The following is a 144,179-nucleotide window of genomic DNA, read 5'->3' as shown; positions in this document are numbered from 1 at the left end:
ATAGTAGTGAAAAATAATACAAGGTGACTCTCTTCACAGATCTTAACTGGAGTGGGTGAGATAGATATTAGAAGCTTTATTAATAAATTCTTTTTTTTTTTTTGTGGTACATGGGCCTCTCACTGTTGTGGCCTCTCCCGTTGCAAAGCACAGGCTCCAGACGCACAGGCTCAGCGGCCAAAGCTCACAGGCCCAGCCGCTCTGTGGCATGTGGGATCTTCCCAGACCAGGGCATGAACCCATGTCCCCTGTATCAGCAGGCGGACTGTCAACCACTGAGCCACCAGGGAAGCCCAATAAATTCTTTTAAATTAGCTACTATATTTCTTCTATGATTAGGACACATTTCCCTGTGTTTTCCCCTCATCCTTAGGGTAAGGGAAAATAACCACCTAAGGCAATTATTCTCAAATTCTTAATCTGATGGCTCTTTAATATTCTTAAATGTATTGAGGACTCCAAGGAGCTTTTGTTTATATGTATATATATTTATACTTACCACATTAAGCATTAGAGCAGATGTTTAAAAAATACCTACTTAGAAACTCATTTAAAAATAACACTATAATCATTATATGCTAAAAAAGAACATATTTTAGTGAAAATGCCAATATTTTACAAAACAATAATTTTGAAAGGAGTGACATTGCTTTGTATTTCTATAAATTTCTTTGATGTGAGGTTTATGGATTCTCTGGATTCTCATATCTGCTTCTGCATTCACTGTGTTTCAATATATCACACTATGCAGCTTCTGGATAACTCCCTGTACACCCATAAATGAAGGAGTGAAATAGATATCTTACTATTATTGACAAAGTAGCTTTGACCTCATAGGCTTCCTGAAATGGCACCACACTATAAGAATTCCTGTCCTAAGGAACACTGTGTGACATAACATGGGGAAGGAGAAAAGAAAGTAATAGAATGGTAAATGTAACAATGGAGTCGAAAGGGAATTTGTTTTCTGGGAAAAGGGCTAGTAGTGTTAATCAAAATCTAGTGACTCAATCAGTACAGGAAATCTGTTACTGATCACCTAAAGTGTATCATATAAATGCTGCAGGGACTTTTAATTTAAAATGAGGGATTTAAACTATATCCTCAAACTCCCTCTGCAACATGAATAGTCCACCATTTTGCAAAATCAAGATATTCTCGGGGTTTCATCCCACTGCCATCCTGAAGGTTCTGCATAGCAGTGAAGGATAAATAAAGGAAGAGGAATGTGTTTGGGAACATAATTGTCCTGGTCACAGTTGAAATATTGTTCTTATCTGAGTAAGCTTCTAAGATGAGCACTGCTCCTTGAGGAGCAAAGACCTTTAAGAGAAGAAAGGTGAATATATTTTGAATTAATTACTGGTCCCAGAACAATAAAACATAAGCCACTTAACAACCAGGAGTAGTTATTAAGCCCTTTATCCTGAAAGAATGCTTACATAGCAGAGAATTATTTGGCAGATACAGTAGAGTAATTGTGCCTGGAATCAACCCGAGTATAATTTGAGGGTTCTATGGTCATGGTCTCTTTTGATACTTGTCTAAACACAGCTTGTACTCAGTTATAAACTGCACTTTATACAGTTGCCAATTTACTTGAATCTTATCCCTTTTAGACATAGTTTTGTACCTATTCAAGTGTTCTACATACTGCCTACTCCTATTTTGGGCTGTATCCGATCAATTCAGCTTGGTGCATTTGTAAACTATAAATGACAATATAAGTGTATTTCTAATATCCATTCATAAAATAAGCAGCAGATTTCAAGTGATGGTGGCAATTTTTGTGTGTGTTTTTTTTTTTTAAATTCATGTGGGCGTCATTTTCTAAATTGTCTTATTTATAAAATATCAAGGACTCTTTAGCTAGTTTGTCAAATCATTATTTATTTCCAAAAAAAGTGTCTCTTAACAACTTGGAATAGCACAATGTATCATTATGTATTATATAATCAAGTATAATCCTACATCTTAGTTGTCTTGAAAAATATAATTCAATGAAATGAATATCTTTCTAAACCATCTATTGTTCTTGCTGTAAAAATGATAAAGCTTTACCAACAAGAAACAATTGAGTATGTACTCATTCTGTTAGTAAACATAAAAAGCACACAATAGGAAACAATGGAAGAGTAGAAAACAAAAACAGCAAGAAGATAAATACGAAATGGATTGTGCTAAATGTATAGACTGATTTCAATAATGTCAGAAGCTTTGTTCCTTAAACTTATTGTGGTAATTATATCATGAAGTAGCTAAGTCAAATCATTATGCTGTGCACCTTAAGCTTACAAGTGCTTGAGGTGTACAAATATAGTTCTGTATCTCAGTTATAGCTCTATAAAACTGGAAGAAAAACAAACAAACTTTGCATGTCTGTTTCTCCATATTTTCAGCTTTGTTTTATGGCCCTAATTGAGTCAAGTTTTCTTCTGTTTGTCAAATATTTCTACAAATTTCCAGCTGAATGTATTCATAATTGTTCCCCCTCTATTTTCTTGGTTATTGTGAATGAGAATTTTCCTTCATATTTCATAACTGATTATCACTGACATATAGGAAAGATAACTATTTAGAAAAAAATATTTTTAATTAGTTATGCCAGTGAGTTATCATTTCTAATTTTTCATGTCTGTTTTAGTGGTTCAAGATAAGCAATTATATAAACAACAAATAAGAAATATTTTCTTAAATATTGTTACTTTTGTTTTCTGAATGTGTTATTTTTCTACTTAACACTTCAAAAACTGTTAAATAAGAAGAGATTTATAGTAAATGTTTTGTTAGAAGCTAATTTTATTTGTTTCTCTCAAATTTATTTTCTCAAAATTAAAGAAATGTAGACATTCAGTTAAACATATCAAACTGTATGGAAGGTAAGAAATAAATTCTCACTCCTTCCATTCCCCAATCATTGACTTCTCTTCCAGAAATACTCATCATTAACTTTTTGTTGTTGTTGTCTTTTAGGATATTTTCTTCAGTTATCTTTTTTTTTCACTTCCTCAAATAGGGAAACATCTGTTCAAATTTAGTCTAGTTTACTCTGATTGCTTTCTATCAGAGTAATAAAAATGTTCCAGAGGCAGCCAAATATAATGTTACCAGCAACAGCTCTGAACACAGGTCACAGATTCAAGTTATATTCTCAATACCTTGTCCAGAGATGGAACCCTGATCTATAGTATCCCTCCACACCTTAGTTGTATGGAGAGTTAAATGAGTTATATATACCTTAAATAAGAGGCTTAAGTGAATTAATACATATAATGTGTGTAGAAGAGTGCCTGCCACATAGTAAGCCTTCTAAGAGGGCTCTATGTTTATCAATCCTCACAAATACTGTTGAAGTTCTATTTAATAAGTCTAGATCTCCAGCCTATTGTAAGCTAATTTCTTCTACACATATTTAAATATCCTCTTTCTACTGCCAAATATGTAGCATCATAGACTACCCTGCCTACTTGGACTACTCACACTCTAAATCAATCAGGCAAGGAGTGCAAAGACAAAGGTGTTCTGAATGGAAGTTTCTCACCACCAAAGGGTTTAATAATGAGACTCATAGAGGAATGTATGCCTGGCCAAAAGAATTTACAGATTGTGTAAGCTTATTATTTTTTTAAGACCAAACCTCACAAAATTGAGAGGTGGCTTTCAAACTTTCCTTCAAAAAAACCTTCCCCCCACTCCAGGTGAAAATTTAAACACAGCCCCCCACTACCACAAGTAATGCAGTTGAGTTTCCCACTTTTGGGAAAATTGCGGAGGTCAGTACTTCTGGAGTGCAAGGACCCTCACCAAGAGAATACTACCTTCCTGATGATGGTATCTCCCCTGCCAGATAAGTATCAAAGAAAATATTGAGTGAAGAGAGTATTAATCCTACAAGTAGGAGAGACTGAGGGGAAAAGGACGAAGCTGACACTTCTACTCCCAATATGAGTTCTACCTCAGCCTTATTACTAGGAAACAACAATGACAACATAATTATTCTGAAAAGAAGATGATCAAACCTCTGAGTCCTGAGCATATATCACGGCTGGAGATAGGTGTTAATGGCTATGTGAAGCAGTTGGTGTAGTTGGGATCTATCAACCACCCAACCAGCTCACAGATACTAAGCTCTGCAATTAAGTCAACACTTTCTAAGTCATATGATACTCAACTGGATAAAACATGACAAAGTTTCTCCTACAATTTCTTACATAATAGCAAAAGACAAAAATGCTTATGTATTTGGGTAAACCCTTGATCTTTTTGTCATTGTGATCGTGCCTGAAATAATACACAGAAAGCAATATGGTGAAAAATGATGGTGCATTATTTTTTGGCAAATACTGTTAAAAGAATCATAGAAAAAACAGCTAAAGACTAGAATAAACAAGTGTAACTACAAATTGTGTAAGATTTTCTCAATAGTTGAATGGAAATACAGAGGCTTTTAACATAACTCTGCTTAAGGTATTCAGTTCATAAATATCAATAATAAACTTCATAAAGAACTACATTTTGTAAACATTAAAGAGAAGATTAACAGTGTAAATATATTCTCAACAGTAAATTGCTTCATTAATGATAAAAAATGTTATGATAAAAACTGGGTGTAAACAAGGTGCATTGAAGAAACTAACAGAAATAACCTGGGCTAACAATACAGAGACTGCAATGTATGTGAAATGTATTAGTAGTCAAGCCATGTTACAGGAATACAGATGAAATCAGAAAGGTACAAAGTATTAGAGGTTATCACAGAAAATAGTTATGCTTATAAAAATAAAGCTTTCTAAATATGATAATCTCCATAGTACCATGAAATGAGGTGAGAGTAGTATGAAAATCTTTTGTATAGCACAAAGTTCACCAGTCTCATGGCAAAGTCCATAAAGCACTGGTAAAGTGAATTGTACTGTTTTTTTTTTTATTTTCAACAAAGACTCATGTTCCAAATTTGTTGTTATTTTCTGTGTTGAAAGAATCTAGCTATATTCTAGAAGGATATTTTTTAATATTCATTTGGAAATCATTTTGGACTCACATAAAAGTTGAAAACATAGTACAGAGAGTTTATGTGTACCCTTCACCCAGCTTCACCTACTGTTAACATTTTACATAACCATAATATAATTATAAAAACAGTGAAATAAACACTGGTACAATAGTATTAACTAAAGTATAGGACTTATTTGAATTTCACTAATTTTCCCATTTCACCATTTTTTGTTCCAACATCCAATCCAGGATCTCACATTGTATTTAGTTTTCATGTCTCCTTAGTCTCCTCCAATCCATGACAGTTATTCAGTTTTTCCCTGCTCTTCGTGATCTTGATGCTTTTAATAAATAGTAGTCAGTTTGGGCTAGCCTTATGCTGCCTGGTGATCAGAATGATATGAATTTTTATCAAGAATACAACAGAAGTTATGTCCTCAGTGCAGTATATCAGGGGCACATACTACTGATGTGTCTTTTTACTGCTGATGTGTATTTTGACCACGTAGTTAAGGTGGTATCTACCATGTTTCTCCACTGTAATGTTACAATTTTTCTCTTTATAAATAATAAATATCACTTTAATTATTTACTTTGAGACTGCAGATATACATTTTCTCCTCCTGTTTTTGCCTACTGATTTTGGCATTCATCAGAGGATCTTTCTTGCACCAATTATCACCATGTTGTATCCATAATGATGATTTCGAATTTCCTTCATCCTTTTTGTATTATTAATTAAAATTCTTCTGTAAGGAAGACCTGTCCCTTGTCTCTCTTTTTAAAATTTATTTATTTAATTATGTATTTATATCAGTATGAATGCATAGATATTGGTTTATTCTATGCATTATAATCCAATATTGTCATTATTTATTTTGTTGCTAAAATTGTTCCAACTTTGGTTCATACAGCTCAGTCAATTCATTAAGGTTGGCTTCTGTGTCCTTTTGACTCAGGCCTATTTTTTCCAGCACTTCTTAATTACTAGAAGATATAATTGCAAAAAAAAATCTCACATCTCATCTGTTCTTTTAAGTTGAAAGTTACATTTTTACTGCAAGTGAGAAAGTAGCTGTTTTATAAAGGAAACACATTCTATGGGGAGTTTGCAAATGCTTGATATTCTTTTCAATTTAAATGTTTTTTACCCAAACTAAACAACAATATCATCTATGAAAAGTCAAATGTACACACTTAACAAGCAAAAGATTCTAATCTACTCAAAATCATCCAGTGAAGGTCCTTCCTGTGAAATTTTACTGTGGTTTTTAAACTTAGTTCTTAAAAGCACATAAATGCAATATGTTTCACTTGCTTTGTAAGAAAAGCTTCTTGGTATCATCACAGAAGCTTTCCAAACACATTTTTACATAAAACTTTGCATTATAGGTAGAAAAGAATACAAAATAAATAAATTTATTAAGTAGTATCACTGAAGTCTTATTTTCATTTAGATGTATATCCCTTTATGGACTATCATTTTCAGTTATGACAGATAATAAAGCCATGTAGAGAAATTAACTTCGAACCACACATAGGAGCCATTGCATCACAAAACATCCAATCGATAGTTTGAAATTACAAATTAAATGTAATCAAATTTCTCTCACTTAAAGTATTGAAGAGTATTATGCCATTGGACAATATAATAGATATTTTTTAAACTTTATTTAGATCTTGAACTTACATATTGCCCACTCTTCATAATGTAAATGATATATTGCAATAGTCATACCTATAAGATTCAGAAATTAATATACTAGTAGGAAAGATGTATAGTCACTTTTTAGTAATGGAATGTTCAAAAAGTTTGAAAAGGGTGCTCTAAACATATTTATACTACCTGGAAATCTACATTTCTACACATAAAATAATACAGATTCTTGCTTCCTCTTGCCTACAGTAAAACCTACTATTTCTAAGAGCTACATGTCAAAAGGAAAACTTTAAACTCAGCACCTACTTGGTGCCTGTGCCCTGCTGAGTTGTTTTCTGAGAATTGAGTATCTAATAAAAAGATGACAGCAGGAGGAAGAGGGAGCACCAACCCTCCACCATGCTCGCTGTTCCATTTTCTAGAGCTACAGAACCCAGGTTTCTGAGTCTGCATATGGAAAATGTGATTTACAGTATCCTTGTAGGATGATGACAGTTTCAAGAGGAGATTTCTGGGCAGCTTCTGAGATGAGACACACATTTGTTTTGTTTTGTTATGTTTTGTTTTTCTCTTTTTGAACCAGGTGCTTTTATTAGAGCATCATTCCAATTTTTCAAATTATGTTGATTATCAGTTTTATAGTTCAGTGTTGTGAGAATTTGTGTTTTTGTTGCAGTTATTGTCAGGTCTTCAATAGAATTTTAGTAATAAAAAGAGAATAAGCAATTGGAGGAAGATAAAGGAATAGAGTACTGGGAATGTATATTAGTGCTTTATTGTTTCCAGTAAACATTTTCAGTATGTTTCTGCAAAGTTAATTGTTCAAAGATACTTTCTTGCAGAAGCTTTCCCATATGAGATAATCCTAACTGCATTAAACTAGTTAAAAAGTTATCCCAAACTGATCATCTCAGTTAAGATTCAGAACATAATTGACAAATTTTCCAGTGTAGACTTTTTTTTAACTTCAGAAGTCACCAACTGTAGGAAATATATTCTTATCATAAATACCAAGATTTTATATAACACAATTCACCTTTTTAAAAACTCCATCTTACCTGCTTTAAGAATTAATAAAGATTAAATATTTATATTTCAATGAACATTTCTCCCTTCATCCCCTTTCATCTTTAATTTGGTCCTGCAGGGTTAAAATGCTTTAAGCTATGTTATAGATCTCTGAACTTAATAGAAGACTGATATTACATCATCCCAATGAGAAATTCACTCTAAATATCAAAAAAACATAGAAATATACCCCAGGAGAAAAATCCAAAGATCAGACCTAAGCTGGACTGAAGACTATTTCAATTAAAATTTGAGTTCTGCAGATATCTGCAACAGAATGGCCTGTATTATTTAACCATCATTTGCAAGTCCATCCTAAAGCAAAATAAAAAGTTAGAAGTTTGTCTTAGGTAGCTTCCAATTTCCTCTTTTAATGTTATTATTATTATTAATTTTTCATCCAAGTGTCCACTCCTCCACAGACCCCTTTCCAATATGGCTTTTTCTCAAGGAGACACTAGTTAGAACCCAGTTTCTCTTAAAATATCAAATTAGAATTAATTTGTCATTTATTTGGAACCCAGTGTCACATATGTTACTTTATTAATGCTAATTTTAATAGGAAATTAGATTAAAACCCCCAAAGATTAACAATATCCTTAAAGTTGCAGTGCTGAAAACTGTCAGATTCAGAGGTAAAATCTTGAATCATCTTTCTCAAATTCTAGAATATGTTGTTACATCATATTCACACAAAAGTGGTTTAGGAGAATATTTCAGAGTTGAAAGCTCTTTCTGATTTGCCCTCAAATCATGTAGATAGCAGCTGACAAAATGTGAACGCTCTGGAGTTTGACTTCTCAGCTTTAAATCCCAGCCCTGACACTTGCTAGCTATGTGAATTTAGACAACTTGTACTTAAATTCTCTGCACCTCCATATGCCAACCAAGAAAATTATGCATAAGACATAATAACCATTCAAAGATTTACCAAGATAATTATAAAGTAATTTATGTAAAACATTTAACACAATGCCAATCACATAAAAATCACTCAAAAATCATGAGCTTAAATGATTTATTAGACTGTGAGCTCCATTAGAGCTAAGAAAACATTTTCTAACTACTGTATCCCCAGACTTTCACCCAGCTGAGTCACTGGAACCAAGGAGAAACTCAGTAGCTATTTAGAGAATGAATGAATGAATGAATGAATGCAGTGTCTTGTCCAAATGAGCTGTTTGCTGAAAATGGTAATAAAATTACATGGGATTCTGATTGATTCCTTGTCATGAATCTGTTCCATTTGCTTGAAACATATGGCTGTTCAATAAATATAATTTAAAGTGGCTGATGCCTATGTTTTCCATGAAGAGTCAGCAGGCTTTCAGCATGGGTATTCCTGTTACTTTCTCCTTCACCAAGACATATGTTGGAAAAAATATAAGATTTCTGAAAATTTTATTGAATTTTACACATTATAACTGCATAAATAGAACTGGTTATGCCTAAAGTCTATGAGCCATTTTTACGATGCTGGTTAATGGTGCTTTTATAAGACGTGTGCTTTAGCATCACCTGAGTGCCAATGTCCACAGGTATAGTGTTTTGGTAAATCAGATAACAATGTTAAGTGGTGTGAAAGATTATTTGTTTGGAAACCCCTCTGTGTTTAATTTTTACTTTTATTACTCAAAATTTATTTTGGATGAGCTGGATGCATTCCAGCCTGTCATTAAGAATAAACACATTTTCTCCAAGCTTATGACATAACTTTTTTGTTACATACAAGAATGACTTCATTGGTCAATTGGCTAACTATCTAAAGAACCACGAATAGATGACAATAATATCAACATTTTTGACAAACATTACTTCAAAAGTTATTGACTTAAATTATATAGCTCTTTAAAACAGCTTAAATCCTAAGCTTACTTAGATGAACACTTTTTAAGAAATGTATCTACTTACTTTTAGTAAGGAATTGCATGATTTGTGTACCCTTGAAGAGCAATTGAGAATATCAGCTGCGAAAAAAACCTCTAGACTATAATTAGTATGGGTAAATTTTATGACATAGATTGTTGCAATCTCAATCATCCATAATTATTTCTGAAGATGACTCTGTCCACAGATGTTGTTTGGATCCAATTCTACACTGAATCATATTGGTCAGTCATTTAGGACTGATTAGCCTCCTGAGTTTGTACAGGAATAAGCCAGCCTCTTCCCCACTTTCTATTTACCACTAAGTTGCATGATTGTACCCTTAATCAGAAACTTTGCATAACTGCACTCCAGATTCTTGACAGAGAATATAATCTGCAATTTCAGCCACCCATCTCTCATGGAAGTCTCAGGAGAGACAGAAAATGTTAAAGAAGATTGCTCAAAATGCAGGAGGTACATTCATTTAACTATACATTATGAATTTTACCTTTAGGAAGAGTCAGGCTAAGAATGTTGCAAACCTGCACTAAGGTATCTGGCCTGTTATAAAATTGCTTTTTCAGTTTATGTTTAATAGTGAGGAATATTGTAAGTACTATTTTTGCCATGGCTCATTATGCTGTAATGCATACATCTCTGGAAGTCTATGGAAAAAATAAATTAAATAATGTGTTTTATTATACATTTTCTATAAATATATAAAATATAAATTTATCTATATTTAAATAATTATATTATTTATATATGTATATATTATTTATTTCTATGTACATCCTTTGGGCCACTTTTATGTTTTTAACTAATGGACTCATTACATATTATACTTCATCATATTTTTTGTTTGGGAGTTTTTTTAGTTGCTGTTTTTAGAAACTCAGTGCCAAATTTCTAGCCCATGTTATCAAAAGAAAAATTCACAAATTTTTGTGTACTAAGGTGACCCAGCGTTATCTTATTTTTCTACATTTATTTGGATTTTTCCTAATTTTTCACCTTTTCAACTAGATAAGTGTTTATCTGTTTAATTACATATATTCAACTATATTTAGATAAAAATTATTCACAAACACATACCAGATTACAGGAGCCTTTGCCATTACAATGTTGCCCATTGGCCAGTCATGTCACAGCAAAGTTCTTTTAATTTAATACATATGTTCCCAATTTTAGAGTTACTTGACCTCTTACTAACATTTACGTATCACCTTAACACCAAACCTTTGTAAAAGACACTTCCTTTGGCTTTCACGCACCATACTTTTCAGGATTGTCACACTTTTTCTTCTATCTCTTAGACACTCCCACAGTCTCACTTGTGAGATCTTTGTATTCTTATCTGTTAAATGTCAAAGTCCTTTCCCTTCGTCCTTTGCCATGTGAAATATCCAAGTGAAAAAATCACATCTATTTGTTTAGTTCCAATTATCTATTAATTATTTTAAAAATCCAAATATCTAAACCAGCATCTCCTCTGTCTATCACAGACAACTGATTATTGCCATAAAAATCATAAAATCAGCATGTCTAAAATTTATCATGATCTTTCCTCTCCAAATCTGTTTATCTTTCTAGGTTCCCTACCTAAGTAAAAGGCCCTAAGCCCCAAACTAGAAAATCATTCTTAAATCAGCACACACTTCACTTCCCATATTCAACTACTTACCTAGTTCTGACACCTATATATCCTAAACATTTCCCAAATCTACCAGGTCTGCATTCACCTCAGCTGCTGCAGTTCAAGGCAATACCATTTCTGTGCAGCGTTGTGACAACATCCCCTAAACAGTTTCCTGGTCTCCACTAAAGCTTCTTCTCAATACATTCTACAGTCTGCAAAAGAATGTGATTCCCCAATGTAGAATGGACGAAGACCCTGTGGTGGATGACAACATGAAAGGGGCAAGAAACTGGTAGAAGCCACTGGTAGAACACACTGAGAGATGGAGAGTGATAAAAGAGAATGCTGAAGAGGTTGGATCAGATCAAATAACACAGGGCTTTATAGTCATGTTTAAGACTTAAGTTTTTATTCTAAGAAAGTAGGATAGCATTAAAATATTTCAACTAAGTAAACAATATCACTATTTTAAAAATAAAATACTCTGCTAACAGTGGAGTCCACTTTGCAGCAGTGGTCTACAAAATAAGGTATATAAGCTGTTTATTAGAAGGAAAGAAAAAAGAAGCCACTATTTAGGTAATCTCATTATTTAAAATTTTTATTTTGTATACTTTTAAAAATAATGAATCAAAGGGCATATATTAAGATGCTGCTCAGAAATAACTTTCTAGAAAAGAATTTATGATCCAAAAAGTGTGTAGATATTTATGTAGAGGGAGACCAACTAGACTGTTATTTCATTAGATGAATGGAGAGTTTATGGTATCTCACATTATTGTGGTGATGGCTAAGATAGAGTCAAATGTATTAATAAAAGAGATATTTAGAACGAAGTGTCCCTTCCTCATTATGGTCTAAATTAAAATGGATTGCAATAGCTCTAAAACATTTCTTTTGTGATAGTAAATGCCACCTTGACAAGCAGAGTTCAGAAGGGTTAAGGTTTAATGATTGTGTGCCTTTTAAATTATGCTTATTATACTGCTTTGGGAATCAGAAAAGACAAAAAATTGAGACTAAAACTTGAAAGCTTATAAAGTTAATAACTTCCTGTTAGAAGAACTAGGAAAATCACCTGATTCCTGAGGTTTGTTGCAGCAATGAACAAAGATGGCTAAGGGCCAATCTAGCTAATCTCTTAGTAATGACTTAATGTTTGACAGTAGTAAACAGCTTTGTTTATTCCACAGTCACATTTTGGACTTATTTTTCTTGATGATTATCTTGGATAGCTACTAGCCATTTGTGGTTACAAATATTCTAATATGTCAATTTGTATAGAAACTTCAAAATATTTATGATATTACCCCTTCCTTTAAAATCCCTATAAAATTATTTCCCATTTGACATAATACACCTATGTTTCTAAAAATTCCAAAACGTAGAGATTTGTTTTGATTTGTGACACATAATAAGAATTTTGATTTCTTCCCAATCTACTTTAATTATTTTATGTCATTTTACAATTTTTCTGTGTCTTAATAAATGCACAATAGATGATTGGAACCCAGAATGGGAGATCTATTAATATCTTGAACTTTATAAAAAGAGATATTCTATTATAATAAATTTAATTTTTATAACATTATGCTGTATCATGGGTTAAAAGGATCCTATAAGAGACAAGTTCTTCACTCCTTAGAATGTGCATAGGAAAAGATAGTCCACAGATAAACCACATGTTATTTTGAAGCACTTTTATATTGATAGCCATAAATTGACCAATATATAACTTTTATTTAAAGTTTTATATATTAGCTTCTTTTATTCAGTAATCTGCTGAATAAAATAAGCAAGATAAAGAAAAGATTACCTTTTATATAATTATACCTTGGGAAGTACATCTAAGACATCAACTCTAAAAGCTTTCCCCTTGTCTATTATTTTGATTGACTGAAAACTGCCTTTTAGGTGAGTTAAAGAATGAAACTTTATTTCATATAATTTTGTATTCATTATTCTCACTGTAAAAATGCTATACATAGAAAAAGCATATTTAAGATATAATTTTCCTGAATTATTTTCAAAACCATACTTACAATTCATGATAATACCTTTTCAGAATGTGTAACATATTTATAGTTTTTATAGAAGTACAAAATCTAAGTATTAAGTATATATGAAATTTCAGTTCTCTTTATGAAAATCAATATGAGTGCAGAGATAAACTACATTTCAGTAGCAGACTAGAGGTGTGTCAGTGAATTTTTCAAACTATTCACATTATTTTCTGATGGCAAAGACATCTCAAAAGAAGCATGATATGCTCTATGAATACCATCCAACTTCCTTGCTGCCTTACATTCAGCAATTGATGGTAGATTTGCTTTTTATGACAAGATGAATATATTCAAAATGCAGCTGTTATAAAAGTAGCTGACATTATGAATAAGAAATGGGAGGAAGGGTATTTCTGTTGAAGCTAATTTTAGGGAACTAGACAGGCAACAGTTTCACTCAGAATAGTGAAGGATTATCTGAAAATGCTGATATAGATTGTGTTAACACTACCAGTGCCCCATTATTAGTCATGGCTTCCTAGGGATGCTAGATTAACTTTAAAAATAAGGAAACTTATTTGTTCGCAAAATCTTGGGAACTTTCTTGATCTCATGATGGCTGCCAGCTGTATAAGAGCAGGGAAATCAATGCCTCAAGCTGCAGTAAGTGTGTAAAATTTGAAAATAATGCACACATATATCTACCTGTTCATAACATATCATTGTCGAGACCCCCTTCATACATCATTCATTACCATTGAACATGAACTTATAAAAATCAAAGAATGTGCTTTTAGGAGAGAGTGCAAGAAGGAGCTTGCTATTGCTACAAATTCCAGATCAAGGTGTTTTTCCACAAGATGTTGTTGATCCTAAGGATTTTCACCCAGTATACCCGAAAGTTACACGTAATATGCTTGGGAATATTGTAATAAATAAAAGAATATCTCAGCAGATAAATTGATTGTATAAGATATAATCAAATTAAAGAATTAGAATTGACACATAATATTTGAGGTAAAAATATTCACTGGATATACTTTATAGCAGAATGGTAATGAAAAACTTAGTGAACTTGAAGATAGTTTAACAGAAATTATTCTACCTGAAAAAAAAGAGATTTAAAAAGAAATGAAAAATTTGATCCAGTATTCAGGGATCCTCTCAGGGCAGTATGAAAAGTTTGACAGTACGTATGATTTTCCATTATGTCAGTTACATGCATTATACTTATATATAAAGTATAATTATAAACATTGTCTCAGAAGAAGAGAGAAAATTGGTCAAATAAAATATTTAAAGAATATCAGGCAAAATCTTCCCAAATTTAGTGAAAGATTTAAATTTAAATAATAAAAAATTTGCATTCCCTAGATAAACTGCACTTGGTCATATTGTTTGTTTTGAAATTCTAATAATTTGTTTAAGGTATAGGTATCTGTGTTCATGACAAATACTGGTCTATTTTTATTTTGCTATAATGCCTTTGTGTGGTTCTGTTATCAGAGAACTTCTGACCTAATTAAGGACAGTTGAGAATTGTCCCCTCCTCATCTGTGTTCATAGTTTTTGTAGAATTGGTATTATTTCCTCTTTAAATATTTTGTAAGATTAGGTAGAATTTTCCATCAAATCCAAGAATTTTCTTTGTGACAATTTAAGTATCAACACAATTTCTTTAATATACAGTATTCATGTATCTATTTTTATTGTGAAATATGGCACTCTGTCTTCTGAGAATTTTCTGTTTTATAAAAATTATCAAATTAATGGGTATAGAGTTACTTGTAGTATTCCTTAATTCTCTTTTTACTCTCTTTATGGTAGTGATAGATTCAATTTTATTTTTAATATTTGTAATCTCTGCTTTCTTTTTTTTCTCTTGGTCAGTGTGGTAAGAGGTTTATCAATTTCATTAATTATTTTTCAAAGGGGCAGTTTTGGTTAATTAATATTCTTTATTGTTTTCTGTTCTTAATTTCAAAAGTTTCTGTTCTTCTATTTATTATTTCCTTCCTTATTCTTGCCTTAAGTCTAATTTGCTCCTCTTTTTCAAGTTTCTTAATGCAGAAGCTTAGATCAATGAACTGAGACCTGTGGTATTTTGTAACATACTCCTGTAATGTTATAACTTTTCAATAATGGTGACTTCACAGAATAAAGACATGCTGTGTCCTTTGTGTCTTCATTTATATCCAACTCAAAATATATTCTAATTTCTCTTGTGATTTCCTTTTTGAACAATGGGGTAATTAGACATGTGTTGTTTAATTTAAAATATTAGAGATTTTCCACAATTTTTTCTATTATTGATATATAGTTTAATCTGTTGTAATCTGGAAAAAAAACACTTTGTATAACTTAATTTTTTCAATTTGCTAAGTTTTGTTTTATGACTCAGAAAAACCTTCCATTAGTGACTGTTCCAGGTGAGCATATTTTAAAATGGGTATTTAGCTGTTGTGGATGGAGTGTTCTGTTCTGTTAACTGATTAGTTGACAGGGTTGTTTAGGGATTATATAGTCATACTGATTTTTTTTCAACATCTTTATTGAAGTATAATCGCTTTACAATGGTGTGTTAGTTCCTGCTTTATAACAAAATAAATCAGCTATACATATACATATATCCCCATATCTCTTCCCTCTTGCATCTACATCCCTCCCACCCTCACTATTGCACCACTCTAAGTGGTCAGAAAGCACAAGGTTGATCTCCCTGTGCTACGTGGCTGCATCCCATTAGCTATCTATTCTACATTTGGTAGTGTATATATGTCCATGCCACTTTCTCACTTTGTCCCAGCTTACCCTTCCCCCTGCCATGTCCTCAAGTCCATTCTCTAGTAGGTCTGTGTCATATTCCCATCCTGTTGCTAGGTTCTTCATGACCTTTTCTTTTTTTTCAATTCCATATATATGTGTTACCATACAGTATTTTTTTTTTCTCTCTTTCTAACTTACTTCACTCTGTATGGCAGACTCTAGGTCCATCCACCTCGCTACAGATAAATCAATTTTGTTTCTTTTTATGGCTGAGTAATATTCCATTGTATATATGTGCCACATCTTCTTTATCCATTCATTTGTTGATGGACACTTAGGTTGCTTCCATGTCCTGGCAATTGTAAATAGAGCTGCAATGAACATTTTGGTACATGACTCATTTTGAATTATGGTTTTCTAAGGGTATATGCCCAGTAGTGGGATTGCTGGGTAATATGGTAGTTCTATTTTCATTTTTTTAAGGAACCTCCATACTGTTCTCCATAGTGGCTTTATGAACTTACATTCTCACCAACAGTGCAAGAGGGTTCCCTTTTCTCCACACCTTCTCCAGCATTTATTGCTTGTAGATTTTTTGATAATGGCATTCTGACTGTTATGAGATGATATCTCATTGTAGTTTTGATTGCATTTCTCTAATGATGAATGATGTTGAGCATTCTTTTTTTTTCTTTTTTTTTTCTTTTTTTTTTGCGGTATGCAGGCCTCTCAATGTTGTGGCCTCTTCCCATGGCAGAGCACAGGCTCTGGACGTGCAGACTCAGTGACCATGGCTCACAGTCCCAGCCGCTCCATGGCATGTGGGATCTTCCCAGACTGGGGCACGAACACGTGTCCCCTGCATCGGCAGGCGGACTCCCAACCACTGCACCACCAGGGAAGCCCAATGTTGAGCATTCTTTCATATGTTTGTTGGGAATCTGTATATCTTCTTTGGAGAAATGGCTATTTAGGTCTTCAGCCCTTTTTTGTATTGGGTTATTTATTTGTGTTTTTGTTGTTGTTGTTGTTGTTGTTGAGCTGCATGAGCTGCTTGTAAATTTTGGAAATTAATCCTTTGTCAGTTGCTTCATTTGCAAATATTTCTTCCCATTCTAAGGGTTGTCTTTTCGTCTTGTTTATGGTTTCCTTTGCTGTGCAAAAGCTTTGATGTTTCATTAGGTACCATTTGTTTATTTTTGTTTTTATTTCCATTTCTCTAAGAGGTGGGTCAAAAAGGATCTTGCTGTGATTTATGTCATAGAGTGTTCTGCCTATGTTCTCCTCTAAGAGTTTGATAGTGTCTGGCCTTACATTTTGGTCTTTAATACATTTTGAGTTTATTTTTGTGTATAGTGTTACGGAGTGTTCTAATTTTGCTTTTTACATGTGGCTGTCCAGTTTTCCCAGCAGCACTTATTGAAGAGGCTGTCTTTTGTTCACTGTATATTCCTGCCTCCTTTATCAAAGATAAGGTGACCATATGTGTGTGGGTTTATCTCTGGGCTTTCTATCCTGTTCCATTGATCTGTATTTCTGTTTTTGTGCCACTACCATACTGTCTTGATTACTTTAGCTTCATAGTATAGTCTGAAGTCAGGAAGTCTGATTCCTCCAGCTCCGTTTTTGTTTCTCAAGATTGCTTTGGCTCTTTGGGGTCTTTTGTGTTTCCATACAAATTGTGAAAATTTTTGTTCTAGTTCTGTGAAAAATGACAGTGGTAGCTTGACAGGGATTGCATTGAATCTGTAGATTGCTTTGGGTAGTATAGTTATTTTCACAGTGTTGATTCTTCCAATCCAAGAACATGGTATATCTCTCCATCTGTTTGCATCCTGTTTAATTTCTTTTGTCAGTGTCTTATAGTTTTCTGCGTACAGGACTTTTGTCTTCTTAGGTAGGTTTATTCCTAGGTATTTTATTCTTTTTGTTGCAATGGTAAATGGAGTGTTTCTTTAATTTCACTTCCAGATTTTTCATCATTAGTGTAGAGGAATGCAAGAGATTTCTATGCATTAATTTTGTGACCTGCTACTTTACCACATTCATTGTTTAGCTCTAGTAGTTTTCTGGTAGCATCTTTAGGATTCTCTATGTATAGTATCATGTCATCAGCCAACAGTGACAGCTTTACTTCTTCTTTTCCAATTTGGATTCCTTTTATTTCTTTGTCTTCTCTGATTGCTGTGGCTAAAACTTCCAAAACAATGTTGAATAATAATGGTGAGAGTGGGCAACCTTGTTTTGTTCCTAATTAATGTGGAAATGTTTTCAGTTTTTCACCATTGAGGATAATGTTGGCTGTGGGTTTGTCATATATGGCCTTTATTATGTTGTGGAAATTTCCTTCTATGCCTACTTTCTGGGTTTTTTTTTTTTTTTATCATAACTGGGTGTTGAATTTTGTCAAAACCTTATTCTGCATATATTGAGATGACCATATGGTTTTTATTCTTCATTTTGTTAATATGATGTATCACATAGTTTGATTTGCATATGCTGAAGAATCCTGGCATTCCTGGGATAAACCCCACCTGATCATGGTGTATGATCCTTTTAATGTGCTATTGGATTCTGTTTGATAGTATTTTGTTGAGAATTTTTGCATCTATCTTCATCAGTGTTATTGGTCTGTAGTTTCTTTCTTTGTGACATCTTTGTCTGGTTTTGTTATCAGGGTGATGGTGTCCTTGTAGAATGTGTTTGGGAATGTTACTCCCTCTGCTATATTTTGGAAGAGTTTGAGAAGGATACATGTTAGCTCTTCTCTAAATGTTGGATAGAATTCACCTGTGAATCAAGCTGGTCCTGGGCTTTTGTTTGTTGGAAGATTACTAATCACAGTCTCAATTTCAGTGCTTGTGATTGGTCTGTTTATATTTTCTATTTCTTCCTGGTTCAGTCTCAGAATGTTGTACTTTTCTAGAATTTGTCCATTTCTTCCAGGCTGTCCATTTTATTGGCATATAGTTGTTTGTAGTAATCTCTCATGATCCTTTGTATTTCTGCAGTCTCAGTCTTGTTACATATTCTTTCTAAATCTATTGATTTGAGTCTTCTCTTTTTTTTTTTCTTGATGTGTCTGACTAATGGTTTATCAATTTTGTTTAACTTTTCAAGCTAAAAGCTGGTTCTAGCTTTTGGCTTTATTGATCTTTTCTATTGTTTCCTTCATTTCTTTTTCATTTATTTCTGCTATGATTTTTATGATTTCTTTCCTTCTGCTAACTTTGGGTTTTTTTTTCGTTCTTTCTCTAATTGTTTTAGGTGTAAAGTTAGGTTGTTTATTTGAGATATTTCTTGTTTCTTAAGGTAGGATTATATTGCTGTAAACTTCCCTCTTATAACTGCTTTTGCTGCATCCCATTGGTTTTGGGTCGTCATAATTTCATTGTCATTTTTTTCTATGTATTTTTTTCATTTCCTCTTTGATTTCTTCAGTGATCTCTTGGTTATTAAGTAGTGTATTGTTTAGCCTCCATGTGTTTTTGTTTGTTTGTTTGTTTGTTTTTTACAGATTTTTTCCTGTAATTGATGTCCAGACTCACAGCATTGTGGTTGGAAAAGATACTTGATACAAATTCAATTCTGTTAAATTTACCAAGGCTTGGTTTGTGACCCAAGATATGATCTATCCTGGAGAAAGTTCCATGAGCACTTGAGAAGAAAGTGTATTCTGTTGTTTTTGGATGGGATGTCCTATAAGTATCAATTAAGTCCATCTTTTTTAATGTATCATTTAAAGCTCGTGTTTCCTTATTTATTTTCATTTTGGATGATCTGTCCATTGGTCAAAGCGGGGTGTTAAGAGTCTGCTACTATGATTGTGTTGCTGTCTATTTCCCTTTATATGGCTGTTAGTATTTGCCTTATGTATTGAGGTACTCCTATGTTGGGTTTATAAACATTTACAACTGTTATATCTTCTTCTTGGATTGATCCCTTGATCATTATGTAGTGTCCTTCTTTATATTCTTGTAACACTCTTTGTTTTAAAGTCTATTTTGTCTGATATGAGAATTGCTACTCCAGCTTTCTTTTGATTTCATTTGCATGCAATATCTTTTTCCATTCCCTCACTTTCAGTCTGTATGTGTCCCTAGGTCTGAAGTGGGTCTCTTGAAGACAACATATATCTGGGTCTTATTTTTTATCCATTCAGCCAGTCTATGTCTTTTGGTTGGAGCATTTAGTCCATTTACATTTGAGGTAATTATTGATATGTGTGTTCCTAGGGCCATTTTCTTAAAGGTTTTGGGTTTGTTAATGTAGGTCTTTTCCTTCTCTTATGTTTCCTGACTAGAGAAGTTCCTTTAGCATTTGTTGTAAAGCTGGTACAGTGGTGCTGAATTCTCTTAGCTTTTGTTTGTCTGTAAAGGTTTTAATTTCTCCATCAGATGTGAATGAGATCCTTGCTGGGTAGAATAATCTTGGTTGTAGGTTTTTCACCTTCATCGCTTTAAATATTTCCTTCTACTCCCTTCTGTCTTGCAGAGTTTCTGCTGAAAGATCACCTGTTAACCTTATGGTCTTCCCTTGTATGTTATTGGTTGTTTTTCCCTTGCTGCTTTTAATACTTTTTCTTCATATTTAATTTTTGATAGTTTGATTAATATGTGTCTTGGCATGTTTCTCCTTGGATTTATCCATCATGGGACTCTCTGTGCTTCCTGGATTTGATTAACAATTTCCTCTCCCATATTAAGGAATTTTCAACTATAATCTCTTCAAATATTTTCTCAGTCCCTTTCTTTTTCTCTTCTTCTTCTGGGACCCGTATAATTCGAATGCTGGTGTGTATAATGTTGTCCCAGAGGTCTCAGAGACAGTCCTCCATTCTTTTCATTCTTTTTTCTTTATTCTGCTCTGCAGTAATTATTTCCACTATTTTATATTTGAGGTCACTTATCCATTCTTCTGCCTCAGTTATTCTGCTACTGTTTCCTTCTAGAGAATTTTTAATTTCATTTGTTGTGTTGTTCATCATTGTTTGTTTTCTCTTTAGTTCTTCTAGTTACGTATTAAATGTTTCTTGTATTTTCTGCATTCTATTTCCAAGATTTTGGAACATCTTTACTTTCATTATTCTGAATTGTTTTTCAGGTAGACTGCCTATTTCCTCTTCATTTGTTAGGTCTGGTGGATTTTTACCTTGCTCCTACATCTGCTGTGTGTTTCTCTGTCTTCTCATTTTGCTTAACTTACTGTGTTTGGGGTCTGTTTTTTACAGGCTGCAGGTTCATAGTTCCCATTGTTTTTGGTGTCTGTCCCCAGTGGCTAAGGTTGGTTCAGTGGGTTGTGTAGGCTTCCTGGTGGAGGGGACTAGTGCCTGGGTTCTGGTGGATGAGGCTGGATCTTGTCTTTCTTGTGGGCAGATCCACATCCGTTGGTGTGTTTTGGGGTGTCTGTGACCTTATTATGACTTTAAGAAACCTGTCTGCCAATGGGTGTGTTTGTTTTCCTGTCTTGCTAGTTGTTTGGCAGAGGGTGTCCAGCACTGTAGCTTACTGGTCACTGAGTGGAGCTGGGTCTTGGCATTGAGATGGAAATCTCTGAGAGATTTTCACCTTTTGATATTATGTGGAGCTGGGAGATTTCTGGTGGACCAGTGTCCTGAATTTGGCTCTCCCATCTCAGAGGCACTGCCCTGACGCCTGGCCAGAGCACTGAAACCCTGTCGTCCACATGGCTCAGAATAAAAGGGAGAAAAAATGAAAGAAAAATAAAATAAAAGTTATTAAAATAAGAAATAAAAAAATAATTATTAAAAAAAATAAAGTTATAAAAAATAGAAAGAAGAGAGCAACCAAACCAATAAACAAATCCACCAATGATAAAAAGCATTGAAATCTATACTAAAGAGAAAAACAAAAATGGACAGAGAGATCCCTAGGACAAAGAGTAAAAGCAAAGCTATACAGACAAAATCACACACAGAAGCATACACATACATACTCGCAAAAAGTGAAAAAGGGGAAAAAAAAAAAATATATATATATATATATATAAAATTTTTCCCAAAGTCCACCACCTCAGTTAGGGCTGATTCGTTGCCTATTCAGGTATTCCACAGATGCAGGGTATGTCAGGTTGATTGTCCAGATTTAATTTGCTGCTCCTGAGGCTGCTGAGAGTGATTTCCATTTCTCTTTGTTCACACAACTCCTGGGGTTAAGCTTTGCATTTGGCCCTGCCTCTGCATATAGGTCGCCTGAGGACATCTGTTCCTGCTCAGATAGGATGGGGTTAAAAGAGCAGCTGATTCGGGACTCTGGCTCACTCTGCCTGGGGGGGAGTGAGGGGTACAGATGCGGGGCAAGCCTGCGGCTACAGAGGCTGGTGTGACATTGCAACAGCCTTAGGTACAATGTGTTCTCCAGGGGAAGTTGTCCCTGGATCAGGGGACCCTACAGTGGCGGGCTGGACAGGCTCCCGGGAGGGGAGGTGTGGATAGTGACCTGTGCTTGCAAACAGGCTTCTTGGTGGCTGCAGCAGCAGCCTTAGCATTTCATACCCGTCTCTGATGTCCGCACTGATAGCCACGGCTCATGCCTATCTCTGGAGCTCGTTTAGGTGGTGCTCTTAATCCCCTCTCCTCACGCACCGCTAAACAAAGACCCAAGAAAAAGTCTCTTGTCTCTTCAGCAGCTCTAGAAATTTTCCTGGACTCCCTCCTGGTTAGCTGTGGTGCACTAGCCCCCTTCAGGCTGTGTTCACACAACCAGCCCTATTCCTCTCCCTGGGATACGACTTCCAGAGCTGGAGCCTCAGCTCCCAGCCCACACCCATCCCAGCGGGTGAGCAGACAAGCCTCTCGGGCTGGTGAGTGCTGGCTGGCACTGATGCTCTGTGCAGGAATCTCTCTGCATTGCCCTCCGCACCCCTGTTGCTGCGCTCTCCTCCATGGCTCCAAAGCTTCCCCCCCTCCACCACTTGCAGTCTCCGTCCGAGAAGGGGCTTCCTAGTGTGTGTGGAAACCTTTCCTACTTCACAGCTCCCTCCCTTAGGTGCAGGTCCTGTCCCTATTCTTTTGTCACTGTTATTTCTCTTTTCTTTTGCCCTACCCATGTATGTGGGGAATTTCTTGCCTTTTGGGAAGTCTGAGGTCTTCTGCCAGCGTTCAGTAGGTGTTCTATAGGGGTTGTTCCACATGTAGATGTATTTCTGATGTATTTGTGGGGAAGAAGGTGATCTCCACCTCTAACTCTTCTGCTATCTTGAAGCTCCTCCCACCATACTCATTTTTTTATTTACTAGTTCTATTAATTACTGAAAGGTAAGTGCATATATAATTACAGAATTGTCTATTTTGTTTTGCATTGTATCAGTTTTGCAATTTTGAATTTTTTCTTTGTTGCTTTCACTTTTAGGGTTATTATATATCCATGGGAAACTGATATCTTTATCCTTGTGTAATGATCGTCTTTGGCCTTAGTAATATTTTTTGTACTAAAGTCTATTACTTCTCATGTTAATATAAATATTCCAGCTTCTTAAAAGCTTAGCTGTTAGAATGGTAATTTTCCATCATTTTACATTTACTCAGATGTATATATCTGTATAATTAAAGTGGATTTATTGTAAATAGCATATAGTTGGATTTTTTTCCCAATTTGAAAATCTCTACCTTTTATTGGAGTGTTTAGACAGTATACCTTAGGTGTCATTGAGGTACTTGATTAAAATCTATCTAACTGCTAGATGTTTTTTGTTAGTATCATCAGTTGTTTTGTTTTCTGCCTTCTTTTGGACTAATTGATTTTTTTGTATTCCTTTTTTCTTCCGCAGTTGGCTTAATTTTTTCACTTTAAAAAATTTTGTTTTATTTAACTATTCATCCTCTATCCTCAAATGCACTTCACATGCATTGTAAGGATATGTCTTGGCTTGCTGTTGTTGTGTAAAAAAAAATTCCCACAACTTAACAACTTAAAACACTGCCCATTTATTATCTTACAGTCCTATACACCAAAAGTCCATAACTGGATTTTCTGCTAAGGGTCTCACAAGGATAAAATCAAGGTGCCAACTAGTGCTGTAGTCTCATCTCTGGCTCAGGGAAATCTTCCAACCTCAATGCCTCCTAGAATAATTCAGTGTTTTGCACCTCTAGTAGGGAAGAGTTCCCTGACTTTTTGTTAGCTGTCAACTATAGTACACATTCTCAGTGCTTAGAGGCCATCCACCATTTCCCTTCATGTAGCCCTAGTCATACCTTAGAAATTTGCTCTTTCTGAGATATCAGGAAAATTTATATTGTTTCCAATCTCTCCAGCCATTTTTAAGGGCTCATCCAATTATGTCAATCACACTCAGGATAATCTCCCATTTAATAAACTTAAAATCATCTGATTGAGATACAATTACATTTGTAAAATCTTTTTGCCATATAATGTAACATAATAATAGCAGCAAAATCCACCATATTCCAAGTCTTCCTCACATTCAAGGGATGAGGATTACATGGGATTTTTCAACTAGGGCAAAGAAATATGGAGGTCATTTTAGAATTCTTTCTATAGAGAATCTTACAATTATATAATCTCATTTCTTTCTTTCCATCATTTTGTTATTTTTTTTATATGTTGGACTTTTTTTTCCCTCAACTGAGAAAACTTCCTACAGAGAGTATATAGACATGTTGCTTATGTTTACTCCAAGGCAGTGCATCCCTATGTGATAATAATCTCTCAAAGTAATCATCATCCCCTAAACTTCTCCTTAACAATGACACTGGGTAGATAATTCCCCAGGATGATTGATGTAGCACCCAGAACCCCAAACACACCCTCTTGATAATGATTTTGGACAAATACCTTATATTAGTTTCCTGGGAGCACTATAATTAAGTACCACAAACTAGGTAGCTTAAACAACAAAAATTTATTGTTATCACATAGTCCTGGAGGCGAGGAGCCTGAAATCAAAATGTCAGCAAGTTTTTTTCCCTCTGAGGGCTGTGAAGGAAAACCTGTTCCATGCCTCTCTCTTACTCTGTGGTAGCTTCAGGCATCCCTTGCCTTGTAGATGGTATTCTCCCTGTGTGTTCACGTTATTTTCATTCTCTATGTGCTTCTGTGTCCAAAATCACACTGTCTATAAGGAAACTGGTCATAATGGATTAAGGTCCATTCTAATGATCTAATTTTAACTTAATTACCTCTGTAAAGACTCTATAAAGACCCTATCTCTAGATAAGATCACATTCTGAGATACCTGGAATTAGGTATCACAACGTGTTTTTTAAGAGGATATAATTCAACCCATAATATATCTCTTGGTATTGCGAGATAATTTTCTACTTATGTGAAAATAAATAAAATAGGGAATGCATAATTAGTCTTAAAATGCAAAATTGGTACTGTAACATAAAATTCAATTTGTAAACGTGTTAATATAATGCCCATAGTTCTTTTGGAGTGGGGAGTTGTAGTACAAAGAATCATCATCATGTATAGTTGAAACAGAAAAATAAAACAAAACCAAGACAAAGCAAAATGTTCTCAAGTTGTTTACCAACTTCAAATTAACCTTAAGTAGTTAAAACATACTAAGGGAAACAAGAAGATTCTCACTAGCATGTTAAATATTTACATTATAACAACTACTGCAAGACAAGTTTTAATACCTGCACACATGAATTCAAATATATTTGACTCTCAAATGTTAAAACTTGAAAATATGTTCAAACTCTCTATTGTTCCAAATAAACAATTTATTTATATAAGAAAGGTACTAGTTTCTTAAACAGACTGTGTAAGGACTGATTCACCAAACGTTAGTGGATTCACAGCAATATTCTTCTTCCCAGGAAATAATATTGTTTACCTGATAAGCTTTGACCCCTATTTGGATAGGGAAAAACTTTCATTCATATGGTTTCAGTTGAAAACTTTTGAAGAATTTAGTCTAATTTATTTCCAGTTTTTAGTCCTATTCCTGGAGTGTTTTACAGCTCTCAGGCTCATATTGCTACATACATCCTGTTGTTATTTTATTATCTGGGAAGAAGTTCCTTTCAAAGCATTGATAATTAACCATCTTATCTAACATAGTAAAAGGAAAAGAAAAATCATTAAGAGTGTACAATTTGTTTCTCATCATTTTACCCCTCAGAAATATAATATATACTATTCTTGCTCCATTCTGACTAGATGGTATCACTCAGAGACAGCTTTGATTTGAAGATGAGTTCACCAGCTTAACTGATTTCTACAGCTCTTTACCCCTCAACATAGATTTTCTACATTCAAGAGGTATGAAAAAATAGTTGATAAAGAAAAAGAAGTAAGGAAGGAATGCAGGAAAGAAGGAAGGAAAGATGGAAGGAAGGAAGGAAGGATGGAAGGAAGGAAAGGAAGGAGGGAAGATGGAGGGAGGGAGGAAAACTATGAATCCCAGGTTTCCCAGCAAATATAATCAGAGTATGGCACTCCTTTCTCTCCATGTTCTTCACTGAGATTGCCATTTTAGTCTCATTTTTTTTTCAGTAGAATCCTTATTATCAATAAAATTTATTAAACTATAAATCTATTTTCCCATTACCCAAAAAGTTGCAGCAATGTGCATTTTTGTCAGGTGAGTGAATCATTTAGGCAATCTTTTAGCTTCCGTTGGATTCTCTAACCCAAATGAAAGGATAGCATGCATCAGAATGTGTGTCTATCTTACTTATACACTATGTTTATTATAAATATTTTTTCCAACCCATCGTAGAAATGTTAGAAAACTCCCAGTCCAGAGCCAGAAGTGATCTTTAATAAATGAAGCAGATGTGTCCCTACACAGCTCACAACTGGGGGTTAAATTGTTTCATGAGCTGTCACTGGATGTTACGTGTTGCTGCCAGAATCCTCACTTACTTTAGTTTTCCTGACAGGCAATATTATGACAATTATTAACACCTTTGCTAATATATTTCTACCAGAACCATGTAAATCTTCTTAAAATTTCAGAATAATATAAAAAAGATAGGGAACTTCGCTCCCAAAATCCTACTGATTTCATGATGCCGGTTGATACCATAGAAACAGTATAATTTCTTAGGCATTCCTTAAAAGAATAAAGAGTAACAATTTTTTAGAAAATTTAAGCCACTGTTTCTTAAAGTATGTGTTTCAGTTCTAGTTATAAGCCCAATTTACTTGGACTCACCTAAATCGTGGAACCTTGACCTCTTGCTTGACAGAAAGCCCTGGCTGACACTATCATAGCCCCGTTGCCTAATATCCCCTGTGCCTATGGCCTCCCTGAGGAGAGGGTTGGGCTCTGACAGTGTCCATTTTGCCCACTGCTACAGGAGATACATTAGTACAAGAATCCAGGTCCTAACCATCGAGAATGGGAAGATCTGCCTTCTCTCTTCACTGATAGTTTCAGATGAAAGATTGCCCTCTGAGTCATAAGATCTAATTTTGCCAGCATCTGCATAAGTGGAATCAATAACTCAAAAGCATACTGGAGTTAATATGCTATGAGGCAAAATTTAACCGATGAGAGACAAGAGATATAAGGGGCCTACCAGATAAATATATTTCCCTTCTTTATCCAAAGTGATCCAATAATTAATAGGTAATTCATGGCCTGTTTGAAGATGACCCACTTGATCTATCAAGTAATAGTAGAGGTATTACTTTATTTTATAAATAAAGAAAATTTATTATTCACTTCAGGCTGCTGTAACAAAAATTCCATAGAGTGGGTGGCTTAAACAGCAAAAATTTATCTCCCACAGATTTGGATGCTGGGAAATCAAAGATGGAGGCACAAGCAGATCCAGTGTCTGCTGAGGGCTCATGTCCTAGTTCATCAACAGCAATCTTCTTGCTGAGTCCTCACATAGTAGAAGGGGCTAGGGACCTCTCTGGAGTCTCTTTTATAAGATCACTAATCTCATTCATGAGGGCAATATCCTTATGACCTAATTAACTCTCAAAGGCCCCACTTCCTAAAACCACCACATTGGGGGTGAAGATTTCACCTTATGAAATTTGAAGGAGATATAAACATTCAGTCTATATCAGAAACAGACACAGGAAGAATTGAAATTGCAGGTGGTATAAAATCAAGGTGTAGAGTTAATTCTCTGGAATTCTACCTTGATGTTCTTTCCTTTACACTGTGCAGCCTCTAAATATAGATAAGCAAAATAGTTTAAACAAAAAGTCCCAAATCAACTTGTGATTCTTAACAATTCTATTTACAATGTAATTATAATAACATTTACTAGAGAGCTACAAGCTCCACTTAACTTCAGGTGTAGGCACCACCTTTTCCTGCCCCATCAGCTGAGAGGTAAGTAAGCTGTCCATGTACATCCTTCTCTTTTACTGATGGGGTAAGGCAGTGTTCCTTTCTGACATGATGAAAAGGAAGATCTAAATAAGAGGGATACAGTTATTCTAGAAGAGAAGCAAGATTCCTGCTATTTTTTTTCCCCTAATTCCTTTCAAGGATCAGATATAGCTTCTCCAGGATGGGTAGAAATGCAGCCTACAATACAGGTTTTAAAAGAAGCCTCACATCAGAAAGATTCCAGAATTAATTAACTGAATTGGATAATTTACTCATCTTGACAGAATATCCTATAATCCAGCCCACATTTTTCTAGCCCTAACTTTGATTTAACTAATAATTCTGATTAATAATTACCAGAAATTCACTCCATTATTCACTGTCAGATGTTGTCTGCCCATATTCCTTTGATCAATTCTGACTTAAATGTGTTGTTCTGTTTTAGCATCCAACTTTATTGTAATGTTTGAAGAATATTCTTCTGGTACAACACCCATGATTTTATTTTAGATACATTCATCTTTAAGGAACAAGAAATGTCTTCTAGAGCTCACTTGATTATCTACTAAATCATAGCCATGTATGTTACTGTCTGTTGGTCTTCTAATTTATTGGCTGCTCATTACTATTTGGAATCATGTGCATACAGATATGTCATAGACACATGTCCACACTCTTAACAAATGGCCAATATTAATTGAGGTCCTATTATGTGCCATTATAGCACTCAGTATGAGCTACAAAAACCCCTTTAAAGGACATAAAAAAGGCTGAATTATCAAAATAAATACTTGAAATAACATCAAAATAAATAGCATATATTTAGATGTTAAGTGATATGGTAACAGCATTAGTTTTTACCTCTGTATTTAACATTCACAGCCATCGTTCCTCTGCCATTACCTGATAAACACACAAGGAATGGAATCATCTGCAAAGTCATACTATCCTTGAAGTACGATGTCTACTTTTTGGGAAACAGTTCTCATCTTCTGAAATTATTATTTTTGAAAGTATATGCTAAACAATCAGTAGAAATAGTTCTACAAAATCTTTTACTAAAAGCACTATTATTTATGATCTTGTGTCCCCAATTTTCCTAGCTCACACAATCATAATTTGTATTAAAATCTTGGAAATATTCTGGGAGCAAAAGTGCTCTAATATGAATTTGGATTTTTATCATGAAAACAATGTCTTATGGTTTTCTAAATATAATGAGCTACATCAGAGCAATGATGATGATGGGGAATGATGATCTTATTTCGTACTTAAAAAATTTTTCTTTTTCTTTAAGCATTATTCAAAGCCAGGCCACCTCTGTGTGTTTTACTTAGTGTTTTGTATGGTTGGTTGACTGATTTGATTTTTAAATGGTTGTGATAGCTTATAGTAGCAATTTGTCCAAAAATTTCCAATGTGTTTGTCACAATATATGTTGGGGATTTAACAATATATAGAGTCCTGTTGGAGTCAGTTCAAACATTTCCAAAGAATATGTTTAGCTTTGGCTGCAAGTACTACCTGTTATAATTAGTTTTATGTATTTGCTTGCTTGAGCCCTGGGGTGCCCACATATTGAGTCGACATTACTCTGGGTGTTTCCCTGACAGTGTTTTTAGATGAAATTAACTTTTAAATCAGTGAACTGAGTGGAACAGACTGCTCTTCCTAATGTAGATGGTCCTCATCCAATCAGCTGAAGGCTTGAATAGAACAAAAAGGCAAACCCTCCCCCAAGTAAGAGAGAATTCCTGCCTGATTGCCTTCAAACTGGAACATCGTTTTTTCTCCACCTTCTGACTTAAACTAAAACATTGGCTTTTCCTGGGTCTTGAGCCTAATGTAAAATAAAAAATATTTTTATATCCCTCAAATAAGAATTCATAGCCATATGTCATAAGATCACAATACTACTTTCATCAGCAATCACATCTCTCAGTCTTGTATTTAAGAAAATTGCTTCAGGATATATATCACATATTTTTTAAATACTGGTTGGTATTTTTAGCCATTATTTCATTACCACAAAATTGAGTACTAGTGTCCAATTAGACATTAATTACCAGTCTAAATATGGCTAATGTTCTAACCAGGATATCTCTAGGCATTTTAATTTTACTAAATTAAATGCAATGCAATTTAACTTTGCAGATTTCACAATTCAAACACTCCTTTAATTATAAAGGTTTATTTGAATGGAAGAGAACAAATGTTCTCTAACCTTAAAATTCTGGTGAAATTAAACATGATATTTAGTGGAATCACCACAGGAGTTCAGAGGGATGATGGCCTGTTAGATATCTTGCAGGAAATCTTCCACCCTAAAACCACTCTATGTTCAACAGAGCTGCTGCTTCAACAACTTCAGCAGCAAAGGATACTAAGTGTTGTAAATGTCTTCCTTTTATAAAGCAAAATGTTCTCATTGCAATTTCAGTCTTTAATTTTATTTCTGCCAGTTGGAGCACAGTAGAATAAATTTATTACCCTCTTCAAATATTTGATGACAAGTACTCTATTATTCCCCTGCCTTACGTTCTCTGGGGTAGCTGGATTTATGGCAGTACACCTTCATCATTTTTGTTGCTCTCTCCTTAGGAATCAACATCTTCCTTAAAATGGGGACCTCTGATATGGCAATGACATAACTCCAAAGCTCATTCAATTCCCACCCTTCTTTTAAACATAATAAACCATATCCTCTAAAGATCTATCAGAAACACCTATAAAGGCAAGAGGTGACTTCAACACTTTTTTTTATACCATAATATCATTTTAAAAAATTCTAATTGTTTTAGGGCCTTTTAACTTGTAGGTAACCCATAAGATAGTGCAAATTTATCCTTGTCTTAAATTTCTGCTTGTATATATTAAAAGAATAACAAATAGGAAATTGGCAAATAACAAAGTGATAACATACTGTCTTCTCTTGTGTCTATAGGCAAATTGTCCACAAAACTTACATTTTCTCATCTCTTCCTTATCCTTAACTTCTTTGATTTAAATATATTGTTATCTTGACAAAACAATTTAACATAAAGATATGTTTTGTTTTTTAAAATTTCTATTCTTGTGTTCTTACTGATTGTTCTTCTCATATCCAACAAACACTAATATAGTGTTTTTTAAAGAAGCTTGCACAGCCAGTATAGTTGTGGAGACACTGTGTATGTGAAAGTGTCTTTCAGTTACTTTCAAATCTTAAACAGAGTTTTGTTGAATGTAGTGTCCTTTGGACAGAGCCAATTTGGATGGAAAAATAATACCAGACTCATGAAAATATTTATCAGTTCAAAAGAATGGGTACCATCAAAAGTATCAGATCAAGATCCCCTGCTATGAAAGGAACTTACAATAAGCCACCTATTTATTTTAAAGAATGTTTCTCAACAAGGCCTCAAGGTCATTATACCTTCAAAATGTGATGACTCAGAAATCAGGAGAGATTTTTCTCTGTTATGAAAACACGAATACAACATTCAAAAATAAAATTGAGATAATGAAAGATGTATAGTTTATTACAGAAAACAAAATTAAACTCAAAAGAATAAATAAAAGCATACAAGGTATAAAATAGAAATAGATTAAAGAGCTAAGAAATTCAATAAATGAAAATGACACATTTGAGAAAGAAAGAAAAGAACAGATAAGGAGACAAATATTTATAGCAATAATTGGGGAATCATTTTCTTATCTGAAGAAAAGTGTTCATTTCTATAAGCCAAACTCAATAGTTAGAGGCTCCTATAAAACGTTTCTTTACTGAATTATTTTAACTTCAAGATTAATAAAATAAATCCTACAAGTGCTGAGAATAAACAAAAAAGGAATACAAGAAAACAAAGAAGCAACTGAGCAAAATAATTCATGGCAAAGGCAAGGGGAAAGAATCAGTCTGGAGCACAGCTGTAAGATTTTGTGAGAAAAAAAAAAAGATTTTGAAGTAAAAAGTCTCCATTCAAACATGTTATTATTCATGTGTAGAAACTACAGGAAGACAGATATATTACTTGTATATCCTTTCCTCTAAATTCTCAGAAATATTTTTCAGGGCTTACTATTCAAACCTCTATTATGTGACTGGATGAGAGATCTAAGGACTCTGTGTCTAGTGGGAATATCTGTCTCCATTCTCCCTGCTCCTCATAAAACTCCCCTTAAATCATCCATTGTAATGTGTCTACCCTGTCCTGCTTTAGTAAGTTGAACTCTATCTTGAAGAAAATATCCTCTTTCTAATTCTAGAAGATATTGTATGATGCATTTCCCAAAATGTTCTTCCTTAGATGATACGTGTAAATTTCTTATTTTTCATGTCTTCTTGAAGGCTGCTCGGGAAGACCTTCAATGTTTAGGAATAGTTTCTGCCTCTTTAATCTCTCTCATCCCTACCAAACCCACCACAAATAAACATAAAATTTGTGCTTTTTGTTTTTGCTTTGTTTTACTTTGTCTTACTATGTAATTGCAGCTACAAGAGAAATTCTCTATCTATCTGTATCAACATTCATCTCTGTTATCAACCTTTTCTTTTTAGACATTTTATAAAGTTGCCCCTATTGAGGGGGTAAGTAATTCTACACTTTCCAGTAGAATTTTTTTTTTTTTTTTTGCTAAATTTAGCTTCTGACAATTGGAGAAATGACTATATCATCCACATGGCAAATAGAGGGAGGAGACTAAATTTTGCAAGAAGTATAAAAGTAAGGTGTAAAATTACAGCATGGACTCACTAGGGACAGGTCAAAGATCCATAAGCCAGGTTGTCAAGTTAATGCCAGCTTCTGCTTCCTCCCCAGCAAGATTGTGGAAATTGGCTTCTGCAGCAGTAACAGGAAAAAGGGCCCTTACAAAAGGGTTGGCCAAACAAACAAAGGCAGTTGGGAATACATGAGCTGGAGCTAACAATATAGCACATCCATTCCTGCTACATCTGCACTGAGTAAATCCATATCCAGAGGACAATAGTTCATTTGAATTTTAACAAAAGGATATTTACAAAATGTATATTTTACTATATCTACTTTTAATGTGCATCAGACACTTTAGAAGTATTTTCTAAATACTTAAAATCGTTAATATAGATACAGTAACAGGAAAAGTTGTACACACAGAACATAATTACAATATGATATGAAAACATCTTCCAAATATGAGCAGTCTACCATAGAATCCTACTTCTCTTCCTCTTTACCACCTTCTGCTCCTTCCCCTCTAACATCTGTGCTCCAGCTCCTGGTGAAACTTCTAGAAGTTGTCTAATAATTCCATTACCAAGAGTTATTTTTAGGGCTTCCCTGGTGGCGCAGTGGTTGAGAGTCCACCTGCCGATGCAGGGGACAAGGGTTCGTGCCCTGGTCCAGGAAGATCCCACATGCCGCGGAGCGGCTGGGCCTGTGAGCCATGGCCGCTGAGCCTGCGTGTCTGGAGCCTGTGCTCCGCAACGAGAGAGGCCACAACAGTGAGAGGCCCACGTACAGCAAAAAAAAAAAAAAAAAAAAAAAAGGAGTTATTTTTAGAGACATTTCTTTTCTATTTTTTTTAACAAAAGGGCATTTATAAGATATGTAATTTTTCCATTTCTTCTTTATCATATGTCCTTAAAAGTTTTGTATACAGAAGACTTACATGTGACAACCTTTCTTTTTAAAAGGTTGAAAGAAAAGTTGAGAATCTTTTTTTTTTCTTTTTCAGATTATATAAACAAGCGTTCTATAAATGGACAGTAAATCTATACATGGTCCAAATGTTGATGGGCATTACCTGATGTTCTGTCATTTTTTAAAATTCCAACATCAAGGTCTAGTGAAATAAAGACCATGGCCACTTCTTTAGGGTCACAAAGAGGAACCATAGGGCTTCAGATTTCCCATGTCTCTGGTTCCCCTAGGAAGGGACACAGTCACCCTGGGGGCCCAGACTCGGTGGCCAGCCCAGGTGGTGGAAGAGCTCCAAGTGTATGGGCCTTGTTCTGCTTCTTACCCACTCCCAGGTGAAAGTCCAATTTTTTTTTTTAAGTTTCCCAAATAACTCAGCTAAACGCAGAAATAAAAACTACAATAACTGACTATTTAGGATTTAAGATTAATGAGAATGTCAAATATCAAAAAAAATACAGAGTGTCAAGATGAAATATGAATACCAAAGTGAGATCTCACAACTCTCAGATTGGGAGAAATTGATAATACCAATTATTGACAAGAATGAGAGAAAGAACTTTAATACTCTATTGTAGGAAGTGCAAACTGCCACAACCACTTTGGAAAGTAATTTGTAAACCTCAGCTAAAGTTAAAAACATGTGCTTTATGTCTAGAATTTCCACTTTGATGTTTGTTCCTTATGTAAATTCTTTACACATTTAAATAAGAAGCCACGTACAAAAATGCAATCTCTGCTAAACCAATAAACTAGAGGTAATCTCAATACAAACCAATATTTGAATGCATAAATAAATTGTAGTATATTCATACATTGGAATGCTATACAGAAATACAATTAATAACTTAGATCTATATGCATAAATGTGGATATATCTCAAAATATAACACTGATTGCAAAAAATTGCAAAATTATATCTTTAAGTACATTTTAATAACACATAAATAAATATCAATTTGTACCGTAGCTTACTCTGGCTAACCTGTAGAGATTATGGACAATAGAGAGATACTAAATATGTTGAAATATGAAGGTACCATGACTTCACTGGAGAAAAGGGAGATTCAGAAAGAATCCAAAAAAATATCAGTCTATTTGTAATGTTATTTTTTTTTTTAATGTCTACAATAAATACGGAAAACAAATAGTTCAATCTGAGTGATACTTTGTTGGGTGTATGTTATTCTACAATGTAATTTTTTTGCATCCTTGATATATTCCAGTAACATGAAAGGACTTACTTGTGTAAAATGGACAATCACCTGGCTCCTCTGGTAGAGTGTGTCTTGTGGGCTTCCTTCAAACACGTTCCAACAGCTCTTCCTCTGTCTTACATGCTGAATTGATGGCTTTACTTTCTGGATTTATCATCCCCATTAGGAGTCCTGGATGGATTTGCAACAGATTCTTCAGTTTCTTTAGTGATCAATGGTCCTCTTTTAGCCCTAGGTAAATAATGTCTCCCTAAAATTAATTCTGAAATTGACTTTGAAACCAATGAGAAATGTCAATACTAAAGGCAGGTGCTGGCTCATATTCAATACTTATTTTTATCCATACTTCATTCCAGGTTGCTTTGGGCTAAGGTTTCAGGGAATTTTATTTATGAGGAAATTTGGTATGCTCTTAGAAATGTTATCCTCTCAAGGCCCAGGTTTTAATTAATGAAAATACAGAGCAATATATTTGCAAAATCAATACCCCAACTCTAGAGTCTAAGAAAAAATCCATAAAAAATTTGGTGTCCTTAAAACAAAAAGAAACTTAAGAAATAAGATTGACCTTATAAATATTGTTAAAAACTATTGACTCAGTGTTTTGGTGTCCAGAATTTTCAGCCATACCATGTTGGCTATCATTTCTCCCTTCAAATACAGTTATAAATAAATGATCTTAAACTACAGCAAAGTAAGGCTTCACATTGAAGGAAATGATCAACCATAAAATATTACATTTTAACAATTTAAAATAAAAAAATCAAACTCCTATGGTACAGATGAGGACACTGCTAATTTCAAAGAAGTCAAGTCTGTTCTTAGAATGGACTTGATAGATATCTCAGGTAGATAGCTGTGAAACTGAGATTAGGACATAGATCTCCTGATTGCCAGATTGGAAACAAGAAAATGGGCCAAAGCAGTTTGCTATTTGAGCATGTAGACAACATTTAGCTTCAGTTGTGTGTAATCTCTACTCCACTCATAGGTGTAAGCATAATCATCAAGGACAGGAAGTTCAGAGAAATAAAGTTAGATGCTGATTTCATTTTATTTGTACCACAGACAGAGATCTGTCAGCACTAATCGCAAATGACAGAGATTCCTGAAATTGAAAGTGAGTGCAGGAAGCCATTTTATGTTTAGAATACAAATTACTGAAGAATTGGCTGCATCCCATCCCAAAGTGGATTGACATTGTAACTCTTCATTAATTGATTTCCCAGAATATTTTGTAGGAGATGTGTTACTATCCCCTGCAAATGCCCCTAATGTTTTCCATGCATAACAGTTAGAAACTAAAAGCTGCTTCAAGTTGTTTAGAGTACTCCAGGGGCTCATAACTACACTGACTGAAAAAAAAAATATGGTCAGCATAAGTATATGAACAGCTTTTTGAAACCAGAAAAACAAAAAAGAACTGTTATAAAATCAACAAGTGCAACTTATACCACCACCTATATTGTTTTCAGAGCCCCAGACTGTAGTATGAATTATGGGAAAGCTGGGTAATATAATTTGTATAGTAAACCAAATATGACTGGGCAACTACTTTTGACACTGGGACTTTTGGATTGCTTTGTTGTTGCTATTTTTGTTTTAGTTTTCTTTATATAAAGTCTGGGAAAACACATGCAACTCAAAACATCTAGTGAACAGTTACCAGTTATGTGTAAGATTACTGTGTAACAAGGTGTGGTTTTCTAAATCCATGTCTTTTTTGTGTTTCAACCCAATCTCCCCATCCAAGTTCAGCTCAAGTGATAATCTCAAATCTTTCTCAGCCACTACCTACGCTAATTTCTCCCTTCTTAGAATTAGTGTGACATGCATAGGAAATATCACAAATTGGTTATGTTCCTTTTGTAGTTGAGGAAACCCTTGCTTCTCTTAGAGAAAAATATGAGAGATAGTGAAATACGGTACTTAAGAACATGGGTTATGACAATCAAGAGCTTGGATTTAATTCCTAGGTGTCTAATTATTGGCTGGATAATCTTGGGCAAGGAACTGAAACTCTATCTCCATTTTACAGAAGATTATATGGAAAGAACAATAATAGATATTTCATAAAGTTGTTTTAGGGCTTAAATAAGTGGCTCTCTAGCAGGAAAAATTTTTATTCCCTAGGGGACTTTGGCAATGTCTGCAGATACTTGTATTTGCTATATCTGGGGATAAGGTGGTTGTATCTGATGGGTGGAGTCTAAGGATACTGCTTAACATTCTGTAATGCATAGGACAACCCCACAACAAAGAATTATCTGGTCCAAAATGTCAATAGTGAACAGATTGAGAAATCCTGGTTTAAATGAGTTAATTCATATATAACACTTAGAACAGTGGCTGGCACACAGTAAAGGCTCAGTAAAGAATTAAAAGATATTAGTATGATTATTCTATTTCTCTAACCACTAAAAAGTTGACTAAGCTGCACATCTCTTACCTAGATTTCCCTCTTCCTTGGCACCTTCTGACAACTTGTGCATCTCATTCCGTTTTCCATCATTGCTAATCCCTCTTATCTGTAAACACTTGGTTTTCATTTTATTCTTCTTTAGAATTAAATGTCTTCTTACAAAAATGATAAAAAAAATCTCTGTGGAACATTCTCAATTTTGACCTTTCTTTAGGTCAAACTAAAGAAAGCATTAGAGGCCAAAGAAAGATATTACAAAGCCTCTTTTAAAGAAAAAACTGTCATATCCATTATTAAACTAGAGGGTTTCAGCCTGATATGCCACAGCGTTAAAAAATGGGGACTTGGTGTTTTCATGAGGAATAAGAGAGGAAAATTTAGAGAGATTCCAAAATCATACTTAAATGTCTATGTGTCAAATCAACAATTTTGAATGTAGGCTATGAACCTTTGTAAAATGGATGTATTTCTGTGATTATGGACACCTATAAAATAATAAATATAGAGATAAATATAGAGATAAATGCTAAACCCTTTGCCTATGTTTCACCTCATTGTTTTCCATAAAAATATTGAAATATTAACCTGTCATAGGAAAAAACATGTGAGCAAATAACAGAATACAATATAGTAATTATTACAGTCAATTGGCTACAAGGCTGAACAAATGGTGATATAATTTTCTTCAGGAAACACACTGTGGAATATTTTAGTAATTATTCTAACATTGATATGACTTCAGTCAATTCTACAAACATTGTCCACATAACAACTGTGTCTGCTCATATCATTTACCAGCTTTAGGAAAAAACCCAGAAAAACACTAAACACTTCATCCACTTCAAGGGAACACTGAACTATTTTTCATCACCAGATAGGACAGAGTAAAAGAAAGTGAGAATTCAGTCTGTGTTTTGAGAGAATTAGGAATTGACTTCCTGCATATGATTGATGAAACCCACTAAAACCATTAATTACATCATCACTCATCGGCAAAACAATCATCTTAATGACTTGACGGGTGATTAAAATTTTCAAATAACCAATGCTGGACCAGAGCGTAGAATCAATCCATTTAATAATGGATCTTAATTTATATCAAAAGTAAAAACACAAACAAATACTTATTCACATTTCTCATCAAATCAGAAATCAGTCAAAGTTCATAGGTTTGTGATAATATATAGACATTGATTCTTACTAAACTGGAGGTTAAAAGTAGCAGTACACATAAAGTAACTTCTCAAAGTTGATTGTTCCCATGATGAACATCAGTGATTCAGTGACCTCTTCCCTTCTCTCCTCCTGGCCTCTCTCCTCCTCCTTTTTCCTTCTCTTATTTTATCTCCTGTCCTCTTCCTCCTCTTTTAATTCTTTCCTCAGTCTGAAGGCTCCCCCTGGAGATTTTATACATGTATATGTATGTATACACACATACACAATAAATAGATACATATCTATATAATGTACACATGTATATATGATTATATATATATACATACACACATATATAAATATAATCTACCTTTTTACAACCATACATAATTGTCATTTCATTCTCAACATATTCAAAAATATTATTTTTTTCTTTCTAATATAGTAATGTGTCTACTCCTATATCTAGCAGCCTTTATTGTGAACTTATCTCTGAGGGATCAGTGATGCCAACTTTGGGAAGTATTCCTTTAGAGAATTTACTTTAACTTATGTCAGTGTTCCCCAATCCAGGGTAGTTTCTCCTCCCTCCTGGTTTTGGCTTGGTGTGCAAACCCCAGGCTCACCTTCCCCACAACATCATGACCCCAAGGTTCCTATTTTCACTGCAGTGCCATCGGGTCAGCTCCCTCCTTCCTGGAGCCTGTGGGCACATGCTGGCTCCTCCTGGCTCCTTCTGACATGGCTCCTTGCTGCTGCTCTCACTCGAACAACTATCTTACAACCTCAGTGGTCAGCCTGGCTCCCGTTTCTCCTACCTGGCACTTAAGCACTCCTGCACCACTTCCTGGCCATCAAAATCCCATTTCCTGGCTCACTGACTTTGACTCTTGGCAACTCAAGGTCATGTCACTTTTGCTATTTATTTGCCTATTTGTATGGCTTTGGGAGAATAGGGGTGGGTATTCCTGGAGAACTCTTCTAACTTTGGAGATACCTCAAGAGTTGTGTGCTAGCATCCCTTAAAACTCATCATGATACCAGAATTGGAATTGCTACTTCCCAATTTTTCCACTACCAATTATATTCTCAGGAGGTTTGTCAGTCTATTTCTTCACTTCCCATGGGTCTTGAGCTCTCTTCATACAGAATTTCCTTCCTACCATGCCACTGAAGGTGTTCATGATAAGGTCATAAACATCTCCATTTTGCCAAATATCACACTCAATTCTCAGTTTTTGTCTCGCTCAAACTCTCCACAATACTTGCTACATTCCCTCCTTCATTGAAGTAATTCTAAAATTGGCCCACAAAATATTCTCCTGGGTTTTTTCTATCTCACTGGCTTCTTGCTAGTTTTTACTTGCTTCCCTTCTACCCAAAATGTGCCTAGCCCTGGTTCTTGGACCTCTTCTCTTCTCCATCTACATTTTCTCTTTTGGTGATATAATCAGGCCCTAATGCTTTACATTCCATCTGTACCCTGTGGATTCCCAAACTTATATCACCAGTCTTGACCTCTTCCTTGACTCTAGAGTCATCTATCCAACTGCCTATTTGGCATCTCCACTTGGCGTGTATACTGTGCAATTCAAACTTAACACATAGAATTTAAAAAAAAAAAACAGAAATCTTGACTCTGCCCAAATATGTGTTTCTCTTCTGTTGTTCACCATTTCAAAAAATGGCATCACTTTTGAATCAGTTGCTTAATCTAAAATCCTTACCTCTACTATTACTCTTATACTGTATATGCAATAAATCCACAAGAGCTGTCAGCTTTATCTTGAGAATATATGCAATATCTCACAACTCTTCAGCACCCCCACTGCTACCACCTATTCCAAACAAATATCATTTCCCACCCAGATAAACACAGTAGCTTTCAAACTGTTCTCCCAGTTTTGGTTATCACCACAGTGATTTATTAAAAATATTAATTTGATGATATTACTCTCTTGATTTTGTCTCCTACTACTGTAATGATTGTTGTAGTTACTAACCTTTCCTACACTGCAAGCTTATTCTCACTTACTGGCTTTAGTATCCGCTGCTCCCTTTGTCTGGAATGCTCATGTCCCAGGTTTTCCAGGATTGACTTCTCACCTTAATTCAGGACTCAAATGGCGCCTGTCAGAGAAGACTTCCTTTCATCTAAGTAGACTCCAAGTCTGTTATACTTTATTCCCTTACTTTACCTTATGTTTTTTAAGTGTTTATATGCTGACAAGTTCCACCAACGTTTCATAAGTAAATAATTATATGTATAATATATACATATATCCATGCATATATGTATTAAATATGTACAGATATACACACACAAACATGCCATATGTATAAAATACACACAGATGTTTCTGTATATACACATTTATATATGTGCACACACATATAAAATGTATGTGTGTGCACATAAACTAGATAAACTAGTTATCTAGTTTATCTAGTTAAACTAGATAAACTAGATAACTATCTAGTTAAACTAGATAGTATGATTTATGAGGACAGACTCTTTGCCTGTCCTGGTCACCTCTTTATCTCTATGGTCTACTACGATGTTTGTTCATATTATATCGTCAATATATATTAATTGAATAGTGAATGAATGAATATATAATAACCATGAGACATGATATGTCAGATAACAGAAAAAATTAAAGTTATCTATAATAACGAATTAACAGCAAAAATTATGATGGATAATTGTAACACACATACACACATATATATACACTTGCAATTTTAAATGTAACATGTTTCTTTGTATAATAGAAGAGTACACAGACATCTTTTCATTTGTATTTTTTATTGTGGTAAAATACACATAACATACAATTTACCATTAATGACATTTTTTATAAATTTATTTATTTTATTTATTTATCTTTGGCTGTGTTGGGTCTTTGTTGCTGCGTGCAGGCTTTCTCTAGTTGTGGCAAGCAGGGGCTACTCTTTGTTGTGGTGTGCAGGCTTCTCATTGTGGTAGCTTCTCTTGTTGCAGAGCATGGGCTCTAGGCGCGTGGGCTTCAGTAGTTGTGGTATGTGGGCTCAGTAGTGGCTCACAGGGTCTAGAGAGCAGGCTCAGTAGTTGTGGCGCATGGGCTTAATTGCTCTGCGGCATGTGGGATATTCCTGGACCAGGGCTTGAACCGTGTCCCCTGCATTGGCAGGTGGATTCTTAACCACTGCGCCACCAGGGAAGCCCCAATAATGACATATTTTTAATCTTTAAAATTGATTACAATAACAAAAAGAATGTGAATTTATATGGCATCGTAGTAGAGCACTAGTAAATAATGGAATATTTATCGTGTGTTAAGTACTCATTAATTCAATTTTTCTCTGCCAAAAATATTTTGTTTTTTAATGTGTTTGAAATTTTGTAAGTTTTTTCATAAACCAAAGAACAAATTAAACCTCATTAAATTTTAAGAATTTGAAGTATGTTATATTCTGTGACTACATAAAACTAATTAGCAATGAATAATAAAGATCCAAATACAATCTACAAAAATCACAGCACAAACATTTGGAAGTTAAATAAAAACAACTTTCTAAATACATAGTTGATATTAGCAGAACTACTTTCAATTACAGACTACTTGGAAAACAATGAAACTGAAAAGAAAACATCAAAATATATGCAATGAAAAATTTGAGTATTTTAATTATGAAATGAATGAATTTTAATACACGGAATCAAGCTTTTTTAAATTTTTGCAGTACATGGGCCTCTCACTGTTGTGGCCTCTCCCGTTGCAGAGCACAGACTCCGGACGCGCAGGCTCAGCGGCCATGGCTCACAGGCCTAGCCGCTCCGCAGCATGTGGGGTCTTCCCAGACTGGGGCACGAACCCGTGTTCCCTACATCGGCAGGCGGACTCTCAACCACTGCGCCACCAGGGAAGCCCTGGAATCAAGCTTTTAAGCAATTATTTAAAAACAGAACAACACAATGTACATAATAAATATAAGAGAAAGGAAATAGTAAAGCCAAACAGAAGATAATTAATTACAGTGCAAAAAAAAAAAGTAAAACTGACAATTTCAAGAGCTGTTTTTTTCCAAAAATTAATTTAATGGAAAAGAGCAACACATCTCCAAGGGAAAGTTTCACTATTAGGCCTGATGTTTTCATATATTCTAGGCTCCTTAATGTACTGGAGCAAGGATTTATTAATTTGCTATGGAAAAAATGTCATATGGAAGAGCACTTTTGCCTCCCAGACCACTACTCTCACTTTGGAATACTTTTCCTTGATGGAGAAATGAAGTCTCTGTATGCCTCCAATTACCGGCAAGACACCCTGCTCTTGACAAGCGTGATTCAAGAAAAACAAGACAGACTGCTAAGTCCTTTGTTGCAACATAATAAAATTAGAGGGTTATTTTAGAGCTATCCTGCAAAATGGACTAATGGAATTTAGCCACCATAGCATTCTTTTGATTCACATTAACATTCTTTTTCCATTATTTTATTTTTAATCCATTTGTGTCTTTATGTTTAAAGTACATTTCTTGTAGGCAGAAAGTGGTGGCTCTTGTTCCTTATCAAATCAGACCATTTCCACTCTTTAATTGGAATGTTTAGACTTGGAGTCAAAAACCTGTCTCCAGTGGGGCAAATCTGACCAATGGGCCAAATTCAGGCAGCATTCATGCAATTGCACATCACCTATGGTTGTGTTTGTGCTGTAACAGCAGAGTTCAGCTCTTGACATATGGCTTCCAAGGCCTAAAATATTTTTTATCTGGTCCTTTACAGAAAATATTTTCTGATTCCTGTTTTACATTTAACATTATTCTCAAAATACTTAAAGACTATAATTTGTTTTTGTTTTCTTTTTGGCCCACTGTCCTTTGACCCCTAACTTTTATTACTATTTCTGTCTCTTTTTTGGATTAATTGAATATTTTTATTGTTCCCAATTATCTCCTTTCTTGGTCTATTATCTATAACTTTTTGGCTTATTATAATATTATTTATGGTTTATTAAGCATATATTTAACTTATCGCAGTCTATATTCAAGTGATTATACACAACTTCATTTAATGTGTAGACTCTTACAATAGTGTAATTTCATTTGTCATCTCCTGCAAACCCACAGATAACATCATACTCAATGGTGAAAGCTTGAAAGCTTTTCCTCTAAGATCAAGAACAAGACAAGGGTGCCCACTCTCACCACTCTATTCAACATAGTACTAGAAGTCCTAGCCATAGCAATCTGGCAAGGAAAAGAAATAAAAAGCATACAAAATGGAAAGGAAGATGTAAAATTGCCTCTCTTTTACACATGACATGATCTTATATATAGAAAATCCCAAACATTCCATTAAAAACAACTGTTAGAACTAATAAATGAATTCAGTAAGTTTGCAGAATACAAATGCAACATGCAAATTCAGTAGTGTTTCTATACATTAACAATAAAATATCTGAAGAAGAAATAAAGAAAACAACCTCATTCACAATAGCATCAAAAACAATAAAATACTTGGAAGTAAATTTAACAAATGAAGTAAAATAGCTGTACACTGAAAATTGATGAAAGAAATTGAGGAAAACTCAAATATATGGAAAAATATCCCATGTTCATAGATTCGAAGAATTCATATTGTTAAAATCAAAGCTACCTATAGATTCAGTGTAATCCCCATCAGAATTCCAATGGCATTTTTCACAGAAATAGGGAAAACAAAATTCCAAAATTTATATGGAACCACAAAAATCCCTGAATAGCCAAAATAATCCTGAGAGAGAAGAATAAAGCTGGAGACATCACACTTCTAGATTCTAAACTAGTTTACAAACACATAGTAATCAAAACACTATGATATTTCCATAATAATAGACATAAATAAAATAGACATAATAAAAGAGACAAAATAGAGTGCCCAGAAGTACACCTTCACTAATCATCACATTTCTGATGGCTTTGCATTTATTTCTGTGCATTTGAGGGAGCATCACCTCTTCCAGTCTCTTCAGACTAGCTTCAAAGGAGAAAGACTTTCACCTTCCAGTGGCTCTGGGGCTCCAGCTTGGTGGGGTGTAGTGCAGCATCTCTGATTCCTGGGAGGGCACAGCAACATAGTCTCCTTGCAGCTCCATTAGCTGATGGCAATCTCAGCAAAAACAGCCTGTGTCTTCTGTGGCCAAGACTAAGGAGATCCTGTATGTGGCAGTGGAGGCTAGGGCTACTGGAGTCCTCAGAAGGGAAGATTTCTGGGGTCCTCTTCTCTTTTTGTGATCCATGGGAAAAGCTCTAACTGAGGGGATCCTTCTTGGCACCAGGCCTGGCACACAGGCAGTCAAAGTGACAATGGAGCCTAGAGTCAGGCACAGAGAACTACTACAGTACCTGGGTCCCAAGGTACAGGTACAATTGCTGCTGTAGTGGTGCTGGTGGCTGAGGTGCAACCATGTACAGATCTCCTGTGGAACCAGGGTCTTTGTCCCTGGGGTTTGCCACATGACTAGGCAGGGAAGGGGGGGAAGGGGAAATACATCAGCACCACAGCATTTGGATGACAGAATGCAGTGGTTGTTTGAGCCCAGGGTACAGCATCAGTGTGGACCATGAACCAAGGATGGTGGGTCAAAGTCCCAACTTTAGCCCCAACTGTGTTCAGTTGTAGAACTGCTGCAACACCTCTCCTGTGATGGCCAGTTGAAACCACGTGTCTAAACCCAGAGGGCAATGTGCAGAGCAGGGTCAGGTCAACCCAAGTCATGTCAGGTCAAAATCATGACCTGGGACGCAGGTTTGGGGCTCCAACCAGAAGCAGCTCCATTCCCATAGATGGCAAGTCTTTGTGGCATCTGTATCCTGAAGAGAAGGGCATAGCAGTGACTAGGGCCCCTGGAGGCAGACATAGCTCTAGCCCCTAGGATGAGAAACAGAGGCAGGGTCTCAGGCAGCTCTGTCAGCTGGGTTCAGTGATGGTGAAGTCTGTGGGAGTACTTGTAGCAAAAGCTACAAAGGTCCATGCAGTGAGGCTGGCTGGGTTTCTCCTGCTCTCCTTTTCCCTGTGGGTAAAATCACCGTGAGGGGATCAATCCCAATGCTGGGCTACTATGGACTGGGGGATGGGTTGACACAGGTAAAATGCTTCCTATGCTTTTATCTTCAGTCATCCTCTGTTTTTTAAGTTCTGGGACAACTCTGCTTCCTCTTTATTGTGGTCTGGCACTTTCACAGACCTATTTTTGTCAGTTTGTAGTTGTTTGTCTATCGTTTGTATTGTTTTTTTGGTGGGAACAATTTTTGGGACCTCCCAGCCCACCATCTAGCTGACATCACCTCCCTTATTTAGGATTTCATATATTGCAGGGCCCTGGAAATCCATTCTCTTTGTATTCTTACATCTGAAAATATCTTTATTTTGTCTTCATTCTTGAAACATTTTTTATTGGGTATGAGATTCTGGATTAATATGTTATTATTTTCTCTCAATGCTTTAAAGATATTCTTGTATTCTCTTCTGTTATCCATAGCATCTGATGAGAAATTTATTGTTCGAGGAATTTCATTGTTCCCCATATTTAAAAAGTACTTTTTCTCTTGATGCTTTTATCATTTGCTCTTTTTCTTTGGCTTTTAACAGTTCCTTGGTATGTTTGTTTTTATTGCTTGATTTTTGTTACTCATAGTGTATCTCTATGTGTCTTTGTTACCAAATGCAAGTTTGTGTGTACATGGTGAGGACAAACCAAAACATCAGAATTTGGAGCAGAGAAAGGTTTCTTGCAGGGCCAACCAAGGAGAACAGGTGGCTCATGTTCAAAAATCCTGAACTCTAATGGTTTTCAGGGAGCTTTTATAGGCAAAATTTGGGGTGAGGGCTGCATGGTGTATGACTTTCTTCTGATTGGTTGGTAATGAGGTAACAGGGCAGTGCTCCAGGAATTTTGTGCTCAGCCTGAAATTACCATCTTCCACCTGGATTAGGGCCTTAGTTCCTGCCAAAGAACTCAAAGATATTGTTATGTATATCTCTTGAGGAGAAACCAGGATCCTGCTTACATCATTGCACTATAGTTTTTTGATTGTTCCTCCTTTGTTTCTGCATTCCTTTACTTCCCTGTTTAGCAACTGTTTGAATCTACTCTTTGGTATTTGGGAAGGTCTAGGAGGTGAAGCCTTTTTTCCTGAAAATAAGAAAACAAAAATTGGGGACACAAAAAGACTTTTGTGCCCAGGAGGGCCTGCTTGGTTTCATCCTTATTGTTTTAAGAATGGGAATTGTTCTACTGTATAGCACAGGGAACTCTACTCAATACTCTGTAATGACCTATACGGGAAAAGAATCTAAAACAGAATGGATATATGTATATGTATAACTGATTCACTTTGCTGTACAGCAGAAACTAACACAACATTGTAAATCAATTATACTCCAATGAAAATTTTTTTAAAAGAATGGGAATTCTTGGCTATTATTATTTTAAATATTTTTGCCTGCTCCTGTTGCAAGAAGGACCTTCCAGGGTTCAAGAATGGGCTCTTGTCTAACACTAGGAAATGAATTGTTTGAGGAGACACACATGCTGACAAAGCCAAAGACTTTATTGGGAAGGGGAATGCAGGCAGAGAGCAGTGGAGTAAAGGAACCCAGGAGAACTGCTCTGCCATGTGGCTTACAGTCTCAGGTTTTATGGAAATGGTGTGAGTTTCCAGGTTGTCTCTGGCCAATCATCTTGCTTGTGCCCATATTTGGTTTGACTCAGGGTTCTTCCTGGTGGCACGTGCATCTCTCAGCCAACATGGATTCCAGCACAAAGGTTTCTGGGTGGTTGGCAGGACAGATTATGGACTGGTGTCTCTTCCCTCCTTTTGGCCCCTCCTAAATTCTTGCAGCTGGTGGCAGCTTGTTGGTTCCATGTTCCTTAACACGACCTCCTGTTGTGAGATAACTCATGCAAGCGGTCATTATCATGCCTAGTCAGGGTGGGCAGTTTTGGTCAATGGTTCCCTAACATCCCAGTTCTCTCTCAACTCCTGCAACACCATGTGGTTCTATCTACCAGTGATCTATTTTAAGTTCTGAATGTTTGTGTTGCCCTAAAATTCATATGTTTATGCTCTAAGCCCAGCCATGATGGTATTTGGAAATAGGACCTGCAAGAAGGTAGTAAAGCTTAAATGAAGTCATAAGGTTGGTGCTTTAACCTGATAGGGCTGGTACACTTATAAGAAGAAAGCAAAACACCAGAGTTCTCTCTCCCTGCTGTCTGAGGACACAGTGAGAAGACAGCTGCCTGCAAGCCAGGAAGAGAGCTCTCACCAGAAACTAATCATGACTGACCTTAATCTGGAACTTCTAGAGTCTACAACTGTAAGAAATTAAATGTCTATTATTTAAACCACTCAGTCTATGGAACTTTCTTTAATAGAAGCCCAAACCAACTAATATAGACCTGAAGCTTTGTTTTCATTCAAATTTTGTTCTCTCTTTTCTTTATGTTAGATGATTTCTATTGATCTATCCTCAAGTTCATTAACTCTCCTTTATAATTTCTGCTTATGCATTAAATATATTCAGTAAATTTATTTCTGATATATTTTTCATGTCTTGAACTTCTATTTGGCTTTAATTTTTTTTTTTTTCCTGCTGATAATTCTTATCTTTACATTTGTTTGAATCATCCCGGGGCACATCTTAGTTGATAACCTCTTCTCTTGAGAGTGTATTCCACTGTCTTTTAAATGTCAGACACTTTGGGATTTTATCCTGAGATTATGCTATTTTTCCTCTGAGGAGATTATTATTCTAGTAGTTGATTATTTTGGTTGGATATGAGTTACAAATTCAACTTTCTTGGGTGGCACCTAAAGGCTCAGCTCATATTTTCTGTCTTTAGCTGAGATATTATTGAGTCTTTTTGTGCATGTGTGTTTCTGAGGACAGTCAGACATGTGGATAGGCAGAAACTGTGTCTCCTTCTTTCCTTACTTATTTTCTGAGATGTAACCACTCCAGTGGTCACATTTTTCTAAATTCATTTTCCCAGTTACCCAGGAAAGAAATGCAGGTCTGTATTACATCAGCACCCACTCTGACTGTACTGTATGCCTAAAGTATCTGATTGCCCAAGAACTTGTCCAGCTCCTCTCCCTGAGTCGTGTACTCTCCATACAGATCTCTCTGCTTCTGTTCATTCTCTGGTGCCTGTAGTTAGCTACTTTTGTACTAGGTTCAGATATTACAGTTTTGACTTTAAAGTAGTAGATCATAGGTACTTAATCTGTCATTATTAACAGCAGAGATTTTCTTTTAAATGGAACTTTATTTTACAAATTTTTTTATACAGAAATGCAGTGTACTTGTTTATATCATATAGTGTACTTGATCATCATAGTTAATAATTATTTAATTTTCTTTGTTTTTAATTTGTTATTTTACTAAAAAAGTTATTTAGGAGAATGTTTTGCACCTGGTATTGAAATTTTCTTTGCGTGGTTGTTTAAAATTATGTAATTACTTTTGGCTCTGTGTCACTATATAGTATAGATTATATATTTTAGTATAAAATTCTTCATTTGGGAATTCATTTTATTTTAATTTGTGGAATGAAACAAATACATATTTTGCAGATGTTCCATAGCTACATGAAAATAGGGTTTATTCTCTGTTGTTCAAAGTTATTAATAGATTAATATTATCAAAAGTATTAATACAAATGTCAGATCTTTTATGCTGTGTCAATAACCTTGTTAAATCTATTAAAAACTTGGACTATTTTATTGTTTCTATTTGACTATCTATGTCTTCAAAACAGTTCATAAATGTATTTTTTGAGAAATATTTAATGATTGGCCATAAAATAAGAATGTACTCTTAGGTTAAATATTAATGACCCTATGAGCTTTGTCCTTTGTCAACATGTAGTTTCCCATATTCTGTTTCTTGATTTTTTTCTTTGTATGTTTATTTTTTCTGCTATTAATATCCAAATTCTATTTTATGTTACCTGGGTATATTATTTCCTTTTAGTTATGCTTTTTAATATTTCTCTTTCTCTCAATTTTTTGTCATAATAAAAATACTTAGATTTTGGTTTAAATCCAATCATCTTAATTTTGCTTTAATTAGTGTATTCAATTAATAATTGTTCAAATTATTTCTCTTCTATTTAAATGCACTGAGTTTTATTTCCTATTCTCTAAAAATTGACCTTCATGGATTATTTATTATACATTTTAATGATTATTAAAAATTAGTTAATTTTTAAAAACATTTCTCGGGCTTCCCTGGTGGCATAGTGGTTGAGGGTCCGCCTGCCAATGCAGGGGACACGGGTTCATGACCCAGTCCAGGAAGATCCCACATGCCGTGGAGCAGCTAGGCCTGTGAGCCATGGCCGCTGAGCCTGCACGTCTGGAGCCTGTGCTCCACAACGGGAGAGGCCACACAGTGAGAGACCCATGTACCACAAACAAAAATAAAATAAAATAAAAATTTTTTAAAAAGCATTTATCTTTTTTTTTTTTTTTTTTGCTCAGAGAATGTTAATCTTTGGGCTTGAGAGAAATATTTTAGATTTCTTTTAAAGAAAGTGCCCATAATGGAAGATTTTTAAGATAGATTATTATCATGCTAGTCTATTTTGTTATTATTTCTGAATACTTGGTAACTTTTAACTAGATTAAAAAATAGATAACTCAATTTTAATGAAATTTCAAGTTCTCATTATTTAAACCACACAAAATTGTGAATATTTATAGTAGGAATATTTTAATAAAATATCTGACAGAAACATTACATAGTAGACAAAATTAATTTTAATTCTAGATTTGAACTTTTATGTTATCACTTTTTTTGTCTCTTACAGAATTATTTCACTACACTGTTAAATGACGAAAATTAATATGGCTTTGTAAATAGATTATTAAATGCATCACATGAATAAATGGAAAAAAAGATCATTCAGAATAAATACTAAGTGATTTGACCTGACAATTCATATTCATTATTCCTACAAAATACCTACAAGAAGCTGCAAAAGCCAACACTTTAAAATTTGTGTAATGACGGAGATCAGATATATTTGCCAAAATGTAATTTCTAATTATGATGCCAAAGTTGTTATTAATGTGAATGAAAAATGTTGCTTGCCTCATCAACAAACAAATGATACTGTGGTTATGAAGCCATCAGTTACTACCACCCCAGAGGGTGTGTCCTGAGAAAACTGAAGATGGAGACCAATGGGCTACCTGCTGCCAAACCAGCAGCCACTACAGCCACCCTGCAATGTATACCCTGAGGGAACTCAGGATGGAAAAGCACAGGATACTGGCCCTAGATATCTACGGTGCATATCAAAGGCATAATTTCAGTGAGCCCAGACTTTTGCATCTTCCCATACATAGGAAAGCACTAAACTCATTAACTTCAGATGTCTGGTTTTCTTTAATTAACGGTAATCTCTTGATGTTGACTAGCTGGTCTTTGTTGCAAAAACCCCTATATACCCTGGCTCCTCCCTTATTTCTTAGGAGCACTCCATCAGGAGTATCTCAGAGGTTGCCTCCCAGGCTTGAAACAAGAAGAGAAATAGAAAAGAGTAAATGCCAATAGAAATACTGTTAAAATGGATAAATAGAATGTTTATAATTCATATAGTCAGAATACATATTATAAAAAAGTACACTTATATGAAACATATAAAATATCAGAGTTCAAATACATTAAAAGTAAATCAATAATGGGATTTTTTTAACCTGTTAAGTTTACAAAGATTAAAAGATAAGGATCTGTACAGGAATGTTCATGGTAGCATTATCATAACTAAAATGTGGAAATAAGTTAAATATCTATCAGTAGATGACTGGATAAACAAAATGAGGAGTATCCATACAGTAGAATAATATTTAGCCATAAAAAGAAATGCAATACTGATACTACAACATGAAGAAAACTTGAAAATATTATGTTTATTGAAACACACTTGAGACAAATGGTCACATATAGTATTATTCTATTTATATGATATGGTCAGAATAGAAAAATCCATAGAGGTAGAAAGTATTTTAGTGGGTGCCAGGGGCTTGGAAGAGGGAAGAGCAGAGAGTGACTGCTAATGAATATAGAGTTTTCTTTTAGGGGTGATAAAAAGGTTATGGAACCCAAAAGAAGTGGTTGTTGTACAACATTGTGAGTATACTATAACAAGTAAAATAAAATAACAGAATTGAACACTTTAAAAAGGTGAATTTTATGGTATGTGAATTATTTCTCAATAAATCTGTAACTAAAGAGAGAGAGAGAAAGGGAAAAGAACCAATGTAGATCAAAGTGTCAAAATGCCTATTATTTTATAAATGCAAAATTTCTTGGGGTCAATTTGAAAATACCCATTAAAATTATTTTATATGTGTGTGGTAGGCAGTATAATTGGTCTCTCAAAGATATTTATGTCATAACCTCTGGAACCTATGAATATGTTGTTATGGAACAAGAGGGCATTAAGGTTGCAGGTGGAATTAATTTTGCTAATCACCTGACCTGAAAATAGAGAGATAATTCAAGCTGACTCAATTTAATCACATAGGTTCTGAAAAGGGACGAGGGATGCAGAACCAGAGAGATGGCATTGTGACTTGTCATTACTGGTTTTGAAATGGAAGACACTCATGAGCCAAGATTTGTGAACATTCTCTAAAAGCTGGAAAAGGCAATCAAAGAGATTCACCCTAAGAGCCTTCAGAAAGTAATGTACCCTGTTGACACCTTGACTTTAGTGCAGTGAGACTCCTTTCACTTCTGATCTCCTAAAGAATAAGATAATAAATTTGGGCTGCAAGTTACTGAAGTTTGTAGTGTTTGTACCAATAGGAAACTAATACAATATGCATACCACATGTGAGCAATTCTGACTTCAATAATTTATCGCATAGAACCAATAAATTCACAAAACTGTAACTAAAATTTAGAAACAATATCTCTTCAAGACAATAATTTCATTTCCTTTGGATATATATGCAGAAATGGAATTGCTGGGTCAAATGGTAGCTCTATTTTGAATTTTTTGAGAAAACTTCATACTGTTTTCCATAGATGTTGTACCAATTTACATTCCCATCAACAGTGCACAAGGGTTCCCTTTTCTCCACATTCTCACCAAAACTTAACTTTTCACATTTTTAAATGAATATTTATTTCATTTTATTTTAACTTTGAATGCTTTAATGAAAAATCCTTATGTCAGGAAAAGTTATCACTCTGTAGGAGTTATCATTAAGATTATTTTTATTATTGTTTGTTTTCTGAGGAGATGGGCAGGCTACTTTTTTTTCTGGCAGTGAATATTTTTTGGGGGTGGGCTATAGTTGATTTACAATGTTGTGTCAGTTTTAGGTGTACAGAAAATCATTTCACATTTTTACAATGGCCATTCTAGTAGGTGTGAGGTGATATCTCATTATGATTTGATTTACATTTCTCTAATAATTACTGATTTTGAGCATCTTTTTAGATACCTTTTGGTCATTTACATATCATCTCTGGAAAAATATCTATTCACATCTTTTGCCCAGTTTTAATTGGATAATGATGATGTGATGATGATTTTGTCATTGAGTTGTATAAGTTCCTTAGATATTTTGCATATTAACTCTTTGACAGATATATGACTTGGAACTACTTTCTCCCATTCCATAGTTTGTATTTCTATTTTGCTGATTTTCTCCTTCTTGTGCATAGATTTTTATTTTGATATAGTTCCACTTGTTTATTTTTTATTTTATTACCTGTGTTTTTGGTGTATAACCAAGAAATCATTGCCAAGAAAAATGTCATGAAGATTTTCCTTTATGTTTTCTTTGGGAATTTTTATTATTACAGATATTACATTTAAGCTTCAATTCATTTCCAGTAATTTTTGTGAGTGGTATAAGATCAGAGTCCAATTTCACATTTTTTGTATATGACTATCCAGTTTTCTCAACACCATTTATTCAACAGACTTTCCTTTCCCCATTGTGTATTTTTAGTGTCCTTGTCCAAGATTAATTGCCTGTGTGTGTGTGAGTTTATTTCTGGGCTCTCTATTCTGTTCCATTGGTCTCTGTGTCTTTTTTTATGCCAGTTCAATACTACTTTGATAATATAGGTTTATAATATCTTGTAATAGCCTGATAATATAGCTTCAAAATTAAGAAGTGTTATGTCTCTAGCTTTCTTGTTCTTTCTCAAGATTTCTTTGGCTATTCAGCATCTTTCATAGTTCCATACTAATTTTAGGATTATTTTTTTTCCATTTCTGTGGAAAATGTGATTTAGATTTTCATGGGAATTGCATTGAATCTGTAGATTACTTTGGATATTATGGATATTTTAACAATTTATCTTTCAATCCATGAACACAGGATATCTTTCTATTTATTTGTGTCTTCTGTTTTTCAACAGTGTTTTATAGATTTCAATATATAGATCTTTCAGCTACTTAGCTAAATTTATTCCCAGAATTTTATTATTTTTGACACTATTATAAATATGATTGTTTTCTTAATTTCTTACAGTTTATTGTCAGTTATAAAAAGACAACTGATTTTTATATGTTGATTTTGTATCCTGCAATTTTGTGGAATTTGTTCTAACAGTTCTTTCTGATGGAGGCTTCAGGATTTTCTATATATAGGATCATGTCACCTGCAGAGACAATTTAATTACTTCTTCTCTGATTTGAATTCCTTTTCTTTATTTTTCTTCCCTGTCTGGGTAGGAGTTTCAGTATTATGTTGAACAGAACTGATGAGAGTGGATACCTTTACCATATTATTTTAGTAGTACAATTCATCTTCAATATCCACTCAATGCTCACTCCAAAGCACAGAATTATCTTTCTTGAAAACTCCAGACAACTAGGGAGCCTGCCGGCTGCTGGTGGGGGACTCTGACCCCCAAGGGGTTGGGAGGAACTCCAAAGTGAACCATTAGGAAGTAGGGGGACCAAGGTTGGAGGAAAAGTGGAGGCCAGACAAGATCAGTGCCCCTGAAGCCAGGGAGATCAGCAGAGGCAGGTGAGAGGGACTCTCCAGGAAAAGCGGGAGAGGAGCAGAGGACAATAGCCTGGCCACCCAGGCAGGGGAGCCTGCTGAGCTCCCATGCCACTTCCCCACCATCCAAAGCCCCATCCAGGCTGCGTGTGTCCTGAGAGCATAAAAGAGAGGCAGGGGAGATCAGGAGTGGTGGGTGGGAGGGGCCCTGCAAGAGGAGCAGAGGGTATTTGCCTCATCCACTTGGGGACTAGGAGCCTGCTGAACTCCCAGGCTGATCCCCTGCTCTCCAAATCTCCCTCCAGGTCACGTGGGTCCTTGGGGGCATAGGAAGGAGGCCAGGGGGAAAACAGGAGAGGCAGGTGGGAGGGGCCCTCCCAGATGCCAGACTGGAGGAGTAGGAGAGGAGAGGATGGTGTTTGTGAGGACAACTCAAGCCCAGGAAGCCTGCTGGGCTCCCAGGTGAGGTCCCCTGCCCTCTGAGACTGGGTTGGGGAGCAAACCTTGGACCCCTCTGTTCCTTGAGCCTAAGCCCCATCCCCCATAGATGCAGGGCCTTTTCTAACCCTGTGGGGTCCTGAGCATTGGCCCCACCCACCACCCAAACCTCACCCTTGCTTAGACACCACTCTCTACAGCCAAGGCCTTCCCACCTCCCCCCATTTTTTTTTATTTCCCTCCTCCTCTTTTTTACTATTGTGATACTGATGTACCTTCCACTAGTTGATTCATCTATATTTTTATTTTTACATTCTTTCTAACATATTTGTTTTTTTCCTAGTCTACTTTTGTTTTTTACTTTGTTACTTTACTCTTTTTTTTTTTTTTGCCACCCCATGCAGCTTGTGGGACTGCAGACACAAGCCTGCAGTCAAGGGGAAGCTCCTGTGGTGGGAACTCCAAGTCTGAACTGCTAGAATAACAGAGAACCTCAGAACCCAGGGAATATTCATCAGAGTGAGGTCTCACAGTGTTCCTCATCTCAGGACCAAGACCCAGCTCTATCCAATAGCCTACAAACTCCAGTGTTGGAAACCTCAGGTCAAACAACCAATAAAACAGGAACACAATCTCACTCATTAAAAAAAAAAAAATGAGAAGGTCAAAAATATGTCACAGATGAAGGAGCAAGGTAAAAAACTACAAGAACAAATAAATGAAGAGGAAACAGACAATCTACCTGAAAAAGAATTCAGAGTAATGATAGTAAAGATGGTCCAGGATCTCAGAAATAGAATGGAAGCACAGATTGAGTAAATACAAGAAATGATTAACAAAGATCTAGAAGAACTGAGATGAACAACACAATAACTGAAATGAAAAATAAACTAGAAGGAATCAATAACAGAATAAGAGAGGCAGAAGAACGAATAAATGAGCTGGAAGACAAAATGGTGGAAATAACTGCCAAGGAGCAGAATAATGAAAAAAGAATGAAAAGAGTTGAAGACAATATCAGAGACCTCTGGGACCACACTAAACACACCAACATTCAGATTATAGGGGTTCCAGAAGAAGATGAGAAATAGAAAGGGTCTGAGAAAATATTTGAAGAGATTATAGTGAAAAATTTCCCTAACATGGAAAAGGAAATAGTCACCCAAGTTCAGGAAGCACAGAGTCCCATGCAGGATAAACCCTAGGAAAAGCACACCAAGACACATATTAACCAAACTAACAAAAATTAAATTCAAAGAAAAAAATATTAAAAACAGCAAGGGAAAAACAAAAAATAACATACAAAGTAATCCCCATAAGGTTATCAGCTGACTTTTCAGTGGAAACACTGCAGACCAGAAGGGAGTTGCAAGATATACTTAAAGTGATGAAAGAAAAAAACCTACAACCAAGATTACTCTACCCAGCAAGGATCTCATTCAGATTCATTGGAGAAGTCAAAAGCTTTTCAGAAAAAAGCTAAGAGAATTCAACACCACCAAACCAGCTCTACAACAAATACTAAAGAAACTTCTCTAAGTGGGAAGCACAAAAGAAGAAAAAGACTCACAAAAACAAACCCAAAACAATTAAGGAAATTGTAAAAAGAACATACATGATAATAACCTTGAATGAAAATGTATTAAATGCCTCAACCAAAAGACACAGACTGGTTGATTGGATGCAAAAACAAGACCTATATATATGCCATCTACAGGAGACCCACTTCAGACCTAGAAACACATACACACTGAAAGTGAAGGGATGGAAAAAGGTATTCCATGAAAATGGAAATCAAAAGAGCTGGAGTAGCAATACTCATATCAGTTAAAATAGACTTTAAAATAATGGCTATTACAAGAGATAAGGAGGGACACTGCATAATGATCAAGGGGTCAATCCAAGAAGATATAACAATTATAAATGGTTATGCACCCAACATAGGAGCACTCCAATAAATAAGGCAAATGCTAACAACCATGAAAGGAGAAATCAACAGTAACACAATAATAGTAGGGGACTTTAACACCCCAATTTAACCAATGGACAGATGATCCAAACAGAAAATAAATAAGGGTACACAAGCTTTAAATGATGCAATAGACCAGAGAGATCTAATTGATATTTATAGAACATTCCACCCAAAAGTGACAGAATATGCTTTCTTCTCAAGTGCACATAGAACGTTCTCCAGGATAGATTATATCTTGGGTCACAAATCAAGCCTTGGAAAATTTAAGAAAATTGAAATCATATCAAGTATCTTTTCTGACCACAACACTATTAGATGGTAAATCAATTACAGGAAAAAAAAAAAAAAACTGTAAAAAACACAAATACATGGAGTCTAAACAGTGTTCTACTAAATAACCAGAGATCACTGAAGAAATCAAAGAAGAAATAAAAAAATACATAGAAAAAAATGACAATGAAAACACAATGACCCAAAACCTATGGGATACAACAAAAGCAGTTCTAAGAGAGAAGTTTATAGCAATTCAATCTCACCTCAAGAAACAAGAAAAATTTCAAATAAACAATCTAACCCTACACTTACAACAACTAGAGAAAGAAGAACAAAGGAAACCCAAAGTCAGTAGAAGGAAAGAAATCATAATGATCAGAGCAGAAATAAATGAAATATAAATGAAGAAAACAATAGCAAAGATCAATAAAATTAAAAGCTGGTTCTTTGAGAAGGTAAAAAATATTGATAAACCCTTAGCCAGACTCTTCAAGTAAAAAGGGAGAGGATGCAAATCAATAAAATTAGAAATGAAAAAGGAGAAATAACAAGAGAGACTACAGAAAAACAAAGGATTATTAGAGACTACTACAAACAACTATATGCCAATAAAATGGACACCCACAAAGAAATAGACAAATTCTTGGAAAGGCACAATTTTTTAAGACTGAACCAGGAAGAATTAGAAAATATAAACAGACCTATCACAAGTAATGAAATTGCAACCTTAATCAAAAATCTTCCAACAAACAAAAGTCCAGGACCAGATGGCTTCACAAGAGAATTCTTTAAACCTTTAGAGAAGAACTAACACTGATCCTTCTCAACCTCTTCCAAAAATTTGCACAGAGAAAAGCACTCCCAAATTAATTCTACAAAGCCACCATCACCCTGATACCAAAACCAGAAAAAGATATTACAAATAAAGAAAATTGTAGATCAATATCACTGATGAACATAGATGCAAATATCCTGAACAAAATACTAGCAAACATAATCCAACAGCACATTAAATGTATCATACACCATTATCAAATGGGATTTATCCCAGGGATGCAAGGATTCTTCAATATATGTGAATCAATCAATGTAATACACCACATTAACAAATTAAGGAGTAAAAACCATATGATCATCTCAATAGATGCAGAAGAAGCTTTTGACAAAATTCAACACCCATTTATGAGAAAAACTCTCCAGAAAATGGGCATAGAGGGAGCCTACCTCAACATAATTAAGGTCATATATGACAAGCCCACAGCAAGCATCATACTCCACGGTGAAAAACTGAAAGCATTTCCACTAGATTAAGGAAGAAGACAAGCATGCCCACTCTCTCCATACTTATTTAACATAGTTTTGGAGTTCTAGCCACAGCAATCAAAGGATAAAAAGAAATAAAAGTAATACAAATTGGAAAAAAGAAGTAAAATTGTCACTATTTGCCGATGACATGATATTATAAATAGAAAATCCTAAAGATGCCACCAGAACATTACTAGAACTAATCAATGAATTTTGTAAGGTTTCAGGATAGGAAATTAATGCACAGAAATCTCTGGCATTCCTATACACCAACAGCAAAAATTCAGACAGAGAAATTAAAGAAACACACCCATTTACCATTTCAACAAAAAGAATAAAATACCTAGGAATAAACCTGCCTAAGGAAGTGAAATACTTGTACTCAGAAAACTATAAAACACTGATGAAAGAAATCAAATATGGATGAATTGGAAGAATCAATATTGTGAAAATAAATATACTACCCAAAGCAATCTACAGATTCAATGCAATCCCTATCAAATTATCAATGGCATTCTTCACAGAATTAGAACAAAATTCTTACAATTCATATGGAAACACAAAAGACCCTGAATAGCAAAAACAATCTTGGGAAAGAAAAACAGAGTTGGAGGAATCAGGCTCGCTGACTTCAAACTATACCACAAAGCTACAGTAATCAAGACAGTATGGTACTGGCACAAAAACAGAAATATAGATCAATGGTACAGGATACAATGCCCAGAGATAAACCCAAACGCATATGGGCACCTAATTTATGACAAAGGAGGCAAGAACATATAATGGAGAAAAGACAGTTTCTTCAATATGTGGTGCTGGGAAAACTGGACAGCTACATGTAAAGAATGAAATTAGAACACTTCTTAACACCATACACAAAAATAAACTCCAGATAGATTAAAGACCTAAATGTAAGACCAGAAACTGTAAAACTCTTAGAGGAAAACATAGGAAAAACACTCTCTGACATAAACCACAGCAAGATCTTTTTTGACCCACCTCCTAGAGTAACAGAAATAAAAACAAAAATAAACAAATGGGACTTAATTAAACTTAAAAGCTTCTGCACAGCAAAGGAAATCATAAACAAGACAAAAAGACAACCCTCAGAACTGGAGGAAAATATTTGCAAATGAAACAACAGAGAATGAATTAATCTCCAAAATATACAAACAGCTCATAGAGCTCAATATCAAGAAAGCAGACAATCCAGTTAAAAAATGGGAAGAAGAGGGCTTCCCTGGTGGCGCAGTGGTTGAGAGTCCACCTGCTGATGCAGGGGATATGGGTTCGTGACCCCGTCTGGGAAGATCCCACACGCCACGGAGCAGCTGGGCCCGTGAGCCATGGCTGCTGAGCCTGCACGTCCGGAGCCTGTGTTCCACAATGGGAGAGGCCACAACCGTGAGAGGCCCACGTACCGCAAAAAAAAAAAAAAAAAAAAAAAATGGGCAGAAGACCTAAATAGACATTTCACCAAACAAGACATACAGATGTCCAAGATTCACATGAAAAGATGCTCAACATCATTAATTATTAGAGAAATGCAAATCAAAACTATAATGAGATATCACCTTACGCCAGGCAGAATGGCCATCATCAAAAAGCTAGAAACAATAAATGCTGAAAAGGGTGTGGTGAAAAGGGAACACTTCTACACTGTTGGTTGGAATGTAGTTTGATACAATCACTATGGAAAACAGTATGTAGGTTCCTTAAAAAACTAAAAATAGAAGACCCAGCAATCCCACTACTGAGCATATACCCTGAGAAAACCATACTTCAAAAAGAGCCATGTACCACAATGTTCACTGCAGCACTATTTACAATAGCTAGGACATGGAACATACTTAAATGTCCATTGACAGATGAATGGATAAAGAAGATGTGGCATATATATACAATGGAATATTACTCGGCCATAAAAAGAAATGAAATTGAGTTATTTGTAGTGAGGTGGATGGACTTAGAGTCTGTCATACAGAGTGAAGTAAGTCAGAAAGAGAAAAACAAATACCATATGGTAATGCATATATAAGCAATCTAAAAAAAAAGGTACTGATGAACCTAGTTGCTGGGCAGGAATAAAGAGGTAGACATAGAGAATGAACTTGAGTACGTGGGGTGGGAGGGTGAAGCTGGGGTGAAGTGAGAGTAGCATCGACATATATACACTATCAAATGTAGAATAGTTGGCTGGTAGGAAGCAGCAGCATAGCACAGGAAGGTTGGCTCAGTGCTTTGCAATGACCTAGAGGGGTGGGATAAGGAGGATGGGAGGGAGGTGCAAGAGGGAGGGGATATGGGGATATGTGCATGCATATGTCTGATTCGCTTTCTTGTGCCAGAAACTAACACAGTATTGTGAAACAGTTATACTCCAATAAAGATTTATTTTAAAAAATAATAAATAAAATAAAAAGAAAGGAATAAAAAATAAAAATAAGATTTTTTTTGCTCTAAATGCTCTTTTAAGTAGTCCATGAAAGAAATCATGTTGGGCATTATTTTGTTCACATGTGGTATTTTTTGTGTTGAATATGTTTTCATAAAAACACTTCAGGATAGTCCTAAAATAGTTTACCTTTACAAAGACTTTCTAACATTAGTGTCGATATTAAGCAATGTGACATTGGCATTCTCCTGGGGGATTTCAGGTTATCTCATCAACTTTGGCATTGCAACAGCATTAGCAAGTGATGGAGGAGGCAGTTCTCTGTCTTGTGTGATTGGAAGTGTATCTGTTAGAACTGCACTTGGCTGCAACCAACAGAAAACTAAACTAATGTGCTTGACTCAGATAGAAGTCTGTCAGTGTTAAGCCATAAAAAGTCCTTGTTAGGGAATCCTGGGCAGGACAGCTCAAGTCTGTGTCATTAAAGGTACAGCGTTATTACATCTTAAACAAAAAACAAAAAACAAAAAAACAAAAAAACTCCAAAAGACATCAGCATTCTATTGATCCCAATCCATGTGTCCCATCTCTTATCCAAGTATTTTCCCCCCTTTGCTTACAATTGTCTGCCTTCCTCCAGCTCTGAATTGTCCTCCTGAACATCTCCTTAATATTCAAACCATTGAAATTCTAGTCATAATGCAAGTTCAAAATAAAGTGTTAACTTGTCCACCTCATGAATTAATTGCTTATTTGTTTCCCAATAAGCCATTTGCAGTGCTTACTCCATTACATTGTACCTAAATGCTAAGTATCTGGGGTGGTTTGTTTTGTGTGTCACCTTGACTAACCATAGAATGCCCAGATTAAACATTGTTTTTGAGTGTGTTTTTGATGGCATTTCTGATTGAGATTAACATTTGAATCCATGGACGCCAAAGAAGATTGCTCTTCTCCAGCCAATCCATTAAGGAACTGAATAGAACAAAAGGTGGAAGAAAAAGGAAATCACACCTTTTTTCTTCCTACCTGTTGGTGTGAGTTGGGATATTTCATCTCATCTTCTCCAGCCCTTGGACTGAGATTTATATCAGGGGTTTCCCTGGTTCTCAAGTCTTCAGACTTAGATTGAATTACACCACCAACTTTCCAGTGTCTCCAGTGGGCAGTCAGCAGATATTGGGATATTTCAACCTCCATAATTGTGTCAGGCAATTTCTCATAATAAAGAGAGAGAGAGAGAGCTCTCTGATATATATCAATCACTGGTTGTGTTTCTCTAGAGAACCAAGAGAGGCATTTCTCTGAACATATTTGTAGTTCGTTTGAATCCTAACTGTGTCCATTAGCAATTGGGTTGTTCATAAAACATGAATACCCTTTATTTATCTTAACATCTACATTTGTTATCTAGCAAAGTGGACTGATGAGAGTGCATAATAAATAATTATAAGATTGTTTATTAAATCAAATGAAATTGTTTATGTATTTACAAAAGATCCTTCACAGATTATTATTTGTTTGAACATTTATGTTGAACATGTTGGTATTGAACCAACTTTTTCAGTATTTGTATCATCCCTATTTTAGTACTTGCCACAGATAGAGTTCAGATAGCCTTTATTGTTGTTCATTATAGAGTACAATTAAGAATTGTAGAATAATACTTCCCCAAACTAGGTCTGAGTTTTTGTTCAAAAGCCATGTGACAATAATCAAGAAAAAAGAAGCCAAAAAAAAAAAAAACACACACACACACACACAAAATCTTATTAAATACCACCAGAAATAGACATAACAATTTATATGTTAAAGAAAAATGCTGTTTATTCTGGAAGTGTCTTTGTAAAATTCAATTCTAAGAAAGACAAATTTAATACCTGTTATCTAATCCCTCAGCATATTAAAATCAGGAAGATAGTAGGAGGAGATTGACTGGTATCTGGAGACACAGAGAGTAAGAGAAGTGATAGCCTAGAGGCCAGGAAAAGCACACTGTCCTGGGACAATTTATAGGAAGATAAAATAGTCCCATAAACCACAATAGCTCCTGGGACTGTCAGTGTATTAACATGACACAGACCAATAATAGATGTTAGTGTTTGATGACAAGACATCAAAACAAGATAAATTATACATCTAAGAAAAATGACAATTTGAGGGCAAACATTTAGATCCTCTCTTCCTAAGTACTGACTAGTAGAGATAAATGAATATATTAAAATGAATGAACTGTGAGTAGTTTTAAAAAATGATAGCATGATTCCATACACAGAACCTGCATTAAGCAGTTTCTTTGAGAGTTAGGTTCAATGAGGCCAAATGGAAGAAGAGATTAAAATGACTCCCAGCCTCCAATTGTATTACAATGTTTCTGTGTGGTAGGAAATCAATAGAGGAGACTATGGTAGAGCTCCATTACAATCTTTCATTTCAGAGGTCAGGGTAAGCCACTGGACAAATGGAGATCCCTCATTCTGGATCTCTTTTCTCTGCTCAAAAATCAATAGTAATGGAAAACCCAAGGACAAATCTAGCAATACCGAATAGAATGAGGTTAATTTCTCTGTGGTTATAAGTTTAATAATAAAATAATTCCATTGTAAATGGGTCATAAGATCCAGGCCAAACAAATAAAGAAGAAGAAAAAAAAAAGATATGAAAATCTGATGCAGTGGCTTTGAGAAATGAAAGAAAATACCGAACAGAAAAGGTCCCTGCTGGGTACGCTTGCAGACTTAGTTCATATCCCATACCACTTAATATGAATAAAGATTTTAAGATCAAATGCCAGGATATGGAACAAATATCAGACACAGACTACCAAAGGCTTATTCCTTTTTTGGTCAATCCATCAACAAGTATTCTCCAACTTTAAGGAATGTTAAATACTATTTTCCCTAAACACCTGCTATAAGAAAATATATGATAAATAATTTATACATATAGAGTCTATATAAAATAGATTGTTTGCTTTGAAAGACTGATATAAAGGTATGACAAAGATCTAGATTTTATAAACAAAGTGGTTATAATGATGAATATTACTATATACTATTTTATACTAATGATATAAATTATGAATTTTCATTCAAACACTAGGGTTATGAGATCTAATTTGATACAGAAATAAGGAAAAATTGGTACTAATTTGTATCATATCTGAAGATGATATGTAAGTTTTAATTTCTGGAAAAAAGCCACAGTGCAATCTTACTAATAAAAATATCCCAATAACCATCAAATTTATTTTAAAATAATTAAAGTTTCCCACATAAAATAGGAGTGAGGTATGAGAATACTAAGGTGACAAAAATGTTTATAAGTATATTTTTATCACAGTGTTATGAATTAACTTGAATTAGTTGGATAAGAACACAGGGTAAAACATCCTAATTTTAGAAAAGTAAAATCTCTCTTCAATAAAAACATTCTCTCATTTCTTAAAGAAGGCTTGTGAGCTATAACAAGCTAAAGAAATGCAAATAAATGAGTTTGGATTTTTAGTTTTCCAAATTATTTTTAGTTTTCCACAGAGTTACTTGCACATATTTGAACTCTTTTCTATCTTCCCTCAAAAGGGGTAGGAGGCAGAGTCTACATGTTATTCTACAGAAGTTGGGACACAGTATGTTTTCTTAATCAGAAAAAGGGATTTTTACTAATACGAGAATTCAAAACATTCCATGCCATCCTGTCTTACTGACTAGTTCAAAATCATCTTTGATTCACTCTACATTCTCCACCAAAAGATTTAGAATTACTTTTACACCTTTCAAAAGAAGTGGTAAAATGCGTTTAGGAAAAAAAACATGCACAAATTTATTTTATTTCCTCTACTTCTGAGGACAAATAACAATAGATAGAGCTTTAAAAAAACTGTTGAAGTTAGAACAAGATGAGCATATTGAAAAGAATCATTGCAGAGTACCTGAAAAACTTTCTCCATGAAAGAAGAGGAGGATATATTGATAAAACAAGAGCAGACATCAGTAAAGAAAAAAAATAAAATTGGAGAACAGAGAAGAGACAAAACATAGAGATCAGTGAGCAAAGACAACGTGAGAGCAATTATTAAAAATCAGATTTTAATAATTTAAGACTGAATCTAGCACACTAGAACCAGGCAAACACCCTCCCACAGGAACCAATTGCATTCATTTAATACACTTGTGTATTGCCATGTTCCTAGCGTGTCCGTCTTTTTATATTTCAATGGAAATCAAATAATCAACTTCAATCATTTCTTATCTAGACTTTTTTTCCATAATCTCCTTTATGTTATTTTGTTGCTACAATAATCTCTCCTCCTAATTTACCCAGTTTTATAAAAGTATATGTAAATGCCTACCTCTTTCTTAAAAATTTCAAAATGAAAATGAATTCTTCTGAAAACCTAATGAACTAATTAGAAAGCAACTTGAGGATTTTTATCAGAATTTAGTTCAATAATAAAAATAAATATAAATAATGATTAAAATATATAGAAACCAATCTAGAAGATCAAACTTTTATTATTATAATTTCCAGAAAATATATAGAGAATTAAGGTATAATAGAAGGACTTTTTCCTGATCTGAGATAATATTTAAATTTCTTATTGTAATAATCTACCAATTTCAAGATAGGAATATTGAGCAAAGATCCATAAACAAATATAAGCTGGTGAAATTTCTGAACCTGAATTTTAAAGAGGAGCAATAAGTTCCATTCTGTAGTGGCTAAAAAAATGGGCTTTGTGTAAGACTAAACAGATTAAATTACCTATTCTACTTGTAACTAGTTTGTGAGATGTTAGGTGAGTTACTACATTTCTGTAAGCATTAATTTTTTTATCTGCAATACATGGGTATTAATAGTATCTACATTATAATTGTGTTGTGAGAAATAAATGAATGATTAATGTGAAAACAGAGGCACCTGAAGTAATTCAAAAGGCTGGTAATTCAAGTTTCAAGTATTCAGGAGTCTCACCTTCTCTTTTCTCCCTTTGTCTGTGTGTCTCTATCTCTTCACACACACACAGACACACACACACACAGAGTAATTTTTTTTTAATATACTTATTTAATAATAATGGAAACAAAATATTACAATTTGTGAGACAGAGAAAATAGTGCTTAGGAAAAAAATTTGCATTAAATCCTTATACAAAAGACAGCAAGGAAATCAAAAAGTCAAAAATTCCACCTTAAGAAACTAGAAGACGAAGACAATTAAATCTAATGCAGGAAGAAGAAAGAAAATAATAAAGATAAAAGCAGAAATCACTAAGATCATGAAGAAAAAAGAGTTAAAAAGTATCAATAAAACTCAAACTTTCTTCTCTGATCAATAATAATAGGTCTCTGTAAAGATCGTTACAAAAATAAGTATATGATACCATAATTGCCAACAGCAGTAATGAGAGAAAGGACATTTCTATAGGTGTTAAAGACATTATAGAGCTACTAATGGAATATTAGTTATCTAGTTATGCCAATAAATTTGATATCGTAGAGTGAAATGGATAAATTCCATAAAAAACAAACTACCATAGCTTACTTACTAAGAATTAAAATCAGCAATTTGTGCCCAAACATAAATAAATTCAAAGATTTTATGAGAGAGTGTGAAAACTTCTTAGAGGTCAATACCTTCAGAAATATAGTCTCAGAGATCCTTGATGAAATATTAGTAAATCAAATACAGCAATAAATAATGTTATACACGATTACCAAATGGGATTTATCCTAGGAACACAGGGTTGATTCACCATCTTAAAATCAATAAATGCAAATCACCATAGCAACACACTTCAGAAGAGATACCATATAACTCTCTCAAAAGATACAGACAAAACATTTGACAAAATCTAATCCATTATCTTACCATATAATTGGTGCATGTGTATCAATCAAAGGTGTATTACAATTGCGATTGGTAGTATGATTTTTGTTTTAGTAGCTCACAAAATAATCGTAATTCTTCCAACTAATGTCATTTCAGATTCAGAGAAATATAATAATCACGTTATGTGCATGTCCTCCAGACCTTAGCAAGACAGTGTATTCTGTATTTTCATTACACAGTGTATGAATTTTCTATGGCTGTTACAACAAATTACCACAGACTTGGTGGCATATAACAGCTAAAAATTATTCTTTCACTGATCTAGAGGTCAGAAGTCCAAAATTAAGGTGTTGGCAAGGCTGCATTCCCATCAGAAGGACTGTGCAAGAATCTTTCTCTTGTTTCTTCTAATTTCTGGTGGCTACCAGTATTCCTTGTCTTTCTTTTTCTTTATTTATTTTTATTGTAGTAAAAACATTTAGCATGATATCTACAGTCTTAACAAATTTTTAAGTGTACAATACAGTATTGTTAACTACAGGCACAATGGTGTACAGCAGATCTCTAGAACTTATTCATCTTGCATAGCTGAAACTTTAGACTTGAATAGCAACTCTTCATTTCACTGACATAGCAGCCTCTGGAAACACAATTCTACTCTATGCTTTGATGAGTTTTATTATTTTAAATACTTCATAGAAGTGTAATTATGCAGTATCTGTCCTCCTGTGACTGGCTTATTTCACTTAGCATAATATCCTCAAGGTTCATCTGGGTTGTCTCTTATGGCAGGATTTCCCTTTTTATGGCCGAGTAATATACGATTGTGTGTATATAACACATTTTCTTTACTCATTTATCAGCCAATGGACATTTAAATTGTTTCCACACCTTGGCTACTGTAAATAGTGTTGCAATGAGCATGGGAGTGCAAATAGCTCTTCAAGATCCAGATTTCAGTTCCTTTGGATAAAGACTTAGGAGTATGACTGCTGAGTTTTATGGTAGTTCTTGAGGAATCTCCATACAGTTTTCCACAGCAGCTGACCCATTTTACATTCTTGTCAATATTGATGGTTCCAATTTCTCCACATCCTCTCCAACACTTGTTATCCTTCTTTTGATAATGTGATAATGGTATTTCCATACATCCTAACAGGTATGAGGTGATAACTCATTATTTTGATTTGTATTTCCCTGGTGATTACTGATGTTGACCATCTTTCCATATAACCGTTGGTCAATTATATGTTTTCTTTAGAGAAAGTCTCTTCAAGTCCTTTGTCTATTTTTTTTTTTGCTGAGTATTTTTTTCTTTTTTTTTGTTATTGAGTTACAGGAATTCCTTATACATTTTTAATATTAACCCATTATCAGATGCATGTTTTGTAAATAGTTCTTCCCATTCCATAGACTGCCTTTTTATTCAGTTAATTGTTTATTTTGCTGTTCAGAAGCCTTTTAGTTTGATATAAGTTTACTTATCTATTTTTGCTTTTGTTGCCTGTGCTTTGAATGTCACATCTGAAAAATAAACATTGCCAAGTCCAATGTCCTAAAGTTTTCTGCTGGTTTTTTTTTTTTAACATCTTTATTGGAGTATAATTGCTTTACAATGGTATGTTAGTTTCAGCTTCACAACAAAATGAATCAGTTATATATATACATATATTCCCATATCTCTTCCCGCTTGCATTTCCCTCCCTCCCACCCTCCCTATCCCACCCCTCCAGGCGGTCACCAAGCACCGAGCTGATCTCCCTGTGCTATGCGGCTGCTTCCCACTAGCTATCTACCTTATGTTTGGTAGTGTATATATGTCCATGCCTCTTTATCGCTTTGTCACCGTTTACCCTTCCCCCTCCCCATAGCCTCAAGTCCTTTCTCTAGTAAGTCTGTGTCTTTATTCTCTGCTGTTTTTTTTTTCTGAGTTTTATAGCTTCATATCTTGTTTATGCATTTAATCCCCTGTTGATTTGATTTTTATTGTTGTGCATGATGTAAAAAAAAGATCCAATTTGATTCTTTTTTATGTAGATATTCAGTTTTCCCAACATTTTTTTTTTTCATATGCCACTTAGTTTATTGCATTTTGGAGGTTACATCATTTTTAAACACTTTATTGAACAGACTCTACTTTCCCCATTGTATATTTCTGGCATCATTGTCAAAGATCAGTTGGCTGTACAGACAGTCCCTGAATTACGGTGGTTCAACTTTATGATTCTTCAGCTTTACAATGGTGGGAAATAATAGACATTCAGTAGAAAACATACTTCGAATTTTTAATTTTTAATCTTTCCCCAAGGTAGAGATATTTGGTACAGTGGCAGCAAGCCACAGCTCTCAGGGAGCCAAGCATTCACAAGGGAGAACGACCAATGCAATTACAATTATTCTGTACCCATATAATCATTATGTTTGTCACCTTCAGTACAGTTTTAATGAATTACATGAGCTATTCTGCACTTTACTATAAAATAGGCTTTGTGTTAGATGATTTTGCCCAACTGTAAACTAATGTAAGTGTTCTGAGCATGTTTAAGTTAGGCTATTTTAAGCTATGCTGATCCTGATTGGTAGGTTAGGTGCATTAAATGCATTTTTGATTTAAAATACTTTCAACTTGGGCTTCCCTGGTGGTGCAGTGGTTGAGAGTCCATCTGCCGTTGCAGGGGACACAGGTTTGTGCCCTGGTCTGGGAAGATCCCACATGCCATGGAGCGGCTGGGCCCATGAGCCATAGCTCCTAAACCTGCGCGTCCGGAGCCTGTGCTCCACAACGGGAGAGGCCACAACAGTGAGAGGCCCGTGTACCAAAAAAAAAAAAAAAAACTTTCAACGTATGATGCATTTATCAGGAGGTGACCTCATCATAAGCAGTGGAATATCTGTATATGCATGGGTTTATTCCTGGGTCCTCTATTCTATAGTATTTGATTGTACATTTGTCTTTATACCAGAACCACAGTTTTAATTACCATAGCTTTGTAATATATTTTGGAATCAGGAAACTAGATGCCTCCAACTTTGTGTTTCTTTCTCAAGATTGTTTTGGCTATTTGGAGTTCTTTGTAATTCTATTATAAAAATTCAATATATTAATTTTAGGGTATTTTTTTTTTCTATTTCTGTAAAAACCACCACTGGAATTTGCATAGAGATTGCATTGAATCCATAGATTGCTTTGGTTAGTGTGGCCATTTTAACAAAATAGCCTTCTCTAAATTTTTCATTAGATTTTTTTCTTGAACAAAATATTTATATTCATTTTTGCTATAAGTGTACTTTTGTTTTCTCCAATCTTATTTTTATGAATGTTCTTATTATTTTATAATACAGTGAACAAAAAAAATCATTATTGCCATTTTCATTGTGAATAATACTTTTTAGCATTAGAAAATATCCTTTATTTAAAACTTTGAGCAGAATTCCTTTGTTTGATGTTTAGATCTGACCAGTGTGTTTTTTTCTTTATCATGTACATATGCCAGTGTATCTTTGCCCATACTTTTATTTTCAACAAGTATGCTATACTTTAGATAATTCTTTGTAGCATACTATGTTGGATACTATGGTATAATATGAAAATCTATTGCTTTTAATAGAGAAAAATCCTAATGACATATGTTAATATGGTAGCTATATTTGGTATTAATTGTATTACTTATATTTTAATTTCTTTTTTTGTAGGTTTTTTAAGTTTCATTCTGTTGTCTATTTACTTTATGTGCAATTCTTCAGATAATCAGGAAGGTTTATATTTTGTGCCACAGTTGCTATATTCATAATTATAACTTTATATAAAACCTTTTACTTTCTAGTTATTGCAACAATATCTATTCTTCCATAAAATTAAAATGGTAAAATTAGAGTATTTCCTCTTCCTACTCTTTTTTCTTGATGTTCAATTTTGCATTATTAAATATGATTATACTTCAGTTACTTGATTTGACATTAGTTATACAGATGAGGCAATCAGCAAATAACTCTACCTACTAAAAGAATGTGAAAAATGACCTTACTGACAGTCAAACCATACTATTCCCAAAAGTGTTCAGATAAAAACATACCACAACCATGTTTGGGACAAGAAAGAAACAAGGCCAATTCACAAAGACAAAATAATGTCTAAAATTCCTCTCATGACTAATGTGACTGGCTGCTACTTCATTACGAATGAGAACTCCAGTGGACCATCAATGTTTCCACCTCCTAGATTAGTGAATTACAATATTTTGTCATTATATGCCCCTATTTCTTGACAGCATCCAAATAGATCTGACACACTCTTCCTTAATTCCTTCTCAGAATCATCCATCATAAAACCATCTCTTATAAGAAGCTTCTCTCTTTTACCTGTGTTTAGGTGTCCTAGTTTTTGGTCTCCCCTATGGTACCAAGTTGATTATACTTTATATGTGAAAGTAAATGATATTAATGAAGTAAACATTTACACATTTTATATATGAAGAATGAACAGAGGGTACTCATAAAAAGGAACTTCCATATAGATCTACTGGAACTGTAAGTAGATATAAACTTTCCTAGGAAAATTTATCAGAATAAATTTCCTGGTATTTTGGAGATATATGTATATCTCTAAAGCACTTTGATACTGACTCCACACATACAAATTTTTTGAAAGAAATGATAATAATGTCAAAATGATTCATATAAATCGGTGGACAGTTTTTTTTTTTTTTTTTTTTTTTTTTTTTTGCTTATAAACAACAAACATTTACTTCTCACAGTTCCGAAGGCTAGAACAACCAAGATCAAAGGGTCAGCAGATTCAGTGTTGTGAGGGCCTGCTTCCCGGTTTACAGAGAGACATTTTCTTCTGTGTAAATGGGTAGTTATTAAAGAAGGTTTTTTATGTTTTAAAATGTGGGAAATTTCCTATATCTCTTGCACCTGTGGCTGCGGGCTTCCCTGCACATTTGGCACCACCATAGCTGCCGCTATACAAGCAGTCATAGCATCTCTGAGCCCTGTCCTCACTGGGGCAGACCCAAGAGCTCCAAGGCAGCCTCAGGACCAGACTCCTGTGGGTGGGCCACATGCAGAGGTGGGGATAAAAACCAAAGCTGAACCCCAGGGACAGGGCAACTAAGGAAGAAGATCAAAAATCTTTCCATCAGCAGCAGACTAAGTCACCACAATCAGCTAGGTAGACTCTACATCTATGGAATATCTGAGTAGACAATGAATGTTCCCACAAATGAAAAGGGCCCAGTTCTGGCAGCTGTGGACGTTGGGGGCAAGCACAAAGAGGAATTGGGCCAGATCAGCATCTGAGTGGTCCCCACAGGTCCCACATCAGGTCCAGAGATCAGCCCAGAGTCAGAGGAGAGCCTCCTGGGGAGGCAGAGGTGGGCTGTGGCTCACGGCATGGGCAAGGACACTTTAAGCTGAGACCCCAGGGAAAAATATTTATTGTCATTAATTTTATTATGTTTTCATTCATTCTGTTGTTGGTTCTGGCTTTGTTTTGTTTTCTTTCTTTCTTTCTTTTGTTTGTTTGTTGTGAGGTTTTAGTATATTTTTATTTAGTCTTTTCAGATTTTTGTGTCCTGTAACATTTTTTTTTTTTTTTTTTTTTTTTGCGGTATGTGGGCCTCTCCTGTTGCGGAGCACAGGCTCCAGACATGCAGGCTCAGTGGCCATGGCTCACGGGCCCAGCCACTCCGTGGCATGTGGGATCTTCCCAGACCGGGGCACGAACCCATGTCCCCTGCATCAGCAGGCGGACTCTCAACCGCTGCACCACGCAGGGAAGCCCTTTTATTTTTAATTTTTTAAAATATATTTCTATTTTTACTTTGCTTTTCTGTTATTCTGTATTCTTTTCCCTTATTTTTTCTTCTATTTCTTTGATATATATATATTTTTATGTTTCCATTTCTACTTTGCTTTTCTGTTGTCCTGTCTTTTCTTCCTCTTTTTCTTTTCTTATTTATTTATGTATTTTAAAACTCATTTTTATTGATTTATTCTGTTTCCTTGCTTTCTTCTTCAGCTGGCACACTGCTTTCATTTTGTTTTTAGGTTTTTGTTTTTGTTAGTTTTTATCCTAATTGTTTGATTTCATTTCTGAGTTCTTCTATTTGTCTGTTTGGTTCTTTTTGTTTTATTCTGGTTTTTTTTTGTTTCTTTTTCATGTGTGTGTTTCCTGGTTTCTGGTTTTTGTTTGATTTTGTTTTTACCATTTCTCTGGGGTTTTGTTTGTCTTTTTTTCTTCTTTAATGTATTTTTTAATTTCATTTTTTTAATATTTCTATTTCTGTATTGCTTTTCTGTTGTTCTGTCTTCTTTCACCTTTCTCCTTTTCTTTTTCCTTTCTTAATCATTTTTGTTGGTTTCTTTTGTTTCTTTGCTTCATTCTTCAGCTGGCTCTCTGCTTTGGTTTTGTGTTTTTGTCAGCTTTCTTTTTAACTGTTTGATTTCATTTTTGGGTTTTTTGTTTGTCTCATTGTTCTCTTGCTTTTTGATTTATTTGGTTCTGTTTTTCTTTCTTTAGTGTGTGTGTGTGTGTGTGTGTGTGTGTGTGTTTCTTTCTTTCCATTTTTGTTTGCTTGATTTTACTTTTTACAATTTGTCTGGGGTTTCTTAGTCTTTTTTTAATTTTTTAATCCCCTTTATTGCCAAGACAAGCAACTTGTGGGGTCTTGGTTCCTTGACTGGAAGTCAGGCCTGAGGTTCTGGGGTGGGAACACTGAATCCAGGGCACTGGACTATTAGAGAATTCCTTGTCCAGGGAAGGTTCATCACTGAGAGCTCTCACAGAGGCCTCTATCTGAATCTAAGACATGGCCCCACCCAACTGTGAACAGCTCCTTGTGCTGGACACCTCACACCAAACAACAAACAAGACAGGAACACAAACACACCCATCAGCACACAGACTACCTAAAGTCATACTATGCTCACAGACACCCCACAACACATGAGCTAACATGGCCTGCTCATCAGAGGGAAAAGACTCAGCTCCACCCCCCAGAATGCAGGCACCAGTCCCTCTCATCAGGAAGCCTATGTAAGCCACTAGACCAACCTCACCACTTGGCACAGAGAACAGAAGCAAGAGGAACTACAACCCTGCAGCTTAGGTAAAAGAGACCTCAAATACTGCAAATTAGACAAAATGAGAAGACAGAGAAATATCTTATAGGCAAAGAGCAAGATAAAAACACAGAAAACCAAATAAATGAAGAGAAAATAGGCAAACTACCTGAAAAATAATTCAGAGTAATGATAGTAAAGATGATCCAAAATCACAGAAATAGAATAGAGAAAAAACAAGAAATGATTAACAAGGACCTAGAAGAACACAATAGAACACAAAAACTGAAATTAAAAATACCATAGAAACAGTGAATAGAAGAATAACTGAGGCAGAAAAATGGATAAGTAAGCTGGAGATACAATGGTGGAAATAACAGTCTTAGAGCAGAAAAAGAGAAAAAAGAATAAAAAGAATGGAGGACAGGCTCAGAGATTTTGAGGACAACATTAAGCACACCAACATTTGAATTATAGGTGTCACTGAAGAAGAAGAAAGAAAGAAAGGGTGTGAGAAAATATTTGAAGATATTATAGATGAAAACTTCCCCAACATGGTAAAGGAAATAGTCAATCAAGTCCAGGAAGTGCAGAGTCCCATACAGGATAAACCCAAGGAGAAACACACCGAGACACATAATAATCAAACTAACAAAAATTAAAACAAAGAAAAAATATTAAAAGCAGCAAGGGAAAAGCAACAAATAACAAACAAAGGAATCCCCATAAGGTTTACAGCTGGTTTTTCAACAAAAACTCTGCAGGCCAGAAGGGAGTGATAGGATACATTTAAAGTGATGAAAGGGAAAAACTTACAACAAAGAATGCTCTACACAGCAAGGGTCTGACTCAGATTTGACAGAGAAATTAAAACCTTTACAGACAAGCAAAACTTACAGAATTCAGCACCACCAAACCAGCTTTACAACAAATGGTAAAGGAATTTCTCTAAATAGGAAACATAAGAGAAGGAAAAGACCTACAAAAACAAACCCAGATCAATTAAGAAAATGGTAATAGGAACATACGTATCAATAATCATGTGAAATGTAAGTGTGTTAAATGCCCTAACCAAAAGACAAAGACTGGATGAATGGATACAAAAACAAGACATATATATATATATATATATATATATATATATATATATATATATATATATATATATATATTTGCTGTCTACAAGAGACCCACTTTAGACCTAGAAACACATATACACTGAAATTGAGGGGATGGAAAAAGATTCCAGCAAATGGAAATCAAAAGAAAGCTGGAGTAGCAATATTCATATCAGACAAAATGGACTTTAAAATAAAGACTATTACAAGAGGCAAAGAAGGACACTACATAATGATTAAGGGATAGATCCAAGAAGTTATAACAATTGTATATATCTATGCATCAACAAAGGAGAACTTCAATACATAAGGCAAATGCTAACAGCCATAAAAGTGTAAATCAGCAGTAACACAATAATAATAGGGGACTTTAACACCTCACTTACATCAATGGACAGATCATCCAAACAAAAAATAAATAAGGAAACACAAGCTTTAAATGACACATTAGATCAGATAGCCTTAATTGATATTTATAGGACATTCCATCCAATAAACAGAATACACTTTCTTCTCAAGTGCTCATGAACACTCTCCAGGATAGATCATATCTTGGGTCACAAATCAAGCCTCAGTAAATTTAACAAAATTGAAATCATATCAAGCATCTTTTTTGACCACAACACTATGAGACTAGATATTAATTACAGGAAAAAAAAAATACCTGTAGAAATTACAAACACATGGATGCTAAACAATGTTACTAAACAACCAAGAGATCACTGAAGAAATCAAAGATGAAATCAAAAATACTGAGAAACAAATGACAATGAAAACATGATGACCTAAAAATCTATGGGATGCAGCAAAAGCAGTTCTAAGAGGGAAGTTTATAACAATACAATCTTACCTCAAGAAACAAGAAAAGTCTCAAATAAACAACCTAACCTTAAACTTAAAGCAATTAGAGAAAGAAGAACCAAACCCCCCTCCCAAATTTTGCAGAAGGAAAAAAAAAATCAGATCAGAAACAAATGAAAGAGAAACGAAGGAAACAATAGCAAAAATCAATAAAACTAAAAGCTGGTTGTTTGAGAAGATAAACAAAATTGATAAATCATTAGTCACACTCATCAGGAGTAAAAGGAAGATGACTCAAATCAACAGAATTACAAATGAAAAAGGAGAAGTAACAACTAACACCACAGAAATACAAAGGATCATGAGAGACTACTACAAGCAACTATATGCCAAGAAAATGGACAACCTAGAAGAAATGGACAAATTCTTAGAAAAGTATAACCTTCTGAGATTGAACCAGGAAGAAATAGATAATATGAACAACCAATCACAAGCACTGATATTGAACCTGTGATTAAGAATCTTCCAGAACAAAAGTCCAGGGCCAGATGGCTTCAAAAGAGAATTCTATCGAACATTTAGAGAAAAGCTAACACCTATCTTTCTCAAACTCTTCCAAAATATAGCAGAAGAAGGAACACCCCTGAACTCATTCTATGAGGCTATCATCACCCTGATACAAAAATCAGACAAAGATGTCACAAAAAAAGAAAGCTATAGGCCAATATAACTGATGAACATAGATACAAAAATCCTCAACAAAATACTAGCAAACAGCATATTAAACAGATCATGCAACATGATTAAGTGGGGTTTATCCCAGGAATGCAAGGATTCTTCAACAAATGCAAATCAAGCAATGTGATACACCATATTAACAACATCATGGATAAACACCACATGATCATCTCAGTAGATGCAGAGAAAGCTTTTGACAATATTCAACACCCATTCATGATAACAACTCTCTAGAAAGTGAGCATAGAGGGAACCAACCTCAACATAATAAAAGCCATATATGATAAACCCACAGCCAACATCATTCTCAATGGTGAAAAAACTGAAAGCACATCCTCTAAGATCAGGAACAAGACAAGGGTGCCCACTCTCACCACTATTATTCAACACAGTTTTGGAAGTTTTAGTCATGGCAATCAGAGAGGAAAAAGAAATAAAGGGAAACTAAATTGGAAAAGAAGAAGTAAAACTGTCACTGCTTGCAGATGACATGATACTATACATAGAAAATGCTGAAGATGTCACCAGAAAACTACTAGAGCTAATCAATGAATTTGGTAAAGTAGCAGGATACAATATTAATGCATAGAAATCTCTTGCATTCCTATACACTAACAATGAAAAATCAGAAAGAGAAATTAAGGAAAAAACTCCCATTTACCACTATAACAAAAAGAATAAAATACCTCGGACTAAACCTACCTAAGGAGGCAAAAGACCTCTATGTAGAAAACTATAATACACTGGTGAAAGAAATCAAAGATGACACAAACAGATGGAGAGATATACCCTTGTTAAGTGGTAAGGGCTGGATTCACACTCAGACGTTCTGTGTCAATTCTCATAGCCACAAACCTATATTGTCTAAATAAGAAGAAACAAAGCAGGTTGGAGAGAAACAATGTCCCCTAGCTTATAGGAAGAGGCAATTTTCAGCCTGAAAGATAGAAGGGCAGAAATGTAGATCTAGAATTTGTAGAATTATAAAGCTCAGTAAAAATGAAAATCAGAATTATTCCCACACCATCATTGATGAGTCTCTACTAGAATCTATATAATTCATGGTGTTTGGGGCCAAGAGAAATTTTATAACCTTAAGTAAAAATATGCCTGTTATTTGACTCATAATTTATTCTCAATCCTAGGAGAAAAACACTAAAAAAGGAACACATTCCTTGGTAATGATGAAAATTTCTTACATTACCCTTTATTAGAAAATATTCTTTATATCTTTTGCAACAAAATTAGGCAATGGTAGAGATTAAGTGGGCAAATCAGCACTGTTAATAAGTTGTTAGTGAGCAGTTTTAAAGAGATGTGATTTGCTGGTACCAATTCTAGTGTTTTTGTTTTGTTTTGTTTGTTTTATTATTTGTGTATGGCACTTGGGACATATAGATATTATCTCAAATGCACTGCAATGACATTCATCATATAGTGTTTGCACACTGTCATATACCAGAGTGCTAGACCACAAAACAAGTTTATTTTCCTCCTCAAGTAAGAGAAAGTAGGTGCCTGATAGATCTGGGACAGACAGAGAGAACTAAAAGAGCCAGGCTGTCTGATGCTGTCAAGTGTGTAAGGGGAAAAGGCAAATGCAGCCTTCATTCATTACTACAATCATATCCCAAAGGTTTTGCTTGAGACTGAATTGTTGAAGCCGTAACCTTGAATGGGTTTATATTTGGAGAAGGGGACTTAGGAAAGTATTTAGGATAAGATGGCGTCAAAGTATGGGGTCCTCATGATGGGGTTAGTGGCTTTACAAGAAGGAGAAGAGAGAATGCTCTATTTCCACCATGTGAGGATACAGAGAGAAGGTTGCCATCTGCAAGCCAAGAAGAGAGACCTCACCAGGAACCATATTAGCTGGCACCTTGATCTTGGACTTCTCAGCTTCCACATCTGTGAGAAATAAATGTCTGTTGTTTAAGCCACCCAGTCTATGGTAATTTGTTATAACAGCACGAGCAAACTAGTACAGGTTTAAGCTTATAACTGGGGAAAATCAACAGAAGTGCGGAGTCAGGAAGGCTGGGATAAGGTAGTCCTTGATAAATAGCCCATTGAAAATAGAAGCTAGGCATAGAGGATAGGAAATGTGGATCAAAGCTGAATAATTTTAGGGTCTCTGTTAGATGTATCAGGGACCAGGACAGTGTTTGTGTCACTTGCATAAGGTTACCAAAAGGCAGGAGCTGAATAAAATCTGTTGTAACACAAACATAAATGATATTCAATAGCAAGTCCCCAGCTACAAGAGTGATAAAAGCTCCCTTCTTGCTCTCATTCAATGACCCTGTTCCCCACTGTTCTAAGTTTTTGCTACTGATGAAGGCAAGAGAAAGTAGGGTTTTATTATTTGCCCACTGAGATTCTCCCTGGGGTAAGAATTTTTACTTACTTATGTCTAATGCAACTCTTCCAAAGCAAACATTTTAAATGATCATTTATTTTTAGTATAACAAATTTCCTTAGGCATCATCCATATAAGAACCTCTTTCACCACTTAAAAGAGTTGTGAAGAAATATCATCAGGTGAAAACTTTTTGTAGGTCACTACTTCATAAAGCCTGATTACTTTACACACTACAAAATGTCAATACTTTCAAAATGATTGCAATCGGAGTAAAAACTCTCAGGCAACTAACTTAGTGAATTTCCTCACTTATGCAAAATATTTCATTATTATAACAAAATGCATTTGAGCCCTGCTGCTAAGCTTGGAAAAAATCCACTTAAGAATAATAATGAATAGATCTTTAAAACTGAGTCACTGAGAATTATGCTAAGAAGTTAAGGAATGGCCTCAAGTTTCACATACAAGTGGCCTGTCATTAATGTTTACACCCTTATTTTTTTTTTAGTATGGTATCTTGAAGCAAAATGAAATACATGGAATTTCTCATATATATATATATATATATATATGTGTGTGTGTGTGTGTGTGTGTGTGTGTGTGTGTGTTATCATAAATTCCAAGAAACTCATTAACATAAATATGACACAGAGTTAAATGTCTTAGCATAATAGTTACATTTAACATTGCAAAGTAGGAACACATTATTCTTTAGCATCACTCAGTAAAATGGTGACTGCTCTTACCCATGGTGTTTAATTTGTTATGTGAATTTTAAAAGTATGCAAAGATTCATTCATTCAGTATTGCTAAGATTTCACCCATGGATTTTATGCAAAAGATATTTTTATTTCGTAGAAGTTGACAAGCTGATTCTAACATTCATACTGGAAAAAAAAAACATTTTAATGTAGACTAGCCAAAACAACTTTAAAAAAGGGCACATTTAGAAGATTTATACTACCTCATTTCAAGATTAATTCAAAAGCTACATTAAACAAGATCTTGTGATAGCAAATCCCAGTTATAATAATAGATGGTGGATGAGAAGTAAACACATAGATGGTTAATTAATTTTAAATAAAGATTTAAAGGCAATTCAGTAGAGAATGGACCAAGTTTTCAATAAATGGTGCTGGAACAATGAGATATGTATTCACAGGTGAAAAAGTGAACTTCAATTAATACCTCATACCATACAAAAAAACTAACACAAAATGGATCATAGATGCAAATACAAAACCTAAAACTATAAACCTAATGAAGAAAATGTAAGAGAAAATCTTTGTAAAGTTTTTAAACTTGAATTAGGTAAAGATTTCTTAGATACAATACCCAAAACTCAATTCATAAAGGGACAAATTGGTAAATAGGACTTCATCAAAATCAGAAGTTATGCTCTTCAAAACACAGTTAGTAGAATGACAAATCACAGATTGGAAGAAAATATTTTCAAATCATATATTTGATAAAAAATAGTTGCATCCAAAATGTATAGATAACTTTCTGATCTCAATAATAAGAAAATAAGAAAACAAACAATAACCATTTAAAAATAGACAAAAAATTGAACATCTTACCAAAGAAGATGCATGGATGGAAAATAAGCATATATAAAGATATTCAACACCATTTTTCATTAAGAAATGCTAATTGAAACCACAATTAGATTCCATCACTATTAATGTGTCTAAAATTAAAAAGATGGAAAACATTAAGTGTATTCAGATATGAGGAACAGCTAGAAGGCCTATATGCTGCTTTCTAAAAAGTTAATTGTTCTACTGTAGGATCCAGCCATTCCACATGAAAGCACATTTCCATACAAAGACCTGTATACAAATGTTCATAGCAACTCTATTTAAAATAAACGTAAACTGTCCAATAACCAAATGTCCATTAACAGGTGAATGGACAACCTAATGGTGATGTGTTCATACAATAGATACCAATTAGCAAAAAAATAAAAAAAAAGTATAGATACCTGTAACGACACAGATGAATTCCAAAATATTTATGCTGAGTGAAAGCAACCAGACAAAAAATGCATTCTCTGTGACTCCATGTATATAAAATTATAGAATATGCAAACAAATCTACAATGACAGAAAGCATATCATTGATTGTCTAGGGATTCCCAAGGGGTGTGAGGATCTTTGAGATGTGGTGTATATGTTCATTATCTCAATTGTGGTTATAATTTCACTGGTGTCAAAGTATTACATTTTTCATTAAAGGGTGAATTTTGTTGTATATCAATCATATCTAAATAAAGCTGTTTTTTCTTAAAAAAAGAAGTGAAACATTATATTTATGAGGGATAAATGTTCTCCTAATTCTAGATTCAAAACTAAGCATATCTAAGACTTTTCTGTTCAATCTTAGGTAATATGTCCCCCTATGATTGGCTTAAGCCACACACACAGTTTAGATTCAGTAATTAGGATGGGTCCTGTCAAAAAGAAAACAAAAACGTTAATGGAATTTCATAATTACTGGTTCTACCCTGTCTTCTATGACCACATGCCTCCCAAATATGGACTATCTTTGACAGTTGAAAGGCTTGCCTACGAATAGGGTCATCTTTCATGCTATTGTCCTACTCTCCCTATTGTTGTCCATCCTAAATTGCTTCTTACTAGCAATAAACCTAATGATGTGTAGTGAGTTTGATTGTCTAATGTAACCCAAGACCATTGCTGTTTTTAAGCAGAGTGGGCATTACATTTGCTTATTCAGGTATTTTTTTGCTTTTTTATTGAGATATAATTGACATATAACAGTGTATTCATTTTAGGTATAAAACACAATGATTTAATATATGTATATATTGTGAAATGATTACACTAGTTAGTTAACATCTGTCACCTCTCATCGTTATAAATCTTTTTCTTGTGACCAGAACTTCTAATATCGGCTACCTTAACAACTTTCAAATATACAACATTGTATGGTTAACTATAGTCACCACACTGTACATTACATCCCAAGGACTTATTGTTTTATAACTGGACTTTTTTGTGTCTTTTGACCACCTTCACCCTTTTGCCCAGCCCCCAACTCCCACTTCTGGCAACCACTGATCTGTTCTCTGTATCTCTGAGTTCCCTGTTTTTGCTGCTCATAAGTGAGATCATACAGTATTTGTCTTTCTCTGTTTGATTTATTTCACTTAACATAATGCCTTCAAGTGTCATCCACATTGTCACAAATTTTTTTGTTATTAAATTGTGAGTTATTTATATAATTTGAATATTAATTCTTTATCAGATATATGATTTGCAGATATTTTTTTCCCATTCCATAGATTACCTTTTCATTTTGTTGATGATTTCCTTTGCTATACAGAGCTTTTTAGTTTAATGTAGTCCCACTTGTTTATTTTTGCTTTTGTTGCCTTTGTTTTGGTGTCAAATTCAAACAATCATTGCCAAGACCTGTGTCAAAGAGTTTTCCTCCTATGTTTTCCTTTAGAAGTTTTACATTTTCATGTCTTATGTTCAAATGTTAATCAATTTTGAATTTATTTTTGTGCATGTTGTAAGATAGTGATCCATTTTCATTTTTTCCATGTGGTTGTCTAGTTCTCTCAACACCACTATCCTTCCCCCATTGTATATTCTTGACTCCTTCATTGTAAATTAATTGACTATATATGCATGGGTTTATTTCTATGCTTTCTATTCTGTTCCATTGATGTATGTGTCTGTTTTTACAACAATACTATATGATTTTGATTACTATAGCTTTGTAATATGGTTGGAAATCAGAAAATGTGATGCCTCCAACTTTGTTCTTTTTTTCTCAAGATTGTTTTGCTATCTGGGATCTTTTGTGGTTCAATATAATTTTTAGAATTACTGGGCTTCCCTGGTGGTGCAGTGGTTGAGAGTCCGCCTGCCGATGCAGGGGACATGGGTTCGTGCCCCGGTCCGGGAAAATCCCACATGCCGCAGAGCGGCTGGGCCCGTGAGCCATGGCTGCTGAGCCTGCACATCCGGAGCCTGTGCTCCACAGTGGGAGAGGCCACAACAGTGAGAGGCCCGCGTATCACACACACAAAAAAAGAATAGAATTATTTGTACTAGTTCTGTGAAAAATGACATTGGAATTTGATAGGGAATGCCTTGAAACTATAGATTGCTTTGGGCAATATGGTCATTTTAACAATATTAATTTTCTGATCCCTGAGCACAGAATCTCTTTCCATTTGTTTGTATCATCTTAAATTTCTTTCATCAATGTCTTATATTATTCAGTGTACAGGTTTTTCACCTCCTTGGTTAAATTTTTGATGCAATTGTAAGTGAAATTTTTTTCATAATTTCTCTTTCTAATAGTTCACTATTAGTGTTTAGAAATACAACTGATTTTCATATAGTAATTTTTTGTCCTGAGACTTTTCTGAGAGAGCATTACATTTGCTTATTCAAGTATTTCTTAAACAATCTTTCCCATCATTATTTATTGAGTTCTTATTGTGGTTAAATATTTATTTCCCTGTGATGATATGTTTTATAGGTCAGTTTGGCTAGGCTAAAGTCCCCAGTTATTTAATCAAATACCAACCTAGCTATTACCTTGAGGGTATTTTGTAGTTGTGATTAAGTAAAGGAGATTATTCTAGGTAATTTGAGTGAGACTGAGTCAAAGCAGTCTGCCTGTGAATAGAAGATTTAGCTAATATCCAAGTGCTCCATCTGCCATTTTTGATGGCTAGTCCAACATATTTTGAACTTGTCTTACCAGCCTCCACCAGGGTATAAGTCAAATCCATGAAATATGTATATATATATATATATATATATATATATATATATATATATATATATATATATATATATATATATATATATATATATATATATTCAACTTCTAAAGGTTATATTTCTCTGGCTGAAACTGAACGGATACATTCTTCCATCTTCTAAATGTGAAAACTTTTGCTTAAACGTGTAGTATTCATATTAAGTAATAAGCACTTCTGTACAAAGAAGTAGACTATGACTATGGTGTTTTCTATGTCTTTAAACTATTTTTGAAGTTTATAATTTCTACTCCTTAGAAGGAAATTTGCTTAGCTTTCTAAGTATCTAGTTTTAATTACATCCAAAGATTTCAACCAATCTAACAAATTTTGGAGATTTTTTCAAATAAATGTTAAGATTTAATATTTAATTTCCTTTTTTGAAATTTGATATAAATTATCTTGTCACAGCCATCCTCTCACTTTCTCTAATCTGGACTGGCTGCTCTCTAGGACTGGTAGATGTTGATCATCCTGGGACTTCTCAGCACTACTTTGCACTGGATAATATATTTGCACTGGATATGTTCCTTGAATCTCATTATCTTCCTTTGTCTTGTTTCAATTTTTCATCCTGCTGAAGCACATTGTCCAGCAATATTCTAAGGAAAAGTATGTGGTAGGTACAGCCTTTACTCCTTTCATATTTAAAAATTTCTTTATACTAACCTCATATTTGATAGTGTACATAAGAAATAAAAATTATTAATTGAAAGTTATTTTCCCTAATAATCTTGAAACATTGCTCCAGTCTTTTTGCATCCTGAATTGATGTTGAGGTTCTGATGCTCTTTTGAGTCCCGTTTCCTTTAGGTAATATATTTTTTTAAGTTTTCTCTGAACATGTTTAAGCCTTCTTTTTATTGTTATTCTGACAATATTTCACAATGGTGTGCTTTGTTGTATAATTTTTTTGGTCAATATTTCATGAAATAAATACAAAAAGCAAAACTTTGTATATTTTTAAAGTCAGTAGATGAATATTTTTTCCTTTGAGTAGAGAAGTGTTTCTTAAAGTCTGCAAAAGCAAAAATCAGGAAAAAACTGATATATAGATATATGTATGTATATGTATTTACATGTATATGTAATATGTATATGTAATATATTTAAAATAAGAACTTCATATCATCAAATGTGTAAATGGAGAAATCTCACCCTGGGCAAAGATATTTGCTATAAGTAAATGGACAAAGAATCAATATCTTAAATATATTTCACTCTTAAAAATCAATTTTCAAAAAGAAAGATAAAAACCATATAGAAAATTGGGCAAACATATGAAGATGAAATCCAGTTAATCATGTAATGAATTTAAACTATGAGCTTAACAGTTGAGAAAACACATATTATTCACTTTCTGCTATAAGTGATCCATTGCAAGGATATTTTATACTCTAGGGGCATTTCATTTCAATTTTTCAGAGAAATATACTTCATTCTTTTACATTATATGGAAAGGGAATGAGGAGTGAGGAAGCACCCCTGCAGTTGATACTCAGAATAAGACAGTGGAAGGGGGTACAAAGTCCCATATATTGTGTTCTAAGGTTTAATGATATCTCATATTTCTTGCTTAGTCTTTTGAGATATTTCTATAATTCTATTATGAACAAGAGAAGCAGATGTCATATTTACTTTTCTACATTTTTCTTAATGGCATTCATTCATTTTCATTAAGCTTTTCATCATAGTTTTATTGGAGAGTTTGATTCCTCATTTTACCATGCTCTTCAGGTGAATATTAACAAATCTTACTTTTCTAAATTACCGTGTTCCTCCTACTTTAGCTGTAGCTCATACCATAATTTTAAATATTTATTATTGTAGTCATATTCTGTATTCTACATGGGCAAATTTTATTTCTTCTTTGAAAGACAAACTATTTGGGAGAGCATTTTTACCATATAATTTAGACATATTCATTTTTTTTCTTCAAATGATTCAGAAATTGCATATTTTGTTTTTATTTTTCTATGGTGAACCTAAAGTAAAGATAACTGAAATTCATGTTCTTTATCAAAATCCCAGCACTATAAAATTTTATAATGATTATCACACTACATTATGCTTTATGAAAATATATTTTACAAGCTTATTTATCCTTTTCTTTATTTATTTTTCAGATTTTTTGATGAACTAAAATTTTCAGTCCAAATGGTTATGAAATATACTTTTTTTTTCCAAAAATCTTGATATTTGTATTATTTTTAAACCTTATTGTTGGGCTGCACCCCACAGGCTGGACTGGGCTGCACTTGTCCAGTTTTAAGATCAAAGAAAGAGCCTGCAGTCAGCAATAGAGACATCAATGGTTTAATGGATAGGGGAGCTTACACAAGGTCCTGGATTTACACCCCACCGTGTGCGTAAGGTGGACATGGTGGCAGTCTTCACAAAACCAGCAGAGTGGCACGCTCATCACCGCCCCATTGATAAGAACAATCCCTAGTTGGGGCCTGGGGAAAGTATGTAGGAAATTCAGCATATCTTTTCTGACATCAAGAATCTCTTGAAGATATGTAGAGTGTTTGCATGTTAGAAACTCCTGTTCTTTACTCTTTAAAAAATTGTATACTGGCCTTATATATTTTTTAATCTATTTATGAACATGTTTCCTTAAAACATTGAATTTTTAAATAATTTTATGACAAAATGTTATAGAAAACTTCAGACATTAAAAGTATTTTTGTTTTTTACTCTTGTAGGTAACATGATCTTTTATTTTTCTGATTATATGATTACAGAATTTTTTCTGCTCTATTTTCTATAAACCTGAGAAATTTTACTATAACATCTAGTTGTGACATTCTTCTAATCAACTTTGCTTAGAATAGAATACAATATATTTTTGCTTGTTTCTTTCAATGACATTATTTACCTGGGTAACATCTAATTTCTCAGAGTGATCCTTTCTATTTGATATCTACGAGTTCAGAAAGCAAAGTCTTGCTTAGTTTTGTACTTAAACATTTTTAAAGAAATATGTTTTTGCTTTTTGTCCAAGATTTGGATTTGAGATAGTTTTAGTTTATAGATATTGCAGGTCCATGTTTAAAACATTTAGTCGCAGACAAAGACAAGCAGAAAAAGTTGATATTTTCTGTTATTTCATTTCTCTAAATCATGAATCAGCAAAGTATGGCTGTCTGTAGGCCAAAATTGCCTACCATCTGTTTTTGCAGAAAAAGTTTTACTGTAACACAGACATCCCCATTTATTTGTGTACTGTCTATGGCTACTTTTGCACTAGAACAGCAGAGTTGAGTAGTTGCAATAGAGACTGGGCTGCACGGCCCACAAAGGTGAAAATAGTTACTAGTCTGGTCTTTACATAAAATGATTGCCAACTCCTAATCTTGAATATACATCCATTTGAACTATGTTATTGGAATGGACTATTGAAAGAGTAAGTAGTATAATAGAAACTTCATTTCTCTATACAAGGTTTTCTTCTCACCTCACTGGTGAAAGTCCAAATTTCACAAACATCCTTCTTTGAATGGTATAATATGAATAGTTCCCCCTAGAAGCCTGTCACAGCCAAGACTTCAAGTTTACCCAAGTTAACATCTACAGCAAGTTAGGACTTTTTCGAAAATACTTTGCATCCAAGCATATCCTGCCCAGTTATCTAAATTTCTGCCATCCTGAGTTTTATGTTAGTTTTTGCATTTCTGGTAAAATATCCCTGTATTTTCTTTATAAACATTGTTTTGTGGACTGCTTAAATCTCCTCCAACTAACTCTTCCTTCATCATGTCTTAATAATTATGTTCAATTATTTTGCCCTAATAATGTACACTTATTTATTTCTAGCCCAGTACACTTACCTATTCTCTTATTTTATGTACATGAATTTAGTTCTGTAGAATACTCCTTAAAGTAAATAAGTAATTTTGTGCAGCTTGTAAACATTTTATTATGAGGACTACTGTAACAGTATTCTCACAAAATGTTGTTATAACAGTAAAAAAATTAAGAGTGACTATATTTGGGGAATGATTAAAAATAACTTTTAGACACTATGTGGAAAGCAACAACAACAAGAAATGGCCTTTTCCTTTTAAAACTTTCTCTGGATATAAAATTAATATATAAGAAGGGATTAATCTGGTCATTAAAACTGCCAGTAGAATTAAGCATCAAATAGAAAGAAATGGGATAAAAACTGGAGATAGCACCAACTGTGTGGTTAACATCACAACATCGACTCTACACATTTTTCATTTTTATTTAACCTGCCTGCCTGACCTTTAGAATGGACACTTTAACAATGAATTAGGTGATAGTCACTATTTGCCGAAAGGTAGGACTTTTGTTCTTTGTTTTATACATCTGGGAATCTCATAAAGACATTAAAATTTCTTATAATCCACACCACTACCTGCTCTTGTAGTCCAACTTTCCTCAGGACTTCAGTTCTATTACAGACTTGTTTTTGTCTAAATCTTGATGGTAAAAGTTATCAGAGTACTCATTTACTCCTCACTTTTATAGCTTCAGGGTCAACTACTTGAGGAATATGGCTTAGTTCACCACCTTACCCTGAGGACACTTGAAAGCTCAGGGAAGATATTTAGAAGTAAAAATGCTCCAATTTCTTTGAAAATCTTGAGTGACATGAATTTTCATGATTTCTGCTTAGATATGTTACCACACAAAATATATTATTAGCCACTGAAAATAAATTCCAATCACAGAGAATAAAGAGCAAGTGAGATTTACTGAGCTTAATGCACTGACATATCCCAAATAGGAACGTTTTCACTATAAAGTGAACATCATATCTACCTCAAATGGGACTAAAATTATTCAACAAATTTGAATACATCCCATACTGTAGGCACCAGGCTAGGTGTTAGGAATATAAATAAGATGTAATTTCTATTTTAAATAGTTTTCTGTTACTGAATAATAAACAATTACTATATACTATAGAAAATACTAAGAGTTATAATAGAGTAATATATGATATGGGAGCATATAGAAGGGACACATGATTCAAGTGGAAGCCAGCAAAGCAAGGTTTTATAGTACAGATAAAATTAAACAACCTGGAGATGAATTGGAATCAGGAGCAAGGAAGATGTATTTCATGTCATTGGAGCAACATGTGCAGAAGAGTGAAAAATGTAGTTTTCTGGTATAGCTGAGAAAAGAATAATATGTAGCTGAAAGTGAAATGGGGGAGTAGATGACAGATTAGGAGTTTTCAGCTTTTATTCTCCTGGATAACTTCAGTTTTGACAACCATCCATGGACTAGAGTAGTTTTGTGGGAATTCAGTAGTTCAGGAGAGAAGTTCCAGCACACCATAGGAGCAAAAATTCAAGAATAGATGCATTGAAGAAAATAAGAAAAACAGTTTTACTTTACTTATATCGCCCCTCCCCCAAAGTGGCACAGCACAGTACCAAGAGAGACCCCATTAGCCTGTGATTTCACCCATGGGGAAAGTGAGAACTAATGAATGATAACTTGGCATCTTCTAGGGTGCAGGATGGGTGTCCCCAAAATTCTGTATGCTGCTCCCCTTGCCCCCTCCCATGGCCAGCTCCCTGCATGTGCCCCCACAGTATGGTATTAAAATAGAAATCAAAAATAAAAGGAAAAATGGAAAATTCACAAATATGTGGAAATTAAATGACACACTATTGAACAACCAATTGGTCACAGAATAAATCAAAATAGACATTAAGAAATACCTTGAGACAAACAAAAGTGGAAACAAAATATTAAAACTTTTTGGATTCAGGAAAACCAGTTAAAGGGAATTTTATACCAATAAGTGCCTATGTTAAAAAAAAAAAAAAGAAATATCTTAATTAAATAACCTAGTGTTACATCTCAAGGAACTACGGAAATAAACTAAGCCCAAAATTAGCAGAATGAAGAAAATAACAAGTATCAGAACAAAAATAAATGAAATAGAGACCAGAAGACAATAGAAAAGATTTTTAAAGACTAAAAGTTGTTTTTTTGAAAAAGGTAAACAAAATTAGCAAACCTGTAGCCAGAGTAACTAATGAAAAAAGAGAAGACTCAAATAAATAAAATCAAAAATGAGAAAGGAAACATTAAATGTGATAACACAGAAATGTAAAAAAAGTAATATGAACAAATATACACTAAAAATTTGGATAACCTGGAAGAAATGGTAAATTCCTTCAAATGAAATCTATCAAGACTGAATCATGAATAAATAGAAAATCTGAATATACCAAAAACAAGTAGGGAGATTAAATCAGTCATCAAAAACCTCCTAACAAAGAAAAGCCCAGGACCAGATGGTTTCACTGGTGAATTCTACCAAAAATTTTAAAAAGAGTGAATATCACTTCTTTTCAAACACTTCCAAAACTTTTAAGAGAAAAGGACACTTCCAAACTCATTTTACAAGGACAGTGTTCCCCTGATACCAAAGTCAGACAAGGGTACTACAAGAAAGGAAAATTACAGGCCAATATCCTGAATGAATATAAACACAAAAATTTTTGACAAAATGTTAGCAAACCAGATTCAACAGCACATTAAAAAGATTACACATCATGATAGGGTAGAATTTATCCCTGGGATGCAATAATATTTCAGCATATACAAATAAATAATGTGATATACTACATTAATATAATGCAAGATAAAAATCATTATAATCAGCTTAATAGATGCAGAAAAATCATTTAACAAAATTCAACATTTCTTCATGATAAAAACCCTCAACAAATGAGGTACAGAAAGAATGTAGCTAAAAATGATGAAGGCCATATGTAACAAGCCAACAATTAACAAACTTAATGGTGAATAGTGAAAACATTTTCTTCTAAGCTCAAGAACAAGACAAGGGTATTCACCCTTACTATTCCTATTCAACATGTTGGAACTCTTAGCCAGAGCAATTAGGCAAGAAAAAGAAAGAAAAGACATCCAAATCAGAAAGGAAGAAGTAAAATCTTCTGTTAACAGATGATATGATCTTAAATAGAGCAAATCCAAGAGTTCAAGAAAAAACTATTAGAAGAAATAAACAATCAGCAAAGTTGCAAAATACAAAATCAGCATAAAACAATCAGTTGCATTTCTATAAACTGACAATAAATAAAATGTCTGAAAAAATTAAGAAAAAATCTCATTTATAATAGCATCTGAAAGAATAAAATACTTAGGAATAAATTTAACCAAGGAAGTGAAAGATATATACACTGAAAACTACAAAATATTGATTCAAAAAATTGAAGAAGACACAAATAAATGGAAAGGTATCTCATCTTCATACATTGGGAGAATTAATATTGTTAAAACATTCATGCTATCCCACATGATCCTCAGATTTGATACATTCCTTATCAAATTCCCAATGGCATTTGTTTAAAAATAGAAAAAAAAATACTAAAATTTGTGTGGAGCCATTAATGAATTTGAAGACCTAGAGCAGTTTTTTTTTTTTGTTTTTTTTTTTTGTTTTTTTTTTGCGGTACGTGGGCTTCTCAACTGTTGTGGCCTCTCCCGTTGTGGAGCACAGGCTCCAGACAGGCAGGCTCAGTGGCCATGGCTCACGGGCCCAGCTGCTCCACGGCATGTGGGATCTTCCAGGACCAGGGCACAAACCCGTGTCCCCTGCATTGGCAGGCGGACTCTCAACCACTGCGCCACCAGGGAAGCCCAACCTAAAGCAGTTTTTAACAATAAGAACAAAGGTGGAGACATAACAATTCCTAATTTCAAATTATATTACAAAACTGTGTCAATCGAGGCAGTATTGTACTGGCATAAAATCAGGCACATAGATCAGTGAAACAGAACGGAGAGCCCAGACATAAACCCATGCATATATGATCAATTGTTTTTGACAAGGCACCAAAACTACACAATTGTAAAAGGATAGTCTATTCAACAAATGGTGCTAGGAAAAATAGATATCCACATCCAAAAGAGTGAAATTGGACCCTTGTCTTATGCCACACAAAAAAAATCAAATCAAAATGGATTAAACTTAAGATCTGAAATCTAAAAGTCCAAGAAGAGAGCATAATGGAAAATAAGTATGACTACATTAACTAAACATGTATGCACAGCAAAAGAAATAATCACCAAGATGAAGAGGTAACCTAAAGAATGGGAGAAAGTATTTCCATACCATATATCTAATAAGGGGTTAATAGCAAAAATACATAAGGAGCACTTACAAAAAACAGGAAAAAAAAAACTAAATAAAAATTGGGCAAGGGACCGGAATAGACATTAAAAAAAAAAAAGTAAAACTGACCAATAGGTATATGAAAAGATGCTTTATATCAGTACTCATCAGGGAAATTTAATCAAGACAACAATGAGATATTAACTCATATCTGTTAGGATGGTTCTTATAAAAAAGTGAAAAGATAACAAGTGTTGGTGAAGGTAGGGAGAAAAGGAAACCCTTGTCCACTATGGGTGGAAATGTAAATTGGTACAGAATTTTTGGAAAACAGTTTTGTGGTTTCTGAAATAACTAAAAATAGAACAACCATATGATCTAGCAATCCCACTTCTGAATACAAAATTAAAGAAAATGAAATCACTATCTTGAAGAGGTAACTGTATTACATTTTCATTACAGCCTTATTTACAATAACCAAGATATGGAGACAGCCTAAGTGTCTATCAACAGATAAATGGATAAAGAAAATGTCGTATATGTATACAATGGAATATTAATTCAGCCTTAAAAAGAAGAAAATCTGATGTTTGTTACTGCATGGATGAACCCAGATGACATACTCTTAGAGAAATTAGCCAGAGAAAAAGAAAACTACTGAATGATTTCACTTAGATGTGGAATCTAAAAAAGTAGAATTCATAAAAACAAAGAGTAGAATGGTGGTTACCAGGCAATGAGGGTTGAGGGATTGTGGAGATTTAGATCAAAATGTACAAACTTTCAGTTATAAGACTGATCAATTCTGGAGACCTATTGTATAGTACAATGTCTATAGTTATCAATAATGTATTGTATACTTAAAATTTGCTAAAATGGTAGATCTTATGTTTTCTTGCCCCTCCAAAAGGTAACTATGTGAAGCAATGGTATGTTAATTAGTTTGATTGTGGTAATCATTCTACAATGTATACATGTATACAGATGTCAAAACATCACTCTGTACACTATATATATATATATATATATATATACCATTTCTATTTGTCAGTTTTACCTCAATAAACCTGGGAAAAAATAAAAAAAAAATACTTAAGAGGAAAGAAAAGAAAGTGTAAGAAGGAAAAGCCATGATATGATTGGTAAATCTGGACAAATCATGAAAGAGGTTGTATGGCATAGTTAATAGTTTGAGTTGAATTCTTCAGGCCAGAGTTGTTCACTTAAGTATCTTCAGAGACCATATTGAAAATCTGATTCTGTGAAGTTGGCAGTAGTAATCAGTATTGTGTAGGGAGGATGCTGAACTGCTGGAGACCTAGATCATTTCTTGCTCAAAATTCTCCAAGTTCAAGTGAGTTTAAAAACGCTGTACTAGCCAACAAAATTTTCCTTGGGACAGATTTACTCAAAAGCCAACAGATTGTATTCCCTGCATTGGGCTCTAGATAGCCACTGAAGAACTTCAGTGATGATGATCTGAAGAAGTATAAATTTCTATAATCACTGCTTTGTCATTTTAGCAAGATACTCTAAGAAAGAGAAGGAATGAGACAATGTATTTTGAATGTGTTGCATTGCGCAAGGCACAGGGGAAAACTCAATAAATAGTAATATCTTTCTTCTTTTTCACCCTTTCTGCCAATCAGTGACTGTACAGAAAAGAGAAACCAGCATAAGGGGAAATATATCTCGATGGTAAGAATTGTAGCAGTTTTCCGACTGCTGTAAGAAATTACCACAAACTTTGTGGCTTAAAAACAACAGAAATTGGGCTTCCCTGGTGGCACAGTGGTTGAGAGTCCGCCTGCCGATGCAGGGGACACGGGTTTGTGCCCTGGTCAGGGAGGATCCCACATGCCGCGGAGCGGCTGGGCCCGTGAGCCATGGCCGCTGAGCCTGGGCGTCCGGAGCCTGTGCTCTGCAACGGGAGAGGTCACAACAGTGAGAGGCCCGCGTACCGCAAAAAACAAAAACAAAAACAAACCCCCCAAAACAGAAATTTATTCTCTCACAGTTCTTCAGGCCAGAAATCTGAAATCAGTTTTATTGAGCAGAAACTAAGGTTTTAGCTGAGGTGTTGTCCCTCAGGAGTTTCTAGGAGAGAAGCTGTTCCTTTCCTCCTTCACAATTTGGTGGCTGTCAACATTCCTTAAGTTGCAATTACATCACTCAAATCTCTGTCTTAGTGGTTACATTTTCTCTCTTGTCAAATATCCCTCTTATAAGGATATTTAGGGCCCATTTATATAGTCTAAAATAATCTTCCCAACCCCCAAACTTTAATTTAATCACATTTTATGTGATACATGGTAGTATTAATAGGTTCCAGGTGTTAGGACCTGATTATCTTCTGGGAGCCTAGTATTAGTATTAGACCACCACAAGTAAGAAATAGCTTTTTGGGCAAGTTGTTTCTGGAGTCTGATTTAGTCAGGGTTCTTCTGAGAAGCAGAAACAATAGGAAATAGATAGATGGAGCTATAGCTATATAAGGATATAAATAATAGGAGATATATATATATATATATATATATATATATATATATATATGGATTGGCTCACATAGTTATGGCAGCTGAGAAGTCCCAAGATTTGCAGTCTGCAAGCAGGAGACCCAGGGAGGTGATGGTGTAGTTCCAGTCAATGACCAAAGCCTGAGAAGCAAGAGCAGCAGGAGAGCCAATGGTTTAAATTCCAATCTGAGTCTGAGTCCAAAGGCAGTAGAGGCCTGATGTTCCAGCTCGAAAACAGACAGTGAGAGCAATCCTCTTTCCTCTGCCTTTTTGTTTTATTCCGGCCTTCACCAGATTGGATGAAGCCCATCCACACTGGGGAGGAAATCTGCTTTACTTAATCTATTGATTTAAATATTAATATCACCCAGAAGCACAGACACATACAGAAAAATGTTTAACCAATATCTGGACACCTCACAGTCCAGTCAAGTTGACACATAATATTAACTAACTTAGGAGTCTAAATCATTATTTTAGAGGAAGGCAATACTACTTACAAACTGAATTATTTTTAGGTTGCTGTACATCACCTCATCACTTGAAGCATTGTTATCAATAGCTACTTTAAATGCTTATAGATATTAAAGAAGGTGAGAAAAGGGGTGTCCCATGTGTAACATATCATAGCAAAGCAGGCACAGTACATTATTTACCTTAGATTTCTCCCAAGACTAAGGATTGTAGGAGAAGCTACAAATACGAGTTTGGAAATAAAATTTAAATATTCAGAGTAGAACTCAAATATCAAATATTTTCCCTACCTTATCCTTGTGATTAAATCACTTATTCTTACCTCACTGTAGACCACTACTCTCTACACAACATAATATCCTTCCATTCCAGTAGAAAACAACTACTGGACTTGGAAACTTTTTCTTCTACTTCTCAGCTTTACTATAAGCTGCAGATATGTTTGAACTTAGAAGTTTGTAGTAACCCAACTTTCAAAATCTCAACTTATTTTATGGTAGAATAAATACTACAGTTACCTATAAACATTCCTATATAATAAAATGCTCAAAGAAAAAATGCTCAAGGTTATTTGCAACTATGGTAATTTACATCACCTGGTTGTGATGTTTCTGAGGCCTAGTTGACAACTCTAATACATGGAGTTTTAACTAAATGGACAATCTGTTTGTTTTTCCCTCGCACAATGGTAGCAATGGCTCCACTCTGCATGACAGCTTATCAGAGCTTCCTTAGTTTTACCTGGTCACTGGGAGTGCTGAGAATCCAGACTGTTTGGTATTCATACAAGGGATTGTTTCCACTATTCACCACATTTTGATAAACACTGTAGTTGGCATTTTTACTAAATAATGGGGAAAAACAGTAAGTGCTGAAGAATTGCAGAATCCATGTGATTTACAGAGGGATCCATAGAAAGCTGTAAGGTAAAATTATAGGTAAAATAAAGGAAGTCTTTATTTTAGTTTATTTCCATAAACTGTTAATAATCTTTCCACTAACAGTTTATGGAAAGTTTAATATTGCAGCTGTCCAGGCCTAATTATTCCAGTCTCTGTGGATTTACAAAACATCCATATAATAGAGTAAGAAGGCGAGTGGAAAGACAATAAAACTCAAACATTCTTCTTTAGCTTTATTCCAGATATATAACAAAACCCTTCCATTGTGAAGAATTATACAAATTCAGTAAAGAATTTAAAACAGAAAACTCTAGTTTCAGTATCACATAAACAATCTTAATAAATAAAATAGAAATGAATATCATTAAATAACTACTATCAAAATAAGGGAAAAATGCAGAATAAAAATATGAAAATGAGAGAAATTTAAATCTGTACATTATGAATATTTAGAAATTATCAGCTACTATAATTACATATTAAAAGTTGATGATATATATTTTACTACAACAGATGGAATATAGGATCAGTCATAGCTTATTTTAAAATGGTTTTGGAAGCACAAATATAGTGATATCAAAATTGTAAGGCCAACTGGCCTGAGGCAGGGGAACACAATCAGATTCACAGGTTGCATCAGACCGAAACTCTCCGGACCACCCAGTTCCAGAAACTGACCTGGGGACTTTGCACCCGGCCCAGCCTTCCCGCCTTTCGAGGGGCGGGATTAACCGTCCCCCAGGATACCCGAAAAAACCACCAAATAAGTAATACCCTGCGCCCTCCCAGATTCACCACACCCCTTTCCCTTCTTCCCCTATAAAATCTTGCCCAACCCTCGCCCGAGTGCGACTTCTCTGGCCCCTTTCTCTCGGACCAGTGAACCTCGCCCGGGAGCGCTCCCTAATAAAGCTCACTTGAAGCTTTCCTCTGTTTCGCGGTGCCGTTTGTTAAGATCCGACCTTACATTTGGTGCCGAAACCCGGGAGGGGTACCAAGCCCCGCGGGTTACCACGCGGGCCGCTCCTCCCCTCCCCCAGGAGACAACAAGGGAACCTCTACTCATCCACCCGATCCGGAAGAAAACGGGGTAAGTCCCCCTCCCTTGTTCCCTCCGACCCCCAGAGTCCCTGCCCACCGGACTCCCTGTCCTTAATCGCGGCCGCGTCAGGGACTCCTCCGTCCTCTCTCCGGGCCTCGGGCAACTGTGGAGACGTCCCAATCGCCTGACCGCCCTCGTACCTGCCGTGAATTGGAGACTGAGACCAGGGACGCCTCTCTCCCTCTCCATTCACTCAGGGACAGTCTGGGAGTCATGGGAACCTCACAATCGAAACCAGATCCTAAGATGCCCCTGGGGTGTCTCCTAGCCAATTTTACAGCCCTCGGCTTCTCCCAAGATCTCCATCGCTGACAACTTATTTTCTATTCCACTGTGGCCTGGCCACAATATCCTCTAGACAATCAATTCTGAAGGGACTTTCGATTTTAACATCCTCCGTGATCTAGATAATTACTGCCGCAGGACGGGCAAATGGCAGATTTTTTTGGTATTTGCTCTCCCGCCCCTCCCTTTGCGTCAATTGTTCTACCTCTCAAATCCTCCTTGCCAAACAAACATCTCCTCCATCCAAAACCTCAATCCCCTTGGATTCCTACCCACTAACCGACCCTCCCGAATCTCTTACCACTTCCCCCTTCAGAACTCCTCTCCAACCTCCACCCTACCCTGAAGCAGTCCCTCCTCCTCCCGAACCCGCTCCAGCCCCTCCAACCGCTCCCTACCCCCGCCTCCCTCAACAGTTTCTCCTCCCACGCCCCTTGCTTACACGCTCTCACGACTCCCAAGATCCAAATCTCCTCTGTCCTCTGAGGGAGGTAGCAGGAGTGGAAGGACTGGTCAGAGTCCATGTCCCTTTTTCTCTCCAAGATCTCTCTCAAATAGAAAAGCGATTAGGCTCCTTTTCTGCCGACTCTTCCTGCTACATCAAAGAATTTCGCTACCTCTCTCAAGCTTACGATCCAACCTGGCACGATATCTTTGTGGTTCTGTCCTCTACCTTAACCCTTGATGAAAGGGAAAGAATTCAAACTGCTGCCCGAAACCATGCAGATCAGATTCACCTTACCAACAACTCCATGCCTGTCAGAGCGACTGCCGTACCTGGCACCGATCCAGCCTGGACTTATCAGGATGGCCAAGATGGCCGTCGTAAACGCGACCTCATGATCCAATGCCTCCTGGCTGGCATGCAGGCTGCCGCTCATAAGGTAGTCAATTTTGAAAAACTAAAAGAGATAACCCAAGAACCTAACGAAAATCCAGCTATCTTTCTCAATCGCCTTACAGAGGCCTTAACTCTCTACACCCGGCTGGATCCCGACACCCCGGCAGGGGCAGCGGTCCTAGCCACCCATTTTATCACCCAATCAGCCCCGGACATCCGAAAGAAATTAAAACGGGCAGAAGACGGCCCTCAAACCCCTATTCGAGGTCTGGTAAAGATGGCCTTTAAAGTCTTTAATGGCCGTGAGGATTTGGCAGAATCCAGCCGACAGGCTCGGATGCACCAGAAGGTGGCCCTCCAAACCCAAGCTCTTGTAGCCGCCCTAAGGCCGGCCATCTCCCATGGATCACAGCATCCACGGGGTCCGCAAAAGGCAACCCCGCCGGGGGCCTGCTTCAAATGCGGAAAAGAAGGCCACTGGGCTCACCAATGTCCCAATCCCCAACCTCCTTCTAAGCCCTGTCCCAGCTGTGGGCTAACGGGCCACTGGAAGAGTGACTGCCCTAAGACTGGCCCTCCCTCAGCATCTCCACGCGGGGGGCAGGCCAACCTAACGGCATTACCACTCGAACTGCTGGGATTGGCTGACGACTGACGGTGCCTGGACTCGAACACCCCCATCACCCTCGCCGAGCCCAGGGTAACGCTACAGGTAGCAGGTAAGTCCATCTCATTTCTGGTGGACACGGGGGCTACCTATTCGGTCCTGCCTACTTATTCCGGGCCAGTTTCTCCTTCCCAGATCTCGGTCATGGGTATTGATGGCAAACCATCCTTCCCACTCCAGACCGGTCCACTCCCATGTCATATCGAAGGACTCCCTTTTACTCATTCCTTCTTAGTCATACCATCCTGCCCAGTTCCCTTGCTAGGCCGAGATGTCCTTTTCCACTTAGGGGCCTCCCTCCAGCTGGTTAGACTTGACCCTAAGGTCCCCTCCTCCCAACCCCTGCTTCCTCTTCTTGGCCTGTCTCTAGAACCCTCCCCCTCCTATCCCCCTCTTCCAATCACACCGAACCCAATCAATTCCCAAGTCTGGGATACTTCTAAGCCCATAATAGCAACACACCATTCCCCCGTTCTCATCCGCCTAAAGGACCCCTCCAAATTTCCATCAAGGCCCAAATTTCCCATCTCTGAGACTCGACTTAGGGGCCTACAACCTATTATCACCAGACTCCTAAACCAGGGACTCCTTATCCCCACTGACTCTCCCTGCAACACCCCCATCCTGCCTGTCCTCAAGGCCTCTGGGGATTATCGCCTGGTCCAGGACCTCCGACTAATCAATGAGGCCATAATTCCTCTCCACCCAGTAGTCTGGATCCCTAACTTTGCTCTCCTCGCTAAACCCTTATACCTAGCTGCTAAAGAAACCCCTCAAGTACCCCTCACCTCTCCTTCCGCCGTTCGACAGGCCTTTCTCACCCTCCATAACGCTCTGATATCTTCTCCTCCCCTTTCTCTGCCCAATCCAAACCTACCTTTTCACCTTTTTGTGGATGAATGGGCCGGAATAGCTACTGGACTCCTTGCCCAGCCTGTAGGGCCTTCCTACTGCCCCGTGGCTTACCTCTCCAAACAGCTAGACCCAACCATTCGGGGATGGCAACCATGCCTTTGGGCCCTAGCAGCGGCAGCCGAACTGACCAAACAAACACTCAAACTGACACTGGCCCACCCCCTAACCGTGTTTTCCTCCCACTGGCTGGTCGACCTTCTAGGCCACAAGTCTCTCTCCCTCCTGGGCCCCTCCCGCATCCAGGAGTTCCACCTACTGTTCATTGAAAACCCTGCTATCTCCCTCGACCTCCCCCCCACCCCCCGCCCTGCCTAAACTTGGCCTCCCTCTTGCCTATCTTCGATACCGGGACCTCTCCTTCCCACTCCTGCCCCCAAGTCGTAGAGGCCCTCAGCCCGCCGAGAGAGAGACTCTTTGATCAGCCCTCCGACAGAGGGACTCTTTGACACCCCTCTTTCAAACCCGGACCGCACCCTCTTCGTAGATGGCAGCTCAATACTCGGTCCTGACGGACACTGATGGGCAGCCTATGCAGTGGTAACTATCTCAACTATTATCAAGGCTAACAGCCTCCCAGAAGGGACAACCCCTCAAAGGGCTGAACTGATAGCACTCACGCGGGCCCTCGACCTCTCTAAGGGCCAAAGGGCCATCAAAGTGTCGCAGGCATTTCCCTCGCCTCCTTTCTCGTTGCTGTGGGCATCAGGGGAGGAGCCCTAACACACAATGTCTCAACATCCCGTGACCTAGAACAGAAACTCCAGCTAGCCATCGAGGCTTCTGCCACCTCCATCACCTCCCTCCAACGCCAGATCACCTCAGTAGCCCGAGTTGCCCTCCAAAATCGACGAGCCCTGGATCTCCTGACAACCGACAAAGGAGGTACCTGCCTCTTGCTACAGGAGGAACGCTGCTATTACATCAATGAAACAGGACTCGTCGAAGACAACGTAAACGCCCTCCATCGCTTAAGAGAAGAACTCCAACGCAAACACCAACAGTCCGCCTTCCCAATTCCCGATTGGTGGCGATCCACCCTCTATACCTGGCTAACACCAATCTTAAGCTCCCTGTTTTCTTAGGTTCCTTCGCAGGCGCATGGAGGAAGTCTCTCGGGTGGCCACAAACCAAATGCTCCTCGGCCCTTAACACCTTGCTTCCTACAGAACCCCCCACTGGTCTCCCCTAAGCCTCGGACCTCTGGTCGCCCGACTCCCCTTTCGATGCCCCCATTCAGCATGAAGTAGCCAGAGATCAGAACGCCGCCCCATTACACCAAAGATGTCGGGATGTAAGGCCAACTGGCCCGAGGCAGGGGAACACAATCAGATTCACAGGTTGCATCAGACCGAAACTCTCCGGACCACCCAGTTCCAGAAACTGACCTGGGGACTCTGCACCCGGCCCAGCCTTCCCGCCTTTTGAGGGGCGGGACTAACGGTCCCCCAGGATACCCGAAAAGACCACCAAATAAGGAATACCCTGCGCCCTCCCAGATTCACCACACCCCTTTCCCTTCTTCCCCTATAAAATCTCGCCCAACCCACGCGCGGGTGCGACTTCTCTGGCCCCTTTCTCTCGGACCAGTGAACCTCGCCCGGGAGCACTCCCTAATAAAGCTCACTTGAAGCTTTCCTCTGTTTTGCGGTGCGTTTGTTAAGATTCGACCTTACAACAATATTCAAGAAAAAGGAAATACACAGTTAACATGACAAATATGACTTTACTAAGTAGGACTTTTTGTAATATTTAAAACTATTTGCTTCAGATTTAACTGTGGGTCTTGTCACTGTCCTTAAGTTTAGTAATTTCACAATAAGGAAGATTTTCAAAATTATTTAACCAATGGAATGAAGTAACTACTATTTACCTTGGATGTGTCTCTGTCATGTACATGATTAAGGTTTCTTTATATTATCTGAAACAAACAAACAAACAATCTGCCATCATTTTTTAATTATCCCCTGCAGCTCTTCCAGAACTGCTCTTTCAGTATGCTCTCCCCAAGCTTTTTACAAGTTAACTGCTGCAAAAACATCACCACAAAGAAAAATGTTCTCAACAACATGAAGGGAAGAGGTTCTGCTTCTGGTTTGGATATAGAAAAACAAGAAAGATTGTCACTCCAGCTAAAACAATAATAAGACACCAGATAAACCAAAAATGTCATTATTTGTTATAAAGCCAGCAACAAGCTGTAGATTTAAAGAAAACTAAGAAACCCCTAAACTCTAGAGCTATCCTTTCCTAATCCTTTCTTCAGAGATAAGGATTGGAAACACTTATTCATCTGGGAGTAGTTGCTGAGGTTGGGGGCAAGAGTAGAAAGGAATAAGCCCTTCAAAGAAAGACAATCCTTCAGCCAAGGAGAAAACAGCGAAATGCTTGAGATGCCTGTCATGTCTGAAATTGGAGGAGCCTTAAAGAAGACAACTTCTGCCAAATACAGATGCCCTCTGTATCTGTGGGTTCCACATCCTCAGATTCAACCAACATGGATGAAAATATTTGAAAAAAAATTAAGATAGTTTCAAAATGCAAAACTTAAATTTGCTGCACACCAGCAACTATTTACATAGCATGTACATTGTATTGTTTTACAAGTAATCTCGAGATGATTTAAAGTTTAGGGGAGGATGTGCACAGGTTGTATGCAAATACTGTACCACTATTTTATTTAAGGGACTTGAGCATTCTTGGATTTTTGTATGGGGTGGGAATGTTCCTGGAAACAATCCCTTGAAGACACCAAAGAATGACTAATTGTTTTCCAAAGGAAATTTGCAGAGTAAACAGAGGCCAAGGCAAGGCTGAAAAGCAGAGAAAGGACTACCAGTTTTGGAATGTCTGTATATCTGGCAGACAGTATGAGGTCTAGCATACTTGAATTCTTTGGTTTTGAGACCCAGAACCCTTGAGGTGTTTGGTCTTAGGGCTCACCTAGAGGGGGAAGCCTGAAGCCCTCAATTCACCTTCTGAACATCTGAAGCCAAAGAGAATTGAGCTATGGAAGCTATAATCAAACCTATAGCTAATTCAACTTCTGATAAGATCAATGATACCAGCACTTTAGCTAAGTGGAAGTTTGGTATCCAAGTTAAAAAACAGAGATCATAGAATTTCAGAGTTGGAATGCCAAAGAATTTATGTTAGAAACATTGCCCCTTTGAAAGAATAGTACAAATTCCTTGAAAAACACAATTTACCAACTGAAACAATAACAAATAGAAAACCTGAATAGCCCTATGAAAGAAATTGAATTTATAGCCATAACAGTTTTAGGAAGTTCTCCACAAAGAAATCTCTAGGCCCAAAGAGTTTCACTGGTGAATTTTATTAAACTTGTATTTACAAATTGCACAAACTTTTCTACAAACTTTTTCAGAAAATAGAGGAATCTCATATCAACTCATTTTATGAGGCTAGCAAACAAAACTAAAATTAGATGATGACATCACAAAATAAGAACTTACAGAACTTGATTTAATGCTGCCACTGTCTTGAAATACTTAATATTTTTTTAACATAGGGCCCCATAATATCATTTTGTACTGTGCCTCACTTAATTTTAAGACTGAGTGCTTTCTTCCTAGGATCAAAAAAAGGTCAGGATGTCCACTCTCCCCATTTCCGCTTCAATATTGTACTGGAGGCCTAGCTGGAGAGAAAAAAAAAAAAAAAAAAGTAAAATTGTCTCTAGTTCTTAAGTAGAAAAGCCTAAGAAAGAACTATTTTAAAATTATTAAAATTGTTAAGTCAGTTTATCATTCTGGCAGATAAAAGGCCAAAATAAAAAAGTCATTTGCATTTCTATATGCTAGCAACAAACAATTTGAAATGGAAGTTCTTAAATTATCATTTAAACTGGTGTCTAATATAAAATACTTAGTAATTAATTTAACAAAAGATGTGTGTACCCTATACATAGAAATGTATGAAACATTATACAGGGATATTAAGGAAATCTTAACTGAATAAAGAAATAAACCATGTTTATGAATTAGAATACTCTTGTTGTAATAACAGTTCTCCTCAAATTGATTTGTAGGTTAAATTCCAATAAAAACCCCAAGAGGTTTTTTTTTTTTTGCCTTTTAGAAATTGAGATACTGACTAAAATTTATAGGAAAAAATACCATCTAGAAAGACCAAAACAATTTTTAAAGCAAAATTCAAGGATTTGTACTACTTGATTTTAAAACTTAATGTGTACTACTTGATTTTAAAACTTAATGTGAAGCTGAAAATGTCGTATTGATGCAAATAGTAATAAATACATCCACTATATAGAATAAAGAAGCCAGAAAAAGAATCAACACTCACAGTTATTTTTAACAGAAGAGCCAAAGCTATTCAATGGGGAAAGGAATTGTCTATTCGACAAATAGTGCTGTAACCACCAGGTATCTGTTTGGGATTGTAAGTGTGTAATATTGACTGCTACAAAAATATTAATGGAAGATGGATCATAAACATAAAAGTTAAAGCTGTATGCAAAAATAAAATAAAATAAAAAAAATGTTAAAGCTGTAAAGACTCCACAAAAAAACACTGGAAAACATATTTGCCACCATGAGGTGGGTAAAGATTTCTTAGGACACATGCTAAATATAAAAGAAAACATGATGATGATGGGCTTCCCTGGTGTCACAGTGGTTGAGAGTCCGCCTGCTGATGCAGGGAATACGGGTTCGTGCCCCAGTCCGGGAAGATCCCACATGCCGCGGAGTGGCTGGGCCCGTGGGCTATGGCCGCTGAGCCTGCGCGTCCGGAGCCTGTGCTCCGCAACGGGAGAGACCACAACAGTGAGAGGCCCGCGTACCGCAAAACAAACAAACAAACAAAAAAAACATGATGAATTGGACCTCATCAAAATTAAAGCCTCTACTGTTGAAAAGATAGAATTAAACAAGTTAAAAAACAAAACAAGCCATAGACTACAGGAAATATTTACAACAAATATATCTAACAAAGTCTTCATGCTTAAAATATGTAAAGAACCTCTACAACCCAATCACAAAAAGAAAAATATAGTTTTTAAATGACTGAAACACTTGAACATATATTTCATGGATATAACCTATATCTCAATTGTCGTGTGGTTTCATGGATATATACATTTGCTAAAACTCATTAAATTGTATAATTAAAGGCTGTGCATTTCATTGCATTTAATTATACTTCAGTAAAATTGATTAAAAACAAAAAAAGGGGAAAGTGTCCCTAAAATCCCACAACTGTTGAAAATATGTAAATTTGTCTGTATTTTTTCCACACTTCATCTACATGTTTACCTTGTTTGCCTATCTATAAAACGTATTTTCTGTTGCTTTCACTTCCTATTAATTGAGAAAGAAAATAAAACATTTCTCATAGTTTTAAGTTTGTTTTTATGACAATGGTTTTTTAGTATTTCTACTGCTAATAGTCATTGCCATCATTTACTCAGTATCTCTTATTTTTCTAGAAATGCATAAGATAATTTGCATGCATTATTTCATCTTAATCCTCAGCTTACTTTTAGAAAAAATATTACCCAAAACAAGCAACAGTTATAATGATTTTCATTCTTTTTTCTTTTAAGAATTAATGCATTTAAAATTATGCATTTCCTGCTGAAAAAGAAATACGGCCACTTTCTAATAAATTAGGCTATACTATATTTTCATTATTCATATTTTCTTCATATTTAGTGCCATTTTTCCTCTCTTTCTCTCTTTTTCTTTTTTTTGAATTATAAGAGTAATTGTTTCTAAGTGTATCGATTTCCAAGTGGAGGTGTATTGGCTAGTATTGTTAGTTGTAAACAGTAGAATCTACTTTAGCTAGTGTTAAGAGAAAGATATGAATGAAGATATCTTATAGAATTTTGGGGAGAGATGAAGAAATAAACTGTAAACTGAACTTCTGAAGGAATGATTCTTAAAGGTTTATCATAGAACTGGTCTGCTGAAGGATTGCTGCCTCTCCAATAACTAGGAAGTTGTTAGTTCAAGATACTGTTACCGCTGCTTCAGACTCCATGGATATTGCCTCTTTCCCAAGCAGAAACCCCATTACTGCCACTGATTGCAGGAAATAACCATAAAATGGATACTCTGCTCTGCCTGTTTTTCCTCACGTGACGTTTTCCACATCAAAGTAAGTGAGTTCCATGAGTATAGCTGATTGTCACAGCCTAAATCACAGATATGCATTCTGATGGCAAATGAAACTGGAAATGCAGGAGCTTCATTCACTCATCCATTCATTCATTCATTCATCCTCCCATTCAGTTAATTATATTCTACAATAAGGATAGAGTAAGGATAATCGTCAAAATGTAGTAGGAAAACGAAAACAGAATTTAGGCAGTGGTGAATAACAAATTCACATATTTAGTAGAGTTGGATCTTCATATTTTAACTTTTGTCTTTAAATATCCCCCCAATTATTTGTACTATTTAGTTCTTTAATTTCATAATTTATTGAGGCTTTCTTCATGACTGATGCATGAATAATTTTTAATACCCCGTAAGTGCTAAAAATTGCATATGAATTTTGTCAGGTGCAACGTTTGACACATACACTGACAACTTATCGATCTTCCATATCTATCATTTGTCATAAGCCATATTCAAAGGTGACCTCCATTGCCTTCCAATCACTGGTTGGATGTTTTGCATTGTTCATCAGTTGCCTGAAAAGTCACTTTCCTCTTTATTTAGATTGTACTATTCATACCTATAATTTTAACCTTACATACTCCTCAACTCCCCTGCACACTTTTCTATCCAGTGTTCTCACATGGTAAAATCCAAATGATTGTTAAACCCTTTTCTCTATTAATTCAGGGATCATACACAAGCAGCTGAATCTATCTAGAGAAATGCTAAAATCAGGATAACAGATCTCATTTTCCATTTATGTCCATGAACATCAAGTGTGTCCTCAATACTTTCAGCAATTCTGTTATGCATCCCTTATCAATTCATTCTCTCAGTCTCCCAGATTGCAATTTCATAACTTCTGGTCCTCAAACCTCTCACAGGATGATCTTGAATTTGAGTATTTGGCTGAGAAATTGAAACATTTTCGAAGAAAATTTCCTTGCTTTGCCACCCAGCAACCTCCCAACTTCATGACCACATATTCTGCCTTGCCTCTTACAGAATTAACGTGCATCCCTGCTCCTCTTTAAAGGCAGCCTGTTCCTTTGCTCTATTTAAAGGGTTGGTACCTATAACAGCTGTTTTTCTACCACAGTATCAAATTCTTCTCTACTGTATCATTTCCAGAGACACACAGGCATGTCATTATATCTCCAATCTTATATTTTTTTTTAAAATGTGTTTTCTCCTATGTACCCATCTAGCTAACCACCATTCCATTTATTTGCTTCCTTTTGAAGGAAAGTTCTTGCAAGAGATGTTTAAGTTTGCTGTCTCCTGTTCCTCTCCTAGGTTCTCTTAGCCTAATCAAGCTTTCATTTCCACTACATTACTAAGCCATTCTCAGAGATGCATATGCTGTAAAATCAATAAATTATAAATGTCAGTGTAAGCAGCTCCTTGCCCCTTTTCTGTTTGTTCATCCCTGTTTTCCTTAGACCTTAATCATAAAAATGAGATCATTAGGCAACATTTAACTTAACACCTTATTTCTGCTTTTCTAAATGTCCATAATACCTTACCTAAACTGTTGATTCCTTTCCTGGAAGAATTAAGTAATTAAAGAATGATCCTCTACCCCTAGCTTCCCTTAGTAAATTTGCAGGTGGACCCTGTGTGTGCAGTGGGCCATGTGGGCAAGAGAACATCCAATTGCAGGCAGACCATGCGAGCAAGACAGCGTCCCAGGGAAGATCCAGATAAGTCAGCAGGCCTGCACGCAATGGAAAAAAGAGAAAGAATCCAATGTCCTGCTTTAATGATTAACTGAGATTGTTTCTCCTTTTTCCCTTTAAAATTGTCATGGGTGAGCAGAATCTTTGGAATTGGTCTCTGTACATAAGTCCACCTTCTTCCCAGATTGCTGGCTTTTCTGAAAAAGCACCTCTCTTCTCTACTGAAGCTTGCCCCTCGATTTATTGGCTGTTGAGTGGCGAGTGGCCGAGCCTGCGTTCCGTTACATCAGGGCCCCCTGCTTTCATCAGCCCCTGTCAGCACCCTGGGAGGGCCCTAGCAATGTTTTCACATGGTCATATGTTACTGCTGTTGTTGTTTTAATTTGTAAAAGAAAGATACTACCCAACCCAGACACCTTTCCTTCTTGCCTGAGTCATTAAAATGTCATGTTTATTAGTCTTCCTCAGCCACTCTGCTGTTTCCCCCAGTCAAGCATCCACAGAGAAAGAAATATCTTCATGAAATATAAAGTAAATGAGGTCTCTCCTGTGAAAGGTTCTAAAAGACTAAAGGTTTACACAGTAGCCCTTACTGAACCTTAGCCCCCAGTCATTCCTCTGCATCCTTCTAAATAAACACAAATTGTCCAACCCATGGCTACTAAACCAGAACCCCAGTCTTGCTGCTCCTGTATCATGTCCTGTGACTCACTCAACATAAATTTTCCCATACCTTCTGAGATTTGAACTGTAACAAATTCTCAAAGAAACTGACTTTTCCTATCTATTCTATAATATCTTTAGTTTCATACCCACCCAGCGCACTCTCTTAGAGTTACTCTCACGTTGTAATATTTTATAAAACCTTGTGCTTATGGGCCTTTGTCAATTTTCTCCTCTCATACCCATACACTCAATTCTCTCTTGTGGATTCCCATAACACTCAGAAAATAAATTAACTGATTAATTAATTAATGGATTACAAGATTGCTCATAACATTTCCTACCATTCATTCCTTGCTCACTGTTAGCTACTTAGGCCTACCTTTTTCTCAGATAAAACAGGATTGTTCCCCCAATGGCCTTTATTCCTGTGGTTTATTATGTCTGGAAAATGCTTGCCTCATAGCACTAGTATATTTACATGACTTGTTGCCTCACATATTTTTAGGCCTTTTATCAAATGTCACCTCCAGAGAAAAGCCATATCTTAGCAAACTATCCATGGTAGTAGTATCAACCTTGTCCTGCCCTTACCTGTGACTCTTTCTACTACCCCGTGTATTGCTATCATAGTATGTAATATTATGTACCCTTATATTTAATGTTTGATTATTTAATGTTTTCCTTCCATTAACAGAGAAGAACCATTAATTAAGAAACATTTTTGGCATCTTCATCAATCATGTTTGTATTTCTATCATTTGATTTTCATAAATAAATAAAAAGTTAATATGATTTGACATTAAAAGGTTTATAACAAATATTTTTATATTTGAATTGAACCCTTTACCCAGAGTGGCAACAAACTCCCATGGATGAGATTATAAAGACATTAAAACAACGGATTTCCACTGTCCATACGGAACAAGATATCCAGAATGTGGGCAGAGAATGAGAGAATCATTCTGATAGCTTCTGTATACCACACTGTGGTATGCTGAAATAAGGTCCACTAAAGAGGCCTGCACCCTAATTCCCAGGAACCTGTAACTATGCTAATTTACATGGTAAAATGGATTATACAAAAGTGATCGAATTCAAGGATGTTGCAGTGAGGATATAAACCCAGATTATCCACATGAGTTCTAGCTAATCATATGAATTCTTATAAAAGGGAGGCAAGAGTGTCAGGGGCAGAGGGAGGTGTGACGACAGACACAAAGGTCAGAGAGGGAGATTGAAAAATGCTTCCCTGCTGTGTTTGAAGATGGAAGAAGGGGCCACAAGGGAGGAATGTAGGAGGCTTCTAGAGGCTGGAAAAGGCAAGGGACAGATTCTCCTCTAGAACTTCCAAAAAGAACACAGCCATGTAGACATGTTGATTTTAGCCCTATAGATAAGACCCATTTTCAGACTGCTGACCTCCAGAACTGTACAAGAAACTGGGTTGTTTTAAGTCACTAATAGCAGGAATGGGACACTAATACAGATGCATAGCAGTTCTCATACATAAAATGGCTCATTCCTTTTTGATGCATGAGGTCTAGAATTCTCATCTCTTCTGTTGATATGGTGGATGATATGAGAGCTTTGAAGGCTTCTTTTTATCTGTAGATTGCATGGCTTGTTTTTGATCATCCACTCACTTTAGACTTTTCTCACCTTATGAGAGAGCTGTCTCTTTTAGAATACATCCATTTTGCATTACGAAGTGTATTTTTTTTAAAGTAAAGTTTAGTCCTTAATAATTGTACCTTGATTATATGTATTGGATCTAAATTAAATCATTATACTTTATCATCTTTGTATTTACAGTTTATCAATTTATTATCTTCTTTATGCTCTGCATCTATATCTCCTTTCATTCTAACCTTCCTTTTTCCTTCGTTCACTCTCTATGTCATATTAGTCTCTACTCTTATAAATTAAGAAACTATTTGTAAACCTTTAGTCTCTCCTGAATTATATTAAGAATCTCTTGTTTATCCATGGAGTAATTATTTAAAAATCAGACATTTACATTTTTCAGAGAACTTTTACATACATCATTTATTCAATTCTCCTAAAAAACTAGAATGCAAGTAGGGAAGACCTCACTATTTCCATTCTATAGACTCCTAGAAGTCCTAAGCCCCATTAAGCTTCCTTCTTTATCATCACTGCCTTCACTCTCAACCAATTGTCTCAAGTAAGAGCAGAGAAAGACAATGGTACAATGAAGGTCATGGAAAAATCTTCATTACTTTGTTATATTGTCACTTATACACTTATATGTGAATTATAATTTGTTACTTTAAAATAAATCAGCCCTTGGTGGTAGTGCTGACTCTGATGTGACTTTAGCTTGAGGACTGGTAGAGGAAATTACATAATAACAGTGAAAAGGTACCAGAAATTAAATTATGATGGAGTGGCCAGGATAAGCAGAAATAAGACCTACCCTAAAGTTGCTAATGGATAATTTTGTCATTAAGTCATTTTACTTACTTACTCTGACACATTCTCTGACACATAATGTAAATTGAACATCTGTTCCTCATTTTTAACCAGAAAATACAAACAAACAAACAAACATCAAAATGTGTTTGAAGGGAAAGGCACATATTCTTAGGGGAAATATATTTTAACATAATTTTTAGGAAACTCTGATATCCCAATTTCAGATACTGATACAATTATAGACAGGACAGGGTTGTAATAACTGGTGTCAGATCAACAGTATAATATTTTTATTCTTCTTTCACTCAAGTAAGAAGAAAATTAAACAGAATTTATTGAGTGCCTGTGAATGTTAGGTATTGTACTGAGAACATTTATGTATGTTCTCCTTTAGTCTTATCCCAGTAATCAGGTATTTTTATAATATTCCATATATTATTTAGAAAACTATGATTAAAACACACACACACACACACACACAGACACACACACACACACACACATTTAAAAATGACCAAGAACAAAATACACAGTAAGCGTAGTATTTCAAATCACAGCCTACAGAATCAGGCTCATATAGAAGACAGGAATGTAATATTAGATTTGTCTTGTTACAATATAAAATTTAATTCTGAAAAATATAACCCTCCCCTGTTGTAATGGTTCTCAAAGTGCGATCAGCAGAATCAGCATCACAAGGGAACTTAGTAGAAATGCATGCTATTGAGTTCCACCCTAGACCTACTAATTGCAGCAATCTGTTTTTTACAAGGGGTCTTGGTGATTCTGGATGTCTCAAGTTTGAGAAGCAATGCCCTAGTCTTTGCCTCTCTGCTTCATTATTTTTTCCTTTTACCCTACAAATGCTCTTTGTCAAATCTTCCATAGAGCAAAACCCTCACTAAGTAAAATTTTATTTTGTTTCCTGGGTTATATTTTCTTCTAAAAGGATCCTTGATTTCTCTAGACCTTCTTTTGTCCTCAATATATTGTGTCTGAATCTTATTCCCTCCTTTCCACATTGCTGAGAACCATGTTTTCTTCCTCCTATGAGCTCCAGTTTACAAGTTAAGTATGCTTTATTATATCCACCTTTGCAGGGTATGAGAAGGGAGTGGGCAGTTAAGGGAAAGCTCAACTGGATCTTTGGACAATCATAATTGATCTATGTGACTTTTGTGACTTCTTTAAATGTTTCTTACTAGGGATGAAAATGTAGAGTATCTTATTTTGTAGGGAATGGAGATGTTGCACTTGGACTATTATTTACCCAATTCAGTGTAGGATCCTGGAATCTTTTTTTTTTTTTTTTTTGTGGTACGTGGGTCTCTCACTGTTGTGGCCTCTCCCATTGCAGAGCACAGGCTCCAGACGCACAGGCCCAGTGGCCATGGATCATGGGCCCAACTGCTCCACGGCATGTGGGATCCTCCCGGACCGGGGCACGAACCAGTGTCCCCTGCATCGGCAGGTGGACTCTCAACCACTGCGCCACCAGGGAAGCCCACTGGAATCATTTTTAATAAAATTAATTGCAGTGGGCATATGTTAAGGTGACTCCCAAAGATTTTCACTTTCTGGTGTTCACATCGTTAAATTATTTTTCCTTGAGTTTGAACCACCAATGGAAGATGGCAAAGGTGATAAGATGTCACTCCCACGATTAAGTTTGTTATAAACAATTTCCTCATAACCCACTGGAGCTAGAAACTCTTCTTCTGTCTTGAAGTAAGAGGCCATTTGTGATAGTCCATGTGGCAAGGAACTTTGGGAAGGCTAAAGGCAAACTACAGTCAACAGCCAGGAAAAAGCTAGAGAGCTCAGTCATATAGCAACAAGGAAATCTGTTCTGCACACAACCTGAAAGAACTTGGAAGTAGATTTTTTCTCACTTGAGCCTCCATATGAGAATACAGTCCAGCCAACATCTGCCTTGCAGACAGTGAGACCAACTCTGATTAGAAGACCAAGCAAAGCCATGCTAAACTGATTTACCAAACCTTTGAGATAATATATCTGAGTTATTTTAAGCTGCTATTTTGAAGCAATTTTATTACACACCAATACAAAATTAATACACTATTCTTCCCTGGTTTTCAACTCTTGTTTCACTTTTCCTGGCAGCAGCCTATGAAGGGAAAAGACAAGGAGAACTTGAAAATGTGGGCCACACTCTTCCTAATAGGGTCTTATCTCTCTCTTCCCCCCAGGTTGCCCAATTCTGCAATAGTGCACATCTTGCTTGTTTCTCTTTAGGTTCAGTCCTGTTTTGGGTAGAAATAATTATCTCTGGAAAACCACAGTGATGTTGACTGGTCTCTTTCCCATTTTTCTCACATAATGGGAAAAAGAAATCCCAAAACTTGGGAATGTCCCCACCTGATGACTGTGCAGTGATTGATGACTTCTTTCTTTCCAGAGGTTTTCAGGTCTTTCCTACTGGCTTCCTAATCTTCTTGTCAGTCTACTTTTCTCCAAATATGAAGCATTTGTGAAATTATGTCCCACTGGCTTCCCTGCACTGCTTCTGGGAAGGCTGAGGTAGAAACTAAGACTTTATTATTGCTGTATTTTTCTTGTTTTCTCCCTGGTTACCACTTTAAAAAAAATTATGGCATAAGACTGTGACCCTTTCTTAGTTTCAGTAATATAGGTATTGTTTGCTAGTTTTCATCTTACTTTTTGTTCTTTTTTTTAGAAGTATTATATTTTTTGAAATATTTTATGTCCTTAAAATCCTCTTGCCCTTGGCTTCCCTGATAATTGAATCAATAGGTTTCAACGCTACAAGGGAAAGATAAATTATCAGCTAGAGAAACAAAATCATTCTCAACTTTGACTGTTATTTCTTCTTTATTCCTTGCAAAGCAATAGTTTTGAAATCCAGGCTTAACTTAAAAAATAAAATAAAAGGTTTTACACATTCCTTGAGCTATAACCTATCAAGAACAATGTTTATATACTGCATGCTTCCGCTTATCTGAGGAATCTAAAACTAACTCGGAGAAGCAGAGATTAGAACAGTTGTTGCCAGAGGTTGAGAGGAGGGAAATGGGGAGTCATTCAATGGGTATAAAATTTTAGTTATGTAAGACAAATAAAGTCTAGAGAGCTGCTGTACAACATAGTGCCTGTAGTTAATAATACTGTATTGTGCACTTAAAATGTGTTAATGTACAGCATAGGGAATACAGTCAATTATATTATAATAACCTTGTATGGTGACAAATGGTAACTAAACTTGTGGTGACCATTTTGAAATGCACATGAATATTGAATCTCTATGATGTACGTATACCTGAAACTAATATGTTATTGTATACAATTTATAATTCAATGAAAATAAAATGTGTTAAGAGGGTAGATTTCATGTTAAGCGTTCTTACCGGGAAAAACAAAAACAAAAGCAAAGGGGTGCAAGGGAACTTTTAGAGGTAATAGTTATGTCTATTACCTTGATTTGGTGATAATTTTACAGTTGCATGTGTATGTTCAAACTCATCAAATTGTATACATTACGTATATGCAATTTTTGTATATCAATTATACCTCAATCAAGATAATTTTTAAAAAGCAGTGCTTATGTACTTGTATGTCACCTTTTCTAAGTGTCAGTGTTTCTTAAAGCATAGTCTCTGGACCAGTAGCATTAGTATTATCCTAGAACTTGTTAGACATGGAAATTCTTGGGCTTATTCCCAGAACTATTGAACAAGAAACTCTGGGAGTGAGACTGAGCAGTCTTTGATTCAAGCCCTCCAGGTGATTCTGTTGCACAGTACAGATTGAGAACAGCTACAATGAAGATAGGTGATGAAAGAGAAGGTAGATAGAGTTAAGTGATGATGTACATATAGGAAATCACTGGAAAATGCAAAAGGCCAATTTCCATCTCTTTAGCCTCAGAGACAGTGGGGAAGGAGAAGTGAGGAATTGTAACTAGTAGAAATATCCAAATATATGTGGGGACCCTGAAAATATTGGAGCCTGTGGCCCATTGTCCTGGGCATTGCCTAGACTTTGGGTGGGATACAAGTCTTAGGAGAAGTTCCACATTTACTTAGTGCTGTTTCAAATGGTTCCAGAGCAAGACAGTGTGGTTGGCAGAAGGGAACTCGTGAGATAGATCACATGGGATAACGCTGCTGCTACTCCATGGCTTGTCCACAGTATGCAGGACACAGATTTTCCTTTTTTACCCACATAGAATCACATAACTATGGAAAGGACTGTCAGGGACCTTCGATTGGGAAGAGGATGCCATGTGTGGAAAATCTAATGACAAGAGATGATGACAAGTGATTGACAAATATCTGGTCAATTATCTGCTGTGTGGGGCACCAGAACATACCCAAAGGCCAGGCAGGACCTGGTATTTCACAAGAGGGGTCAGTGTGAGAGGAGGCTGCTGCCTAGACATAAGTGAGCTGCAACAGCTTAGCTGGAGCCTCCAGAGAAACACAGGGTTTTCCCTGCCTCCCTCCTGCCTATAGTCACTGTGAAGACTCATTTCCACTACATCCAGGCACCATATTGTGAAAGAAGAGAGGGGAGAAGGGAGAACTCTTTCTGAGAGGTTGATTTCTAATTGATGCAATACTTAATGAAAAAGAGAAAATCTTCAAACAAAAGGGATATTTCAATCAGTGATCACTGATTTATCATTGAGTGACAAGTTTAAATACTTATCTCATAATCTCCTATCCTCCTCCTAGTTGAAGTATAGGTGAATGAAAGAAACAATATCTGTTATAGAAAATAACGCTTCATTTTTTAGTAACTTAATATAAACTTGAGTTAAATTTTCAATCTCACTGGATGTTGTTAATTTTTAAGAATAAGGATTTGAGATTCAACTTTTTTCTGCCATCTTAAGGTAGATATTAGAATACTTTCATTTACTCTGCTTCTCAAGGACAAAACATAAAGTTTTTATTTTTTTCATTTTAGATGAAGTGTTTTTAATCTTTGTTATATTTTATGCAGTTGACCTAGTTTTAATCTAAACGAAAAAAATTAAAAACTATCATTTGAGAAAAAGAATTTTTATTAAGACACATACTGAGTGCATATGTTTCCCCAGGTTTTTCATTTAATTTTATTTTTAGGTGATTTGTCTTGAATACACACTGTACATGTTACCATGATATCTAACTATAGATTCCTTGATGGCAACCTTGATTATTGCAAAGATATTTTCAGAACAGTGATGAAATGAATTATTCTGCCTCTACCTGCAACACCAGAAAGTGCTTTCCAGGGTGACATGGAGATTACATGGTTAAGTTCAGGGCTTTGACTGCATTCTTCTGGTGTGTAGATGTATGAACAACCTGTGGTGGGTTGAAGGAAGTTCCACATATGATTTTTGGGAATGTGAGAAGAAAAGAATGTTGATTTCATGTGTTTGCTTCATTCATTAGAAAAAAATGAGTACTTTGTTATTGCTATTTTAAGCTCTAGGGACCTCGAGATGGGGGCAGGGGGAGATGGTAGCTTCTCTCAAGTAACTTGCTCACAATACAGTTCAAAGACAAAATGTAAATGATAATGAAATAAATAATAATTTCTAAAAATGGAAATATATTCAAAGAATGGTTTTGTCATTGGAGAAAGATACACTAAGTTAGTCTGGAAGTGGTCAAGGCAACTTCATAAAGGTGGTCACATCTGAGCTAAAATTTAATAAAAACAATTCCAGAGGGACAAGCAGGAGAAATATATTCTAGAAGAAAGGATCAGTTTTTCTCTAGATAATACTTCTGAGAAAGATTGGAAATTCAGGGTAAAATACTCCCTTGTAAGCTGAAGTGATAAAACTTTAAGAACCAAAATTATTAAAACTAGAAAAAAAAATGTTGTTCTCGATCACTGAAATAAAGACCATGTGAATTACAGTTAATTAAAAGGAGAAACTCAGATACAGTTGGTAAATCCTGGAGTGGATTATGGAGGCTGTTTAATCTCCTTCCTAACTATAGATAAAACAGCCCTTCCTGCTGCTTTTTTAGAAAGGAAGAAACAAATATAAAAAAAAATTTAAAGTCAGAATTTGTACTCCTGTCCTATCACAAAATCAGCCACTGTCTTCTAATTTTTGAGCAACAAAGTAATCCCACCAACTAACAGAGAGCATAAGGTGTGTCTCATGATATCAGCACCAGTTGAAACCACAAAAATATCAACTTGTGTAAATGAAGCTTCCTCTCCTCTTAATAAACCAGAATTTGAAAGGAATACTCTGTGACCTGTGCTATTAATATATGGTTGATAAAATTTTAAACTGAACTATCCTCCCCCGAGAAATGACAAAGACACTCTATGTGTAGTACATTTTAGATAATGGCAGAGTTGACCTCATTGACAGAATACTAAATATCCTTAATTTTACTTTAACAGTATCGTGCTATGCTAATTTCTGTCACATTCTCTGGTTCCTTGCTGACTTTGATTTATCTTAGAAATAATTTCTGAAGCTATAGCCAAGTGGCATTGCTCTGCTCCCCATATATAGTGCAAGGCCATCAAGCTTGTCCAAAGTGCTAAATACTGTTATGTAAAAACTCTAAAGTTGATTATCAAACTGTACGTTTTCTTGCTCCTTATTTTCATAAAAATGTTAGTTCCAATGGCAAGTCTCTGAGAAGAAATCCACTATTACCAGAACTTAGGTAAGTTCAGGGCAACTAAAGAGCACATTTTGATTGATAATAACAATCTTTTAAATTTTAACTCCTTTGGCTTTATGATGGGTAACAAAACTCATCATTGAGCACAAGTAAGATAAATTATTTCTTCTGCTAGTTCTACATGGAGTGACTAAACTCACATTCAATTGAACTATAGCTATCCATATTCCTTCTCTTTGTGTATTTTCTTTCTTTTTATATACACAAATATAGTTTTGTTCACTTGTACAAAAGGAACTCATCCTTAATGGTATGACCCTCCCAAGTTAAGTGACTAATAATATCAGAACAATTATAAGTATGTGACAATTGAAAAAAAAATATCATTGTTAAATGGAACAAGATACAGAAACTGGCATAAAATGTGTCCTGTGATGTGTGTCCTATTTACACTGTATGAAATAATGTGAAGAAAGAATTTGAGTTGACATGATCTAGAATGAGTTGTTTTGTTTGTCTGTTTGCTGAGGTCCCTGTGGGCTGGCCTGGCTTCCCCATCCTTCCCCTGGCACTCAGAGAAAGATCTGGGCACTCTGAGATGTGACAGGAAGAAACAGCTAGGGACAAGGCTGCTAAGGGGTGCAGACCCTTCTCAAGCCAGGATGTGCCACAGCTTCCTTCCAGGCTGCTTAAGGACCACTCTGAGCCAGCAAAGGCTGGAAGTGAGCCCCTACTGCTTAGTCCTGAAGAAAATAGTTGTTACTTCTGCTCAAGGCAAATACAGGAACGCAGGCATTATCAGGTGGCCGGCTCCACTGCCCCTTCTCAAATGGATAAACACATCCCCTTACCTTGTTATCTAAAAATAGATTTATGAAAGTCTTTGACTCCCAAAATATAACGTTTTATTATTTATGCCAATATTTGTTATAAAAGTTTTATATATGCTATAACTCTTAGAATACTCTCAACAAAGGAGGCTATGTCCATACATTTTAAATAAAAAGAACTCATTTATGGTTCTGAGTACACTCATATTTATTACCTTTCTGACACTTTCTTTTTTGCCTCCTATATAGATGAATTCTACAAATGATCTATATCGTTCAAAAAGATAATGCTTTCTCTATCTCATGTTAGAGATAGCTACCATCTATCTATCTATCTATCTATCTATCTATCTATCTATCTATCTATCTATCTATCATATATCTACCATGTTATCATCTATTTTTCTCTCTCTTTCTCCACTGATAAGACCTTATTGTTTTATACATACACACAAACACACACACTACATCTTTCTTGGTTTTGCTAGATTATTTTTTCTGACAATGATTAAAAATACATCACAAGCATTGATTTGTCTATTTTTTCCATACATTTGATAGTTACATTTTCCTGCATTTTGAAGGGATCCTGTTAGATGCATATATGTGGACTATTGCAATGCTGTCCTCATCATTTTTATCAGAACATAAAATTATTCTTTATTTCTTATAGTGCTTCTCATCTTAAATTTTACTTTGCTTTGAAATTAAATTTGTTATCTAAGCTTTTTCTGAAATTTTTGAAGTCATTTTATTTAAAGTCTGTTTTTTAAACTGCAAAGTATTGAATCTCATGTAATTGTTCAGCCTGAGAGTATCTCCATTTTGATTGTTAAATTTAATCCATTTAATCTCCTATGATTATTGTTATATTGGAATATATCTGCTTTTTTAGCTCATGCTTTACATTTTGCAAATTTTTATTTGTTCCTCCCCTTTTTTCCTTCTTTACTGACTTCAGTTTGATGGAATGCATTGCAATTGCTTGACTGAAAAGTATTCATTTAAACTGCTTGATGTTTCCCTAACAATCATACTTACATTTATTTTTCCACGATCCATTTTTAAATATCTGTAATATTTCCCTAAAGAGTAAATGTCCCTAACACACTCTCAGCTCCTTGTTTCCTTGCCCATATCGATAGCATATGGGATTTTAATTCTGCTTCTGGATATGAGAGGAAGGTGAGGGATTTTTGCATAGTTTCCTATTGAATTTCTTTCTTTCTTGTCTTCTACTTATTCTCTTGTTTTTTTTCTCTGTCTGAAATACTCTATTTGAATCTTTTTTTTTTTTTTTTGGTTGAGGCACATGGGATTTTCCTTGAGGCATGCAGGATCTTTCGTTGCAGCACGTAGGCTCTTTGTGGCAGCATGTGGGCATCTCTTTAGCTATGGCGTGTGAGTTTTCTCTTCTCTAGTTGTGGCACTCATGTTCCAGGGCACATGGGTTCCGTAGTTGTGGCACGTGGGTTCTAGAGTGGGTGGACTCTGTAGTTTGTGGTACCTAGGCTTTCTAGGTGAGGCACGCAAGCTCAGTAGTTGTGGCACGTGGGCTTAGCTGCCCCACAGCATGTGGGAACCTAGTTCCCCCACCAGGGATTGAACCCGTGTCCCCTGCATTGAAAGGTGGATTCTTTATCACTGGACCACCAGGGAACTCCCCTCTATTTCAACCTTTCACCTTTCTGGTTCCTATCTTTAAGAGATAGTGAACCAGATATAAAATTATAGGATACAATTTATTTCCCTCAAATCTTTGAAAATATGTTTATTTTCTTCTTTGGACTAAAGCTTTTATTAAGAAATCTGATGTTATTCTAATTCCTGTTTCCTTTATTGTTGTCTGCTTTCCTTTTAGAAAATTTTAACAATTTCTTTTTTAATTTTGATGTACTTACATTTCACTATAATATATAAACATGTGAATATTTTTCTTGTCTAAGATATTTGGCAATTTATAAAGATTTTCAACATGATTTCTCTCATATTAGCTTAATTATAGAAAAATCAGTAATCATTTTTTTCAAATCTATCATTCCTTTTATTTATTTATTTTTCTCTTATTGGATTTATAATTAGAATTCTTACTTCCATGTATCCTATTTTTTTGTTAAATTTTAAAACTTTCTAATATTTTTGCAGTGTAGTTCCTCCTTTTGACAGTACAGCATAACAATTCAGCCATGAGTTATGCATATTCTGCCATGTATCCATATTTGTGTTTTTTTGAACTATTTCATGTATTTCCAATTAGTTTTTATTTATAACTACTCTACCCTTAAGCTTTTGAAAAATTCTCACTTATTCACCCTTCTTCATTAATTCTACTTCATCTAATATGAATAATATTCCTCAGATTCTACAGAGTTTTATTTCCATTCAAAATCCATATTTCCCTAGGTCCACATTGACCAGTCAGTCATGTGAACCCAGGTTAAAGGGCTAAAATCCCAAGTCTAACTTGTAGGGTAACAGGTTCATATTTAACTTTACCAGATGTTGTAAAATGTGATATTCCCAACAAAAATCGTTGAGAATTCTGGTTCTTCTGCATACCTAACAGTATTTGATGTGATAGGTTTTTTGTGATTGTTTTGCTTCTTCTGTTTTGTTGTTTCTTTGCTTTTTAATTTGTTTTGTTTTGATTTGGTTTTTACTATTCCTTATAAAAAATGTATAATAACATCTCATGGTTTTTGCATTTCCCTAATGACAAATAATGCTCAGCATCTTTTTATGTGCTTATTTGTCATCTGAATATTTTCTCTGCTGAACTGTTTGGTCAAATATTTTTCCATTATTTACTGCTTTGAATAAATTCTTATCAAGTTTTTAGAGTTCTTTATATTTTTAACTACAAATCCCTTATCACATATAAAATTGAAACTATTTTCTCTCAGTTCATGTCTTATCCCTTTATTCTCATAACAGTATCTTTTGAAGTGCAAAAGTTTACAATTTTGATGAAGTTCAATTCCATATTTTTTCTATTATGGATTGTGGTTTTGTTGTTATATATATAAGAAATATTTATTTAACTCAAGGTTTCAAAGATTTTCCCCTTATGTTTCTTCTAGAAGTTTTGTAACATTAAGGTTTTGTTCTGTTTTGTTTTGTTTTTTGGTTTCTTTTAAGTCCATGACCCATTTTGAGTTGTTTTTCTATAAGGTGAGGATTATTTTTTTTGTTTTTCATCTAGGTATTCAACTGTTCCATCATCATTTGTTGAAAAAACTATTATTTTCTTCATTGGATTTCCTTTGTACCAATATGGAAATCAACTAATTACTTATATGTGGGTTTATTTCTAGATTTTTGTTTCATTGATCTATGTATCTCTCCTTTAGCCAATACCACAGTGTCCTGGTTATTGTGTTTAGAGTCAGTCTTAAATTTAGGTAGTGTAAGTCTTCTACCTCTGCACTTATTTTTCAGAATCATTTAGACTATTTTCATAATTTCCACATTAATTTTAGAATCAGCTTGATGATTCCTGTAAAAAATTATTCTGAGATTTTGACTGGAATTGTGCTAAATCAATATATCAACTTAGGGAGTATTGACATCTTAATAATATTGATTTTTACCCATGAACATGGTGTATCTCCCCATTAATTGAGATAATCTTTAATTTCATAAGTCTGTCATAGGTTTCAGAATACTGACTTAGTGTATATTTTGTTAGATTTAATATGTAAGTATATTTTATATGTTATTTTAAATGGTACTAATTTTTAATTTCAGTTTCTTATTGTTCATTGTTTGTCATATATGGAGAAACTTGGGTTTTGCATATAAACCTAATATTCTAAAACTTTGCTAATCACAAATATTAGTTCTAATAGTTTTCTTATAGATTTTTTGGGATTTTTCTATATTGTATTGTCCTGTGAATATAGCTTTATTTTTTCTTTTACAAACTGTATGCATATTATATTTTTTCATGTCTTATTGTGCTATGAACATGACATGTTACTGTATAACAAGTGATGAGAGGTGTGTGCTTTATCTTAGGGGAAAAACATTCAGTCTTTTACCATTAAGTATGATATAAATTGTAGGATTTTGTAGATGCCTTTTATCAGATTGAGACATTTAATTCCTGTTCCTAGTTTTCTGAGAACTTTTCTCATCCCCTTTAAATAATTTGGCTTTATTTGAGCTTCAGTTTCCTGCTGATTAATTATATTTCCACTCCTGTTCACAGAACCTGTATGTGGTATCCAGTTGTCTACAGCATCATCAGAAAGAGCTTCCCTCTGTGACTTTGAGATCTTCCTTTATTTCTAATCCTGAAAATTAGCCCCCACACAGATACACATATATTATTTTGTTGTTGATATTGTTGAACTCTGCTCTATATTTTAAATTATTATATTTTCCAGTGTCCATGGATGTAAAGCATTAGTTTAAACCTGTATGATGTTGAAATCAGAAATTATTATCCCCATTTCACAGGTTCATTTGTCTAGTAACTTCTTTTTGGAGGAAAGAAAACTGAGTCCCCAAGAAGTTAAGAAATGTATAAAATTCAAATCTACCTTATCTTAATATTTCCTCTTTCTGGTAGTCTATTATATAGATAGTGATGAATATCAAGTTGGTGGAAAAGGCATGACTTCCCAATAATTTAATCTAGGATTTCTAAAATATTTTGGATTTATAAAAAGGGTGAAAATATTTTGTTAATTTAAAACACTTTCTGATGATTAGTTTTTACCTGTTTCAATCACAATTGAATTAAGTTGATGTAAGAGTAACATCAAAAATATACAGAAGATAAAATGATTAGAAGGGATGGTAGAATTTAATGAAATAATGGAGACTTCTAATTAAATAATGGAAATTTAAAACATATATACTAATACAGAAAGAAATCTTCCCAATAATCATCTATTTTGACAATTAATATCATCATATACCATATATGCTTAGATGATCTTAGCTTTAGTTAGCACTGTGAATCAATTTTTTTTTAAAAGAGCCAGACAAGTTAAATAAGAGGGAAGGAACAAGTAAGCTGGTTTTTGTTTTGTTTTGAATTAAAGCCAATTTTACCCATTTAGGTAAAATAAACAACTAGTGCTAGGTACAAATCACTGGTATTTTTAAAATCTGTTATTTATTGTCTTTTGTTCATTTTCAGTGACATGTTGCTTTGTATTGTGACTTTTAAAGCAATACAAAATTCAGACTGTCCTTCTGAGGACTATACTTTCAAATATTTTAACACCTTAATGGCTTCACACTGAATCATAAAATTATTTATACATTCATTTTTCAAAGCATTTAGACTATGGAAAGTGCATAATAAGATGTAAAAACAAATTGTGATTACTAGAGCATAATTTTTGTGTGTGTTTATTTATGCATAATGAAAGGAAGGAAAAATGCTTTACTAAAGTGTATTCATAAAGTTGGAGGAAGGGAAATAATTAATAACTTTTTCCCAGTGTGTTATTTACACAAACCTCTTGACAGGATGAAGCGACACCTACCAAATTTCAGTTTGTGCTAAGTGTTTTCATACAGTAATGGATGAAATAATTGAACTTAAGAAATTTTCAGATCTGCTACTTTTTATGTCTCTAATATTTTCCAATTGCTCTATCAGTCTTCAACTTATCTTTTATCACCTGAGTGATTAAAGATGGGCTTTATAGTTAATCACTTTTACCTCATAGGTTATTCAGGTTGTCATAAGAAACATCAAAAATGGCCTCATGTAGTGTCATAAATAGAATTGAATTAGGACTCAGTAAATTTACTCTGTCGTATAAATGCCAAAGCAAGGCAGTCTTAACATCCACAAGGATTCGGTAGTCATCTAAATAGGTTTATTTGAGAGTCACTCAGGAAAGATCTCTGCTAAGTAAGGATTTTGTCCACTCATTGACACATTTCCTGAAATTACAGTACTCTGGCTTCAGACGTTGGACTTTCTAAAAGTTTCCATTTTTAAAAAAGCTAATAACCCTGGAAATTAGTTCCCAATACTGCTACTTATCCATTGCTGCTTATGTCAACTAATTTTATTATCAATGATCAAATTCCATCACTTACTAAATATTTTCAATTTGATTGCTGTGGCCCTCCAATCTATGAGTCCCACTGTTCTACTAGTTCATTGGTCCCATTCCCAAAATGACAGAAATCTATCCACATGATAACCATTGCTATAATTCTGGAAGTAAGATCTATATATACCCTGTGAAATACTGAAAATAGTCTGTTGTCTTCTCATCCTCAACCATGTTCATACATTTCAGGTATTTTGTTGCTGTTGTTCACAATCTTTTCTTTTTTTTATTTTATTTTCCTTTTTCTTTGTTATATATTACAGTTGTACAATATAGTGATTCACAGTTTTTAAAGGTTATACTTCATTTATAGTTACTATAAAATATTGGCTATATTCCATGCATTGTACAATATATCCTTTTAGCTTATTTTATACATAATAGTTTGTACCTCTTAAGCCACTACCCTTATATTATTCCTTCACCCTTCCCTCTCCACACTAGTAACCACTAGTTTGTTCTCCGTATCAGTGAGCATACTTCTTCTTTGTTATATTCACTAGATTGTTGTAGTTTTTAGATTTCACACCTAAGTGATACCATATGGTATTTGTCTTTCTCTGTCTGACTAATTTCACTTAGCATAATGTCCTACAAGTCCAAGTTCATCCATGCTGTTGCAAATGACAAAATTTTATTCTTTTTTATGGCTAAGTAGTATTTCACTATAAATATATAATGAACACACACATTATATATAGGTTGCTTCCATACAAAAACATTAATTTGAAAAGATGCATGCATCCCAATGTTCATAGAAGCATTATTTAAAATTGTACAATTGCCAGGCTCAGTTCTTTTTTTTTTTAACAACTTTATTGGAATATAATTGCTTTACAATGGTGTGTTAGTTTCTGCATTATAACAAACTGAATCAGTTATACATATACATATGTTTCCATATGTCTTCCCTCTTGTGTCTCCCTCCCTCCCACCCTCCCTATCTCATCCCTCTAGGTGGTCACAAAGTACTGAGCTGATCTCCCTGTGCTATGTGGCTGCTTCCCACTAGTTATCTATTTTATATTTGGTAGTGTATATATGTCCATGCCACTCTCTCACCTTGTCACAACTTACCCTTCCCCTCTACGTATCCTCAAGTCCATTCTCTAGTAGGTCTGAGTCTTTATTCCTATTTTACCCCTAGGTTCTTCATGACAATTTTTTCTTTTTTTAATTCCATATATATATATATATGTTAGAATATGGTATTTATTTTACTCTTTCTGACTTACTTCACTCTGTATGACAGACTCTAGGTCCATTCACCTCACTACAAAAAACTCAATTTCATTTCTTTTTATGGCTGAGTAATATTCCATGGTATATTTGTGCCATATCTTCTTTATCCATTCATCTGTCGATGGACACTTAGGTTGCTTCCATGTCCTGGTTATTGTAAATAGAACTGCAGTGAAAATTTTGGTACATGACTCTTTTTGAATCATGGTTTTCTCAGGGTATATGCCCAGTAGTGGGATTGCTGGGTCATATGGTAATTCTATTTTTAGTTTTTTAAGGCACCTCCATACTGTTCTACATAGTGGCTGTACCAATTTACCTTCCCACCAACAGTGCAAGAGTGTTCCCTTTTCTCCACACCCCCTCCAGCATTTATTGTTCGTAGATTTCTTGATGATAGCCACTCTGACTAGTGTAAGATGATATCTCATTGTAGTTTTGACTTGCACTTCTCTAATGATTAATGATGTTGAGCATTCTTTCATGTGTTTGTTGGCAATCTGTATATCTCCTTTGGAGAAATGTCTATTTAGGTTTTCTGCCCATTTTAGGATTGGGTTGTTTGTTTTTTTGTTATTGAGCTGAATGAGCTGCCTGTAAATTTTGGACATTAATCCTTTGTCAGTTGCTTCATTTGCAAATATTTTCTCCCATTCTGAGGGTTGTCTTTTGGTATTGTCTATGGTTTCCTTTGCTGTGCAAAAGCTTTGAAGTTTCATTAGGTCCCATTTGTTTATTTTTGTTTTTATTTCCCTTTCTCTAGGAGGTGGGTCAGAAAGGATCTTGATGTGATTTATGTCATAGAGTGTTCTGCCTATGTATTCCTCTAAGCGTTTGATAGTGTCTGGCCTTACATTTAGTTCTTTAATCCATTTTGAGTTTATTTTTCTGTATGGTGTTAGGGAGTGATCTAATTTCATACTTTTACATGTACCTGTCCAGTTTTCCTAGCACCACTTATTGAAGAGGCTGTTTTTTCTCCACTGTATATTCTTGCCTCCTTTATCAAAGATAAGGTGACCATATGTTAGTGGGTTTATCTCTGGGCATTCTATCCTGTTCCATTCATCTATCTTTCTGTTTTTGTTCCAGTACCATACTGTCTTGATTACTGTAGCTTTGTAGTATTGTCTGAAGTCAGTATTGTCTGATTCCTCCAGCTCCATTTTTTGTTCTCAAGATTGCTATGGCTATTCAGGGTCTTTTGTGTTGCCATACAAATTGTGATTTTTTTTGTTCTAGTTCTGTGAAAAATGCCAGTGGTAGTTTGAAGGGGATTGCACTGAATCTGTAGATTGCTTTGGGTAGTAGAGTCATTTTCACAATGTTGATTCTTATAATCCAGAACATGGTATATCTCTCCATCTATTTGTATCATCTTTAATTTCTTTCATCAGTGTCTTATAATTTTCTGCATACAGGTCTTTTGTCTCCTCAGATAGGTTTATTCCTAGATATTTTATTCTTTTTGTTGCAATGGTAAATGGGAGTGTTGTCTTAATTTTGATAGTTTGATAGGGATTGCATTGAATCTGTAGGTTGCTTTGAGTAGTAGAGTCATTTTCTCAATGTTGATTCTTCCAATCCACGAACATGGTATATCTCTCCATCTATTTGTATCGTCTTTAATTTCTTTCATCAGTGTCTTATAATTTTCTGCATACAGGTCTTTTGTCTCCATAGGTAGGTTTATTGCTAGATATTTTATTTTTGTTGTTGCAATGGTAAATGGGAGTGTTTTCTTGATTTCACTTTCAGATTTTTCATCATTAGTGTATAGGAATGCCAGAGATTTCTGTGCATTAATTTTGTATCCTGCTACTTTATCAAATTCATTGATTAGCTCTAGCAGTTTTCTGGTAGCATCTTTAGGATTCTCTATGTATACTCTCATGTCATCTGCAAACAGTGACAGCTTTACTTCTTCTTTTCCAATTTGGATTCCTTCTATTTCCTTTTCTTCTCTGATTGCTGTGGCTAAAACTTCCAAAACTATGTTGAATAAGAGTGGTGAGAGTGGGCAACCTTGTCTGGTTCCTGATATGACCCAGCAATCTCACTACTGGGCATATACCCTGAGAAAACCATAATTCAAAAAGATTCATGTACCAAAATGTTCATTGCAGCTCTATTTACAACAGCCTGGAGAATGGAAACAACCTAAGTGTCCGTCATCGGATGAATGGATAAAGAATATGTGGCACATATATACAATGGAATATTACTCAGCCGTAAAAAAAACGAAATTGAACTATTTGTAATGAGGTGGATAGACCTAGAGTCTGTCATACAGAATGAAGTAAGTCAGAAAGAGACAGACAAATACTGTATGGTAACACATATATATGGAATTTAAGAAAAAAAACAAATATCATGAGGTGCCTAGGGATAAGACAGGAATAAAGACACAGACCTACTAGAGAATGTACTTGAGGATATGGGGAGGGGGAAGGGTGAGCTGTGACAAAGCGAGAGAGAGGCATGAACATATATACACTACCTAATGTAAGGTTAATAGCTAGTGGGAAGCAGCCACATAGCACAGGGAGATCAGCTCGGTGCTTTGTGATTGCCTGGAGGGGTGGGATAGGGAGGGTGGGAGGGAGGGAGATGCAAGAGGGAAGAGATATGGGAACATATGTGTATATATAACTGATTCACTTTGTTATAAAGCAGAAACTAACACACCATTGTAAAGCAATTACACTCCAATAAAGATGTTAAAAAAAAAAAAAGACAAGAAATAACGTGTTGTCAAAAATGTAGAGAAAAAGGAACACTTGTGCATTGTTGGTGCCAACGTCAATTGGTGCATCCACTATGGAAAATAATATGGAGAGTCCCTTAAAATTTAAAAATAGAGCTACTATATGATCCTGCAATTCCACTTCTAGGTATTTATCTGAAGAAAATAAAAACACTGATTCAAACAAATTTATTCACCCCATGTTCATTACAGCAGTATTTAAAATAGATCAGACCTGGAAACAAAGTAAGTGTCCACCAACAAATGAATGAATAAAGAAAATATTTTACATATGTATGTACATTTATTAAATGTAATACACACACACACACACACACACACATATATATATATAAAATGCTATCTTGTCATTTGGGACAACATTAATGGAAACTGAGGGCATTATGCTAAAGAAAATAAGTCAGACAGAGAAAGACAAAATCTGTATGGTCTCACTTGCATATGGAATCTAAGCAACAACAACAACAACAAAAAAATAGCAAAAAGCTCGTAGATACAGAGAATAGATTTGTTGTCACCGGAGATGAATAGTGGGAGGTGAAAATGGTGGGTAAAGAGGGTTAAAATGTACAAATTTCCTGTTATAAATAAGTCATGGGTTTGTAATATGTAGTATGGTGTCTGTAGTTAATATTATTGTATAATATATTTGAAAGTTTGTAAGAGAGTAAATCTTGAAATTTCATCATGAGAAAAAATGTGTAACTACATATAGAGATGGATATTAACTAGAATGATTGTGGTGATAATTTTGTAATATATAAAAATATTTAATCATTATATTGTCTACCTGAAACTAGTATAATGGTATATGTCAATTATGCCTCATTAAAAACAAACAGAAAAAAAAAGCAAATCTTTTTAAAAAAACTAATATTACTCTGACCCATAGAAATTTGAAGTAAATATGAGTGAAAATTCAATTTAAATTCAATGGGGATTTTCTTTCTCATGTTTCCAAGCCTATGAATAAAATATTTACAGTCAATTTTTAGCATTGCTTTTTGAAGAGGAATAGGTAATGTGTTGGCTGAATAATAGTAATTATTAATGATCATGTGGGGAATCAACAACGGCCATGCCTGGGCCAAGCATTTTATTAATCTTATTAATAATCTTTTAACCTTGTCTATGAGACCATTACTTGAATTATCCCCATTTTGTAGATGAGACAAGTTAAGTTTCTAAAGTCATATGAGTAGAGAAAGTGAATTTCTGCTTTGAAATAGCTGTCTTATTTGAGGACATATTTCTCTCTCCTTCCCCTTCCCCCCTCCTCCCTTATCTTCATTTTTTCTCTCTCTTTCTCTTTCTCAATGATTTTAGATTTTCTTTGAAAATAAATAATATTCCAGTGTCATCTATATTTTTAATCCTTTAGACACTTTTGAATATAATCTGCATGTTCAAAATTTATACCCAACAGATGGATCATTGCATTGCAAACATATGATACAAAAAATATTACATAAATGAGGAAATGGGACACTCAACTGACATCCCTGCCAAGGATGTTCTTTGCCCAATAGGGACTGGGGACAGGGGCAGGGTGTTCAATTTGAGGATGTCAACTCTTACCATTTCTTTTCAATATTGTACTGGAGGTTCTAGACTGTGCAATGAAAGAAAAATAAATCATGACATCCATATTGGATCTGAAGAAGCAAAATTGTCTGTATTCATAGATGACATGATCCCATATGTATTAATAGATAACCCCAAGGAATCAAGAAAGAAAGAAAGAAAGAAAGAAAGAAAGAAAGAAAGAAAGAAAGAAAGAAAGATCCAATACTCATACTACTAGATCCAATAAACTCATTTATCAAGGTTGCAGTATATAAGATCAATATATAAAACTTAATTGCATTTCAAAAAATTGGCAACACACGATTTGAAAATAAAATTAAGAAAAAAATTTCCATTTAAAGCAGCATCAAAAAATAAAATACTTAATAATAAATTTAATAAAAGAAGAACAGAACTTAAATACCAAAAGCTACAAAACATTACTGAGCAAAACTGAAGATATAAATGAATGGAGAGACGTTCCAGGTCCATTGGTTGGAAGAATCAATATTGTTAAGATGGCAATTCTTCCCAAATTGATCTACAATTTCAGCACAATCACTATCAAAATTTACAAATTAACCCTAATATTTATGTGGAAATACAAACCACCTACATTAGTCAAAACAATTTTGGAAAAGACAAGTTGGAGTATTTATATTCCCCTAATCCAAAACGTAATATGAAGCCACAGTAAGCAAGACCATGTAGTATTGGTTCAAGGTTAAGCATATTAATTTCTGGAGAGGTGGGGAGGGAAACAACACAAGAATGTAGAGAGAAGCACTCCTTTGTTTTCTATCTGCATTAGACTTCACATCTCTGTTTCAGGGTGAAATATAGCATCTGTCTACTCCAGAACTATAAAATCTGCCCTTTACCAAGGGGCTTCCTCTTAATCTCCACATGTATCTCATTAGTGACTCTGGATGAAATAAAGAAACCAAATAATCTGTCAGCAACTTGTTTAATGGCCTACAAGATGAAGAACCAGAGCCTTAACATGACATTCTCAACATTAAACAGCTCATTCATTTCAGGATCAATATGATAACCTTTGCTTCATGACCAGTCCTCATGTGAAAGTATGCTGAAGAGAATCCTGTATTATTAAAATGTGTGTGTGTGTGTGTGTGTGTGTGTGTGTGTGTGTGTGTGTGTGTGTGTTTTACCTTCTCTTAATTCTGAGTCATGTACTGGTACCAGTAAATGTACTTTTTTTTTTCCTTTGAAATTAAATCAGTCATTTCTTCCCCACCATATTAGCAACTCTATTAGCTGAAAGGATGGGGCATTAGCTGATAGGTATTAGGAAACTTAAAAAAAGAGGGAACTATGCTATAAAAGGAAAAGTTTTAGACCCTGGATCCTTTCCAGTTTAATTTCCCATTGTGCTACAATCAAACAGAAAATCTAGAGCACTAGCAGTCTCACATAACTGGGCCAAAATTAGTCCCTGATGAACAATAACACATTTAAATGGCAGATACTATAGAAGAAGAGTTTGCAAATGTGATGAGGACACATAATTTTGAAAAAGACAAATATTTCAAGGACAGTTCATTTGAAAAAACTGTTTTAAAAAAACGTGCAGCATTTAAGTAGTGATTATTTTGTGAAGGGTAAAAGGAACAATCTCACTGCTGCATTTGCTTTTAATGCTATTGCCTTCTTTTATAAGCAGTGTGATTGTAAAGATACAGGTAATAGCAGAAAATTTGGCCTTTATTCTAACTTCACAAGTTCATTTCCTCAAGGGGAAAAAACCCCAAAATAACAAGATGCATTTTGAAAAGTTATGTTGTTAAAATTGAGGAAACCTAAAAGTATAAGGGTATAAATGCTAAATAGTAGTTTTGATGAATTATTATATCCTTTAATTCGGCAAAATTTGTCACATTCAAAAAGTGATTCAAACACAAGGTCTTCCTTGGTGGCTCAGTGGATAAGAATCCGCCTGTCAGTGCATGGGACACAGGTTCCATCCCTGGTCCAGGAAGATCCCACATGCCGCGGAGCAACTAAGCCTGTGTGTCACAACTACTGAAGCCTAGAGCCCATGCTCCACAACAAGAGAAGCCACCATAATGAGTAGTCCCTGCACCACAATGAAGAGTAGCCTCTGCTCACCACAGCTAGAGAAAGCCCACGTGCGGCAACAAAGACCCAACACAGCCAAAAATAAATAAAATTGTCTTTAAAAAAAGATCAAACAAAAAATGAAAAACACACTCTCCTGTGAAAAAATAAGCAAAATTTGATTCCCTTTCATCTTAACAGCTGTGGTAAATCAGAAAGATACTGTGCTGAAGACAGAACTGCAGCTGGCATTTTGCCATGAAAGAGAGGCTGCTGGCAGATAATAGAGAGCAAGCAGGGACAAGCACTGCAGGGGGTGGGACTGGAGGGATTGGGAGGATGGGAATTTAATTATAAGCTCATTAGCACTATGGGACTTTTTAAATCATATGCAAAAGTTTTAAAAAAAGTGCTTTTAAAGTTATAAAGAACAGTTTTAAAATAGTTGCTTTCTATTTAAGTTCTACTATGTGCTCAGAACTCTACTGGGTTATTTATCTCATTTACTGTTGACAGTACTTCTATGATGTTGATATACTATTACCATTTAAAGAAAAAATAATCTTCATTCATTCAAAAATATTTGACTCCCCAAGAAGGCATATGACCTGCCTAACACCACTTTGTAAGCCAACAGTTTGAACTGACATTTAAACCCATTTTTATTTTAAAACACACACACTTTCACACTACTTTTATCTTGCAAAGATTTTGAAAATACATGTAACTGATATATTCTTGTGAAAGTGGTTGTCTCTCTCATTTTTTATATTAATATCATTATTAAATTTATCATTTATATGTTAATTGTAGAACATTTAGAAAATTACAGAAAAATAATCATGAAAAAGTAATATTAAATATAATCTTAACATCTAGAGCAATTTCATTTATAGCCTTCCAGCTCTTTTTCTGTGAATTTTTGTGGGGAACACTATATTGTGCCCTCTTGGGCCTGGAACTGTTGTATTTGTTTAAAATGTTGGGAATACTTTACTCAATTAGTTCTCATGACTCTATGGGAAAGGCATTTCTATTCATTCCCAATTTACAGGTGAGAAAATAGATATACTTTCCAGTTTTATCTTGTACATTTACTGCCCCCAGACTTGGATTCTACAATTTTTCTGAAGTGGCTACAATTTCCACTTTCAGTGGGAAATGGTATATGGAGACCTCGATCTGGGCATTAGAAGTGCCATTGATTCTAGACCTTTTCACCAGACAAGGTTGGTGAATAATTTCTTACAGATAAAATACATCTTGAGTTCATACTGATATTTTCAGTTCAAATATATCCCATGTTACATTTGAATAACAAAACAAACAAAATAACAAAAGCAGCAAAACAGGATACAAAGCTTTTGTTTTGTTTTCCCAGATCTTTTTATCCTTGAAATATCCCACAATAACATATAGTCAAAATTCTTGTTTAAAAGTGATTTGGAATAGTTTCTCTCTGCTCATTCCCCAAACAAGATACATACTTAGGTTTTTTTGGTTTGTTTTTTCACTTTGACTTTTGATATTTAGGCATTTTTTTCCTCAGTAATTTTTTGTTTTATAATTACATAAACTATTACCTTCTATTCCTGTCTCTTCCATTCTCCTTCTTCCTTCCCTTTATAGGTAAATATTTTAACAATTATATAAATTCTACTTCCACTTAAATACATATAATCAAGTACATATACTCAGGTTTCCGTATTCTTGGAAAAGAAAAAAACAGTATATCATAACATTTTTCTCTACTTTGTTTTTCATTTAAAAATAGCTTAGAGGGCTTCCCTGGTGGCACAGTGGTTGAGAGTCCACCTGCCTCTGCAGGGGACACGGGTTCGTGCCCTGGTCCGGGAAGATCCCACATGCCATGGAGCGGCTGGGCCCGTGAGCCATGGCCACTGAGCCTTCGCATCCGGAGCCTGTGCTCCACAACGGGAGAGGCCACAACAGTGAGAGGCCCGTGTACCGCAAAAAACAAACAAACAAAAAACTAGCTTAGAGATCATTCCATCAAAATATACTGCTAAATACCTGATTCTTTTTACAGTTGTGTAGTATGTCATTTAGTTTTTGGGTTATACCTTATTCAATCAGCTGTTTATTGATGGATGTTAGGGTTGGTTCCAGTCTTTTGCTATTACAAACAGTACATCTTCTTCATTTTTTAACCAGTGTCATTGGAATGGGCTCCAAGAAATAAAATAACTAATCAAAGTATAACTGTATATGTAATTTTGCTGGATATTGCCAAATTCCCCTTCTAGAGGTTGTACCACTTTGCATCTCTGCCAGCAATTATGAGTGCCCATTTCCCCATAGCCTTGCCCATAGAGCACATTGTCAAATTTTTGAATTTTTGCTCATTTAATAGATGAAAAATGTTATTCCTCTGTAATTTTACTTTGCATTTCTCTTATTATGTGTCAGGGTGATCATTTTATAATGTGGTTAATAGCTATTTGCATTTTGTTTTCTGTGATTTATCTCTCCATATTTCTAACTTATCTTTTCTAAAAAATCATTGTTTTTTTCTTCTTTTTCTGTAGAAGTTCTTTGTATTTTAGGAATATAAAACTTTGAATCTAATATAAATTGAAATATCTTTCTTAGTACATAATCTTTTTATTCTGATTATGTTATAAATATTGTATTATATTTATAAAATTATAACTGTAACTATAACTATATATATATAACACCATGCCAAATTTTCTTTTTTAAATTTTTGTAGTCATATTTATCCACGTTTTTCCTTCTTTTCTCCTGGATTTAGAATAATGGTTAGGAAAATTTTCCTCACTCCAGCTTATAGAGGAATTCTTCCATATTTCTTATAATAAATACTTGTATGGTATCATTTGTTACATTTAAATATCTAATCCATTTGGCATTTATAGTAATATAGTGTGTACTGACCAGATCCAATTTTATCTTTTTATCATGTTCCTGTTTAGTGAGAAGTTTCTTTCCATCACTAATTTGAGATGGCATCTTTATAATTTAGTAAATTTGCATATGTAATTAGATCTATTTCCAGATGTTCTGTTCTCTTCCACTGGTTTTTCTGAGTATGTGATAATACTAATTTTATAAGTTTTAGAGTGTAATGTAATATATGATAAGGCTAGACACCTCCATCTTGTTTTTTTGTTCTCAGTTGTCCATTCTTTTTTAAATATACAAATAAATTGACCTTCATGCAAATGCATTTTACAAGTTTTTTATGAACCTTTTTAATATTGTTAAAAAATAAAATTCAACTGAGTAAATTTGAAGATCTAATTGTCTCTATTAAGCAATTCATAAATTGGGAAGCATGTCATCTGGAAAGTAGCTAGATACTCCGAGGAGTTGTACAAGATGGAAGGTTTTCATAGAAGGAAGGTGGAGCAAAGAGGTTATTAGCAAAAGACAAGAAATAATCCTTCATAGGCCAGCTCATCTTCTTTTGGAGGAAAGGGAACAGCAGGGGTGCTATGCAGATTGCCTCACTAGTGCTAATCAGGAAATTTCAGATGGTCTGCTTAAAGATCACATGCCTAGTAGAGATTGAAACTGCAATTAAGTCTTGGTTTGCTGTTGTGGGGGCAAATGACTTCATTTTGGGTCTGTTGTTTCCTTTCCTTTTTTTTTTAACAATGTATTTTAACTGAGTTTAATATGTAAAAGTTTAAAAAAATGATGGATTCAAATATATAGTTAGTTTTCATATGTGGAGTCATGCTTAGAAAGTCCTGGAACATTCAAAGTATAAACAGATAATCACAGCTTAATCTAAATTGTGCCATTTTGTTGTTGTTGTTATTGTTGTTTAATTTTCTTACACTTAAAAATGTTAAAGGATAAAGAAGGATTCAAGTTTGTCGCCCAAAAGATATCTTTTGGCTCAATACTGTTTACTATATAAAAAAAATATTTTCACATTATTTTAAAACATCAAGATTATTTTCTCTTAAAATCTTTTAAAGATACTAGAAGTTATGAAGTTTGAGAGAAGTTCCCCAGGTAGGGATTATTTTTTTCCAAAAGGACTTTAAGCACAGAAAAGGCAGTAGTTAGTCTGAAAAGGAAGGCTTCAGTGCTGTGTGAAAACACACAGACCATGAATAAAACATTTATATCCATGAGATGAAGGAAGTTGTATGAAATCCAACTGCCAGGCCTCCAATGATCCATTATGCAGTTAAAAATGTCTGGGAGCAGTACAAACAAGTTTCCCCAGTTGGTACTTCAGACAAGTGGGTTTAGTGAAGTAGGCACTTTTTGCAGCCTTGTTAGTGTCCCCTGCCCCCCCATTTTGATTCATGAGTGCTATCATTTTGTCAGTAGACCAATGCCATAATGCTTGTACAGTGGTGAGGACTAGGAATTTTAGAATCTTCAGTAAAACTGGGTTGTTATTTTGTCCAAATCAGAGTTTTCTCTTTTTAGCAAATGAATAATAACTGAATTTCCAATCTTGTTTTCCTTGTCTGCGGCCAATTGTTAAGCTTCTCTAGCCAGTTTCTCAAAATTATTATTTTGGGGAAATAATCCTTTGGACCATGGCAGAGTTTGGCTTCTGTTGGTCCCCTTAAGGACAGCATTCCTTGCAGAAATATCAGCAAGGTGATTTCCCATAGGTGCCAGAGAGTCAAGTTTAGATTGTCCCAGAGTCTTAATAATAGCTAAAGCAGAAGGAACAAGGATTGGATCTAATAATTCCTGAACATGGGGCCATTTTACATTTCATTTCTTCTGTAAATAAGGAAACCACACTGCTTCCACACAATTCCAAAATCATAAGCTACTCTGAAAGCAAAAATATTGGCAGTTTTGTGCTTGGCTAAAGTACAAACCAATGTAAGAGCATACAATTCAGCAGCCTGATGGGCTAAAGTAGTTATAAGTAAAGATTCTTCATCAAAACATCAAAAGGAGTTGCAATATAATTATTAGAGAAATGCAAATCAAAACTACAATGAGATATATCACCTCACACCAGTTAGAATGGTCACCATCAAAAAATCTACAAACAATAAATGCTGGATACGGTGTAGAGCAAAGGGAACCCTCCTATATTGTTGGTGGGAATGCAAATTGGTACAGCCACTATGAAGAACAGTATGGAGGTTCCTTAAAACACTAAAATTAGAGCTACTATATGATCTAGCAATCCTGCTCCTGAGCATATATCCAGAGAAAAACATGATTTGAAAGGATACATGCACGCCAGTATTCATTGCAGCACTATTTACAATAGCCAAGACATAGAAGCAACCTAAATGTCCATCAACAGATGAATGGATAAAGAAGATGTGGTAAATATATACGATGGACTATTACTCAGCTACTAAAAAGAATGAAATAATGCCATTTGCAGCAACATGGATGAGCCTGGAGATTATCATACTAAGTGAAATCAGAGAAAGACAAATATCATATAATATCACTTATATGTGAAATCTAAAAAACAATGGTACAAATAAACTTATTTACAAAAAAGAAACAGACTCACAGACTTAGAGAACAAACTTATGGTTACCAGGGGGAAAAGTAAGGAGAGGGATAGATTGGGATTGACATGTACGCACTGCTATACTTAAAATAGATAACCAACAAGGACCTACTGCATAGCACAGTAAACTCTGGTCAGTATTCTCTAGTAACTGAAATGGGAAAAGAATTTGAAAAACGATAGATACATGTATATGTATAACTGAATCACTTTGTTGTTCACCGAAAACTAACACAACATTTTTAATCAACTATACTCCAATATGAAATAAAAAATTTAAAAAATAAAGTTGCAATAGCATACAAGAGTACAACATTTGCCACTGAAAACCTTTTAACTAAGAATCATCCGTGAAACCACGACCCCTAAAGCCAAGTTGCTCTGCTGAATTTATGATTAATTTCTCTATCCAAAACTTTATTCCCTTTCTTTTCCCACACCTGTTCCTCTCAAGATTGAGGAATATCAAAGAAAAGGGAGGATTCAAAGCAAGTAAGACCATGAAGGGCCTTCACAGTTACAAAAGCCTTTCCATGTCCCCCATTTCTTGTTTGTAGAAAAAGGCTTCAGCCTCCTAGACCGTCACTGAGTTCCAAAGGGCAGATTCAGTTACTAATTAGAGAAGTAAGGGAATGCAGAAATAAAGGAAAATAAGTCAAGGGAAAATAGTGCAGCAATAAAGCAGAATCCTAGTTCCTCCTCAAAGGATATACATAACAATCAGTTACAGCCTCCATGCAGGAGGATGACAACTTCAGACTAAACATAAGCACTTAGATTCCAGACTGATTGGAACCAGAAGGTTGATGACTGAGATTACTGAAACACCACCCTGTTACCTCACCACCAACCAATCAGTAGGAAGTCATGCATCCTGCAGCTCTCCCCCCAAAATTTGTCTTTAAAAACTGTTCTCCATAGACTATCAGGGAGTTCCAGTCTTTTAATCATGAGCTGCCCATTCTCCTTGCTTAGTGCCCTGCAAGAAAACTTACTCTGCTCCAAACTTCAGTGTTTTTTTTTTTTTTTTTTTTTTGGCAGTACACGGGCCTCTCACTGTTGTGGCCTCTCCTATTGCGGAGCACAGGCTCCAGACGCGCAGGCTCAGCGGCCATGGCCCATGGGCCCAGCCGCTCCGTGGCATGTGGGATCCTCCCGGACCGGGGCACGAACCCGTGTCCCCTGCATCGGCAGGCAGACTCCCAACCACTGCGCCGCCAGGGAAGCCCCAAACTTCAGTGTTTTAGTTTGGTCTCTCTGTGCATCAGGCATGTGAACTTTGGTTTGACAACATCAGTGAACTATGAGAAATCAGATTTACCAAGTGGAATTTCCTGTAGATCATCACAAGGTGTCAGGAAGTGGTTCATCAACATTAAACAATTGTAAGTGACTTTGTCAGGGCTGGAGGGGAGAAGAGCTGCAGGTTTAAGATTATTACAACATAAAAGTTATGGGAGGAGCAGTTAACAAAAGGACTATGTAGAAGGTGTGGCAGCTGACTGAGAAATGTTGAATGTAATAACAATTCAGAAGAGCTTCTGCTGCGTGAAGTACAAAAATGGTTAAAGGGGATTCTAAAACATTTTTTACAGTAGCCTTAACCAAAAGGGATATCTTCGTGCTACAGGGTTCATTTGCCAGCTATAATACCCTATAGGCCTTTGGTGGTCCTCATGCTTGTGGGTGAGCAGCCCAAGGGCATTCCCCCCTTTTTTCATATATATATGTATATATATAAGCATCAGATAATTGAGATGTCCAAGGTTAGGAAGGTTTATCAAACTCTCCTTTAAGGCCTTGAAAACTAAGCATCTTTTTCTTTGCATAAAATTTGGTTGAGGTTGTTATTGTTGAGTAAAATATATAGATTTCCATGAGACAGAAATTTAGAATTCATTTTTGGCAATAACCAATTAGCTCTAGAAAACCTCTCATTGCTTAGTTTTGGGTTTGGGGAAACTTAGGACACCATGAAATCTACCTGGATCTTGGTGTAGCCCTAGTTCTACAATAAGGGCTTGGGAAAACTGCAATTTTTCATTGACAAATTTATGCCCTTTGAACACTGAAAGCTTTAGCAAGTGGTTGCTGTCTTCCTATAGGAGGACTGGAAGGAGAGTAAAAAACAAATCATCTGTGTGTTGCAACAAGGTAGACCTCTAGGAACTTTATATCATTCTGATCAGCCTTCATAATTTGTGAGAAATAAAGACTTTCAATAAAACCCTGAAGCATTACTGTCTAGGTGAATTGTTTTTCTTCCCAAGTGAAGGCCAAAGCGTATTGGCTAGCTTTATCAACTGGAATACTAAAGAATACACTACATTATTGTAAATAATCTTCTTCCAGTAGGAATGGATGTTAGTAAATTATGAGAGTTAGGAACACAGGATGTCAAGGGATAATAATGTTGGCTATTGCTCGGAGGAGGTCCTGAACAACCTCTCCCTTTGGCTCTTAGGTATTCTCACCACTAAAATGGGAATGTTACAGGGCCTAGTACAAGGGACAATGAGGCCTTAAGCCTTGTAATTTTCTATTATCAGCTTCATATCTTGAAGGGTTTCTTTACTTATAGAGTATTGATTAATTCTGAGAAGAGGTTTTGAGGGGTCTATTTGAATCTTGAATTTTGTCAACATCAGTTGCAGATTTTGCCCATAAGAAAAGGGTACATTATTCAATAGGAACAAATCATCATGTTTCCAGAATTAGCTCTAGTACCACCTGGTATTCACCTGGTTGGTTCCTTTGATGACTACTGTCAATTTCTGGAATTATTTCCCCCTTTTGGGAGAAAGAAAATTTTCCATGATACATCTCTAAGAAGTCTGACAGAGGAACTAAGGAGAAAAGGGTGTGTATCTCTCAAAAAGCCTAAACAAATGGAATACGTTCAGAGACAGAAACCTTCTGAGAAACCCCACTGTTTGAATTCTTTAAGTACCCTGAGGCAGGGACTGCTTTATTGGAGGGGGGGTGAGCAGTGAGTATGTGGCTCTATTGCCTATTAGGACAGGAAGACATTCATCCTCAATCTAAAGGAATGCTTCTCTAGGACTATTTACAGGGAGGATTAGGAAGAGCTCCTGTAATTCTCAAGAGTCCCATCATAGAGGACTGGGAGGATGTTAGAAAGGCTGGTTAGAGAGCTGAAAGCACCTGAAGTGCTTAAATTTGTAACCATTACTTTTCCAGTGTCCTGGCTCTTTGCAATAATAATAGAAACTAGGAAGATTTTGGATTCATTAAGGAGACTTCATTTGCTGGAGTTGAAGATAAAGAAGTTTGGTGGTTTTCCTTGGAGGTGACTCTTCTAGACTGTGAAAGAGCTGGTTTGCCAGATTAACTAAGTCTAGACTAGTTTCCCATTCCATCCACAACTTAAGAATGTGTGTCAGACTTTTATTTATATCTTTCAGCAAAATGGGAGTTTAGAGACTCTGCTATGTGCCTGGTCTATAGTCTAAGTTGTTACCAGTTTCCCAGCCCAAGTATTTTTTATTACTCCATCTTCACATTTCCTAATCATTAACTCTTAAGCCTGCCTTTTGAGACTCAGGGGAGGGTTGGGAGGCTAAAGTAAGTGTATTTTACTTTGAAGGACAGGGACAAAGGATTTCAATCTCCCCACCTTTTTTTTTTTTTTTTTTTTGACACTCCTCAATGTTGAGAGGAACAGGTATTGGAGAAGAAAGAGAATAGTGTTTTGGATAGAGAAATTAATAATAAACTCAACAGAGGAACTCAGTTTTAGAGGTACTCAGTTTCAGGCCTGACCTTCACTGACAAGCATATGAACTAGTTGATTTAAGTCAGAGAAACCAGGTTGATCAACTTAAGTGACTATATTAAAATTTTCAGCAAATCTGTGAGGATCTTCAGTTACTTTGGGAAATCTTTGACTATGGCTCACAGTTCAACTTTACTCCAGGGAATACAAGAAATTAAGGGTGGGCTTCCCTGGTGGCACAGTGGTTGAGAGTCTGCCTGCCGATGCAGGTGACACGGGTTCGTGCCCCGGTCCGGGAAGATACCACATGCCGCGGAGCAGCTAGGCCCGTGATCCATGGCCACTGAGCCTGCGCGTCTGCATCCTGTGCTCTGCAATGGTAGAGGCCACAACAGTGAGAGGCCCGCGTAAAAAGAGAAATTAAGGGTTTAACCTCTGGATCCTCAGAAGTCTTAATTTTAAAGGGGCAGTTTCTGACAAGTTCAGAGGAAAAGGGAGTGAGGGCAATTTCACAGAAAAAGGGACATTCAGTGAGATAATTAGTATGGGGGAACCTAGGGTATAAAGGAGGCATAGGCTTTATAGAAGGAAAGGAGAATGATGGTGCCAGGGGAGGCATCTGTCCATAGGGATCCAAGGGAGAAGGACATAATGACACCAGAGACAGGGTTCAAGACAAAGAAGCCAAGGGAGAAGAGCCTGAGACTTTGGGAACCATTTCATCTTTTTAAGAAGTTTGACAGAGGATAAATAAATAAAATTATTTATTTAACTCAGTTAATCTTAAAATCTTTTTTTGTGGAGAGGCAATTTTAGAAATCTGATTGATAAAGTGGGACATCTCAAAATACTAATCAAAATAGTCCTTCCACTCTGTTCTGGAAATTTGTGGTCTATTGTAGTCCAATGCAGTTTAAAAAAATAAGTTTGGGTATTTCAAAAGTTCTCCATAATGGCCATTGATATTCTAAGTTGCTTTTGGTTAGGTTGGTCAATTTAGTTAGAAATGGACAAGGCGAAGAGACACAGTTTTTAAACATAAAATCAGCCAGAGTCCCTGTTGGGGGTGGGCACTCTCAAAATGTTTAGATAATTGAGATCCCATTTCTCAGAAGTTTTTCCCTAGACTAAAATAACAAATTCAAACAGTTCTCTAATTGCACAGTGAATGACTTTCTTAAGTTGATCTTAGGAATGGTACCCTAGAAAGAGCTATGAGTTCAGCCCATTTATAGTTTTCATTAAATCTCCTTGGTTTCTTTGAGGATAACTTCTGGTTTTCTGGGTCTCGACTATGCAGGGCAATAATCTATGGTCTATTGCAGCAATGTCTTCAGACTTCTTACAGTCTATATCACCCATAACTTGTTATCCTAAGGTAGAGCTTTTCACGAGACCAACACTGGCTAATCCACAGCCAGTCATTACTTGAAATTTGGAGCCTCTGTGATAGGGATAGGGCAGGATAATCAAATAGCTAGTTAAAAAATTCCACTAGGGGATCGTACATAGAGAGGAAATTTTGGGAGACCCCTGTAAGTTTTAATGATCACTCAAGAAAGCAGGTTTGATTAGCAACAAAACCAAGCAAGCTTGCTTAGCAATAAAACCATACAATAGAAGCACGAGACATGCCCCAAAACAATAAAATAATGGTGGAATGAGACCTATATCCTGCCCATTGAGGTCAGCCAGTTAATGATCCTTGAGAAGGAGCTTTTTCTGCATGTACTAAGAGCAAAAATATAGGGAAAGGTGACATTATACTTTAATATGAGATGATTTACCTTACTTTAGCTTATGTTACCACCCTTCTGCCGATTAAAATAGCACCATGACAGTCCTGGTTGGGCCATATAGGGACAAAAAATCTCCCTGCTCAACATGGAGATGGAGATGATGATGGAAGCCTGACTTCTATTCAAGAAAAAGGAAGAAGATGGTCTCCTCCTTTCCACTTTTCCTATGATTATAAAACTGTATCCCCTTTTGTTTTCATCGTGGTACTCTCTTGCCTGCCTGCTTGTATCCTTCACAAGCATCCTATACGAATAATTTACTTCTTACCTATCACTTTACCTCTCATTGAATTCTTTCTGGGCTGAGACTTAAAGAACCTGAACTCCACTGAGCCCTGAGACACGTTCTGAGGTTTCATCTGTATGATCACAAATATTTGTGAGGGTGAAAATAAGGGCAGAGGCCTCAACACTCTCCACTTGTCCCATTTTACAGAAAAGCACTCAAATGGCAGATAGAGATAGAGCTCCAGCTTTCTGATACTTTTTCCCAAGCAATTTCTATTTCAAATAATAATGCCAAGTAATACCAAAAGCAGAAGAATAAATAGAGTCTACTTTCAATTCTGCTCCATAATTAGCAATAATTACTTTATCTGTGAGTGTTTTCCTTCAAAACTCTTTTGTTTTCTTCTTTAGTCATCCTGAATGATTCAGTGTGATTTTGATAGAATGCCTCTGGAGATCACTGAGCAGATACCATTTGAATGCAGAAATCAGCAATTATCTTTTAAGTACAGAAAACAATGATTGAATTATTCTAGGAAATCTTCATTTAAATTAAGCAAATTATTTGAATTGTTAATAGATAGTCAACATGACATTAATTAAACCATTTGACAATAGTCTTCCTATGGACTAAACTCAGTTTCTTTATTGGCTTTTTTAAAACACAGAGTAAATCTTCTACATTTGAAGTTTTGATTTGATATCAGTGGTTAATTATTTTTTTTCACCCTGAAAATGATTGTAGCAATATTCAGTGTTCATGAGTAAAAATTTCACTTATTTGTGGCTCAGTAACTCTGGTTTCAGTTTCCTATCCAAAGCTTCAAAATCACTTTGAAGAACACCATGTAAGTAAATTAAGCCATCAAGTCATCAAGCTGGGAATGTCACACCCAGGAGGGTACTTCCATGCTTATAGCAGCTACTTTGAGTCTCCAACAAGAATTTTCCAGAGCTGAAAGCATTCTCAGGCTCAGAGATTTCATGGAACATAAACCTTTACTTCAAAAATAAACTTCGTGTTTTGAGAATAAACCATTTATTGTTTGTATAAAAGGTCCCTGAGTTTTTGTTAGGAAACAATTTAAT

At 35.3% G+C, this 144,179-nt stretch overlaps 1 non-coding gene across 1 annotated transcript; it reads right to left on the bottom strand.

Annotated features, from left to right (window-relative positions):
- Positions 1-3,695: 3,695 nt before the first annotated feature.
- Positions 3,696-3,855, bottom strand: LOC132435679 (U1 spliceosomal RNA). The gene has a single exon (XR_009521622.1). It is a non-coding gene; the product is annotated as a U1 spliceosomal RNA (small nuclear RNA).
- Between the last annotated feature and the right edge of the window lie 140,324 nt (positions 3,856-144,179).

Source organism: Delphinus delphis, chromosome 12, assembly GCF_949987515.2.
Source record: "Delphinus delphis chromosome 12, mDelDel1.2, whole genome shotgun sequence".
Classification (NCBI taxonomy): Eukaryota; Metazoa; Chordata; class Mammalia; order Artiodactyla; family Delphinidae; genus Delphinus; species Delphinus delphis.
This window is presented reverse-complemented; position numbering and strand designations above follow the sequence as displayed.